We start from the raw sequence: 127,620 nt of genomic DNA, 5'->3' as shown, positions 1-127,620 counted from the left end.
CTCCAAAATACACAAACATGGAGCCTTTATCAAAAGAACAAAACACCCCATAAAAAAAATGGGCAGGGGGAGTTCTCATCCTGGTTCAGTGGTTAACGAACCCAACTAGCATCCATGAGGTGGCGGGTTCGATCCCTGGCCTCGCTCACTGGGTTAAGGATCCAGCCTTGCCGTGAGCTGTGGTGTAGGTTGCAGACGCGGCTCGGATCCCACGTGGCTGTGGCTGTGGCTGTGGCTGTGGCTGTGGTGTAGGCCGGCAGCTGGAGCTCTGATTGGACCCTCGCCTGGGAACGTCCACGTGCTGCAGGTGTGGCCCTAAAAAGAAGGAAAAACGAAGGTGACCGTTCCACCCCATCCCCACGTGCCCCAGCCCAGGTTGTCAGCTGACGGTGGGCCCGGCCTCCCTCCTCCCTCCTGCGTGGAAGCAGGAGAGGCAGCGGGGCCTGACTCTGACCCTGACCCTGACCCCTAACCCTGACCCTGACCCTGACCCTAACCCCTAACCCTGACCCTGAGGCCCAGCACCGAGGGGAGGAGCTCCCGCTGGGTGGCAGGGGTCGGCGGCATCTCTGCAGTCCCAGGACGCAGGGTCGACCCCGGCCAGGGGCCGGCGAGTGGGTGAAGGATCTGGCAAGGCTGCCACAGCTGTGGCACAGGTGGCAACTGTGGCTGGCATCTGATCCCTGGCCCCGGAACTCCATGTGCCACAGGGCCGCCAAAAAAGAAAAAAACCCTTGGGGCAAGGATGGGACTCGCTCTCCCTGCCTGCCACCAGGCATCGTCTCAGTCCTTGACCCAACTCGGGCCCCAGGGCCCCATTTTAAAACGGGGCCGCTTCCTCCTTCGAGACCATTTGTCTTCTGCATCTTGGCCAAGATGTGCAACCCGCCCTCCACCACAGAGGGGAGGGCTGACCTCATCACGCAGCCTCAGCTCCCACCTCCCCCAGAGCCCGCTAACCGGGACCCACCCGCCCTGAGACCCTCCTGAGAAAACCCCTCCCACCGCTCCTCGTGACACGTCAACTGTGTCAACGCCATACCAAAGCCAGAAGCACTGTGAAGGCAGATACCAAAATCAGCAAACACCTTGGGAAAATTGCTCGTTTCTGTTTTCTAATGGAGCACAATTCGATTTATTTTGTTAGGCTGGGAGCAGAGTTCTTTAACTTACTCCTGCTGCACCAGAGGCTGACAGAAGCCGTCTAATGCCCCGGTGGCTCAGGAGGGTAAGGGTCTGGCGTCGTCGCTGCCGTGGCCTGGGTTCCATCGCTGACCCAGGAACTTCCGCATGCCGCCAGCACAGCAAAAAAAAAAAAAAAAAATCTGAAACGAAAAGAAATACTTTCTAACACCCACTGTGGTGTCGAAATTAAACCCCAGTGCAACCTCAGTCAGGCCAGACTCTGTGCCGGGGCGGGGGGAGGCACCCACGGATGCCAGCCATTTCATCACTGACTGGGGAGCGGAGGTGGACCAAACACGCTGATGGAAAAAGAGTGCTCGGCAAGGCCACAGGCGGACAGGACCCCTTCCTGAAGCGGGCTCGGAACTACCTTTCGGAGGTGTCTAAGCACCTGCGCGTGCCCCCGTTAGCCCCTCTGCCCTCCCTCTAGGCCCTCCCCTCCTCCACACAGGGGACTCCCTCAGGGCGAGGACCCGCCCACCCTGTGGGGACCCCGAAGGCAGCAGGTGCTGGGTAGGATGCAGGCACCAGCAAGAGCTCACCTCCACTCACCTGCAGGCACCTGGCGGGGGGGGGGGGGACCACACGCTCACTCCCTCCCTCCGAACCCCAGAGAGGGACAGGCCCAGAAGCCACCCCTGACCCAAACCTGAGGCCCATCTGCCCCGGAACTCACAGCTGCTCCTGCTCAGCCTTTAGGAGGAGGCGCAGCCGGGACCTCGGGCCATAGGCGGGCACCCCCCCGACCCCCGCATCCTGGAGGCACAGCTCGCGGGCAGGGGGACCACACAAAGCTTCCTGGCAGCACAGCACCAAACGAGCTGACCACAGATTTCCAGAAGGACTTTCAATTCTTGGAGCCTTAGAAGTTTTGAAACCTGAGCTAAGGAGGACAGCCTCAGGCCCGAGAGCCTGCGAGTGACCCTCAAGGAAGACAGAGCCCCTCCTGCTCCGGGGCGCCGGCCTGAGCCCCTCAACTCACATGCCTTTTCCGACCACACCCCTGAGTCTCCCCCTCCGGGCCGACTGATTTTTTGGAGCCAGGAAACACCATCTAATCCTACAATGACACAGCCTTTCCAATAATTCCGCAACTACAAAATCAAATCGTGACACACGTTGTTGCCAAAAAAAAAACAAACAAACAAATCCCACCGCAGAGTGAGAATCATCCTAAGAGGAAAGAGAAATAACCCGCTTAATTAGATGTCTGGCATGAGCATGGACTCCTCGCCAGGACGCTCCAACTGCCCATAAAAGACAGCGACCCTCAGAGCAGCCGGAGGGACACTCGGGGAAGGAGACACAGGTAATTCCTAGAAGCCGCAACCACCAACCTTGGCAGCAAAATTCAACCAGACCAAACACTTCCTTCCCCTGCAGCCGCCTCGTCACATACTTCCTAAGTCAGTTTCTAAGGAATATAAATTATGCATAAGCGTGCAAAAGAAAATGCAAGAAGAGCATTTTTTACAAAAAGTCAGCACTTTTTAAAAGCACATTTTTTTAAATGTAGACAAGACTAAAATAAAGCCTAACATTTTTAAAAGCCTCTAAAAGTTAAAATGCAGACTGACAAACCGATTCCGACTTTTACTACTACGCACAGGAACCAAGTGCCAACCCTACGTCTCATTTCTACACTGAAGTTTAAGCTGAATTTAAATTTGTACGTTGGTTCCTCCATGTCCAATTTATGACTCACAACAAACGGAGTTTTACAGACAAGTGAAATTTTCAAAGCTTCATCATACTAAACACCCAAAGGAGCGCCCGCCCGGCTCCAACACAGATAACAGAATCGGAGGCCTCAGGCCGAGCGACAGCCACACGGGGCAGGGCACCGCCCGTCGCCCTACTGCCCCACTCGTTCAGCACTGTGCCCCGGAGCCGCGGCCCGCCTGCTCCCAGAACAGGGCAAACGCGCTCTCTGCCAACGCCCTTCCTCCGACTGCGGGCCCGGAGGGAGGGGTCAGGCGAGAGGCCTCCAGGCGCGACGGAAGGTCCGGTCGAGTCACCTGCGCCGCCCCAGCCCCGGCGCCAGCTGCCGGGAGGAAGCCCCGGTCCGGGGCGCCCCGGTTCTTGGGGTTCTTGGGCCGTCGCCGCTGAGTCCGACGACGCTCTCAGCAGCGTCGTCCCTGCTCGGCCTCGACCTCGTGTTGACGCGGCGGCGGCGGCGGCGGCAGGGGCATGAAGCGCCGCGGCGCCCATGTGCGCGAAGGTGACCAAATTCCAAAGCAATCGAACAACTGGCAAGTCAACTTCACCTTCCCGACTTCCTTCTTCCTCCTGCCAGAGCCTGGGGGGCCTCCGGAGCTGCGCCGCACGGCTTCACCCGCGCAGCACCCCCGAGAGCGCCCGTGCAGACCAGGTCAGAGGCTGGAGCCGGGCTGCCCGTGCAAGTGCAGCGCAGCCATGAGGATGCACGTGGCTGGGGCGCAGGCCGGCAGCTGCAGCTCCACTTCGAGCCCCCGCCTGAGACCCTCCACCTGTGCAGGCGCGGCCCGGAAAAGAAAAAGGAGACGGACCGCCGACGAGAGACGCCCACCTCAGAGGCCGCTGAAGAGTGCTCCCGGCCCACTTCTGCACACCTTCCCAGGGATCTGCATGTGCTTCAGAATAAAAAACATTTAAAGGGAGTTCCCGTCACGGCTCAGCAGCAATGAATCCGACAGTACCCGTGCGGACACAGGTTCTATCCCTGGCCTCGCTTAGTAAGTTAAGGATCCGGCTGGCGTTGCCGTGAGCTGTGGTGTAGGTCACAGACGTGGCTCGGATCTGGCATGGCTGTGGCTGCGGTGTAGGCCAGCAGCTACAACTCTGATTCAACCCCTGGCCTGGGAACCTCCATATGCTGCGAGCATGGCCCCCAAAAAGGCAAAAAATACTTAAAAACTGGGGCTAAACAAAAGGATTAGAATCTTTTTAACGTCGATTTTAAAAAAGGAATGAGAAAAACAGATTACTAACCCCCACACGTTGGGCTCGCATCAGCCAGATTCCGTGGCCCCCGGGTTGAGAACAGTAAGAGCGGGTCGAGCTAAATTTACGGGGCACTGAGCTGGTTCACCACCTGCACCACGGAAGCACCACGGGCCCCTGTGGCACAGGGACACCGAGCACGGCACCTGTCAAACCCTGGAGCACAGGCAACGCTGCCAAGGCCAAGAGGAGCCACAGCCGCAGCCCCTCCGGCCTCCCAAGAGTAAACCGGGGGGCTCGCTCCCTTCAAGGGGGAGGTTTAAGAGACTGCGGGGCGCGGAAAGGTAAAAGGAAGCCGCGAATCACAGCCTGAAGCGAGGCCGCAGCTCAGCTGAGGCCACGCGGGCTCGGCGGCCGTGGCTTCGGGTCACGCACGGAGCGGGTGCCCTCTCCAGACGGCCTGGCAACCTCGGCCACCCTCACGACACGAAAAGAGCAGGCACACAAAACCAGAGCCAGGCAGGGGAGCGGGAGCGGGACGGCTCTCCGCCACGGAGGGCTCAAGCTGAGCCCGGCTCTGACCTGGGTTCACTTTCCAGCCCCAGTGCGCACACGCGTCCGGGGTCGGCGGGGCCCCGTGCGCACGGGGCCCTTTAGACACACCAGGCCCAGGGTCACCGCCTCATGCCACCTGCCCCGGCGCCTTCACCGCCCTGCCCCTGCGAGCAGGCCGGGGCGGGGGGGGGGGGCGATGAGGCAGCAGCAGCCGCAGCCCCCCTCATGCATCTTCCCGCAAAGGAAGAGCTCGGCGCGGTGACCAGTGACAGCTAACAGGACAGTGAGGTCGGAAAGCCGGTGGGGGGGGGCTGTTGCCCAGCGCCCGCCCGCTGAAGGTCCTCCAGGGCACAAGCGGTCCAACTCACTGGTCCATGCCAGTGGCTCTCAAAGCGAGGTTGCGGGGGAAGGCGGCTTGGGGAGGCACCTTTGCCCCGAAGGGCGCCAGCTGAAACGTCTCTTTGGCTGACACCACGTCACAACTGAAGCAAGAAGAGCCCAGGGACGCTCCACCCAACGGAGGACGAGCCCCGAACGTCCTGGCGTGGGGGTGGGGGACGTCTGTCCCCCCGTCAGTCCACAAGCCACGTCCCTGCCGTGTGGCAGCCCAGCCCGGCCCAGGCCTAGAGGCAGGTGAGGAGGTGGCCAGGAAATCGGGTTTCAATCTCAATGAGCCACCAACGCGGTCTTCCCCCAAAGTGGAAGGACAGACGTCCGAGCGAACGGCGGGCTGCAGAGCCTCGGCCAAGGCGTCTCTGAAGCCGGGGCACACGCGCCCCCCGCCTTGCGGACGCGTCAGGGTTGTGAAGGCCACCGCCTTGGGAGTGAGCGACGCGGCCGCGGAAGAGAGGGGTCCAAGAGGGGCCAGTCTCCACACCGAGCTCGTGCGGAGAAAGGGCAGGGACGGAAGACCTGACCTCGCTCGTGTGGGTCCTCCATCCCGGGGAGGGGGGGGCCAGCAGCATCCACCAGTAGGTGAAGCGAAGCGTTTTCCAACACACGCAGCAAACCTGAGGCCTTAAACCCACCGGCAAACATCTGGCCGCTGACAACTAAGAAATAAGCCGGGCAGGAAACTGGCTTGGTGTTTATTTGTTTCGTTAAACAAAGGGGACATTACCTGAAAACGAACAGGCGTTTCCGCCGCCCAAGCCAAATTTTCTGGCGGACCCAGCCAGGGTGCACCCACAGGCCTCCCGCCCGCTGCGCCTTTTGATACGGACTTTTCCCCTCCGAGGGGACTCAGCTGTCTGGTCGAAAACCGCAGGCCGAGCCGTTCCCCCAGCCGTCGCACCCCCCACCGCCCGGGGCCCAGAATCCCCGGGGAACAGGTCATTTTAACCAGAGCCTAATACGCCGCAGAAGCCGGGTCCACGGGGCAAGACACGGGTTTCGCTGTGCCCGCTCGCAGTGAAAATCCGCGCTGTTTTGGAAAATGCTGGGTTAAATGCTCCATTACTAGAAAGACCGGCGGACTGCTCCAGATGACATCATGCTGGGGAGGGGCGTCCCCGCCAGACGCCCCTCGGCGGTGCCACAGGCCCCGGCGCGGGCGGGGGACGCCGCCCCACACCCCCGCACCCCGGACCCCCGCTCCTCGCCCGCCAGGTCCACGTCCTGGGCTCCAGCTCCGCACCCCCGGACCCCTGCCCGCCAGGTCCGCGTCCCAGCCCCCAGGAGGGCCCCGCCCGTCAGGTCCGCGCCCCAGCCCCCAGCCCCCGAAGTTCCCTGCCCCCCAGGTCCGCACCTGGGACCCCAACCCCCAGCCCCCACCCAGAGGACCACGTCCTGGACCCCAGCCCCGCACCCCCCGGACCCCCGCCCGCCAGGTCCGCGCCCCCGATCCCAGCCCCCGAAGGACCCCTTCGGCCAGCTCCCCCAGCCCGGCCCGCGCCCCCACCCCCGCTGCCCCCCGCAGGCCCAGCCGCTCACAGTTGCGGATATCCGAGATGAAGACGGCCAGGCCCCGCATCCCGTCCCCCTTGGACACGGCCGGCATCTTCGGGCCCGGGGAGCGGCCTGGGCCGGCGGGCCGGGAGGAGGAGCGGGCAACGGGCTGCGGGAGCGGGAGCGGGAGCGGGGAGGAGCCGCCTCAGCCGAGCCGCCTCAGGCTCCAGCGCCGCTTTCGGGGCCGCCGCGCGCGCGCACGCACGCACGCTCGCAGCCGCGCGCGCGGCCGCGGCGGCAGGGCCGCGGGAGCGAGCACGGCGGCGGCGGGCGCGTAGAGGCCGGGCCGGGCAGGGCCGGGCCGGGCCGGGGTGGGGCGGGGCGGCAGGGGCGGCAGGGGCGGGGCGGGGCGCCGCAGGTTCCGCAGATTCCCGTCCCTGGCCCTGACCGCAGCCCCGGACCGCTCACGGCCCGGCCCGGCCCACAGCCTGGGCAGCCTGCCGCCGGCCTTGAGGGCCGCGCTGCACATCACCCAGACTGTCCAGGTCCGCCCCTTCCTTCCCAAAGGAGGAAACTGCCACCCCCAACCCCTGACAGCACCAGGTGACCTGGACTCAGTCTTTCTTGCTTGTTTTATGGAGGTTCCCGGGCCAGGGTTCGAATCAGAACTGCAGCCGCAAGCCTACACCACAGCCACGGCAACACCAGATCCAAGCCACATTTGCACCCTGTACCATGGCCCGCCCTCATGACGAACCTGAACCCACTGAGCTAAGCCTGGGATCCAACCCGTGCAGAGACAACGTTGGGTCCTTCACCGGCTGAGCCGCAGCAGGAACTCCCAGGGCCCAGCCTTGAATCCGATTCCTCAGTCATCACCTTCGCCGTTCGCCACTGTTGCCACCACCCACCTCCGCAGCCCGCAGGGGTGTGGCCCCCCTGCAGTGCCCGGCAGGGGCCTCGAGGGGCACAGACCCCCCGGGGGTCTGGAGAGCAGATGGCCCTGTCCAGCTCTCCTTCGTGAAGCAGGATAGCTCTGAAAAGGGTCCTCAGTCCAGGGTTATCCAGGCTCTGTACCTGGGACTGGCCCAGAGCCAACCTAGCTCACTTCCTGGGCCTCCCTGGGTGAACCCTGGCAAAGAGGCCAGGTTCCCGCACGCCAAACACCAGAGCTCTGGGCCTCTGGAACCCCTGAGGGAAGCCCGAAGCCATGGAGACCTGCATCCTCATAAGGCAGCAATTTCACCACCTTCCAAGACCTTCCAAAAGGCTGGGCCAGAAGAGGGCTTCCTAGAGGAGAGACACCCCCCCCCCAGGGCCCGCTTCTCCAGGCCTGGAGATGATCTTACCGTAGCCAGGTCAGAGGACCGAGACAGGCGGACCCTTATCCACCCCCAGCAGCCGCTCACAGGGCAGGACAATACCGAGAAGCTGCTGGGGCTCCCGTGGGGCATGGACAGAGGGCAAGCTCCTTCCACGGTGGAGGGGCCTTCTCGGAGCAGGGGCTGGGGGCGGGCAGGCGTGCCCCCTCTCGGTGCTGACTCTGGGCTCTCCAAGCCTCCTGGGAGTCCTACAAGTGTGTGCTGGGGGCGGGGGAGGTCCCAAAGCTGATAACACACTGAGGGCTGTGCCAAAGACCCCAGCCCCCTGCGGTGGTGCCTTCAGCTGCCCTTCCCATCAGTGAGCAGGCTGCGGGCCTGAGTGATACCACCCTCCCTGACCACAGTCACTCCTCAGCGAGGGACAGGCCATTTTCAGCAGCGGGCAGTGCTTTGTTTCTTGGGTTTTGTGAACCGGACGTGTGCCCTGTTCTAGGCATTGGCGGTTCCCAGGCCCTCTTCTTTCTGTGGCCAAGAAGGGGGTGGCCCCTGCACTCGCATTCTGAACGAGAAGCAATGAAGGCCGGGGACCCCAGAGCCCACAGCACGGCCGTGGTGACCAGGGGGTCCTACTAGCTGCTGTGTCTCAGCTCCTCCCCGGGCCTGTCGGCTTCACGAGTGACCAAGCTTCCTTCCCACGATCTTGACAGTGGGTTGCAGACCGTGGTCCTTCCAGAAAACTGGTCTAGGCTAGAGGGCCCGGGCAGCCGCGCGTCTCCAGGGACTGGGTGTGGCAGTCCCGGGCCCCCAGTGGCTACCTGAGCGCGTCAGGAATAACGACGCGCTTGGCCAGGCTCCAGGAACTGAGGGTGTCCGCGCCTCGGACGGTGCATGGAGTGGGAGGACTCAAAAGAGTCTGTGGCAGGTGGGTGCTCTGGGGGGTCCCGAGCACCTGGAAAACGGTGATGCTCGCAGCCCCCTGATGTCATTACGCAGAGGCAGGCCCTGCCCATGACTGCAGGTCTCACCTCCCGTCCCCACACTCAGCAGACCCAGACCCCGCCAGGGGAACTGATGGTGTTCCCAGCTGCATTCAGGGGGCGCTGGGGCCCTGGGCAGGGGGCCAGGGAGGGGAGAGGAGGGAACGGGGCAGCCAGGGCATCATCCCATCACCCTCCACTACTCCTGTCCCCGCATTGGACAGAGTTGTCCCCATACCTGAAGACTGTCATGACATCCTTGGAAGGGGCCACTTTGTCAGTGAAAAGTCAGTTCCCCTGAAAGGGCCCTGGCCCCGCCCCATCCCCTGGGACCTGGGAGAGTCAGGCCCCCACACGAAATCACACCCAGATGGGGAGGCTTAGCTGCCAGAAGGACTTCGAGAGGCTGAGTTTCGATCGGCAGAACTCTGCAGGTGTGAGTAGAATGTACACTGAGAGCAGGCCTGGGGTGGCAGACCCTGCCCCCTGCAGCTCCCAGCCATCTGGGCCAGCCGAGTCGGCCAGGCAGCCAACTTCCTGGAAGCTAGACTCGGTGGCCCATGTTAGAACAGGCTTGAGATGCCAGTAATTCCTGCATCTCATGCAGAGAAAGAAATTCAGAGATTCATTCGCTCTCAGTTCTGGCGGTTGGAGGCTGTTGACCACAGTGTCACAGGACTGGTTCCTTCCGAGGCTGTGACGAGCATCTGGCCCAGACCGGTGTCCTCAGCTTACAGGGGCCGTCTTCCCTCTGCGCATCTCTCTTTGTCCAAATCCCTGCCCCCCCTTCTTTTCTTTTTAGGGCCACCCGTGCGGCACGTGGACATTCCCAGGCTAGGGAGCAAATCGGAGCTACAGCTGCCGGCCACAGCCACAGCCACCGGCTCCAAGCTGCATCTGAGAGCTACACCACAGCTCATGGCAGCACTGGATCCCTGCCCCACGGAGCGAGGCGGAGGTCGAACCCACATCCTCATGGATGCTAGTGGAGTTCATTTGCAGTGTGCCACAAGGGGGACGCCTCCCCCTTTTAACAGAGACACTTGTCATGTCAGACAAGTGCGAACTTGTCTCAATGAATTCCGTCTGCAAGGACCCAAATCCGTCCCATCTGGAGGTTAGGGGCTGACGATTTCAACATGTGAATTTCAGGGGAACACAATTCAACCCAGGACAGAAGGTGATACGAGGACATGTGGGGACCTGACTTTGAGTGCCCGGCCCCCCCTTCCATCCCTCCTACCTACTCGGAGCACAGTTCTGCTGGCTGCAGCTGCATTTTGGACCCTGAGGGTAAATGCCACACCCTGCGCTGCGCTAGCCCTCCGGTCACCGGCCACCGGCCACGGTGTTTGTGCTGAGGCTGGGGGCTCTGTTACACCCCCTCCACACGACAGGAATTCATACCTACTGCCCTGCCCGAGGGCACGGTGTCATCGGAGTCTGTGGTGCTCCAGGGCCTGAGACTTGTCAGGATGTCCCCACCCTGTCCTGTGGCTGGTCATCCAGACCACATCCCGTCTGTGCCCCTTGGGCTCAGAGGGGTCTTATAAGCACTGCCAGTCACCCGTCCCAGGCACAGGAGCAAAGCAGCTGGTGACAGCCACCCAGGGAGGGTAGAGGAGGTGGCTAGAAAATCCGGCTGCTTCCCAGGATGCTGCCAGATCAGGCATCCTGCTCACCCCTAAAGCAGGGACCCATGACCTGCTGAAAATGACACCCCGACCTTAAAGGCCAGAACAGCCACACCGGTAGCCAGCAGGCCGTCCATCACTGAACGGGTCTCCTGCTTTGGGGTGTTTATCTCAGGCCCACATTCACCACTGAGTCTCCTTCCTCTAAGGGCCTGGCCAGGGTGAGCTGATAGAATACATGCCAATTTTTTTTTTTTTCTTTTTAGGGCTGCACCCACGACATATGGAAGTTCCCAGGCTAGGGGATGAATCGGAGCTGCAGCTGCCGGCCTGCACCACAGCCACAGCAACACTGGACCAGAGTTGTGTCTGTGACCTACACCACAGCTCACGGCAACGCCAGACCCCTAGCCCACTGAGCGAGGCCAGGGATGAACCCACATCTTTATGGACTCATTTCCGCTGAGCCACAGTGGGAACTCCCAGGCCAATTTTCAGATGAGCCTGAGAAAAACATCTTAAGGAAAGAAAATCTACCCAAACTACCGGTTTGGGCTTTTCGGCACCGCTGGGCTGGTGTCCCGGGGCTGCTCTGACCTGTATCTGGAAGCTGGTGGATTAGCAACACCAGAAATGGCCACAGGCCCAAGACCGAGGGGCGCAGGGCTGGTTCCCCGGAGGCTGCGGGGGGGCTCCATCCCCTGCCTTGCATAGTTCTGGTGGCTCTGGGGCTGCAGGACCCCGATCTCTGTCTCCATCACCCCGTGTCTGGGTCGCGAATCTCCTCTCTCTCCTCCTCTAGGGACCCCAGTCACTGGGCTGAGGGCTGACCCTGCGTCCAAGACGATGTTTTTTAAAGTACACTGTGTTCTGTTTGTTTTTGGTTTTGTTAACTTATTTTTGGCCACGCCCACAGCATATAGAAGTTCCAGGGCCAGGGACTGAACTGGCGCCACAGCAGTGACCCGAGCCGCAGCAGTGACAATGCCAGATCCTTAACCTGGTGAGCCACCAGGGAACTCCCAACAGGATCCTTAATCCTATCTGTGCAGACCCTATTTCCCAACAGGGTCACTGTCAAGGTGCTGGGAGTTGGGATGTGGACAACCTTCCAAGGTCCCTCCACTCCGCTTGCCCACAACGGCCACCAAGAAAGGCTCCCGACACGGGTGCCGCCTCTCCCCTTTCGTTAGGGGCTTTTGTAAAGTTGACGGGGACGGTGAGAAGCACAAACCCCGTGACTGCCACTACACAGCCCATGACCCCGGGCGGGGCCCCCCATGCACCGCCGAAGCCACCCTCTGGGCTCAGGGCTGCCCTGCTCAGACCGGACCCCGCACCAGACAGCGTGCAATGCCCGAGGCACAGCCGCCACCCTGGCCCAGGCCAGATGGCCTGTGCATGGGACAGAGCAGAGCTGCTGTGCTGGCTCTGGAGCTGGGTCTGGAAGCTTCTGCCACACGTGACGGGCCCCGCTCCCTGTCCTTTCGTGCTCGGGACTTTGCTTGCGCCAGCACCCAGGGAGGAGGTCTCCCGCCAGGGGCAGGGGTGGGCTCAGCAGCAGGAAATCCTGACATGCGTCCCTCTTCCTGGCCTTCCGGCCTCGCGCTGAATGTTGGGAGGCCCAGGAGCGATAGGACACAGTCTGTAATAGTGACTTGGGCCCTGCCCTCGGGCTGACACCCCCCCCCCACCGCTGTGGCCTCCCCTTTCAAATGAGGCGAGTCACGGGTTGCCCCTGCCGGAAAGTCCTTCCCTTGTGCTGACTCGGCAAAGGAAGGGGGGCTCAGGCTGCCCGCGGGCACAGGGACAGGCCACACCCCAGCCCTCCCCCAGGAGCCCAGGCCAGCCCAGGGAAGACACCAGCCTGGCCCCCAGAAGCCCCACAGCCTCCAAGCACCTGCAACAACCAGGCGTGAGTGCTCTTGGGGTGTCAACCTGGTAATGGGCTCCCCAGAGCGAGCCGGGGATGCTGTCAAGGCCATCCTGGGGAGGCAGCCTCAGACTGGGGATGCTCGGCTGGTGCCCGGGGGTGTCCCCAGAACATAGAGGGGTTCAGTGGCAGCAGGAGAACTCGTCTTTAAAGGCCCTCTTGCCCCACGGAGCCTGTCTGCCCTCGTGTGTCCTCTGGTGCCAACTGCGGATGGGGTGGGGTGGGCAGACTGAGGGTGGGCCAGACCTGGGTTCGCAGCTCAGAGCCTGGACCTGGCAGAGCAGGCCACGCCTCAAGCAGGAGGGCCAGGAATGGAGGCTGAAGGTCAGGTTTAGGGCCTGAGCAAGGGGTTTATACTCAGATTTACATTACGTCGACATAATTAGGATTCAATTTACCGAAGTAATAAATTCAGAACCTAATATTTTAAGCGGTTAAGCTCAATTTTACAAACCCTCGTACCCCTCTATGAGCCTGGGGATTTGCTGTCATTTGTGGGTCTATGCGTGGTATTTGATCCCATCATACAAACGCAGTTAAGCATTTTCAACATTGCAGACCAAATTTGTATCGATCTTCTATTTACTTTTTTATTTTGTCTTTTGAGGGCCACACACATGGTATACGGAGGTTCCCAGGCTAGGGATTGAATTGGAGCTGCTGCTGCCGGCCGACGCCACAGCCACAGCCACGCCAGATCCGAGCCATGTCTGCGACCTACACCACAGCTCATGGCAAGGCTGGATCCTTAACCCACAGAGCGAGGCCAGGAATCGAACCCATGTCCTCATGGGTACTAGTCCGTGAGGACTAGTAACAAAACTAGCACGTTACCGCTGAGGCACAACAGGAACTCCAAACTGAATTTATAAATTAAATACTTTTGTAGTTCCCGTCGTAGTGCCATGGAAACGAATCCAACTAGGAACCATAACGTTGCGTGCGGGTTCAATCCCCAGCCTCGCTCAGTGGGTTAGGATCCGGTGTTGCCGTGAGCTGTGGTGTAGGTCGCAGACTTGGCTCGGATCCTGTGTGGCTGTGGCTGTGGTGGAGGCTGGCAGCTGTAGCTTCGATTGGACCCCTAGCCTGGGAACCTCCATGTGCTGTGGGCGCGGCCCTGAAAAGCAAAATGAATGAATGAATGAATGAAATACTTTTTACTTCTATGTACCCGGCTTATTGGAACTAACAACATAATCTCAGGTGCTTTTCGAGCTCATGTACTCAACAGATCAAGTACTTAAAATGGTGAACCCCGAGTCATCTTAAATGTTCCGGAAACATGAAATGCCAACTACCGTCACGTTTGGCCTAACACGTAAACATGAACACTTTGGTTCTCAATCGCTTCAACCTGCCCAGGCCTCATTCTAAATCCTCCTGTGACGGGGTGAAGTCTACCCATTTAAAGAAGTCAGCTTTTGGAGTTCCCGTCACGGTGCAGTGGTTAACAAAATCCGACTAGGAACCATGAGGTTGTGGGTTCGATCCCTGGCCTTTCCCAGTGGGTTAAGGATCTGGCATTGCCGTCAGCTGTGGTGTAGGCCAGCAGTGACAGCTCTGATCGGACCCCTCCCTAGTCTGGGAACCTCCATGTACCACGGGTGCGGCCCTAGAAAAGACAAAAAAGTAAAATAAAGAAATTGGGTTTCTTTCTTTCTTTCTTTTTTCTTTTTTTGTCTTGTCTTTTTAGGACCACACCTGCGGCATGTGGAGGTTCCCAGGCTAGGGGTCCAATCGGAGCTGTCACTGCTGGCCTACACCATAGCCACAGCCAGGCGGGATCCAAGCTAGAAGTCAGCTGTCAATCCACAAGCTACGCCAGCTGGGGGACAACTCCACAGGACCCCCAAACCCTGCTCTGAAGGGGGCTCTGAAGAGGGGACTGGCAGTGGGCTCCCGCCCCTCCTTCCTGCCTGCTCTTGAGGCCTGCAGTGCTGGCCCAGACTGAACCCTGAGTGACTCTTTAGCTCCAAAGAGCTCGGCACTCAATGGCATCTTAAGGTGACTAAGTGCCTTGCTGAGAACTGTGGCCTTGCCGGGGTCTCCTTGGTGTGCCTAGAATTGCAACCAGCACAGCCTCCTGGGGTCGTCTCCGGAGCTCTGCCTGACCTGGGATCTCCACGCCAAAGATCAGACCTCAGGCCTGAGCTGGGTGCCAAAAACACAGGACACCCGGTGACACTTGAAAGTGGGTACAAGACAGTCCTCAGCGCACACACCAGGCCCCAGCCCCAAGGAAGATGGGGCGGGGGGGTGGGGGTTGTCAACTGGCAGGAAACATGAGGAGCAGAAAGAAGGAAACCCGAGGACAGAAAAAGAGAGCAAAGTTCCGTTCAGGGAGACGCCTTCTGACCAGCAGAAATGGGGAAACAGCCACGCAGCGGGTCCAGGCTCTCGCTGAGCGGGGCCAGGGTGGGGACGGCTATGTGGTTTTCTGCAGGAAACTATGCTGGGAACAGCTAGGGATGGGTGGGGAGTCTACCTGCCTGTATCAGGTGTCGAATGCCTTGTGGTTAGAACGGCTGGCCATTGCAGAGGGTCGCTGACTCCCCTGGCTAGGGGCGGAGATGAGGGTGTACTTTTAGCCTTGGAGGGTTCCAGCTTGTGAGATCTGCAGGTGAGAAAAACCGCCGTTCCTGGTGGCAAGGTCAGAGAGAGCACTAAGTCTAGAAATAAGGGATTTTCGATGTCCAGGGGCCATCCAGAAGGCCTGGAGCACGTGTCCCTGCTCCAGAAAGCGGAGTGCGCACCACTGGCCCCTGGGTGGTGACCAAAGCCAAGGACCCAGAGGAGCTCATCCAGGGAGTGGTGAAGGATGACCGAGGAGGGCTAGGCTGGGGGCGCGGCCACGGGCAGTAGGAGGAAGCCTGGAGAGGCGATTTTCGCATCCAGGAGAGAGCACGGACCTATGGGAGGTCGGTCCGGCACAGTTCCCTTGGCCACCGGCCAATTCCCGCAGAGGCTCTGGAGGCCGCGGCGCTCCATGCTGGTCATCCGCGTGGAGTGGTCATAACGCACGTCGCACCGGGAGCCCAAGATTCGACGGAGCGCGTGCCGGGGAGGCAAGGGGGCCGCGAGCTCAACGGAACCGAGACTCCTGTGCGAGCTTTCGAGCGAGGGCGTTGGGTTCCTGGGAGAGCCTGGGGCGCGCAGCAGGCCAGGGTCAGCGCACGCGCCGGACTCTCGGTCTCCCTGAGCCCACCTGCCCGCTCGGCTGACGCGGGGCCCAGCTCCCGGCTCCACCTCTCAGCCAGCTCCTCCCACAGGACCCGCCCCTCGGCCCCGCCCCGCCCTCGGCCCCGCCCCGCCCCTCACCCTTCCTTCCCCGTATAGGCTCCACCCCTCGACTCGCCCCACCCACCACCAGGCCCCGCCCCCAGCATGCCTAGCGCGGCGGCGGCGCGCAGGCGTCCCGGGCGGGACTTCCGGTGGTGGCCGTGAGCGTCTTCCGGCCACGCGCGAGTTTGTTCCGGTCGGCCTCCGGGACATGAAGGTGAATCCCGCAGCGGCTGGTGGGGGTGGCGTCCGCGCCCTGCGTGCCGGCTCCTGCTTCCTCGCCTCCTACGGTCTCAGTTACCCTCCGCGGAGTGGGCGCGCGGAGTGCACGGGAGAGCAGGAGGCGTGGTGCAAGGGAGAACGGATGTGTGAGCGGGTGTGGACGAGAGTCGGTGTGGGAACTGGCGTATGGGGGGTGTGGACGAGAGGGGTTGTGCGCGGGTGTGCACTGGAGGGGGGCGGTAAGACCTGGTGTGCATGAGAGGGGGTAGAGGAACCAGTGTGGTGGTGTGGACGAGAGGAGTGTGGGAATGGGTGTTTCCGCGGGTCTGGACCGGAGGTGTGGGTGAGACGGGGTGTGGGCGTGGGCAGGAGGGGCGCAGAGCCAGGGTCGGGGAGGCAGTACGCTGAGCAGCACCTCCTTGGTGTGGCAGAGGTGGCGTGATGCATGTTGGGGTGCACTAGGCTGGCTCCCTCTTTGCCTCTGCCCCAAACCTTGGAGGCTGCACCTTTTCCACGCTGGAGGGTCCACCTAGGCCTGAGCCCCCAGCGGCCAGGCCCAGCGGGTGGGTGCCTGGTGGAGTCCCTGCTTCCTTCCCACGGTCGAGCTGGTGCCTCAGCCTCATCTGTGGAGGGAACAAGGACAGCACCTGCAGCCCGAGTGCGGACAGAACTAGTGGTTAATCAAAACCTCGGCTGGAGAGAATTCCCCTTGTGGCTCAGTGGTAATGAACCCCAGCTAGTATCATGAGGGTGTGTGTTCGATTCCTGGCCTTGCTCAATGGCTTAAGGATCCGGTGTTGCTGGGCTGTGGTGCAGGAACTTCATCCCCTAGCCTGGGACCTTCCACATGCTGCACTTGCAGCCCTAGAACAAAAAAAAAAAAAAAAAAACATCTGCCAGAGCTGTGGTCCTGCTCTTACACCACCTTCCCATGCGAGAGCACATGTGACCCTCCCCGGTGCACAAACACAGCTGGCTCCAAACCTTGTGCTCAAAGGCAACAGTTTGTATGCCTTCTGCTCACGAGGCCGTCGGCTCAGGGGTCCTACCAGCTGTTGGTGTCAGACACCCAGGGCCCATGGGCCAGCATTTCTCAGATTGCACCTTGCCAAGTGGTGAGATTTGATAGATAAAAACCAGTTTCTTAAAAAATGGCATAGGAAACGTGAGAGTGCTTCACCAAGAAGATTTTACCAACGTGGGCTCCGAGGAACGGCTGTGAGAGAGACTGCTGCCCTGGCCATCAGCGTAGTGTCACCCCTAGTCCTTGCCAGTGCTGGGCCGAAATGCTTGCTTGCTTGCTTTTTTTCCTTTTTTGTCCTTTTTGTTTGTTTGTTTTCTGTCTTTTTAGGGCCGCACCCACAGCTTAGGTAGGATCCCAGGCTAGGGGTCCAATCAGAGCTGTAGCTGCAGGCCTGCACCACAGCCACAGCCACACCAGGTCCTTTTTGTTTGTTTGTTTTCTGTCTTTTTAGGGCCGCACCCACAGCTTAGGTAGGATCCCAGGCTAGGGATCCAATCAGAGCTGTAGCTGCAGGCCTGCACCACAGCCACAGCCACACCAGATCACATCTGCACCGCAGCTGCCCCACAGCTCATGGCAACACTGTATCCTTAAGCCACTGAGCGAGGCCAGGGATGGAACCTGCATCCTCGCAGATGTCAGTCAGGTTCCTTACCCCTGAGCCACGTCCGGAACTCCTGTCCTGTCGTGGGGTATTTTTGTTGGCTTGTCTTCTGTTTTTGATCTGTAACACAGCTCTTTGCATGTTAGAGGTAGGTTATTAGGAATTCATTGTGAAGTACATTCCAAGTATTTTTTTGTTTCATGTATTTACTTATGAAGTAAATAAATAAACTAGCATCTCCGTGGATACTGGTCGGATTCATTTCCGCTGCACCGCAACTCCAGCTTTTGCGTTTTTATATAGTCAGCTCCGTTGATGTTTTCTTAGGCCACAGCTCCTGTTGCTGGTTTAAGTGCAAAAGCCTCCCCAGGACCCCCTGCCCCTGAGCTTCGTACACAGAACCCACGTCTTCCAGTCCTTTCCGCAGCTCTGTTCGTTCGCACTAGGATTTCTTTGGGTCTAAGCGGGTGGCGAGCCAGCCTTTTCCCAGGGGGCTGCCTCTGGTTAGGGCGGCCTTGAGGCGGGAGGGCTCTCTGCCTGCGGCAGGGAGGGCCCCGTCTGGGTGTCTACGAGGAGCCCTGCTCCCTGAGGGCACGTGCCCCAGTAGGGGAGGGGCCCCCCCGCCGCTGGTGCCCACAGGCTCTGCTTGCTCTGCAGCCCCCCGGACCCCGAGCTTGGACCCTGCCGTGACAGGCCCACACCATGCGAAGCCTCCTTGGCGCGCTCTGGCTCGCTCTGGCTTGCGGCTCTGCTCACGGCACCCTATCGAAGTCCGACGCCAAAAAGGCCGCCTCCAAGACGCTGCCGGAGAAGGTAGGGCGGCGGGGCGGTGAGCCCAGAGCTGGGGCTCTGGCCGGGGGGCCCCGAGGGAGCCAGCCTGTGGTGCTGGGGTGGGGGGGGGCCCGCCGAGCTCATCTCCTGGGACCACATCCCCTGTCTGCGCCTCCCCTGCCCTCTGTGTCTGCCCCCCTCGCCCGTCCCCTGCTTGGTGCAGTTCTGTAACGTCCACGCAGTCGAGCGAGTCAAACACGGGGCAGCCGGGCTTGGCTACTGTTTTGCTGGATGGGCCCCAGGGGGCAGAGGGGTCCCTGCTGCGGAGAGGGCCACCGCGTGGCTGTCTCCTGAGGCTTTTGTCCCTGGCTTTATAGTTTCACTCTTTGTGGGTGGCTCACGCGCCCTTTGGCATGGTGCACTGAGACCAAGTGTGATTTGAGGTATTTTCCCCTCTTGTTTTACTTATCTCTTCATTTACTCTCGGCTGCCCCCGGGCATGTAAAGCGCCCGGGCCAGGAACCACGTGGGCCACAGCAGTGGCGCCAGGCCCTTAACGCGCCGCGCTGCAAGGCCTCTCCCGTCGGCTCTTCTGTTGCAGACTCAGGTTGCGGGCGCGCCCGTCCAGGAGCGGGGTCTGGTGGTGACAGACCTCAGAGCCGAGGACGTGGTCCTTGAGCATCGCAGCTACTGCTCCGCGAAGGCCCTCAGGAAGCACTTTGCCGGGGACGTCCTGGGCTACGTCACTCCAGTACGCGGGGCCCTGGGGCGACGGGTCCAAGGGCGGGGTGGCGCCCCGGCCCACAGCAGCGGATCTGGGGCCCCGGCGGCAGGCCGACTCACCCCCTCTCTGTTCTCTGCCAGTGGAACAGCCACGGCTACGACATCGCCAAGATCTTTGCGGGCAAGTTCACCCACGTGGCGCCCGTGTGGCTGCAGCTGAGGCGGCACGGCCGCGAGATGTTCGAGGTCACAGGCCTCGACGACGTGGACCAAGGTCTGTCCCCGCGGCTCGTCCGCCCTCGTCCCTGGCGTCTCCGGGGGGGGGGGCGGGGAGGCGTCTGTGCGTGCGCTGTCCGGGGGGAGGCCTCCAGGACAGAGTGTCCAGGAGGGCGTGAGGGCCTGGCTGTCCTGACACCTGGTTTGGGGGGCTTGCGCTTGAGTGTACACGGATGTCCCCCCTTCTTGGGTTCAGGAGGCGAGGCGTGAGCTGGTTGCAGCCCTGCAGCCGCTCCCTGATGCCAGGAGGGCAGTGGGTCGGGTCACAGCCAAGGCAGCATCGGGGCCTGGCCTCTGGATGCCCCTTAGCACCGAGAAACGGTCCCGGGGAGGAGGGGGCGGCCGGGGGTGGCCGGGGCAGGTGCTGTCCTGCTGCTGCCCTCCTCTGCCCCCATTCTCTCACGGGCACAGCGCTCTGTCCCCACGTCGACCGCTCTCACCACGTCCCACAGGGTGGATGCGAGCTGTCAGGAAGCAGACCAAGGGCCTCCGCATAGGTGAGTCCAGTGGGCCTGGGTGGTCAGGGTGGCAGCCCTTAGGCTCTACGCCCCGGGGCGGAGGTCCTGGTGAGCCAGGCCGTGCTGCCGTGGGTCCCTGCCCCGGCCGCGGTGCAGCCGAGCCCGCGGCCTCCCTCCCTCCTTCCCCAGGGCTCAGCCCCGCGAGGCCACCTCTTGCCTTCCTCCATCTGCGCTTGCCCGCCAGCAGGTGGAGGCCCTGGGGGCTGTGCCCAAGAGTGGCACCTACCCTGCCCCGGCCTGGCCCGGGGCTCACAGCCCACGAGGGAGGGAGTGCAGAGAGCGCTGGGGAGCGGGCGGCTTGGGAGGACGGAGCGGCCGAGCCGCGGGGCAGGGGCAGGAGGGGCCGTGCAGTCGGCCGCATGGGGAGCCGCTGGAGGACGGTCCAGCGAGAGCGACCTGGCGAGGGGAGAAGAGGCTCGGCACCCCTGTCCTTCCCGCCGCCCAGGTGCCCCTCCCTCGCCAGGCCACACGGCTGGCAGGACGATGCTCGGGTCCCTCCGCCTTGGAGGCGGAGGGCCGAGCCTCAGAGGGTCGCCGTCCCTGTGGGTCTGTCCCCAGTGCCTCGGCTCCGGTTTGAGGACTGGACGTACGAGGACTTCCGGAACGTCCTGGACAGCGAGGACGAGATAGAGGAGCTCAGCAGGACTGTGGTCCAGGTGGCCAAGGTGACGCCTCTCTGGGGCCGCACGCCTGCCCGGGGCTCCCCCTCGACCCCAAGGGCCGTGGGCGCAGGGGCTGCCTTTGGGGACACCCTGCCCGCTGCCCTCCTGGGCGGCCGCCCACCCTGGCTTGCCGGTGCTAGGCCCTGAGGACCCCAGGGCTTGGGCCACGAGGGGGGCGGCGAGGGAGCCCAGCCCCGCTGCGCCTGGCTCTTTGTGGGGCCGTGCTGCCTCCCTCGGAGCTGCAGGAAGTGGGACTGGCCCTGTGCCCCCCCCCCACACCTTCCTCCCAGGGGTCCCCTCACCTGCCCCGTTCCCTGCAGAGCCAGCGCTTCGATGGCTTCGTGGTGGAGGTCTGGAACCAGCTGCTGATCCAGAAGCACGTGTGAGCGGCCTGGCGGCGCGCGCATGGCGGGAGGAGGCTGAGGGGAGGGTGTGGGGGCCCCGGCTGGGAGAAGGGCCTTCTTCCCGTGGTCTGCACCCGGGGTGGGAGGGCACCTGAGAAAGAGCGGCTCCGAGAGCCCGGGGCGGCTGTGGGCGGCTGTCCGGCTGCGAGGCCTCCGTGGTCAGCGTGGCGGAGCTTTCCCGGGAACCTCGAGAAGGGGCGGGCGCCCCGGAGCAGAGGGCCACAGGGTCCTCTGGGAACAGAAGTGGCCACCCAGACCCACAGGCGTTGCCTCGGCCCGCCCAGGAGGGTGCTGTGCGGCCAGGCTCGTGGGCCAGACTCCCCTCAGCCAGAGGGACCCAGCGGGACGGTGGGAGGGTCACCTGCAGTGGCTGCTGCCCTGGTTCTTCGGGGCTGGGGGTCTGCCCCGCAGGTGACAGGGGAAGGACAGATCTCCACTCAGGGCGCAGAGCGGTGGTGCAGCCCAGGCGGCCAGTGCCAGCCCTGGGATTGGCCTTCCCTGCCTTTTCTGCCGGCAGGAGCCCCAGCTCGGTGCGGCCTGAGGCCCACTTCTTCCGAGCTGCCCAGCCGAAGAGGGGCCGCTGGGCAGGCCTCCCCTGGGGCTGTGCTCTGCCTGCTGGAAGGTGCATCTGCAGGGTCTCTGTCTCTCGTGCAGGCAAAAGGCACGCTGTTGGGGGCCGTGCAGCGAGGGACTGGACTCCTGCCCCAGGCCCTGGGGCAGGTGTGCCTGAAGCTGGGCGTGTCTGGGGTGTCCACCCTCACGGGGGTAGGGGACTCCGCCGTCCGCTGTGGCCATGGGCCCCCAGCCACAGGTTCCTGCTTCTGTGCTCAGACCCCCACCCCAGCGGGTCTTTGGAAAAGCTCTCGCTCTGTCCAGTTCTGCCCTGGGAGGCCTCGAAGCCAGAGTCGAGGGGAAGATGAGTGAGAGGGGGCCAGGCGGAGAGCACAAGGGGTCCCCTGGCCGTCCAGAGCCAACACAGCACCTGCGGGTTGGCGGCCCTGGGTTTTGGCTGAGAGACGCCCCGACCCCTGCCCCCAGCTCTGCCTCGGTCCTTGCTGGGTGGTGACCTTGTTACCTTCCGAGGAGGGCGGGCAGGAGGCAGCTTCGTCCTGTCAGCACTCCGGCTGGGGGGTGGCACGGCAAGCACGCAGCAGGGTGAGGCAGGGCAGAGCAGCTGGCGCGTGTGCTGGGCCTGGAGGAGGGCAGAGACCAGCCAGCCTGGCAGATGGCTTTGGACGCCACTGCCCAGGAGCCCGCTGCTCCCCAGAACGGGCCTGGCCATGGCGAGGTGTGTCGGGACGCTCATGCTCCTGTCCCCACCTGTCACCCGCTTCAGGCTCCTGACTGGGTGCCCGAGGACCTTATTTCCTTCCGGAAACATGTTCAGCTTGGAAGGGCCGTTGTCGGCAAATGCTGTGGGGCAGGCGCCCCCGGCCTCTTTGGCATGATGGGGGGCGATGGCACTGTGTCCCCCGGGCCCCTCCCCTGAAAGCCTCCTGGAGGGACCGACCGCGTGGGGCCTGTCTCCTCTGTTCACACCCAGCAGCTCACAGGCGCAGGCGGGCGGCCTCCATCCCAGCAGACTCCGCTTCTGCCAGGCAGGGGCCGCCCCCAGGCCACAAGGTCCCCTCTCCCCTCACAGGGATGCCAAGCCCAGGATGGGCTCAGCAGCCAGCCAGGCAAGTGACAGTGACGGATGCTAGGGGGCTGACCTCCAGCACGCATGCTCCTCCGAGGCCGCTCTTGAGCCTCCCGTGCTAGGGCCAGAGGGGGTCACCTTGGCACCAGGCTCCCGTGGGAGCTTAGGCCACCCAGGAGGCTCTGGGAGCCTCCACGGCCCAGCCTGAGCTGGATAACATGCCTGCCCTGCCCTCACGGGCGCCTGCAGCCCTGCCCTGGGGCTGGAGGCACCTCCTGCCCAGCTCTGCCCCGCTCTTGTGAGCCCAGGCACCCCAGCCCCCCTGACATGGCTGCACGCAGCGGACAGGACTGGCGGCCTCTTCTCCAGAGGTGGCTCCTCAGGGAAGGACCCAGGGTCCATCCCTGGGGCCAGGCCAGAGTGGACACCCAATCAGAGTGGCCCGAGACCTGAGCGCCTAGCGGTGTGGCCGGCAGGCTGGGGCTCATCTGCAGTCCACGTGCCGTGGGGACGGAGGTGTCCTGGCGGGTGCTCCCAGGCTGTCCCACCGCGCGTGCTGCCCCCACCTGGCGGCTCACTGCCCGAGGCGGCCCTCACCCCCGCTTTGGTGGCTGCCAGGTGGGGGCTGGGTAGACGAGGCCCCCGCCCTGAGAGCGGAGTCGGCCTTCCAGCCCTTGGGAGGTTCTTGGCAGCCTGGGCGAACCCACCACCGGCAGGCTCGCACGCTGGGTCCTCCCTGCTCCTTGCTCACCCCCTGCCTGGCTTTGTGTCTGGGAGGGTTGGGGGGAGATGGGGCGCTGCTTGGACCCGTCTCTGCTCTCTGCCCTCCTCTTGGGGTGACCTTGAGCGTGAGGAAACACGGGGTGGGGCCGGCCGGTTGGGGTGGAGGGTGAGTCCCGGGGCATCCATGGGTTTGCCCTGGTGCCAAGGCGTCCGCTGCGAGGGGCCTCCGGAGCCTGGGCCTCCCGGGCAGACGGTGGTGACGCATCCCAGCCGAGTCGCTCCTGACCTGTCCCCGCTCCTTCGCAGGGGCCTCATTCACATGCTCACCCACGTGGTCGAGGCGCTGCACCAGGCCCGGCTGCTGGCCCTCCTGGTCATCCCCCCCGCCATCGCCCCCGGGTAAGTGCCGGGCCCCGCCCGGCCTCCCCCGTCCCCGTCCTGGCACAGGTCGTGGCAGTGCACGTGGCCACAGGAAGGGGGACGGGCTCCTCGGCGCGTCCTGCCGGCCAGCTCGTCCACCCTGTGTCCTCCACCCAGACCCTTGAAGCCACGTCGCCTGCAGGGCTCCGTCATTAGACTCACGCCCGCCAGCTCCCAGGCAAAGCCCAGGAGCTCCGTGGCGCCGGGCCTGTGACGCTTTAGGCCTCGGGAGGTCAGAGCGGTGGTCGTGGCTCCCGCCACCTGGCCGGCTGCTCCCTCTCCCAGAGCCCCTGCTGGGTCCAGAGGAGGCTGGATCATGATGTGGGGGTGCGGGCGGAGACGTGGGGGTCCTGGGCCCCTGCTCCGGGAGGAGGCACCACCTCGTCACCCTGTGGCCGGTGGCTCGCTCTGCAGCACAGGCTGATTAACAGGACCAAGTCGGACAGCCTCGGGGCCCTGATGCCCGCAGGCCGATAGCCTTGCACGGAGGGTCTTGCCAGGCATCGTGCGGTTGAGGCCGACACCACGCCGCCTGGCTGCAGGGGCCCGGACTCTGCGTCTCTGGGGCCCGTTGGGCCTTGATCGTCAGCCTCCCGTCCGGCTCTCCTCCCCACCCTTGCAGGACCTGAGGCTGTGCGCGCTGTGGGGGCCAGCAGCAGGGCCAAGGGCACACCCAGGCTGGGCTGTCGGGACTTCCCATGGTAGAAGAGGGGCGCTGGCCTGGGAGGGCTGGGGCGCCAGGCAGTCACAGCCTGAGGGCTCAGGTGCAGACCCAACGCCCGTTTCCAGGGCCTCCTGGTGCCTGTAATGCCTTGGGGTGGGGTGCTGGGGTTGGGGCCGTCGGTGAAGACAAGCTTCTGGGAAGTTGAGGCAGCCTCTCAGGCTCAGGAGCTGCCAGGTCTTGCGGCCCAATCTGCTGCCTGCCCCCCGCCAAGCTGTGTACCATCCTTCTGCCCCCATGGGGCCTTGCAGCTCCTGACAGGTGCACGGGGCAGACTGGGACTGGTTGTGCCCAAGAGAGAGGGCAGGAGGGTGCGTGGGCCAGACGCCCCTAGAGGGCCTGTCTCTGGGCCTGGCTTGGAAGGGCAGGCGGGTTAGGGTCAGGGCGGGGGGCAGCTTCACAGTCGGTGCCTTTTCTGCCCGGGCCTCTGAGACCCTGGCCCCTGGGCTGGAATTGGATGGTGCGACCTGGGGCCACCCCTCAGCCCGCAAAGCTCGGGCGGAAGCACCCTCTGCGTGGCAGTCTAGAGAGTGACGAGGGGCCAGGGCAGCCAGGGCTGGAGTAGGGTCCTGGGCACTGCTGGTGCGCTGTGTGCCCGTCTAGCCTGCTCCTCCTGCAGTCAAGGGTGTGTTTGGGGGACGCAGGCCTGAGCAGTGGGCCCTGCTGGCTCCAGCAGCTCTAGCGGCCTGGAGTTTGCCTGGTCCTTGACTTTTCTGCGCCTCCTCCCCCCTCCCCATCCCCCTCCCCCTCCCCCACCCACCCCCATCCTCCTCTTCCTTCCCCTCCCCCTCGCACGCTTGCCAGCAGCAGCCCTGGCAGAGGAGCCAGTGAACTGTAAAGCGTCATTCTGGTGCTTTCTGCAGTGTCACTGGTCTCAGGTGGTGCATGGGAGGAGCAGGTCCAGGAGCGGTCTGCCCGCGGGCGCGTGGGCCGGGCGCCAGCTGCTGCTCCGTGCTTCTGTTGGGGCCTCCCACCGGGCACTGCTGGGACAGGTGGCCATCCCGACCTTGCGCTCTGCTCCCAAGGTCCCGGCTCAGCCCCCAGCCGTCCAGCACCCATCAGCTGGTTTGATTAGAGCTTGGCGTCCTCACTGAGGAAGGGCATTGAGTTGGTCCTCACTGGGCTCCTCAGGCGGTGGTGGGCGTGTAGCTCCTGGGCCCCCCGGGAAGGTGCTGGGGTTCTGAGCTCAGCTGGCTTCCTCCCAGGACCTGCCCGGCAGCGAGCTCGCATCCTCACAGGCAGGTGCCACCTTGGCGTGGGCTGTGCCTCCTCTGGCCACCCCACTGGCTTAGGGCGGGTGTCTCCCCATAGTGAGCAGGGTGGGGGGCCTCTCTGCTTAGAGGCTGACCGCACCCCCCCGCCCCCGCACATCGTCTGGGGCCCCGCGTAGCCTGCATCCTCAGTGTGGAAGTCTCTGCAGGGCAGTGGGCAGGGGTCACCCATGGAGCAGGTCCAGGCTGGAGAGCTCAGGGGCCGCTGGCTGGCCTGGGAGGGGTGGACCTGGGCCTACAGGCTGACGGTTCTGCTCCCATCCTGGGAGGGCAGCTGTGGGCAGGGGGGCTTGTGCTTTGGAGTCCCCCCTGCAGTCCAGGCTGCCAAGTGGAGCAGCTGTGGAGAGGCTGGAGAAGCCCTGGTTTGGTGTCCCTGCAAGCAGTGTCCACGAGACAGGACCAGTGACTGTGCCCGGAGCCTGCACTGGCCCGAGGCGGTTGGCCTGGGGTGGGGGTGGGGGGCGCCAGAGCGTTGGGTGCCGGCTGAGGGGTCCTGGCTTGTTCTGTGGGGGTAGGGGATGCAGAGAGCCCCCACCAGGGGCAGGGCAGAGTCCACGGGGCCCCTGCAGGTGGAGCAGGTAGGCTCACAGCCCAGGCCACGGGGGCTCCCACCCAGCTCAGGCCTGAGGCCCTGGAGGGAGGGCGCCCTGCTTGAGGCAAAGAGGAGGTCTCGGGGCTGGCCCCGGGCACCCATGCCCGCCGTAGGGCTGGGCCGATGGCACCCTGGCTCACTGCGGGAGGAGAGCCGAGTCTGCGGGGCCTCCAGCCCTCGCGGCGCCACCCCTGCCCTCCAAGCAGCCTTGCCCCAGCTATGGGCCAGTCCCTGTCACTGAGGGCCCATGCTTTCCAGGAAAAGTGACCTCGGCTGTCTTCTTGGGGCAGGGGGCGTGAGCTGGGAGCCCCCTCGACCAAGCCAGCTAGCTCTCTGCCAGCCCAGGGGTCAGCCGGGGCAGGGGTGCTGGCAGGCCGTGCGGGCTGGGCCGTGGTGATCACGTGGTCTTGTCGCAGGACCAACAAGCTGGGCGTGTTCACGCACAAGGAGTTTGAGCAGCTGGCGCCCCTGCTGGACGGCTTCAGTCTCATGACCTACGACTACTCCACGGCGCAGCAGTGAGTGCGGACGCCGCGGCTGCTGGGCTCTGGCCAGGCTCTCGCCTGGCCGCCGGGTGCTCAGGCGCGGTCCCGCCCCCCGCCCCCAGCCCACCTGCTCAGGGCCACGTCACAGCCCTCAGCTGCAGGGGAGCGGAGGGCCCAGCCTCTGCGCCCCCAGAGGCCACCCCTGGCCTCCCGTTGGGCAGCCCCCATGGAGTCACCATCTCGGGGTGTCCGTCCATGCCTCCTCGACCCGGCCCCTGCGTGGTGGGTGCCGGTGCTGGGCCTGCCCTGTTGCCCAGGAGATGTTGGGCAGGAGTGGCTGCCTGGGGCACGGTGTCGCGCTGCCACCTCCCACTGCCTCTGTCCGGCTCGGTTCGTCACCTGAGCCGCTCAGCTCCCTGCACGGGTCCTGGGTCAAGCGGATGCAGCCCAGGCGTCCAGCAGGAGACTCGCTGTGTGCCTGGGGCACCTGGGGCCCCTGCCTGCCCCTGAGAGCTGCTTCCCTCGGCCCGCAGGCCTGGCCCCAACGCACCGCTGTCCTGGGTGCGGGCCTGTGTCCAGGTCCTGGACCCCAAGTCCCGGTGGCGGAGCAAGATCCTGCTGGGGCTCAACTTCTACGGCATGGACTACGCAGCCTCCAAGGACGCCCGTGAGCCCATCATTGGGGCCAGGTGAGGGGGGCCGCCGGCGGAGGGGTGACCCACACGCTGGGGCCTGCGGGGTGCTGCCCAGTGCCACCCTCCCCCGGGCTGGCAGGGCTGCGTCCCCGAGCAGCACGTGGCCTGGCTGCACTCGGGCCCCATCTGGCGTCCTGCCTCCGCCTTCGTGCTCCTCGTTGCTGCGGCTCTGCTGGTGTTGGGTCCTCTCAGCTGTGCCTCGCTCCGTGCTGGGCGTCAGCCACAGGGCTGTCCACTGCTTCCAGGACTTTGAAGCTGTTGCTTCCTGTGTCTTCTCCCCGCGAGATGCTGGTGGTCGCCCGGTTCTCTGGGCGCGTCCCCACCAGCACCCGGCACGGGCTTTTCCTTGTTTGCTTCGTCCGTGCCTGCGGCGTGTGGACGTTCCCAGGCCAGGGGTTGAACCTGTGCTGTAGCGGCACCCGCGCCGCGGCTGTGCCCCCAGATCTTTACTGGCTGCTCCACGAGGGAGCGCCAGCACCTGGTGCTTCCCCAGGGGTGACTCAGTGTTTCTTGTACTTGGCTTAATTTCATTCTGCAATGTTGTATCTTTCTCTGCTGGCACCCACAACACGTGCAAGTTCCTAGGCCAGGGATTGAATCTGAGCCACAGCTGTGACCTGCACGGCAGCTGCAGCAGTGCTGGGTCCTTTAACCCACTTGGCCCGGCCGGGGACGGAATCCTCACCTCCACCGTGGCCTCTCCCCTGCAGTCAGGTTTTTAAACCCCTGCGCCACAGCGGGGACTCCTCGTTCTTCGTTCTGGGTCTTCGTTGAGCTATGTATTTATGTATGTATTTTGCTTCTTAGGGCGGCACCCACGGCATACGGAGGTTCCCAGGCTAGGGGTCGAGGCAGAGCTGTAGCTGCCGACCTACACCCCAGCCACAGCAACACCAGGTCCGAGCTGCCTCTGTGGCTTCCACCGCAGCTCAAGGCGAGGCCAGGGATCGAACCCGTATCTTCATGGATCCCAGTCGGAGTCGTGTCTGCTGAGCCACGACGGGCGCTCCCTCTTTGTTGTCTGTCGTTTGCCTTCTGTCACTGTCTTCGTGCTCCCAGACTACGTCTTTGTCGCGTCTGGTCTGCCGGCAATGCCACCTGCGGCTGTCCCCTTCCTGTGCTGGCGCGCTCTCCTCTGCGGTGTATTTGGGGCTTCGCTCCTGCTGTCCCCCGAGCCCCGAGCGCCGTATGTGGGCAGCCAGCTGCGGGCCTTCCGACCCGTTGTGCCCGGTCAGACCCGACTTGGCTGCAGGCAGTGCCACCCTCCCTGCGGCCCCGAGGGCAGCTCCATGGGCCTCTGCTCTGGGCTGTTGCCACGCTGCGCATTCCACCTGGTTGGACGCCAGGCGTTTGGGTGTCCCTGGCCCTCTCCACGCATGTTCTAAGTGCTGTCACATCCCCTGGGAACCGCAAGCCGTCCGGCCTCTGTCCAGGGCCTGGCCCTGCCTGGGTGCGGTGCAGAGGCCAGGATCTGAGTCAGCCTGCCTGCTGCCACGCCACTGTCTGCAGGGCAGTCTCTGCATGGTTCACCGCCGGACACCCGTTCTGGCTCGGTGCCGGCCCCCAGGGACTTCTCAGGTCTGCCGTTGGGAAAGGACAAAGGCTGGTGGGTTGGCCCTTGGCTGGGTTTGAGGGCTGTTCCCAGTGGGGTGGGGGCTCCCCTGTTTTCTGGGTCCCTCCTGCTCTGGGGCAGAGCCTCCAGACCACCCCTGGATTGGGCCTCTGGGGTCCAGCACAGGCCAGGGAGCCCCTCTCTCCCTGCCCCCTGCGCCAGGCACTCTGCGTCCCTGAACCCAGGCCTGCCCGCCGCTGGGGCAGTGCTGTGGCCATCCAGCCTGGTGAGAGGTGGCCCGGGGCATGACCCCCGTCTCCCCACCACAGAGGGGGCCCCTCAGAGCCCCCTCTCGTCCTGGCAGGCTGCCCTCTGCCCCTTATGTGCTGCCCCTCCCACCACCACAGCCCTTCTTGGACACAGGGACCCCAGGAGGTTCCAGAAGTCTTGCTGGCGCCTCCTGCTCCCTTCCCGAGTCCCGACAGGGTGCCCGGCCATGGTAGCTGCTGACCGGCTGGCCGGGAGCGGGAGGTCACTTTCTGCTGCAGAGGGAGGCGTCACCAGCCAGGACTGCCTGAGTAAGACCGGGGGACCAGTGCCCCCCAGTCCGCTCTGGTGCCGGGCTCTGCTGGCCCAGGCCGGCGGGGAGGGCGGGAGGTGTCGGGTGCCACCGCCGCAGCTCAGACACAAGTACAGCCAGGCTCGAGCCACAGAAGCGTCCTGTCCCCAGTCCTGAAGGCTGGAGTCCAAGCCCCAGGTGTGGGCAGGGCTGGTCCCTCGCAAGGCCTCTCTCCCGGGCATGGGGACGGCTGCCTCCTCCCTGTGCCCTCCCTCTGTGTGTCTGTGACCTGACCTCCTCTTCCCATAAGGCCCCCGGTCCTGTGGGACCAGGACCCGAAGCCAGCACCTGGCCATTTTGTATTTATCGTCTCCTCAGAGCCCCCGTTTCCAAATCCAGCCCCGCTCTGAGCTGCTGCGGTCAGGGCTCCCTCCTGACCTTGGGGGGCCCAGGCGGCTCATCTCATACCAGCATCTGAGGGTGAGGAGCTGTCATTTACTCAGTGTGGTCCAGTGGTAGTTTCGGGAGTGGGGCTGTTACAGCCGTCAACACAGCCCACGTGGCCCAGTGACAGGCAGCACGTGGCCCCTGCAGTGCCGAGGGGCCTGGTTCCAAAGGTGTGTGTGCTTGGTGCACACGTGTGCTGTACTGCCCCCCAGCAGGTCCCCAGCCCCGCCCCCACCCCCACCCCAGATGTGCCACTCGCTGATGAGCTGGCGCTGGAGAAGGTTCTCGCAGGCCCCATCCAGCCAGAGGACACACGTGAGCAGAAAAGCTGGTGCAGCGGGGCTGTGGTTCAGACCCCAGGGTGATCCTGCCAGGGACAGGCCTGTGACCAGCTGACCACTGTGCCCAGGGGCAACAGCAGCCTCTGTGGATGCCTCTGATGTGGGGCTGCCCGAGGCCCCCACCTCCCCAGGCCACGACTGCCCTGTGGGCTGGGGCTGGGGGCAGGCCTCCCGGATGCTCCCCAGCCCTTGGTGGGGTGAAGGGCAGAAGCAGGAGCCCCCGCACCGAGGCTCCATCCCCCTGCCCTGCTCATCCGGAGCGCGCCCCACCCCTGCCACCTCATCCTTCCTCCCAGGGCGCTGCCATCTGCCACCCACTACCCGTAACCCCGTGTGAGCTTTGGGGGGGGGGGCTGGGGAAACCAGCCCCCAGTGGCCCCTACGGGTTGCATTGACCTTCATTCCTGCCAGATCTCCCGCCCACCCACCCCACCCCCCCGGCCTGCAGGGTGGGGTTGACTCGCTTGCCCAGGGCGTTGGGGCTCTGGGAGTGGCGGGCGGAGGCCCCTCCTGTGGCTGGACACCAGCCCGCCTCCTCTCAGGGCCAAATTCTTTTTATCTGGTTCACCAGATGGAAGAGCTTAGCAGGGCTGTGCCGGGTGGGTGTCTGTTTGGCGGGGGAGGGGAAGCCGCCCCTACAGAAGGTTTTCGCAGCCCCGCACCCCCGGAGGGCAGCTGATGGGCACACCCTCAGCCAGTTGTTCCCGGGAACCTGCTGCAACGGCCCTGGCTCCCTGTGCAGGTGACGGTCCACGTGCGAGGGCAGGCGAGCCCCAGGGCCATGTGGGCTCTCCAGCCCTCCTGCTGACGGGCGCCCAGGCATGCTGGCCCAGGACTGTGCCCTCCTGTGTCAGCGTCTCCAGCACTGAGACCCCAGCTTTCTGTGGCTGTTTTCCCCCACGGACGGCGGGAGCTCAGCCCCCTCACCATCTGCTCCCTGCGCATGGCCAGGACCCTGAGGGGGGAGGAGGCGGGGGGCGTCTGCCAGCCAGGCCAGCATTCTGTGCCCGCTGGGGTGGGGCCAGTACTTAGAGGCTGGTCATGCACCTCTTAGGCTCCGACCCGCTCCATCTGCCATCCCTGCCTGACACAGACCCTGTTGTGGCCACGGCGTGTGTGTGGCATGTTCACCCCAGGTTGTGAGACACCCAGGGAGGAGCTGGGGCGTCCTGCCTGCCGGTTCCCATGCTCCCCAATGCAGACCTGGGAGCTGTTCCGTGGGTCCCCTTAGCTGCAGAGCCCCTGTTCCGGGAGGCTGTCTCACTGGCCTGTGGCCTGGGCACCAGGCTGGCAGGGAGGGACGCATGGACACACATCCTGTGCCCGGTTGTTGGCTGCACCCCCCCCCAGCTTTCCATCAGCCCTTCCCTCACCACACCCCTGGGGTCCGTGTCTCTGCCCACCAGCAACGGTCCCCCCGCCAGGCCCAGGTTGGAGGGGCCGCCCCCTCCCTTGCCCTCAGGGCTTCGTCACAGGCCAGGGTCTGGCAGGTCTGGATTTTGGTGGGCTTTTCAGGTTTTCTCTTGAATGCTTGTGGCATCTGCCCAGCCCTGTCCCATTGGGAACTGCGGGTGTTTTCCTGGGTCTGCTTGGCTCTCAGCTTCGGGTTGGGGACAGTAGGAGTGTTCGGGGGAAGCTGTAGCCCAAAACCAAGGGCAGCGAATGGGACAGGCACGCCTGAGTCTCCCCTCAGTGGGGCTCGAGGGGCCTGGCCACTCTCCCCCTGGCCCTGGCCCTGCGCAGGGGGTGTGTGGCCGCTCCCTGCAGAGAGGGAGGCCTGTGCTGGTCCCCGTGCTCAGCTGAGCAGCCCTGTGGCGCCTGGGCCTCATTCTGCACCTCGGGGGCCCTGAGGAGCCTGGGTGAGATCGCACCTCCAGGGCTGTGTGCCCCCCATCCTCCCAGAGGCAGGCATCTCCAGCGGCCAGGCAGGTGGGCGTGGGGTTCTGGGTGAGGTGGTTGGCACTCGGTGAGCTGAGGTCAGGGCCTGGGAACTGAGGTTTCATGTCAAGCCACTGCACACCATGGACTCCCCCCGCCCCCCGACGAAAAAAGAACCTGGGGGGTGCCTCCTAGTACCCCTGAAGCTTCGCCAGCCCGTCTGGTGTCCTTTGTGGTCTGTCCGCGGTTCCTTGAAGCCATCAGTCTGAGGCCTTGTCGGCTTTGTGCGGGGCTGGAATTCACAGCGTGAAGTCAGTGTTTCCGAGCGCGGGGCCCAGCGGCGTCCGTCTCGTGGGGCTCGTGCCGCAACCCCTTCCGTCCCGGCGTGTGTCAGCCGGGAGCCCCCGCCCCGCCTGCTGTCAGCCTCCCTGCACCCGCATCGCCTGGACAGTTGGTAGGAACAGTCAGTTCGGGGAGCTCTCAGCCCGTCACCTCGTTCAGCCCCCACCTCCGTCCCGGTCCTTGGCCTCCGAGCTCCTAACCGCCTTTGCCTTCTCATTTCTCCCAGGCAGGCCCGGCCGCCCTGGGCGTCGCCCTCCTCCCACCCCCGGCCTCGCTCTTCCTGGGGGGGCCCTCTGTCCAGTCGTCCCTCCCAGGCTCCGGCCCCACCTCCCAGGGCCCGCCAGCAAGTGTGGGGTCCTGGGCGCCCCCGATCACTGCACCACCAAGCCTGAGCCTCTGGAGGCCCCCTGAGGAGTGGGTGACCCAAGAGCCCAGAGCTGCCCGCCTGATGGCATCACCTGCAAACCCGGGTGGGGCGTGAGGTGCAGGGGTGGGCGGGCTGCAGGGTGGGGTGGGGTCACAAGCTGTGACGTCGGTGGTTCCAGGTGTGTTGTTTTACTCTGGGGCAGTGTCGTTTGGGTGATTAGAGCTGGCAGACGGGTCGTGACCCCATGGGGAACCAGTGCAGACCGCCTTTGGAGGGCCCGACTGCCGCTGCCCCTCGCATTTCCCAAACGGCTGCTCCGTTCAGCCGCGATCCCCAGGGTGCCACCGAGGCTGGTGGCGCGGGTCAGCACCCTGCTCCTCCCTCGGGCAACCGGCCCCCCGCCTGCCCTCGCTGTGTTTGGGGTGGGAGGTGTGCTCGAACCACTGGCTTCTGGCAGCACAGCCAGGCCTGCTGCGGGCCTGGGGCAGCTGTGTCCTCTGCAAGGAAGAAAGGCTGGGGGCACCCTGGTGTCTGGAAGGGCTGCAAGACCACTGGCCCGGACTGTGTCCCCACAGGGTTGGGGGAGGCTGCCCCCAGGCCTTGTTCATTCCCAGGCTGCAGCTTGCTCGAGCTCCCCCCCCTACACACACACACACACACACACACACAATTGCAGGAATGGCTGCCTCTCCCATGGTCCCCCAGGAGTGCCAGCCTGTGCCACCCACCCAGTAGGGCCATGCCCACAACATGGGTGCTCTTCATCTGCGTGCCTGACACTACACCTGGAAACGCAGCTATGGCCTCTGCTCACATCTCAGAAGCCCTCCGTCCTGACCCCCCCCCCCCCCCAGTGAGGACCTGGCCCCGCAGGCCTGCCTCCTGGCCTCTGTTCAGTCCAGGCTGAGTGCGCGCCCTGCATGCTGCTAGCGCCGCATAGACCAGGGAGGAGAGCTCACCCCTCCATGATGGCCGCGGCCACCTGCAGGTGCCAGGTGCGCAGGGAAGGGCTCCCGCATGCACGGCCGCTCTCACCTCCCCAGGTACATCCAGACGCTGAAAGACCACAGGCCCCGGATCACGTGGGACGGCCAGGCCGCAGAGCACGTCTTCGAGTACAAGAAGTGAGCGAGGCGGGGCCCGGGGGGGGCTTGCGGGTTGGGGCGGGGGGCCTGGGCCCAGGAGGAGCCCGGGGGGCCTTCCCCACCCAGCCCTCCCTCGGCTGGACGGGGCGGCGGCAGCAGTGGGAGGCCAGCCGGCCGGCCTGAGGGGGTCCCGCTCTTGCAGGAACCGCGGCGGGAGGCACATCGTCTTCTACCCGACGCTGAAGGTGCGTGTGGGCTGCCCAGTGCCAGGGTGGGGGCAGCAGGGACAGCCCTCCGCCAACAACCCTGGTCCCCGGCGAGGCGGTGGGGGCTGTGCGGGCTCAGGCCTGGGCCCAGTTCCAGAGCAGCCGCACCGACGCCGCCCCGGCCTCAGTCCTTGCAGGTGCGGCTGGAGCTGGCCAGGGAGTTGGGCGTCGGGCTGTCCATCTGGGAGCTGGGCCAGGGCCTGGACTACTTCTACGACCTGCTGTAGGCTGGGCCTGGACCGGCCTGCACAATAAAGACTCTTCTTTGCCTTCCGTGCCGTACGTGCCGCAGGCGGGGGCGGGGGGGGGCGTCCCGGGACCCCAGCCTCCTGGTCAGCTCGTGGTGCGGGCAGTCCCCCGGGCAGCAGCAGGAGCCCGCTGGGGGCCACAGTCGTTGTGGGATGACAGCTCGCCGCAGGCCCATGGCCCACCGGGACAGCCGTGCTCCCAGGAGGCAACGGGAAGCCGGAATTTCTGGGCATCGAGGGACAGCTGGCGCCGCCCCAATCTGGGGGTAAACCTTGGGGGCTCAGCACGCCAAGCCCTGTGATCACGCTGAGCAGGCCTGGCGCTGCCTGGGGACTCCGTGAGGCCAAAGCTTGTGGGGGGCCGAGCAGGCACCTGGCGCCCCCCTCTTGCTTTGATCAGGAGAGGGCTCTGGGGACCCGAGTGCCTGTCCTCGGGGTCATGGCCTGGCGGGGCCCTCGGGTCTGTCCTGAGGAAGGACCAGGGTCACAGTGTGGGTGGGGGCTCTGGCTGGGGCTGCAGCCCACCTGGGGAGCCCCCATCTGCCAGGGCGGGCTTCAGGCGGGCTCCCCCACCTGTGCAGAGGCCCCCTGGGCCACCCCTGCCAGCCTGCTGTTGGGGGGGGGCGGGGGCAGGGCAGTGGCCCTCAGATCTGGGCTGGGAGGTGGGACTGGGCCTGACGGGAGGCTGGATGGGGCTGCAGAGGGGTCTTCACACAAAGTCAGTGCCCTCGGCTGTGTGTGTCCCCGGGGCCCAAGAGCAGAGCTCTGGGCCCTGGCTCGTCGCCCGGCTCGGAAGGGCTGACGGGAGGGGCACTGGGTTCTGGAGTGTCTGTGTAGGGGTTAGGCACCCATGACACGAGTCTGTCTGGACGTGAGTCGAGGTGACAGGGTGCTGGCCATGGTTGCCTGGACGCTGGGCTCTGGCGTGGGGGGTGGGAGCTGGGAGAGGGGGCCTGGGCACCCCGGAGAGACACCCCGGGCGCCCACAGGGGAGAAGAGTGAGCCTGGGAAACACATCAGGGCGGCTGTGGAGTCGGCCCCGAGGAGACAGGCCCTGCGCGTCCCTGTGGGACCTCGGTGGAGCCGGGGTGTGAGGTCCCGTCTGCAGTTCTGCACTGAGGTGCGTGGGGACCCACACTGCCCAACAGGGGCTCCAACCCGAGCCGGCTGGAGAGAGGTGCCAGCCCGAGGGCGGCAGGCGCTGGCAGCTCGTTCTCACTTCCCTTTGCCATTGGCTCTGGATGCCTGGGCACCAGTGTGGTTTTGCTGCCTTGACCTGCCAGCTGCACATTGCTTCTGCTGGCACAGCCCCTGGGTTCTGGTGACATCTGTGCTGTGAGGACAGGTGGGGCCTGATGGGCCAGGGGCGGGGTGTCGGGAATGGGGACCGGGTACCACCAGGCAGGCCTGTCACGTGAGAGGGTGGGGCACAGGGTCTGGAAACTGATATGATGGGGTGCAGCTTGGGGGGTCAGATGCCTCACAGCTGACCCCTGGGAGAGGCCCATCCCCCAGCCTGAACCCCAGACCCACGCCCTCCTCCCATTGGCCCTGACCTCAGGTAGCGCCACCCGCTCTTTGAGGTGGTTTGATGCAGTTTAACCATTGCCCTTGATTCGCGGCCCTGTGACAGCTGCCTCACCCCTGCCAGCCGGCTTTATTTGCAAAATCAAGAGTGACAAGGGGGCAGAGATCCCAGGACTAGAAAGAGAACAGAAAAAGGGGAGCTCAACTCCATTCTCCATTCTGTGGGGCCTCCCCACGTCAGGACCGGGGGGCGTCCGTAGCACCGGCAGGGGTGGGTGGGTCAGCGAGGCTCAGGGCTCATCTGCCGTCTGCTGGGGCGCAGGAGCCCCCAACGGTGGGCAGGGGGGCTCGGCGGCGGCGGGGTCTGTGCAGGTCAGTGGGTGGAGAATCTTGGACCACACAGGGCCGCCCGAGTGTGGCGCGCCGGGGGCAGGGCAGTGAGAGACACGGTGGCGGGGGGGGGGGGGGGGGGGGTCTGCTGCCCACGCGCTTTATCAAGGCGCCCCGGAGGCCTGGCCCACCGCGGGGTGCGGCTGTGGAATGTGGGTGACGGGGCTGCAGCCCCACCTTGAGCACCAGGACCAGGACCAGCGGTCGCCCTGCGCCTCCCACCCTGCCCGCTGCCCTGGGGGAAGCACCGCTGGGAGGATGCTGGGGCGTCAAGCTCCCAGGCCCCTCCGGCCCCCAGCCCAGGCACGGGCGCGGCACTCACAGGCCCCGCTGCTCCCTGCCCCACGCCCGGGCTGGCGAGAGGTCCTGCAGTGGGAGGGGCAGGTGTCATCTCCCCAGTGGGCGACGTCCTTTGGCAGCGAAGCGGCGGTGGCGGGCGGTAAGCAGCCTACGTGCAGTAGGTGTCGGCCTTCACCACCTGGCAGTACATGGTCATGGCGAAGGTCAGGCCCAGGATCTGCGGAGACGGGCGGGGGCTGGGCAGGGCCGCGCCAGGGACCACGGCCCGGCCCCACCCCACCCTCGTGGAAGCCCCCGGCAGGGCCTGGCCCTGCCTCAAGCTGGGTTCGGCCACCCTGGGCTCCACTGGGTGGGTCTCAGCGCCCAGGGGTGCCCGGCCAGACCCCCAGCAGCTGTCCTCTGCCCATGATTGCACCTGAGATCACCACGGCCACTGGGTAGGGGCTGCGGGAACAGGGCTGGCCCAGTGCCCACCGGCCCTCGGCAGAGGCGATGGGTCGTGCCCCTGCCACGGGGGGATGGGACGGGTTGCAGTGGCCCCTCGGCAGGCCCTGTCGCGTACCTGCACCAGGGCTGTGCACAGCCCAAAGATGCCCACGGCCAGCAGGTTTTCCTGGAGCCACATCTTCACCGTCTCATAGCACGGCTGGAGGAAGAGCAGGCGTCACAGGGACTGCGGGGCCCGCCCTCCACCCCAGCTCCCGGGGTCGGGGGCTGGTGAGAGGGCACAGGCTCACCGCTTTCCACCAGGTGCCAGGCGCGTGCAGCCCGCAGCTGTCGCTGAACTCCAGGCAGCAGGAGTCGGGCACGCGTGTGGCGTTGTAGACCTCGAACCAGTCGGTGTAGTTGGAGACCCCGCAGCAGCGGAACTGCGAAGCAGCACAGTCAGGGGCCTGGTCCGCCTGCAGCTGGCCACGCCCCCTCCGAGCCCGGGCCCCGCCCAGACTCACGTCGGTCTGGATGATGCTCCAGGCGTTGGTGAGGCCCACGTTGCCCGGGGTGCCGTACAGGTGCAGGCCCTTCTTCAGGTCCCGCTGGGCATACCTGTCGATCTGCGGAACAGCAGGGCCACCCGGCGGCAGCTCCACCGACCTCGTCCTGACCCCAGGCCTCCTGTTCCCCTCCCTGGAGTCACTGCCTCCCGGAAGCCCCCACCCGGCTCGGGCCTCTGCCTCAGGGTCTCCGCGGGCGCCCCGATCACACGGGAGCACGACTCCCGGTCAGTAAGGTACAGGTGGAGTGCTCGGGGGCATGCCCGTTAACATGGGTGGGGACCCCCACGTCCCGCGCTGTCTGCCGAGAGGCCAGAAGCCAGGAGAGCCGAGCGCCCGGATCTGGGCTCCCAGACCACGGTCTGGTAAAGGAGCCAGGCCTCCCCAGAGGAACGGCCGGGGCTGGGGCGGGGAGTCCCCAGGATGGGTCTGGAGCGTCTCCTGGCAGCAGAAAGGAGGGAGGTGCCAGGGAGCGGGTGGGCAGAGGGACGCGGGCGCCAACAGGGAGCTCCCCGCCCCCAAAGCTAAGACCGGTGAACAAAACATAGCCGTCCTGGAGTCTAACCCAGAGAATAAAACAGGCACACGGGCCCTCGGTGGTGTAAATAACCCACGAGGTGGGGGATGTTTCTCATCCAACCGACAGCAGCGAGGGAGGCCCTGCCTGCCGGCCCCGGACCTCGCGCCGCTGTGCCCGGAGGGCCGGAAATGCGCCAGAGCCTCCAGTGTAGTCGTGGTTACACCAAAGCCGCGGCCATGGTCCGGGGGTCTGTCCTCCCAGCTGCGGGGCCCTGACTGCTCTTCTCCGCCCGCTGCCCCTCACGGGGGGCGGGGGGGAGGCTGGAGCCCACACTCGAGGTGGGGGCGCACCTTGTCCGTGTAGGTGAAGAAGAGGACGGCGACGGTGGCCTCCAGCAGGAACACCAGCAGCAGCACCACGAAGAACTGCAGGCAAGGACCGCCGGCCTCAGCGGCCAGGCCCGACCTGGCCCCAGGGCGCGGGCCCAGAGAGCGCCAGGCCCCTCGTGGAGCCCCGCCTCGCTCGGAGGCCCGTCTCCACCCCAGGGGCCGCCGCATCTCACCCCACCTCAGAGCCCAGGCTTCAGGCCGTGGCGCACCCACGTGTGCTCCGTACGTGTATCCTCCTCCTGACGGGCAGCCAGGTGGGACGATACCCCCGGGGGCCCGGCAGGGAGGGACCCCAGGCCACATCCCACAGGGCAGCCAGGGGTGGCCAGCGCCCACACAGGCGGGACCAAGCTGGAGAGGCCCCCACCCCTGACTACACGAGCTGCCCACCAGGGGCTCCCCCCACACCAGCTCCCTCAGAGGCACAGCCCTGGGGCCCTGGTGGGGCTGAGCAGGGGGGGCAGCCTGCGGCCCCTGCCGTTCTTGCCACGTCACTCCCCCAGAAAAGAGGGCATACAGGGGTGGGGCCAGGAGCCAGGGCCAGGGGGCACACAGCCCTCTGCGAAGCCCCGCCTTGCCCCCTGGGGCTTCTGGACAGGGTGGGGAAAGGGGATCGGGCCTGGTTCTCTCCTGGGGTCCTCAAAGCGGTCCCCCCTCAATCCGAGCGCAGGAATCGGGGTCACCGGCCCCGGACCCAAGTGACCCATGGGAAGGGCCCGGGTCAGGGTCCCAGACATGCTGCAGTGTCCCCCTTCACCCCGGGGCCCAGCTGCACCCCTACCCGCTGCTCCGAGGGCTCCAAGCCCTGCAGGGACATCTGGAGCATGCTGGACACTTGGGGGAGCTGCACAGCCAGGCCCACCTGCTCAGACCCGGAGTGGGGGGGGTGCCCACCCCAGCAAGGGCTCCTCAGACAAAGGCCCCGCTTGAAGCAGGTGCCTCGCGGCCTGCCGCGGCCTCTGCCGACCACGCTGGTAGCAGGGCCCCTCCCTTCATGGTCAGCAGCAGTCCCCAGGACGGAAACGAGTCCTGCCCCAGATCCATCTCCGAAGCCAGCAGGGTCCGGGGAAGCCAGAGGGCGGGGCCGCGGCGAGGGGAGGAGGCAGGGCCGCGCCCCGGCAGCGAGGCCCCCGCCCCGGCCCGCCCCACTCACGGTGAGCAGCAGGCATCTGTTCTCCTTGATGGCGCCGATGCAGCCCACGAAGCCGATGGCCATCACGAGGGTGCCGGTGGCGATGAGCAGGTTGGCGGCCGACAGCGACGGGAAGGAGGAGGACAGGGTGGCAAAGTTGCCCTGCGTGGCAGCCAGCCAGATGCCGACACCCAGGATGCCGCAGCCTCCTAGCTGGGGTCCCGGGACAGGCAGAGCGGGGCCGGTGAGAAGCCCGCCCTGCCGGCCTCCCAGCCCCGTCCCGCGCCCCACACACGCCCCACGAAGAGCTGCCCCCAGAGCCCCCGCCCCGGCTGTGCCTCCCCCACCCCTGCGGGGCTCAGTGCACCTCTCGATGGCTCGTCACCGCAGGCATCGGTCAGCGCACGGGGACGATCGGGGACGTCCAGGGAGGCCTCCGGGCCTTCCGTGAGGACGGGACGCCCGGCGGGGCGCAGGGGAGGGCCAGGGGGGCAGAGAGCACTGTGGCTCCTGTGTGGGCACCCCCGCCCCTGGACTCTGAGGCCCCTGCGCCACAGACCGAGTCCGGGGCCCGGCCGGGGGCCCGCAGCCTCCACAAATGCTGACCAGCCTAGGGCCCCCGGCAGCCTGGGCACGGGGAGGCCACCTGAACTGAGGGCTCGGGGAAGGCCAGGTAGCCCGGGGGTCCCCGCCCCCCCTCCAGGACTGGTTGGGTCATGGGGGCCTGCACCCCTGGGCCCAGGAGCCTTCTCAATGCCTGGTCTCGACCCCGGCAGGGACCCCACGACTTAGGCCAGATGGGCCCCGAGACTCCGCCCAAGGAGGCCGTCCCCACTGCCCCCACCAGCCCCCCAGCCCTGGCTGCAGGGGTGGGGCAGGCGCTGCTCCACTCTCACTAAGCCCCTGGCGAGCACACACGTGCCCTAAGCCAGGCTGGCAGGAGACCGCAGTCGCGGGGGCACACAGCCCCCAGCCTGAGGGCCAAACGGCCAGGGGCTCCTGCTGCTGCTTGAGGTCCCGCTGGGCCTTGCCCAAGGCTGGCTGAGCCAGGCAGGAGAGCCCCCAGGCTGGCACGCCCACCCCCCGGTGGGCGTCTGGTCAGCTTAGGGCAAGTGCAGGGCTCCTCTCTGTCCCTTGTTGCACCTTCCCAGAACCCAAGAGCTTCTATCTGAGAGTTAGAAGCAACACGTGTTCTGGATGCTGGCTCAGGGCGGGGACGGGGCAGCCCTGGGCACCTGATAGGGCTCCTCCTGCCCTGGCCTGTCCATCCCGCCCTAAGGCAGGGTGGGGGCCGCAGCCTGGGCTGTGTGGCCGGGGCTGAGGAAGCAGCACCGACAGCAGGTGAGGCCCGGAGGGTCACCCTCGCCAGAGCCGGGCTTGGCGCAGCCCCGGACGGGCCGGAGCACAGTGCACCTGCATCCGTGGGGTCGGGGGTGAGCCCCCCACAGCAGCCCCAGGAGCGGAGCTGTCCATGGTGCTGACTGCAGGCAAGCCCGGCAGGGAGCAAAACTGGGCACCCCACGCCGGCCCAGGGCCCGCCACGGGGCACAGGCGAGGCTGGGCAGGTGCCTACGCCTTCAATCTCCCACCTGACCTGCAGGCAAGAACTGGGGACCGAGCGAGGGGCGTCCCTGGTCTCGTGGGACCTCCAAGGACACCGGAGCTGGGGAGCACCCAGTGGGTCCGTGCAGAGAGGGCTCCCCTGGCCTCTGCCTGGCCCTGGGCAGAGGAGGGACCGGCCCGGGGGATGGGCAGGGGCTGGGGAAGCCTCTCCACGGAGGAAGCTGGTGAAGGGAAAGAGTGAGTGCCCCGGCCAGCCAGGCCCCCCACCCAGCTCCACAGCACCCACTCTGGGAGTGAGCCCCCAGGCCAGCGACACGGCGGGGCGGGTGGGGCTGCCTCTGCAGCGGGAGGTGCTGGTGCCACGGGGAGAATCGTTACTTAAAACCCAGCAGCCCGCCCGTCTGGCTCTGCCTTCAAGGACGCCAGCTCCAGCGACGGCTCCTGTCAGCAGGAAAACGAGCCCCTCTGAGCTCCCTCAGCCCGCGGGACGCCTGGAAGGGCACCGGGAGGACGCTGCGGGCAGAGCAGCCGTGCGGGTCCAGCCAGGTTGGGGGGGCCCTGGCGGAAACGCATTGCTTTAATTAAGACCCCAGGAAGCACGGGCGCCTGGGCCCGGAGAGGTGGAGGCAAGAGACCCCCACCGGCTGTGACACGGACACACTCCCACGCCGTCAGACGCCTCACCCCCCGCACGGTGCCACCGACCGCACGCGCACGTCACGGGCGCGTTGCCCCGAAGCTCATCCGCCCAGACCAATCAGCGGGAGCTCCCAGACGCACGCGCTAGCAGGACGAATGCACGTGGCAGCCAAAATTACCTGTAATTTCGAAAATGTTTCTGCATATGCAGCTTTTAAAACATTTTGGCAGGAAAATTACAGCCTCCAGGACAGGAGAAAATGGGCCCTGTTAGACTCAGAACAACAGACGCAGGACGAGCGGTCCCAGGTCTCTCCCAGGACCGGTGGCCCGGGAATCAGCAGTGGGGGCCGCCCTGCACCTCCCCGCCCCACCTCCCAGCCCTTCCGGGGCCAGAGAGAAGCCCAGGTGGGGCCCGGGAGCAGACCCCAACCCAACCCCGCGAAGGCCTGGGAGGGAAGCCCAGGAAGCCCACCCACTGCCTCTGTCTCCCTCCCACACACCTGGAGCGCTCACCCTGTCCACTGTCCCCACCTGTCCCCAGCCCCAGCACCCGGCACATGCTCCCCACTTCCTGCTGTCTCTGTTTCTCGGGTTGGCCTGGGGCTGGGCAGGTGCTGCGCCTCCAGGCCACGGGCCGAAGGTGCCACCCAGCCCTCTGCTGCTGCCCCTCCAGTCACATGGCTCAGCGTGGCAGATGGCCGGGCAGCTGGCCAAGTCCCTGAACAGGAGGGCTGGGTGCCCACAGCCCTGGGGTGGGGGTTGGCACGGTGGGGTGACACGCACCTCCCAGCCAAGACCAGCCACGGGGGAGAGGGGGAGAGCCCGGCTACGTGAAGCTCAGGAATGGCAGACGTGTCCCGCGCGCCGGGAGTCAGGGCTGCAGCTGCCCAAGGCAGAGAGGACTGGGCGGAGGCCCTCGGGCCTTCTGGGCCCAAGGGGACACTCCCCATTCTGGCCAGATGTTGTTCCCTGGAGGACAATTTCTGTGCCATCCACTTAAAATCTACGTCATGGTGCCCTCAAGGCTCGAAGATGAGAGGACCAGGCTCTGGCCCATCAGGGAGGTGGCCCCACCGCCCAGGGACTCCCTGAGGCCAGGGTCCAAGGAGGAGGGGCGTGGCCGGGCCAGGCCCTGGCACCTCACTGGCTTGACCCTCAGGGCACACAGGGGGCAGGGCCTCGGGTGGGGAACCTCCTGGCCTCTCCACAGCCCCCTGCACCCCCAGCAGCTCAGGCTATATCTCTCTGCCCCAGACAAAACTCCTACCTGGCCTGCAGCCCACTCCACCTCTGCTTTACATCTAGAAGCTTCTGTCCACGCCCTCCTCCCAGCAGGAAGGCCTCTGGGGGCCCTCTTGGAGGCCCCATGCGGCCCATCTGGGTCACTGGGTGGACCAGAGCCGGCTGGAGCCCACAGCTGGGCAGGCAGAGCCCCTGACCAACCACTGCCACCCCAACCCATTGGACAAGCCACCAACTGACTCGCTGCTAAGAGCTGCACTGCTGAGAAGGGAACTGTGTGTCCGCCTTCCCCACAGCAGCAGAGAGGGGGCGGGGGGCGGGGACCAGAAGCAGGAGACCCTGTGCCACTGCCCCAGAGTCCCCATCTGTCCAGCCGGCCAACCGCTGGCCACAAGGACAGAAGCTGGTGCGGGACAGCTGTCTGGTGATATGTCCTGGCGTGACTGGGCCAGGACAGCCCAGGAGCCACACCCACTGCCCGCCCGCCCACCCTGCCTGTGGTCCCCAGGCGGCAGAACCCCCACTGCCCTCCCCCGGCCATCGCAGCCAGGCCGCACAGACAAAGGCCGGGGCCAAGAGGAACCAGGGTTCTGAGGTCTCTCCCCATCCCCTGACCTCCAGCACAGCGCTCTGGGCATGCCTCAGTTTCCCCAACTGCAGGGGGACTCGGGGAGGCGGTCCTCCAGCTCTTCTGAGCCCCATTGCCACCCAGGGCACCTTGCCCAGAGGCCAGTGACAGCAGGCCTGGCCTCGGTCTCTTAACGCCAAAGGGGACACGCGGGGCCCCATGTGCTGCAGGCGGACTGAGGACAGCAGGACTTGCCCGGGGCCCGGGAGGCCTGGGCAGCAGAAATCGAGCGGCAGGCAGGGCTCTGTCCCAACCCCAGCCCGGCGACACCGCAGGGGAGCAGCCCAGAGGCAAGAATGGGGCGGGGGAGCAGAGCCCAGCAGATCCAAATCCGGGAGGCGCTGGGCCGCGGGGCCCTGCGCAGCCAGACCCGGAGCTCGGAGAGCGCCTCCTTCCCCTCCCCCGCCCCCTCTCCAGGGGACCCCCGCCTCCGGCTCCAGGCCCCTGGCCCTACGCTGCCCACATTTGTGAGGCCTCCTCCCCAGTGGAGCTGTCCCTGCCCAGCGAGGGCCAGGCTGCTGCGGTGTAGCTCTGAAGGTCAGCAGCTCTGAGGAGCCCGACGGCACCCCCCAGGTGCCCCTCTGCCAGCCTGCGCCTTCCTGGCTCCCTGTCTCAGGACACCCCGGCTGCAAGCACGGGACAACAGGCAGGCCTGTTTCCTGCTGTCACCAAGGAGCTGATGACCTGCAAGACCAGGCAGGCCAACCCCCGGACAGATGGGTGACATCTTCCGGCCTCACTGGGACCCAAGGCTGGAGGCCTAAACTTGCTCTCCCAGACCCCATGTGGGGCCCCAGAGAAAACCCACCCAACAGGGCACATAGAGTCAGTGCCTCCAGGGCCGGGCCGCCCTGAGCAGGGAGGGGCGCAGGTGGGGAGGCGGCACTGCCTTTAGTGTCAGGCTCAAGTCCAGGAATAGAGACCTGCCAGGTGTGCAGGTGCCCGAGGGGCCGGGGTCAGGGAGAGGACCTGGAGGGGGCTCTGCCCGTGGAGAATGGGCGCTTTGAGGTGAATTCAGAGGGAAGGGGGTGCCGACAGGGGCCGGGGAGGCCTCTGCACCTTGACCTCCAAGCAGGTGCACAACTGGGACCCTCATTCCCACCTCCCCTCAACTTCTCCCAGGAGGCCCCGGGACCCCCTCACCTCCCTGCTCCCCCACAGCCTCTGCCCCTGCACCCTGCACGCTCCTCATTCCCAGGGCCCCCAGCACCCACTCCCTCAGGGGCCATACCCAGGACGGGGCACAGCGCCCACTCCCACCCCGCCCACGAGCTAGGGCTCGCCTGGTCCGGCAACTGGAGTCAGGACCCACACAGCAAGGGTCTCCAGCCCACGGGCCCCTCCAGCACGCCCATGGTCAGCTCTGGTGGGAAGACTGACACCCTGGGGGAGGGTTCTGTCTCCCAGTGCGAGTGGAAAACGGAGTGGGGGCAAAACTAGATCCATCCTGGGGGGCTCAGCACCCCCGACAGCAAAGGAGCCAGGGTCCCAGGGAAGGGGAGTCACAGCCACACACTCCCTGCCCACTGCAGCCTCTGGCACCGGCAGGAAGGGCTTAGCTGGCAGCTGCACAGGGATGAGGTGGGATGGATGTCACCACCAGCCTCCTGGCCACTGTCACCACCCCTGGCCCCAGCACATGTCCCAGTGGCCCCCTCGCTGATGCCCAGGTCTCAGAGCCCCACGAGGGCACCAAGCCGGGGTGGAAGGAGGGCCAAGGCCAGCAGTGGGCCCAGGGGTGTGACCGGGTAAGAGAGGGAAACGGGACGTTCCAGCCCAGGAGGGTCCGAGGGGCTCCTGCTCGGTTCTTTCCTGGGTCGAGAACGTCATCCGTGCAGGGATCTGGGGAGCGCGTCCACCCTGCGGCTGGCTGGGGGGGGGGGGTCACAGGGCAAGGACAGCTCTTCAGGGGACCCGTGAGGGTGGGCTGCTCTGAGGACCCCTTCTCCGCACCAGCAGGTGGCAGGTAAGGGGAGAAGCAGGTGCTGCCCACCTCCCGGGACCACTGCCCGTGCCGCATCAACCCGCCCCCTTATCACACCTATGGCTGCCAGCTCTGGTCACATGGTCACCTGCAGCCTTCTCCTGTCACACTGCCTAGGTCATGCTGACCCTGCCAGCTGCTCACTGCAACGCACCCTGCATCTGGTCAACGTCCCCACCAAGAGAAGAGAGTCCCCTCTTCACACGCCCGGCAGAGCTCCAGCTGCACCCACCTTGGCTCTGGGGACTCCTCTGCTCTGGGCCCAGCCCACTCTCCCAGGAGCCCTGGCAGGGGACAAACCCTGCAGGTGACACTTCTGGAGGCGCGCAACCGGGGCAGGAGCCTCACAGGCTGGCCACCCCTCCCAGCAGCCCCCCGCTTCCCAAGCCAGGCCCAGGGTAGAAGGAGGGGCAGAAAGCTGGCCCTGGGTTCCGGAGCGTTCAGCACGAGCTGACAAATGACGGCCTCCTTCTGGGGTCCAGGGCCCAGGCCGGAGCCAACGCCACATCCCCTCCCAACCTGGAGTGGAAGGCGGGTGGGATCAGGAGTTAACGAACGAGGCAGCAGGGAGTGACCTTGGCACGTCTCCCCACCAACCCTCCCCCAGACCAGCCAGTGGAGTCCAGGCCTGGCCAAGCTTGCTCCAATTGGTCAGGTGTGACACCTGCCACGGCCAGAGCCCAGCACCCTCCCTGCCATTTGGGGCTGGGGGGCAACTCTATCTTCCAGTCTTGCGGGGGGCAGGGGGCACCCTGCAGCAGCAACACCTCTTACCCTGGACATGGCACCTCGGAGGAGCAAACCCAACCCACCTCAGCAGAAGTTACCAAAGCCCCCCCCCCCCCACCGTGGTGGAGGAGGCGCAGCGGCCAGACACCTCTGCTGCTGGCGCAGGGTCCTGCTCGGGGTCTGGCCCCGCCGGGGCACTCACCCACACACCTGCCCTCTCCCTTCCCACAGCTTCGGGAGACCGGACCATCCGCCTCCGGCCCCGCCCCAAGCGTGGTCCCTGGGGCCTGGTGGGCCGGTCTGCTGCGGAAGGAAGCGAGCAAGGGGCGCGGGCTGCCCCCACGAAGAGGGCGGGAAGGGGACGGAGGAAGGCACCCGCGACTCTGCACACTGACAGGGGCTCAAACCCGGCAGAGGCCAGGTGCAGGGCCCGCGGCCGTCCTGCGGCAGGCGCGGGCAGGACCGGTCGTGGGAAGGGAGAGAGGGGAGAGGACGCAGGGCGGCCGCCCAGAGTGCAGAGGCTCGGCGGACCCCCGCGGTCCCGGAAACCCTCCCTACGGGCCAGCCGAGCCCCAGCCCCCAGCGGGAGCGGAGACCGGAGGCGCACCCCCCCGGCTGCGTCCCGGGAGTCCCGCCCCCACCCCCGCCGAGCAGCCGCCCCCGGCACACCCCCTAGTCTACGACCCGGGTGTCCGGCCCGCACCCCCGCCCGAGCGGCGACCCCGGGCCCGCTGCCACTCACCCAGAAGAGCAGGTTGAAGGCGAACATGAGGTATTTGACGCCCTGGAGGCAGCCGCGCGCCATGCTGCAGCGCTTCAGCTCTAGGAGGAAGATGAAGGAGAGGTCCAGGTAGAAGACCACGTACTTGTTGCCCTTGGGCGACGTGTAGCGCGCCTGGGCCGCCTTGGGGCCGGGGTTGGCGTGCAGGCCGAAGAAGGGGCCGCCGCGCGCGAAGCCCGGCTCCTTGCCCGGCGGCGACGGGCTGCGCCGGTACGTGGACTCGTCCGTGCTCGAGCGGCGCATCGCGCGGGGCCGCCGGGGCCGCCCCAGGCTCTGCGCCCCGGCCCGCGGAGGCACCCGGCGCGCCGCTCCGCTCGGACCCGCGGCGGGCCCCGGACACCTGCCCGCCCGCCGCAGCTCTTGCCCCGGCCCGGCCCACCCCGCACCGGCCCGCCCGCCAATCCGGGAAGGCCCCGCCCCCGATCGGGCCCCGCCCCTCCTCGAGGCCCCTCCCCGCAAGCCCACCCGCTCCGCCCCGCGCCGGCCAATCGCAGCCCCGCGCCGGCGCCCCCGCCCCGCCCCCAGCCCTCCGCCCGCGCCGGCGCCCCTGTGGCTCCGGCAAGCGCCCCCCTCCCTCCCCGGGGAACGCCGGCGGGGCGGGGGCCGAGGGTCCCGGCAGCGCTGCGCGCGGGGTCTCACGCCCCGCCCTCGTCTCGAAGCCCGCCTCGCAGACCTCCGACCGCACGCCAAACGTGAGGCGCTATGCAAATGAGGGGTGACCCACTTGCTGTCTGGTGGCGACCTGGGTCCGCGCCAGCCCAGGCCTTTGGCCCCAGATCGAGGTAGCTCGGGGAACGCAGCCGATCACACCGGGGTGCGCTGTCCAAGGAGCCCACCGTGGGCGGGAAGAGGGCTGCGCCCAAAGCTCCCACAGCTCACATGGGACAGGGCCCAGCCTGGGGTATCCTGGGGCGGGGGTGGGGGCAACCTTGGGAGGGGAGTTTGCAGGAGAAACCCTGAGAGGGGCCCAGGTGAAGGAGAACTAGCCGAGAGGGTGCCCTGGGTGTTGGAAGGGTGGGTCTCTCTGCAGGGTAAGGGGGGAGGTTTTTCAGACTTAACAGGAAGGCAGGGCACCAGGAGTGCAGGAGTTGTCACCTGGTACCTGGAGCTGGACGCCAGGCAAGGCTGGCTGCCCATTCCTGGCCCCTGCCCAGCCAGGGCGGGCTCAGCCTGCCCCCTGCCCTGGTCCTTTCTCCCTGGGCAGGGAGAGAGAAGGGCCAGATTCATGGGCATGTGACATGTGCAGTCACACAGGGCCCCTCATTGGTTTGACCCTCTACTGCCACTGTCTTGCAATGCTCCATAATTTTTTGTACCAGCCCCTCCCAGACACATCCACACACACAGCAGACGTGGACTCAAGCTGGGACGCAAGCCAGGTGATACACCAGGAGCAGCCTAGAGGTGCACACGTCCCCAGCAGTCCCCAGCGTTGCAGGTGGGCTCCTGGGGTGTGAGGAGAAGCCATCAGCATGGGCCCCGGGGGCCCCTCCCTGTCTGCCCTGGGCCTGCAGCCCAGAGGCCCGGCCTCATCCTCTCAGCTCACACGGCGAGCCAGGCTGGGGCAGGGCGGCTACCGCAGGCACCGAGGCCGCCTGTGTCCTGGGCTGGGTCTACCCTGTCACTTCACCAAGACCGCCTGCTGGGAGTATCCACCCCGTCGGATGGCCCAGAAACTGAGGTCCAAGAGGAAGGACTTGGGCAAGGTCAGCAGAACTCAGAGGGCAGAGGAGGAGGGGGACAGAGGGAGGAGAAGCCGGGGGGGGGCGGGGGGGGATGAGAAGGAAGAGGAGGAGGGGAGGGGGAGGGGGCCCATAGGCCACAAAGTGATAGACTGAGAGACGGAGGGTGCCTGGGTCCGCAGGATGTCTGTTCAGCCTGGCTGGGGGCCCAGGGAGGTCTGGCAGCCCTGTGAGGCCCCGAGGACCCCTGCAATCCCCTTGTGGGTACCCCCCCCCGCCGCCGCACCCCCAGGGCTCTGAGAAGAACGGCAGCTCAAGGCCCCAGGGCAGTGCCCCTGGCAGGGAGTGGCAACAGAGGTCCCGGCCAGGCCCACACTGCTGGCCGGCCAGGGCCCCACTGCAGCCCCTCTGCCCTGTCCTCTGTCAAGGATTCTTTGGCTGTCTGGGCCCCTGGCGGGGGACGCGGCAGTGACCATGCACCAGGGCCCCAGTGGAGAAGCAAGCCTTGGGGGGCCCCTGTCCAGGCCCTTGCAAAGAGACACCACTGTCCACAGCTCTGCCCAGGAAGCAGGTGGTGGCTGGTGACCCTCGGCAGCCTCTGGCCACCTTTCCCTTGGCCAGGGATGGGCACTGGGGGTGCTGAGAGTCCCAGTGCACAGAGGAGTGTGCTTGGCACACACGCGCGGGCACACGTGGGCAAAGGAGGACCCAAGGCACGTGTGTCTCCCCGGCCCAGCTCCCAGGGTGGGAGGGGCGGGAGGGGCAGATGGGAGGTGGCCTGGATTCCACACCGGGCTCAGCACCCAGGATGCCCTCCCCCGCCTCGCTCAGCCAATACCATGCCAAAGCCCCCAGAGCGCCCGCCAGCCCTTCTCCCATCTCTGAAACCTGGTGAGCCGGTGGGGCTGAGCTGAGACAAAACCAGAAAATTCAACCATGGCTGCCTGGGGAGGCGCTTCCAGCCCCCGGGCCCCCGGGGCCCCATCCCCAGAGTCCAACCCTTCCTCCAGCAGTGGGACCTGTGAGACACGCTGAGACGGTGACATCTGGTTGGCTCAGCCTCGGGCTGGCCTGGGCCCAGGAGAGCATCCAGCCCGCAGGACCCTCAGGCCAGGCGTGGGCGAGAGCAGGAGGCAGCCCAGGGCCGCCCCCACCACCCCACCGGGCCGGGACATACCTGGGCTTCCCTAGGAAGGAAGGCAGGCTGTGCCTGGGGCCTGGAAGGCTGGCCGGCCGGCAGGTGAGCAGTCAGCGAGGCCGAAGCGGGAGCTCTGTGGAGGAAGGACGGGCAGAATGGAGGCCTGGGGCACCTGGTCTGCAGCCTCGGAGGAAGCTCTGCAGGGCTGAGGACAGGCCCTCTGCTCAGGACCCAGTCCTCACTGGGGCTGGGGGCAGCTGGGGGACAGGAGGTGGTGGCCTAGACTCAGGATCAGAGCACCAGCCAGTGACCCAGTCAGGGTAGGAGGCTGCACCCCACCCTCTGGTCACTCGGCCTCCTGAGACACCCAGGCTGACACAAGGGTGCCCAAGCGGGGACATGCACGCAGAGAACACACGTGTTCAGAGACGGGGACACGCAGACTGAGGGCTGTCCAGCCCCCAGAGGTCCCAGACCCCTGAAACTTCCCTGAGGCGCCCCATACCCCGCCCCTGGCAGACAGATGCCCTGAGCCACCAGCCTCAGGGTCTCCCCACGGAGCCCATCAATCCCCCATCGGCGCGCACAGGGGAATCCAGGGTCGTGGGGAGGGGACCCCAGGCTCACGCGGGTTCTGAGGGCATCCTAGCCACGCTCCCCACACCTCACCCTCAGCCCCGGGGCTCCTGGGGGCTGGGGCAGGTGGTCCTCCAGCAGCCCGAGGGCAGGAGCGGTCGGCAGAGGCTCCAGCCCCACACTGGCACCTGTGCACGTCCACCCCCTTGTGGGTGGCCCTCTGCCAGCCGGGCCACTGAAACCCACACCTGGGGCAGACGTGAAGCCCCAGAGCCGGGGAGGCCCCGGCAGCCTGAGACCTGTCCCCTCTGAACCCCGCTTCCGGGGCTGAGCAGCACCCACCGTGGTGGGGAGAGGCGGCACCTGGGCCCAGGGCCCCTGGGACCCCAGCCCTCAGCGCCCGCCATGCTGGGGATGGAGCATCCTGAGGGGGAACCAAGGGTGGGGAGCGGGAGGGACACGGCCACCCACGAATCCCCAGGAGCTGAGGGACCAGAGCCCCCGGCTTCCCGCAAAGGCGAAAACGCACCCATCACAGCCCCACTCCCCTCCCGTGTGGGCCTAGGGCTGTCTGTGTGCCCTGGGCGTCAGGCCGGCCTCTGGCTCAGGCCCTGGGGCAGCTCCACCACACCCCCCCAGGGCCGCCAACCCTCCTGGGCCCCCTCGTGTGAAGCAGACCCATGGCCTACACCGCCGGCTGGCCCCACTCCCAGCCCCCACCACCAAGGCAGCCCCCCACCCTCCCTGAGTGACCTCCCCACCTTTGGGCCCCTTCCCCATCTTGGGCCACCCAGATATGAGCCTGCAGTCAGGGCATGGGTGCAGGCCCGGATGGCACCAGTTCTCTCGCTCCCCCAGGCCCAGCCTCCTCCTCCAGGAAGCCTTCCTACCCCACTCCCTGCTCTGTGCTGCCTTTGAGGACAGGGTGTGTGCTCTGGAGGACGCCTGCGTCCCGGGGATGGCACGCACACAGGCCACAGGGACAGGGCTGAAAGAGCACCCTCCAGGGGCCGGGGTGGAGGCAGGTGGGGGTCCTGGGGTAGCGTGAGCACCCACCTGGCCAGACCAAGGTCCCACGCAAAGAGAGCTCCTCCGACGCCGGCACAGAGCTTGCCCACGTGGACCTGGGGGCCCGGGGCAGACGGCGGTTCCCAGTGGCACGGCCGCCCTGAGCCGCAGCGGCAGAGCAGCAACCCCAGCAGGGCAGCTCAGAGTGGAGAGCAGAGCAGGCCCGCCCACCCGGCCCCCGGCTCCAGGACGGCTTTGAGGAGCCAGGAGGCCCCGCCAACACAAACAGGCCTGTGGTGTCGGCCTTCCTGCTGCTGCTTCAGCCCCGCAGGCCCCAGGCCCACCCAGGCCCCTACCTGGGGGAGGGGCAGGCACTCCGCCGGCTCGGCCTCCACACCCCGAGCCTGGGAGGAGCCACTGCCCGACACAACCCCAGGGGAGGGGTCCCCACAGAAGAGGCCCCCAAGGGGCCCCCAGTTTTTTCCTGGCCCACCAAGGCCAACCCCAGGCTCAGGGCCTCCCCCCAACCCTCCCCTCCTCCCACCCCCCACAGGCCCTAGGAGCATCCTTCTCAGATGCCCACCGCATATGCACAACCCCCAGCACCAACAGCCCACTGCACCCAGGGCCCTCATGGAGCCCCACATGAGGCCAGGTGGTGAATCGAATTGCACCCCCAAAGACCAGGGGCTCAGGCACGCCCACAGGGTCGGGAGGTTAGGCCAAGCCTCAGGCTCACCTGCGATCGCCACCACTCCAGACGCCCCAGCCCCTGTGGCAGAGAGGGCTGTTCTGGGCGCAGCAGGTGGGCGACCCCTCTGAGCCTGGGTCAGGGTCCGAGCACACTCGTGTGGCCCCCTGTGAGCACAAGTGTACCCAAAGCTTTGGGGACTTGGAGCTGAGCCCAGGACCCCAGGCCTACACAGCCAGGATCGGGGCCCTCCAGCCGGGCAGCTTCTGCTCCACCCACACTGCACAGACAGGGGAAGCAGAGGCTGCGAAGCAGGACCAGGGGGCCCGTCAGCTGACTCCCGGGGACAGCGCTGTCCCCAAGGCCAGCCTGTTTCCAGGACAACACTCGGGGCCGAGGGTCTCAGCATAAACCTCAGTGCCCAGTTCCCCTGTGCCCCGCCTGCCCCGAAGTGACCCTTCTCCAGCAGGAAACAGGCTCACGGGTTCCAAACCGCATGTGAGCGCAGCTCTCCCTCCCTGCCCCTCCTGTTCCTGCCCACTCCGGCCTGCTCCCTGCAGCACACACAGAAGGACAGAGCCACCCAGGGCCGCTGAGCAGGGGGCAGGGCTGACCTCGGAGGCGCACGGGGCCTCTGGTATAGTGTGGCCAGGCCTGGGCCAGGGGAGTGGAGCCGGAGGGGCAAGTGCCCCAGGGCGCCTCTGCACGTGAGTGTGGGGCCCGCACTCAGCCAGGCCGCCCGCCACGGCCTCTCCTGGGAAATCGGGACGCTGGAGAGAGGCTGCCACCGCCCCCCCCCCAGTCCACACGCAGCTCTCAGAATTCCAGGAATGTCCACTTGGCTCCCTGTCCTCCCTCCCTGGGAGTAAACAACCGCTGGGCGAGAGGCGGCCCCTCCTCCAGGAAGCCTTCTGCCCACACCCGCTCCCACTCCCGGCTCTCGCCAGCTGGCATCCCAGGTCCCCCGTCTCCCTCACCTCCGCAGACGCGGCCGCCTCTGCAGCTGAGCCTGGGTCTGACCCCAGGCCCCTGTGACTCAAGGCAGGATGTGCGTCCAGCCCGCCTGGGAAGGGGCGGGCAGGGAAGTGGCCTCTGCACGTGGCTCTGCACGTGGCAGGGTGGGCGAAGGTGGGGACACAAAGTCTAGGCGGGCAGCAGCTCTGGCCAGCCTCTCCAGCACCCTGGGGACCTCAGCGAAAGCTGGACCGTTAGCTGATGCCTGGGGCCAGCTTGGCCCCACCCACCCCAACAGGCGCCGGTGCTGAGAGCCCGCAGGGCTCTCTAAATCACAAGCGCCACTTTGCACACATCCACCCTCCTCCTTGGCCCAAAGCTCACCTCCTCCAGGGAGGCTTCCCTACTTCTCACTGTACACACCCCTTCCCCCCAGGCCCCAGCCTCAGAATTATGAGGCTAACCCCACCCCATTCCCAGAGATACAGCTTCCCTCCCTTTCAGTCCATCGAGGCTCCTGAGCCGTCACTTCCAGCTCCCACTTGGCATCTACTCTGGCCCAAGGGCAAAAGCGTTCCCATGGGTTCCGCCTCCAGACCTCTGCCTAAGGATTCCCAGTGCTGGACGGTCCTGCTCCCTCACACACACTCGGGATGGCTCTTCAAGGTTCAGCTCAAAAGACACTGCACCCACGACGACCCCCTGACCACCCTCCCCGCCCGCACAGGTCCGACGTTCCCAGATCACAGGCAACCGACCCAACACAGCCTGGCCTGCGACGCGTGCAGCTAGCTCCTTCCCGCACCCTCTCTCAGCCCTTTGCCGAGGAAGAAGGGAGGAGGGACAGGGGCGAGACGGATCGAAGCAGCGCCAGGGGTTGGAGCCGCCAGTCTGGTCGCTTCCACCGCACCCTCCCGCCGTCAAGGATACGGGCAACTACCGGGCCGGGATCATTAGTGGGCGATCGGGCCGGGCGGCGACCCCGGGGGGCCCACAGACTCAGCGCAGAGACCCCTGGGGGTCCGCGGGCAGGGGCGACTTCCTTTCCTGTCGTCCCGCCCGCACTGGCCACAGGTCAGCCGCTCTCCGCGCCTGCGGGGGTCGCCGCGCCCCCCCGCCCGAAGCGCAACTTGTTGCTGCGAATCCGCTCGGGCTCCACACTCGGGGCCCGAAACTCGCGCCAGCTCGTGGGCCCGGGTTCGGGGCTGGTCCCGGCTCTGACGCGCGGGCAGCGGGACCCCAGCTGCGCCCCCGCCGAGGGCGCTGTACCTGTGCGCGCCTTCAGCCCGCCGCGCAGCTGTCAGTCATGCGGGCACGAGAAAAGCGAACGCCGCCGCCGGGCCCTTCAGGCCCTGCCCGGGCGCCGTAGATCGGGACGTACCAAAGCGGCAGACGGAGGTCTCCATGTGCTACTGCCGCGGCAGTGTGGACCCCGGGAACCCCGATCCGCGCGGAGGAAACTCGCCGCCGCGGTTAGCGGATACTGACGGCACCGAGACGGGCAAGGCCGGTCGGCGGAGGGCGAGCCGGGCGGGGGAGTTTGGGAGGGGACGGTCACCCCCCCCATGCTATGGGCGCGCCCGGGGCGGGGCCAGCGCCGCAGGCGGAAGCGCCGTGGGATTTAGGCGCTTGGCCGCTGGCTGCCTCGCTGCCGCCATGATCATCCCTGTTCGCTGTTTCACGTGCGGCAAGATCGTCGGCAACAAGTGGGAGGCCTACCTGGGGCTGCTGCAGGCCGAGTACACCGAGGGGTAAGGCGCCGGGCCGGCGAGGGGGGTCTTCCGGCGCGGTCGGGAAGCGCTTCCCGGGCCGCCAGCCCGCGGGGGGTTGGGGTCGGCGGGTCCCGGCCTGCGGAGCGGGGGCCAGCAGTGCTCCCATCAGAGTCCAGGTGACCCTGGAGGCGTTCAGTACGCGAGTCCCTTCCGGCCCTGTTCTCCGAGTGTGTGCTCAGAAAAGCAGTCCCCGCCACCCCGCAGACCGGGGAGAGGAGGGGAGGAGAGCTGGGCACGAAGCCGCTCGTGTCGGGGGGCTTCTAGGCATCCTCGCGAGTCTCGGCGCCTACTCCGCAAATAAGGCCTCGGCCCCTTCTCTCCACTTGCTGTCCGTTGTTAGGCCCACCCCACGTTCTGTAGACTCGTTTGGTTTTTACTAATTACACGGGGCAAGTTTACTAACCACGTAGCCCTCATCCGCAGGCGGTCGTCGGGGAGCGGGGGGTCCTTTTCCTGTGCTGGCTCCTTGGCACTGCAGTTAGCACCATGTCTGAATTTCTGCCCTGACTAGAGTCTGACCTTTGGCCCCTGTGGGGACAGCGCCGTGCCCTGATCGTATTTGAACCTCTGGGCCCTGGGGTGTGCCCGCAGGCGAGCCGTAGGCTCTCGGTGCTGGCATGTCGGGAAACAGGGAAGCAATGGATGCGCTGGGTGTTGGCGCCCGGCTCTGAGGAGGCTGCTAGAGCGAGCAGAGTGAGAGTTAACGCCGGCACCTGCACAGGACCCATCCCTGGGAGGTCACGGGCAGGGGCCGCCCAGCCTGGCCTCCCCTTTGCCAAGCTGCCACCTGTGCACACCAGAGGCCTTGAGAGTGATGGGCCGTGTCTCCTCGACTCTGGGAGCAGAGCCGAGGAACGACCCTGCAGCCGCTGAGCTGAGTCTGCTCCAGCCCGGGCCAGGCCCTATCAGCTTTCTCCTGGCCCGCAGGGATGCCCTGGACGCGCTGGGCCTGAAGCGCTACTGCTGCCGCCGCATGCTGCTGGCCCACGTGGACCTGATCGAGAAGCTGCTCAACTACGCGCCCCTGGAGAAGTGACATGCAGCCGACACGCAGCGGTTGGCCCAGAGACCCTCCGGAGGTGTGGGGAGCTGGAGGCCTGCCTGCCCACAGCCCTGTGCACACGTCTCCCTCTCTGGACAGAACCATCCAATAAAAGCTTTTGAAGACCCAAGGAGGTCTTAAGAGTTGGCCTGGCTCTGTGGGACGCCCTGCCTGGCGGGCGAGGCCACTTTGGGGTGAACGCGGCCCTCGCTGCTCCAGAGGAGGCAGAGCCGGCCACATGGTAGTGCTCTGCCAGGGGCTCGCTCCTGCCCCCAGAAGGCACAGAGGTGCCAGTGCTCCCCCGATGGCAGTCCTCACGTCCTCTCCCCCAGGACCGGAAGAGCCAGACTTTCTGATCCTGAACAGAGCCCCTAGGATTACAGCTGCCACCCTGAGAGCACTGCTTCCGGGCACCCACCCAAGCCCAGCGGCCCCTCTCTTCACAGCTACCCTGGGACACCCCCAGAGGGTCGGAGGGGGCCCTGCGGAGGTGTCAGGGCTGGATAGGCACCCAGCGCCCCAGGTATTAACACGCAGTCCCCTGAGTGCCTCCGTCCCATCCCGGCTCGGGCTGAGCCTTAGAGCCGGAAGCCGTGGCCTTGGCCTGGGGTCGGGGAAGCCCCAGTGGCCTCCAGAGCGAAGGCAGGAGAGTACAGCTGGGGAGGAAGCAGCCTTCTCGGGGCCGGCCTGTGTCTGAGGTCGGGTCCTCTGCCTGCAGGTGAGGAGACCCGTTGGGGGAAAGATGGGGTCTGCCCCAGCGGTGGAGAGGAGCTGGGCAGACCCCAGGGCGAAGGGGCGCGGTGGCCACATCCTGGCTGCCCCTCCAGGCCTAGCGCCCTTTTCTGGCCCTGGCTCCCACTGCCAGCACCTTCCCCTCCCCCTGTACCTGGTCCCTGCCCAGTGGCCCCAAGGCCACACCCAGAGTGTGTCCCCACTCCCTCTTCAGGGCTCTGGCCACACCACCGACTTCCTGTCTGAGAACGGCCAGGGCTTTGCACCAAGGCCTGTACTCAGCTGTCCCTGCCACTGGCTGCCTCTCCCTTGGGTCCTAGGCTCACACCTGGCCCCGTCCCTTGTTGTGGCGCTGGGTGAGTGGACGGGAAGGCCCTGAGGGCCGTGTCTGTCACTCAGTTCAGCCATCTGGTCCACAGGCGTTTATTGAGCACCTATCACAAAGCAGGAGCAGTCCTAGGCATGGGGATACAGCAGTGAAGGAGGCCCAGAGGGCTGCCCTGCCCCGGAGGGGGCGTCAGCGTGTGGCCGTCCATCTGGGCCTTTAGATGGTGGTGGGAGCAGCAGGGAAGTGGGCGCAGAGGCCAGACCGGGAGGGCTCTTGCTCTTCCTGGAGCGGGCAGGCACCCGGCTTCCTCACCTGCTGCCTGCCGCCTGGCACTGGCCCCAGGCTGGCCAGCTTCCGCCTAACTCGGCGCAGACCAGCCCCGTGACGGAGCCAGGTTATCAGGGAACAATACCCCAGAGGAGAAGGTAGCACGCACGGGGCCTTTACGGTTTGAGCTCAAGCCCCAGCCACCCCAGAGGCAGGAGGGACCGGGCTGGGCCGTGGGACTTTGGTGGCAGCTAAAGGCACTTGAAGCTCCCTCTGGGGTTGGCGGTCCCCAGGAGTCGTGGTGATGGCACGGTCGTGGGCCCCGGCACGAGGACACTACCTCCCTGGCAGTGTGGGAGGGGAGGAGCCGCGTCCTGGGACCGCAGCCCCAAGCCGTCAGTAGTCAGCGCATCCTGAGAAGCTGCGGTGCAGGCGTGGGGCCCGGGCCCGTGGCAGGTCAGTAGTGCTCCAGCTTCAGGCTCTTGTACAGGCAGCACGTGAAGATCATGCCGAACACCTGAGCCAAGAGCCGGCGTGAGCACGCGCCCGCGCCTGCGCCTGCGCCGCCCCGCGCCTGCCCTGCCCCCGCCCTGCCCCGCGCCCGCACCTGCACGCAGGCGATGCCGATGCCCACGGCCCCGATGATCCTCAGGTGCTCCCGGATGAAGGTCTCCAGCCTGGTGATGCAGCCGCCCTGGGGGTGGGCGTGGGGGTGAGCGGCGTGTCGAGGGCAGGGGGGCCTCTTCCCCAGCCCCGGGCCCCTCGGGTGCGGGGACACCCGCCTCCAGCATCCCGGGTGCCAGGGCCCCCACCGGCCTACCTCCACCTTGTAGATGTTGGAGGCGTGGTCCCGCCGCCCGCAGCCTGCCACCACCGTCTTGCAGCAGCTGTCAGGGACCACACGGCCGCCTGCCTCACCTGAGCGGATCCACTCACTGTCCTGCCAGTCCTGGGAGTTGTTGCTGCCGCAGCAGTGGAACTGCACGGGAACATGGCCCGGGCTGAGCCCCGTCCCCACCTCACAACCCCCGCGGCAGCCAGGGCTCCCACAGACGTCAGGGGAGACCCTGCCCGGCGCCACCCACCGACCTCCTGCTGCAGCTTATCCGTGGCGCTGGTCACACCCTCGTGGCCCGGCTGGCGGTAGCGCTTGCTCAGAGTGTCCTTCAGGTTCGCCTTGAGCTCTGCACTCAGCTGTGGCGAGGTGGCGACAGCTTCAGCCACAAAGACCAAGAAGCGGGGAGGGGGGCAGCGCGGGGATGGGCACAGACGGGAGAGGCGCAGAAGGTGCCAAACAGGTCTGGAGACAGACGCTGCCTGGGGTGGGTCAGGTACCCGGGAACGTCACCCAGATGGCACGGGGTGGGGGGTCGGGAGCAGGGAGGGCACGCTGGGGCCCCCAGGTGGGTGGCTTGGGTGCTGCAGGCAGACTGGCCACCCCTGTGGGGGTCCTCCCTGGTGACACGGTCCCACCTCCAGGGCCTGATGACACGACGGTCAGCATGGAACCTGTGGGGTCGCGTGCACGTGTCCCTGCCTGTGTGCGTCTCTTCCTTCCCAGGGCACGTGCGTGTCCGTGCTCGTGCGTGTGCACACCCTGTGCGTGTACGCGCCCCTGCGGCCTGCCCCAGCCGCGCACCTGCTGGTAGTAGACGTAGGCCAGGACCCCGGCGATGATCTCCAGCAGAAAGATGAGCAGCAGCAGGATGAAGTACTGGGGGAGGTGCAGGGACCCCGTGAGGTGGGGTGGGGGGGGTACAGAGACCCCCATCCGGGCACAACAGAGCAGCGCCATCACCCTCAGCTTTCAAGCGGCCAGAGGGAGGGCTCCAGAGGGCAGGTTAGGCTAGGGACCAGCAGGCCCCCGTGCTCTCTCGAGTGCCCTCCCTCGGCTGGCCCAGCGGGGACGTGGGGACACGCAAGGCTGGGCAGGTGGGAAGGGACAGCCCCAGGAGTGCCCAGCATTCCCTTCCAGCCCTGTCGGGGACCCAGAGCCAGCCCCAGGCAGCCTGGCAGGCTCCCCCCCCACGCCCCGCCCCCACCGGCACCCTGTCCCCGAGGGGCCCCCAGCCCCCCCCCCCATGCCAGCCACGCCCTGCTGACCAGCCGCAGCAGGTTCCTCCGCTCCTTGAAAGTGGCACAGCAGCCCAGAACACCGGTCGCCATGACAACAATGCCGGCCACCACTAGGATGTAGGCTGTGGCCAGGTAGGTGCCCGAGGCCAGCAGGCTGATGTAGTCGCTCTTGAGGGCCAGCGTCCAGATGCCCACGGCCATGGCGGCCAGGCCAGCCAGCTGCGGGCAGTGCACACCAATCACCACGTCTGGCCCGGGTGTGAGAGACGGGCTGAGCCCCGGGCTCGGGAAGCGGGGGCCCACTCCTCACCCAGAAGCAGCAGTTGAAGGTGAAAAGCAGGTACTTGAGGCAGATGGTGCCGCATGGCGCGCCCTTCTCGCCGAATTCGCCCATCCTGGGGCAGGGAACAGGGGAGGGCCGGCCTGGAAGATGCCAGTGGGGACAGAAGGAGGGGACACAGACATCCAGACCAGTCCCAGTTGGCTGGTGAAGGCTCTGGGAGTGTCCGTGGGAAGGGGGACACTTCCTGGGAGCGCAGCTCAGGAGCCCCCATCCCCAGTACCAGTAAGGGAGGGAGGGCCCGCTGCCCCCAGGCCAGCTTCTCTGCCCAGAGCCCAGGGCCGTGAGGGGGGCGTGGAGGACCCCCAGCCGTCACCCGCTGACTCACCCTGCCGGCAGCCAGGGTAGGAAGCCCCAGCAGGCACCTTCGGGGTGAGCTCATGCAGGCTCCCCACCCCACCCCAAGCATTCCCCGAGCCCCACGTCACAGGCTGGCAGGAACCTAGCGGCTGCTGGAGGGGAGGGGAGAAGGCCGCTCACAGACAGGCTGCGCTGCCCTCTCGAGCCTGGTCCTGGGCCTCCGGGAAGCCCCTCAGGCTTCCGTTCAAGGGCAGGCCTGCCTCTCCCCCCCCACCCCAGGGCGGGCGGGCGGCAGACCTGGGGGCCCTTTCCGTGCTGGTCCTCATTACCGGTGAGGACAGCCACACCAACCCCAGGGAGAAGCACCGCCGCGGGCTCTGCTCCTCCCCAGGGACACCCCAGAGGTGCCCCGCTCGCTCTGTCCTGGGGTGTCCGCCCTGAGGGACAGGGGGCAGTGGGGCCCAGGCCCCGCTCAGCGCCTGGGGCCACGCTTTCAGACAGTACCGCCCCAAGGTGGACTTTCACCCGGCCCCGCCCAGCACTCACCTGGCTGCTGGGGACCGCTCCTCTCTGAGACAGGTGGACAGAATTCCTGAGGAGGCTCTGCTAGAAGGGCAGGACACCAGGCTGACTCAGCTTGGATGGGCAGGACCCTGTCACCCCTCTCTGTGGCCAAGCCAGGCAGTGGACCCTGCCGGGCTCCAGAGCAGGCAGCGTCCACTCGCTGTGGCTGCGAGGGGAGCGGCAGGCCTGGTATTTTGGTCTGGGCGAGGGCGGGCCAGGACAGAGGACAGTCTGATCCTGGGAGGGGCCTCACGCCTTCTCCAGGCACCCTGCTCAGCCCTGGCTCCAGACCTGTCACTGCCTCTTCCCCACCAGGCAGCTGTGGCTGCAGCCTGGGCAGAAAAAAAAGGCGCAGACCCCTGGCACAGGAGCCCCGCCGCCGGCGGCAGCCCGGCTCCCGGGCCTGCTCTGAGGTTCCAGGCTTCCTGGCCAGCTGGTTCCCGACCCAGATCCGGCCCCCACCGCGCGGGCGGCCGGCTGAGGAGGGGCCCCCTCTTTCCGGGAGCGAGTGCCTAGCGGAGGTGATCCCCCAGGGAAAGGCCGGCCAGAAATAGTTCCCGCGGCCTGGGAGGCAGCTGCCCCAGTCCCAGCCCCCCGCACCCCAGCAGGACCCGCCGCGGCGCGCGCCCCAAGGCGGGGGACCCCGACTCCGCTCCCGCCAGGCCGGGTGAGGAATTCGCGCGTCACGGCGATGAAGTCACCGCCGCCCCCCACGCCCAGGCGCCGCAGACGGCCCGCCCACCTGCGCCAGGCGGAGGGATGGGAGCCGGTGTCCGTGCCCCGTGAGTGGGGTGCTCGTGGGGAGCTCCAGGCCCGAGGGGGCCGCCAGGCCTGTCCGAAGACCTGAGAGGCGCCTCGCCCTCCCACGGCGGACCCCCCGCCCGCTCGGCCTCCCGGCGCCCGTCTCCCTGGGGACAGAAGGGCCTGCAGGGCCGGGAGGCGCGCTCGCTGTTCCCCGGCCGCCTGGCCCGGGCGGCGCACTCACCGTCCACGCGTCCGAGGCCGGCAGTGGCGGCGGCAGTGGCGGCGGCGGCGGCGGCGGCGGCGGCGGCGGCGGGGGCGGGGGCTCCGAGCGCGGAGAAGGCGCGGCCGGCGGGGGCCTGTGAGCGCGACGCGCCGGGAAGCCCAGGGCCCCGCCCACGGCCCGCAGGCCCCGCCCACGGCCGCCGACGCGGGGCAGGTCGGAGCAGCTCCTCGCGCGCGGGTGGGCGGGGCCCCAGTCCCTGCAGGCGCTGCGAGTCCACCCGAGACGGCGGAGGTCGGCGAGCCGCGGCCCCAGGGCGCCCGCAGCCCCGCCAGGGCCTGTGCCCCTCGGGGTGGGGGGAGGCTGCGCCGGGGGGCGGGGAGGGAGGCTGCGGGGGTCGACCGCACCGTTGCGGGCCTGCGCGGGCTCCTGGAGGCGCGCTCCGATGCTGACGGGGCACGCTGGGCGCAGTTTGGAGGAGGGCCCGGAGGGGAGGCCTAGGCCGGTGTGAGAGAGAGTCCAGGCGGTGGGCCACGGCCTGGGAGTGGTGGGAAGGGGTGAGGAAGAAAGCGCTGAGCCTGCCGACCCGCTGGACTGGGAAGCCAGAGCCGGCCGAAGGAGGGGAGCGGGGTCTCAGACGCGGTCTGAGTCTGCGCGACCGGTTGGAGCCAGTCCGGCAGGATACATGAGACCTTAGTGGGCAGCACTCGTCCCCAGCGCCCTGCCTGGGGCTCAGGCTAGCAGCTCCCAGCTGCGCAGGCAGGACAGAGGCACGGGGAACGGCTCCAGGTCTACGTAGGCGGTTCCACTCAGGACTCCGAGCCTGGGGGGATGCTGAGCTCTCCCACCCAGGGCATGGGGAGGGGCTGGCTGACCGAGGCTGGGGTCCGGCAGGAAGCCGTGCTTGCTGCTTCGTAGGAAACAGTGGCTTCCCTCAGCCCCTCCATCTCTGTGAGGGCTTTTGAGGGCTTGGGATCACGACCAGGGTGCTGCACAGACCTCGCAAATGCTGTGGGTCACCCCCCACACACACACACACACACAGGAGGTTAAGGTCAGTAGACTTTATTTGGAAGAGGGGGTTCTGCTGGTTTCGATGGGATGGGACTGGGCTACATGAGACTCTGACCGCCCCAGATTAGTTCCTTCATGCCTGCCAGTCAGGTGGGCCAGACAGTCCACTGGCAACCCGTCTCCCGGATGGGCAGCCCCTGGCCATGACGAGTCACCTTCAAGGGGCCGTTTCTCTGAGTAACCAAGTAACACCCAGTGAGTCACTTGGCCTGGTCATCGGGCACTGGGAAGGTGGCCAGAGCCCCGTCTGGGGGGGCGAGCCCAGCTACTGCAACAGCAGCAGCAGCAGCAGCAGGGAGGGCCTGGCAGAGGGGCCGTGGTCAGAGCCTTCCTGTGGCTACTGCCCAGCCGCTTGGCCTCACGGACGTCCCTCTCATCTCGTAGCCTTGTGTTCAGCTGCCTAGGAAATAGAAGGATTATTTCTCCAGGGGCACCATTCCTGGGCAGGGAATGCGAGCTCTGGCGCTCCCCCAGACCACAAGACGTGTCTGATGAGGGCTGCAGCATGAGCGATGGCGGGCAGACACCAGGAAGGACTCCCTCGCAGTAGGATGGGGCCGTGGTCAGGATCGTTTGGGAGCTCGGAACTTGGGGGGGGGGGCGCTGACGCACCTGAGGAGTTCCAGTTGCCGCAGGAGGCTGAGCTTCTCTTTCTGCATGTTCCTGGAGACAGCAACCATGTCTCTGCAGGAGAGAGGTGGTGACTGTGATGCAGGGAGGCTCCCTGGGTGCCCCACAGACACCTGGAAGCGGGGCTGGGGTGGGGAGTAGGAAGACCTAAGCACCACCCGCCCCAGCCTCCCCCTACCCTCCGACCCTCCGCACCGTTGGGTTTGCTCCCGGCGACCCTGCCTGTCGCCCTCCAGCCTGCGGAGCTGCTCCTGTGCCCCCTGCAGCTGCGTCCGCAGCGCCTCGTTGGTCAGCCACAGCTGGGCGTTCTGCGCCTGCGCCTCCAGCTGCTCAGCGGCCCCGGCCTGCAGCTGCTGTTCCAACTGGGGGATGCGGGAATCGAGGCTGGAGAGGACCCCCCACGTCCCCAGGGTGCTGCATTTGCCCCCGACTCCCAGCAATTCCCGGGCTGGGAACCCGGTCACGAGGACGTCAAGGATGCCCGGGAGTGCGCGGGTGACGGTGGGGATGGGGGCGTGGGCCCGGCCGCTGTGTAGCCCTCGGGGCCGGGGCGCGCCGGCCGGCAGCCGCTCACCTCCCGCTGCCTCAACCCCGCGCGTTCCAGCTCCTGCTCACGGCTCTGCAGCTCCAGCTCTAGGCGGCCTCTCTGCTCCTCCCTGGGGAGGTCCTAGGAGGCGCGGGGACCCCTGAGCCTCCGCCGGCGGCAGAGAGGCAGGGGTACGGGTGGGACCCCATCGGAGAAGGCAGGGCCGGGCGTGGGGCGGCGCTGCGGGCCCACCTGAGGGCGCAGGCGCTGGCGCTGCTCGCGAAGCTGCTGCTCCATCTCCTCGTACAGACACCGCAGCTCCCTCTCGTGCTCACTCTCCCGCCTTCGGGGAACCGGGGTGAGACAGCTGCTTGGAACCTGCCAGCGCTAACGGTCCCCGGCTCCGCCTCTACCGCCTCCGGAGCCCCTCCGCCTGGCCCTTCTGCCGCCGGGTCCCCCAGCCCTCACCGCCGCAGCGCCTGCTCCAGGCCCTCCCGCTCTCGGGCTGCCTCCTCCAGGCAGGCCGAGGCATGCAACAGAACGTCCTCGAAGGAGCCCAGCAGTTCGGGTCGCTCACGCTGCAGTCGGGTCCAAAGTGTCCGAATGGCCGGCTGTCTGCAGGGGGGGGGCAGGGGTGGAAGCTGAAGTGGGGGGCTCGCTCCCCCCCCCACCCTGAAGGGTAAGCCCCCCAGAGGCCACTGCAGCCTTGGACAAGCAGGGCATCCCTCTCCTGGATGCTTTTGCCCCTGCCAGGGGTCTGTGTGTGCGAGGCGTTTGTATGGCCAGGTGTCCTGTGTACCGGGCCGTGCGCTGGGCGCAGCCGTGACTGCTGCCTCCTGAAATGCAAATTCTGTGGGAAAATCACGCTCAGCTCGCGGTACCTGCAGCTGAGAGGGAAGGACTGGGCCAGACCTGGCCCAGGGACCCTGCCGGGGGACAGACACACAAGTGACCCAGGCGGCGTGCAGATGAGGGTGCTGGGAACTGGGCCGGGGTCACTCACTTGCCCAGGACCTGGGCCACCCCCAGCTGCTCCAGTGCAGAACCGACTCGCTCTTCCTCCTCCTCCTCCAGGGAGCCCCCGGTGCCTTCCGCATCTGACCAGCCCGCCTCGAAGATTTCTTCCGGAGCCTGGGAGGGCGGAGCGCCCTGGGCCAACTCCACCCCCACAAATTTCCCTGCAGGCATGGGAGGGGGCGTTGTCTGGGCCTTGCACGACCACCCTCAGCCCGCCCCTCCCCGTATCCTGCCCTAGCTTGGAGCCCAGTTTCCTGTTTCTCTTCCTTATTCTGTCGACGCTGGGCACAGGACACAATGGGCACTGCCTGGCTCCCAGCCCCACCTGGATTTGGCTTGGGGGGCAGGCCACTGCACTCGCCACAGCGTCGGGGTGCGGGGAGGCCTTCCTGTGTGTACAGACCAGCATGGACCCCAGAGGCAGGCAGGGAGAGGCACAGGCTGCCGTCCACCTGGGCCAGGGACCCCAGAGAGTCACACATGTGCCACGGAGCGCCTCTGGGCAGTGGGGTGCGGGGCGGGCTCCGGGGCGGCTCACCCAGGCCAAGGCAGAACTCCCGAGCTGTTAGGAAGCCGGTGTGCGCCTGGTCCAGACTTTCAAACACAGCCTCGAGCTGCTCCGGTGTGAGGGGCAGGTCGCTCTGCAGGCCCTGGCCAGGCAAGGTGGCAGCGCTGAGTAGCCAAGGTCAGCGCCGGGGTGGGGCAGCCTCTGGGGGCAGGGGACTCACCTGCAGGTCGTGCCTGGTGACAAAGCCCTTGGCCTCCTTGTCACACAGCAGAAACAGCTCCCGAGCCTGCTCCAGCATCGCTGCCAGTGGCCCTAGGGCCTGGCCCTCGTCCTCCCCCTCCTCCTCCTGGGCCTCCCCAGCTCCAGGCTTCCCAGGGCTGGCCATGGCAGGGCCTCGGCCTTGGGTGCTGTGAAGTCGAGGAGGAGTCAGGGCCTGAGCTGAGCTGAGAAGAAATGCGGGGGAGGGGGAGGTGCAGGGCAGCTGAGGGCTAAGCTGGAGCAGTGGGGAGCCCGGAGGGAGCAGAGGGCCTCCCTGCCCCATGAGGAGGTGGGGAGGAGGGCTGCTGGGCGAGGTATGGCTGCGGGCACAAGGTGTCACGGGCGCAGGGGTGCAGGCTCAGGGCCACCCAGGGAGCTAGAGGCTGTGGCCCTCCCTGGTGGGGGCAGGTGCAGGAGAGGATGTGCCGTGGGGAGGGGCAGCCTCGGGGGCGGTGGGGGCAGCTAGAGAAGGTCTCCTGATGGCAAATGAAGAGCTGGGGCCTGGGGGGGGGGCAGGGGCATGGGCGAGGGAAAGGCCAGCCGCAGAGGAGCTGAACGGGTCCCAGAGTTGGGGACCAAGAGACAGGGCTCAGCCGGCTAGGCCAGTGGGAGGACTCAGTCAATCCTGAGCCAATCCCAGCCGATCCCAGAACCCCTGAGTCTGGGCCTCAGGGCCCTGCCAGCTGGCAGGCGGGTAAGCTCCACCCTCCCTGCCTGCAGCCCCGCCCACCGGCGCCAGGCCCCCAGGGCTGCAGGTGCAGGGTCCAGCCTGGAGCTGCGTGCCTCCCCCTGCCCTAGTCTGGAACAACCTCAGCGTCTCAGCTGAGCAGCCCCTGCTGCCAGCACTCTGCCCTCCCCCAGACCGCCCTCCTCCAAGTCCCAGAATCTCTGCACGGCGTCCTTCCCTGGGGGCGCCCTGCCCCCTAACCAGACCACCTGTGCTTCCCGTAATGCCCCGACCCCAGATTTCCCCAAGCTACACCCCAGCGGTGACACCCCGACCTGGGATTCTGGGGTCCTCTCCCAGGACCGTGATTCTCCCAGCTCATGTTCGCGGAGACGGGGGCGGGGGGGGGGGGATGTCAAAGAGGGCAGGTCTGAGAAAGGATGGGGGCAGGGACGTGAGGACCAGCGACATCTCCCCCTCACGCCATCACCATCCCCGGCCCGTGCGCCGGCCTGTGCGCCACCCCGCCGGCGACTTGCCGGCTCCGGCTCCGCAGGACCAGAGGGCTGTCCCAGCCGGAAGCTGCGCCGGGCCGGGCCCCGGGGCCGGGGAGCAGGGAAGGAAGGCCTCCGCCCTCCCCCCACCCCCGCACCCTGGGGGCCAGGCTCCGCTCCCACCTCCACCCCTGCACCCAAGGGGCACTGGAATCCCTTTCAGGCACACGCCAGGATCCCCGCGCCCTGCAGTGGCGGAGAGGGGCGGGTGGGGCCGAGGGGGCCTTCTCGGGTGGCAGGACTGAGAGGTGCCTACCTGCCAGCTGTGCCTCCCACACCTGCCGCGCGCCAGGCTGTCCTCCTGAGGCACTGAGACCCCGGCGGGGCTGGCCGGGCGGAGCCGTCGCCGTGGCCCTGTCGTGTCCCCGCCTCTCGGCGCTGCCCTGGTGGCCCGGTGCTCGCCTCGCAGCCTACCCGCCCCAGCTTATGGCCCCGAGACCCCCGAGTGTCCGTCCTGGCGGAGCCCCAGCGCACGGTAGGGTGGAGATGACTCTGGGGACCCTTCCCGAGCAGGGCCAAAGTCCGGGGGCCGGCCTGAGGATCCCGGTTTAAGGCGCCAAAACGTGTGTGCAGGAAAAAGCCAGGCAGGAAGTAGGCTGAAATATTTTCAGTGGCTATCTCTAGAAGTGGGGTAGCTTTCCTTTCTCCCCTAGGCGTCTCCAAGGTGTTTTGTCCCCCCACTTTTAAACAATAAACATGCAACGTACTAGAAGATCGCATGGAACTCCGTGGCGGGAATGCCCGCGGGGGGGCGGGGGGAGTGACGGGGAGCGGGGGTGGGGGCACGGGGAGGCCTTCCTCTCAACAGGCAACCCCAAACACGCCTTTGGGGGCACAGGCCTGACTCCGGGTTTCCGGTTGGGGGAGGGCTGCAGAGGGTTCGGGGGGAGGGCCTGCGCGTGACCTCCTGGCTGGGGGAGAGTGCCATCCTCTTCCCAGGGGGCCGGCTCCCAGCCCCCGCCCGCTGGGCGCCCACCCGGAGGGGCTGGCCTCACCTGCTATCCTGGCGGCCCTGGGCCTGGGTCGCTGCTGAGCTGGAACGGGTTGGGCCTACCAGGCAGGACCTTGAGACCAAGGAGGGGTGGCCCCTGGCACAGGTGCTCGGGGACCTGCTGAGCCGGCTCTCCCAGTCCTGCAGGCCCACTAGCGACCGTTATTGTTGGCTGGGGGCTGTGCCATCACCACAGCCGTCCCAGGCCTGGAGGGGAAGGGGCAGGAGTGGGCTGAACCTGGCAGGACTTAGAACTCTGGCCGGCCGGCCGGCCAAGCGCCCGGCTCTCCGCCAGCACAGTCCCCCATGGTGCCTTGTGGTCACCGAGGAGGGCTGGTCGCGTGCCCTTAGGCCGCTCAGGGCAGAAGAGGCTTTCAGGAGACCAGGCTTCCCCAGAAAGAAAGTCCCGCCCCTTCGGAGCAGACCCGACCGCACCTAAGATGCCAGATCCCTGCCGGGTTCCGGCAGAAGACTGGGTGCACGTGGGGACGGGACGGGGAACAAGGTGTGTGCACCTGGCCAGGGAGGCGGGTGATGACGTGCCGAGGGGAAAAGCCACACGAGGCCCGGAGCCGTGGGCCAAACACCCAAAGTGCAGCAGCCCCCTGGCACCCTGCTTGGGGACCTCCCCGTCCCCCGCCGTCCAAGCCTAGAATCTGCCCCTGCTCCCATGTCACCAAGGAGTGCAGGTAAACAAGCCTTGGTGTCACCCTTAGTAAACAAACACATCTTAGTTCTAAAGTTCTTTTCTTAAGGATTTGGGTCCCAAATAACTTCCACTGGCCCTGGGAAGGCTCTGCCCCAGGCTCCCACCAGAGGAGTGGGCTGGAGCCGCCGAAGCCCACAGCGGGCCCCGAGAGCAGGAGAGCCAGACCCCCGCAAGTCCTGACCCGAAGCTGAGGACAGCCGGGGTCGGGGGGAGGTGGGGGTGTCACATACGAGAAAGGAGACAGGGGCTGGGCTGTGGCGTTTATTACATCTGCTTTGGCAAAAATAAATAACTCTTCACACACATTTTTCAGCAACACATGGACGACGTGGAGGGAAGAGCAGGTGCGAGTTCTCGGAGCAATCGTGCTCTGAGGGCCGCAGGTGCCGCAGCCCCCAGCCCTGCCCCGTGCAGCCCCGGGGGGGGGGGGGCAGCCCGGGAAGGGGAGATGAAGGCACAGGGGAGGAGGCCCCTGTGGCGGGGAGGGGAGGGGTACTCCATGCCCCTGCCCCCTCAGTGCAGCAAGTGAGTGGTTGTTTGACAGCAAAGCCCCCTCTGGCAGTGGGAGGGACCCCCACGTCCTCATTGGCAGGGGGCATGGAGAGAGGCCAGGGAGGGGGGTGGGTCTCAGCTGGCCCCGGGGCCCCACCTCACCGAGCAGGGAGGCTGGGGGGGCCCGGCCCTCAGCACCGGGACCCCAGGGCCCTGGAGAAGGCCGGAGCAGGGGCGCTCAGCAGGGGGGCGAGCCGGGCGGGTGCTGCGAGGGTGCGGGGGCAGGACCCGCTGGGGTGAGCATGCGCAGGGCGTCGGGCGGGAAGGCAGTGTTGGTGCAGAAGAGACCCAGCAGCAGCTGGCGCTGGCGCTCCTCCCACTTGGCCAGCACGTCCCCCAGCGAGAGGCTGTTGCGCATCCAGCTGGGCAGCGCCCCGCCGTAGGCGGCACAGGACAGGGGCACGGAGGGCAGCGACTGTGAGCGCCGCAGCTCCACCTGCTCCGTCAGCCTGTGGGGGGAGGGACGGAGAGAGGGAGGGCTTTCGTGGGCGCCACCGGGGCTGCGGGCCGGGGTGTGCTTGGCAGTGAGGGCTCACCTGGAGGGCAGGTGCCTGCCCAGCTTCCTCTTGGCGCGCATCACCAGGTACTGGCAGATACTGCCTGTCTGCTCCTTTATCCACCGGATGTCCTCCGGGACGTCGGGCAGCCACTCCAGCAAGCTGGGGCGGGGCCCAGGGCACGGCCTCAGGGGCTGTGGCCTGGAGCTCACACCCACGCCCACCCAGCCCGCCCCGACGGGCCTGCCTGCGGCCCCTTCAACCACCTGCTGCTGTCTTCCCTGGGGCGCCCACGACTCGGGGGGTCCCAAGGGCCCTCCCCCGGCCCGCACCGGACGGTGAAGGACACGGCGCTCTCCAGCGGCAGCGTGTAGGGCACCATCATGGCTGTGGCCAGACGCACGGGCAGCAGGTTGGACAGGGTGCTCAGCAGGTCCGTGGGCTCCATGCAGGCCTCCAGCAGGGCTGTGGGTGGGGTGGCAGGTCAGTCAGGGAGCTGCAGCCAGGGCCCCCCTCCTTGACGCCACCCGCCCGCCCCACCCACCGTCGTTGAGCCTCGAGGGCAGGTGCTCCAGGATGCTATCACTCGCGGGCAGCTGCAAGGGCTCCTTGGCTCCGGCCCTCTCCTCGGCCACCTCGGCCTTCGGGGCATCTTCCTCCTCGGGGGCACGGGGGCAGGCGGGAGGCAGCGCCAGCAAGGGGTTGGGCCGGTTCAGGAGGCCTGGGCCGGGAGGACCAGACAGGCCATCAGTGCACCGAGGCCGGCTGGCCCCCAGGGCACAGCCGTGCAGCGCCCACCCCCCGGGGCGGAAGGGGCAGCCGCTACGCACCGTTCCGCCGCAGGAAGCGCAGGCCATCCCTGTAACCCTGCTTGCACATCTCTCGAAGCACCTGAGGCAGGGGGTGCAGACACTGGGGTGGGCAGGAGAGCCCTGTTCTGCCCCACAGGGTCCCTGGTGTCCCTGCAAACTCCGCCCCCCCACCACCAGCTAACTGGACCTGGGACCAGACCCAGGTCGGACAGAGGCTGGAGAGGTTGTGCAGGCTGTAGCCAGCAGAGGCCCCCCAGGCATGGTGCCAGGTGCCCGGCAAGGAGGACAGGGCTCACCAGGGGCTCGGGCGGGAACAGGGCCTTGGAGAGGCGGTAGAGGTTGCGCAGGCTGAACTGGATGCTGGTGTTGGTGACGCGGAGCTCGTGGATGTTGGTGGAGCTGTCCTGCGGGCAGATGTCGCTCTCGCCCGAGAAGGGGGACACGGTGATGGTGTTCTTGAGTTCGTAGAGAGGCAGGTTGTCTGAGATGCCACCGTCCACGTAGCGCTGTGGTGGGACGCAGGGTCCCGCGGTGAGGGGCCTGCAAGGGAGCCGCAGGCGCGCCCCGAGCCACCTCGGGTTCCCCCGGGGGCCTTTTCATTTGGCCCTTCCATCTGCTGGGCACTGGCCGCAGAGCGGATGGCCAGAGGCAGGGTGGGGACAGCCACAGGAAATACGCCTCTGAGCAGGGCTGGCCCGGCTCTTGAGCAACTCCGGCGCAGTGAGGCAACGGGCACGGCAGGAGGGCGGGGGCTCAGATGGCGTTCCCGCCCCCTCGTCCCACCGCCCACACACCGCGCCGCCCCGGTCCTCCTCCAAGACCGGGGCGCTTACCTCACCCTGGAGGGCAGGTGGAATGAGGCCACAGTACACGGGAATGAAGGTGCTGCAGACGTTGGCCTACGGGACAGGGAGGGGGCGGTGAGCGGGGCCGCGGCTCCCCCGCCCCGCGCCCGCAGCGTGGCACCCTGGCACCCACCTGGATGAGCTCCTCCCTGGCGGTGAAGCGGCTTATGATGACGTTCTCGCCGTCGGAGACACGGGTCAGGGAGATGCCCAGGCGGCCGCTGGCCCGCTCGTGGCTGTCGGCGGGCAGGATTTTCACCAGGCAGCCACGGATGGTCTTCACCAGGTTGAAGGAGGGGTGCAGAGGGCCCAAGAACCGCTTCCGGGCCTCCTTCGACACCTCGATGATGCTGGCGCCGGTATCACCTGGAGCAGCAGAGCCACGATTCAGGGGTCGGCCCTTGGGGCGCAGCACACTCCCCGGGGGCCGTGTCCTGGCTCTACGGCACAGAGCCTCGCGGCAACCCTATCTACCCCGCACGGTTCTCAGTGTCTGCCAGGGGCCTGGCCCACAACTGAGACTTTTGCCCCCGGCTCCTGGGGAGAGAGGGGCTCCCAGGAGGGCAGACAGCTGGGGCCACGGCCTGCCCTCTGCCCAGTATTTCCCAACTGCCTGCCCTGATCCACAAGGCACTGGGCCTGGCCAGACGTGGCACCCAGCCCACCCTGGAAGGGTAGAAGAGAGAGCCTCAGCCCTGACCAGCCTCAGCCTTCACCCCCTTGGTCGGATGGAGATTCAGAGACCCCAGTGCAGCTCAGTGGTCCCAAAGGCCCAGGGACACAAGGTGGGCATAGCAGGCCTGTGATGCCACGGAAAGCACGACTGGATCCCACTGCAGCTGAGAGCAGGCTGCTCCCCGAAACTCCTTCTGGGGGCCCGTGGGCACTAGCCCAGGACGAAGCCCAAGGGGGAGCCGGTGGGCCTTGAGGAGGAGCTGAGGACAGCGCCCTCCTCCAGGACTCTCAGTTGGCTCAGGAGTGGGGCAGCGTGGGACCAACACCTGCCCGGCTGTGGGAGCTCCAGCTGCCCCAAGACCCCTCCCACTGGAGAGAAAGAGGTTCCTTGGGAGTGGGAAGGGGCAGAGCCATGGGAGCAATGTCCTCAACTGGGTGCCAAGGACCTAGGGTGTGCTGAGGCCAGCATGGGGTTAGACAAACACTTGCCTGAGGGCCTCCATGAGAGGAAGGGGCAGGCCCACAGTGGCGAATTCCCAGGTACCACGGATGGTGAGCTATGCTCCTTCCCCCCCACCCAGGGCAGCGGTCACGGCAGGGGGCAGGGGAGAACCCTGGACGGGCTCCGGCTGGGCGAGGCATTCCAGAAGCTAATGACCCCTCTGTCACTTTGGCTGCCCTAGCAGGCTGGGGGCCGGGCAGCATTCCCAGGGCTCCTGAAATACTCCGTGTGCTGTAAACACCACCGTCAGCAGCTTGCCGGAAGTGTGTGGGTGGAGGAAGCCGACCCCAGGGTTGCAACGTCCTAAAGCACCTCTCACCCCACGGAGCAGGCAAAAATGCCGGGCCACGGCTGCAGACCCAGGCCCAGAGTGGCCGTGGGCAAGGAGGGAGAGAGTGTGAGCGCTTGCACCTGCCGTGCCCAGGCCTGACCTGCTGGTTCTTCCTCTAGGGGCCCTCGCGAGGCACCAGGCCACAGTGCCCAGACGCCTCTTCAGAGGCCAACCCCACACCCGACTGTGGGGCCTCGGCATCCTGGAATGGCGTGGCCTTTGGACACAGTGACCGCTGGCACCCGGTCTGATGCCCGGCGCGATGCCCGGCGCAGGAGGACGACCTGGGCCCCTCCCGGACTCTCATGGTCCCGCCCAGGAGCTACTTTCTTTTCCAATGAAATCGTTTGTGCTGAACCTGCCCGCCCCTCAACCTTTGCACTAGAGAGGTGGACCCTAGGCGGCAGTCTCGGCCGAGAGAGGGCCGGCCCTACCCCAATCCCGGGGCACCCTCGGAGCAAAACAAGTCAGGCCCCGCCCCTGGCCGGCTCCGGGGATTGGATCCTCGGCCCGGGCAGAGACACTTCCCGCAGCCCCCGCGGCCCGGCCCGTTGTCCTGTACGGACGGATGGGGGGCGGTCCACGCTCCCAAGAAGCATCCGCGCGGCCTCTGCCCGCCCCACGCCCCCGTCGTCCCGGCTCACCCAGGCAGACCCCGGTAACCAGGGCCGTGGCCACGAGCGCCCCAGCCGAGGCGCCGTAGATGTGCTTGGCGTTGGCCACTAGGAAGGGCGCGTGCTCGCGGAGGCAGGAGGCCACGCCGACGTGGTAGACGCCGAGGAAGCCGCAACCCGCGAACGAGATGTTCCACGTCGTCTCTTTGGGGAACATCGCGGCAGCCCGCGGGCCTCCGGGGCTCCGCAGGCGGCCGGCCCCGCTGTGCACTGTGCGCTCGCTGCTCGCTCTGGAGACGGAGCCAGACCCGGCCCACCGGCCCCGCGGTCTCTCTGGCTCCCGGTCTCCGCCGGCGCAGTCGGAGACGCTGCGCCGGGAGGCGGGGATTTTAGGGGGGCGGGGCGGAGCCGGCACGCGCGGCCCAATCGGGGCGCGCAGGGAACGGCCGCGCCTCGGGGAGGGCCGTGGAGCCCCGCCCCTGGCCCCAAGGCCCCGCCCCTGGCCGGACCTCGGCCCGGAGACCACGCCCCACCCCGGAAGCCTAGCTCCGCTCAGAGACGCTGCCCCCGGCCCCTCCCGCCCCTGCCCGGGCCACTGGGTCCGGAGACGGGGCACCTGCGGCCCCACCAAAGGCATTGGCCAGGCTCAGACGAGCGTTTACGTTACGCCTCAGGCCTCCCAGTGCCGTCCCTTCCCGCCTCGGCTCCCGCCGTCGTGGACGACGGGAGGGAACACACGATGGCAGAGCTGTGAGGATGGGCGGGCCCAGGCCCTGGACACCCAGTCTGAGGGCCTGAGAGCTAGTGCCAAGCTGGCTAACCGCGAGAGGAGGGCCCCGGTACCTGGACAGCACCGCCCCCTCCCTCTAAGGGTCTGCCTACAACACCCACCCAGGGAGTGAGGAGCCTTGCGGGGTTGGGGGGTCCGGGGAGATTGAGGACCCTCAGACTCATCCACAGACTGACCCAGAAACATACAGGGCGGCACTCGAATCACACATGCAACTTGTAGAGATGACGATGGTGCCACACACCTACACTCGACGTCCCCGCCTTGCCTCTGCCTGTGGCAGCCAGGTTAGTGCCTCAGCCCTTCTACCTGGGCACCAACCTGGGTTGCTCTTGCCTCCCACCCCAGCTCCTCCTCCGGCTGTGGGGTCTAGGAGGGGCTGACTCAGACCTTGCCCTTCCAGCACTAATGGCCCCGGCAGCTGGAGGCCTCCCAGTGATGTCACCCTCCCCACCGCATTTTCCTCTTGGACTGTGGGGCAGTCCTAGCCTCACTTGGATCCTTGGGCCAGCTCTGCGCCCTACCCCGCCCCCCAAGGGGCTTGTCTCCGCTGGGTTAGTGGGGAGCTGGTCTGTCTACCCAGCAGCACACACGCCACAGGAGGCTCAGGACCCAGCTGTGCCAGGGCTGCAGCTTGGGGCTGCCCCCCATCCAGGCCCAGAAGCCAGAGCAGGACCTCCCCAGAACAGGGTCGTCTGAGGTCATGCCAGGTGGCACTCAGCCTCTGTGCTCTAAGCCACCCACACTTAGCACCCAGCGTGCCTGGTACAGGGACCAAGAGCGAACAAGATCAAGACAAACGGGCCCTCCCTCGGGGTGGGGTGGGGCAGTGGGAGAGAAATCAGAGAAAGACCGAGTAGTGTTCCTGGTTGTCCTGGAAAGGGCACGGGGCCACAACTGTACCCAGGTGGGAGAACTGAGGCGAGGGGGGCTTGGGCCTGGGTGCTGGGAAAGGGGAAGGCAGACCCGGCGAGGAATTTGACTTAGAATCCCCAGATGCTTTGGATGGAGGTGCTGTACAGTGGGAGCGGCCCGCCAAGGTGACTGAGCGCTTGGGAAGGCTGCTGGAGGCAGCAGGGAACAGGGGTGTTGACACAGTGGGGGTGGGGCAGATGCCCGAGGCCCCCCTCCAAGTCCAGGGAGTCACCAGGGAGCCTCGAGGAAGAGCCGGGTGGAGTTCCCACCGTGGCTCAGTGGTTAACAATCCGACTAGGGACCATGAGGTTGTGGGTTCGATCCCTGCCCTTGCTCAGTGGGTTAACTGATCCGGCGTTGCCGTGAGCTGTGGTGTAGGTCGCAGATGCGGCTCCGATCCTGCGTTGCTGTGGCTCTGGCGTAGGCTGGCAGCTACATCTCTGATTAGACCCCTAGCCTGGGGACCTCCATATGCCACGAGAGCGGCCCACGAAACAGCAAAAAGACAAAAAAAACCCAAAAAAAACCCAATCCGACGAGGAACCATGAGGTTGCGGTTCCATCCCTGGCTTTGCTCAGCGGGTTAAGGATCCGGCATTGCCGTGATCTGTGGTGTAGGTTGCAGATGCAGCTCGGATCCCGAGTGGCTGTGGCTGTGGCATAGGCCGGTGGCTACAGCTCCGATTAAACCCCTAGCCTGGGAACCTCCGTATGAGGTGGGAGCAGCCCTAGAAGAGGCAAAAAGACCAAAAAAAAAAAAAAAAAGGAGCCAGGAACCTAAGAAGGCCCACCTCTTACCCACTCAAGGAGAGGCCAGGATCCCCTCCTTGCTTCCAGGGACTGCGAGGCCTGGGAGGGCAACGCTGTTCCAGTGGAGGACCTCTGCTCCAGTTTCTGTACCCTGGCTGAACTGTTTTGGGGACGTCCCTCCCTCCTGGGGCTGTGTGCTCTGGAGCCAGGAACAGGGCAGCCCTTCCTGGAATCCTGGCTGGGGTGGGAGGACCTGCCCCCTCCTTTCACCCCAGATGAGAAACCCTGGTGTCTGATGACTGCCAGGCAGGGGTCATGCCTGTTATGGACACGCACAGTGTCCTCTGGCCACACAAGACCCACGGCAGAGATGCTGCCCTCTGCTGTTGGACCCTGGATCCACTCCTCTGCCCGAGCCTCGGACCACAGCCCCTTGCCAGCTGTGCCCTTGGCAGCCATGACCCCCACTCAGACGGTTCCTCTTGCAGCCCACACTGCTAGGACCCCCACAGTGGTCCCCACCACCCCATCCTGCTCCCCACTCCTCTGGGAAACACAAGGGGCTTAGGCCTTCTTTCCCTCCATCCCATGACTCCTGCCCTGGAGCCTCTCCCCGAGAGAGCCCCCCTCCACCCCACTGTCCCGTAGACAAGTCCTTCAGTGCCGTGGCCTGACCCTCAGTACATGTAACACCCTCCCCCGCAGCCCTCAGAGAGAGAGCAAAGCTGAGCATCTACCGGGCAGCCTGGCACCACTGGTCGGCAAGGGGCACAAGGCCCAGAAACCTGCCAACAGCTGCAGGGCCAGAAAGATGCCCAGGCAGGGAACGGGAACAGGAGGGCCTCTGCCCCACATTCCAGGTCAAAGCCTTGCAGAAGGGGGATGGGCAGGCCTGCCCCAAGAGGACAGAGAGAGCTCGTGGTCAGACGTCACTGCCCACAAACCATTTCCACATCTGCCCAGCAAAGGTGCTGGCCCACCAGACAGCTGGGGACACTGAGGCTCAGAGGAGCTAAGCGACTGCCCCCAAGATTAAAGTGGAACCAGGGCACAGACCTGAACAATCAGACCCCTAAGGCCAGGGACCCACACGCACATCTCTCGTGCTGCTGAAGACACTACCAGTCTCATGGGATCTGCTGGGCTTAGCTGGCTAGACCCGCTTCCCCCAGCCCCGCTCTTGGGGTTTTCCTGGGTATCCCCGCCAAAGGCCCCTAAGGAGCCAGGACCAGGACCGGAGGCAAGAGGGGGGCTCAAGGCTTGGCCCCCTCAGGACCCACAGGACACGCCTCATACCAGACACTCCACTCCTGGTCCTTGGGGTCACCCATTCCACCCGTGACCAGCACACAGAGGCCACACCGAACCAAGTGCTCACGAGCAGCTCGACAAGTACGTACAAAGGGTTTTTATTTGCAGGGAGCAGGACTCTAGTCAAACAAGCCGAAGCCCATGTCGTCGTCGGACTCCTCCGACTCCTCCTTCTTCTCTTCTTTCTTCTCCTCTGCTGTGGGGACGAAGAGCCCAGGGAGTGAGGCCCTCCCCGTGGTGCAGGCCACACCCCCACCAGAGACCCTGGCTCACGTGCAGCCTCGGCTGCCTGAGCCTCCACTTACCTGCAGCTGGGGCAGAACCTGCAGCAGGAGCTGCAGACCCTGGGGCAGCGGCGACAGCCACAGCCCCGCCAGAAGGTACGCTGGCCAGCTTGCCAATGCCTACGGAAACCAGAAAGGGCAAGTGAGAGCGGGGCAGCAGGTCCACAGTGCCCACCCTGGAGCTAAGGTGGACGACACATTTATGAGCAGGCAGATGGTCCACTGCTCCAGGGTCCAGATGCTCACCCCCAGCACTGAGCTCAGGGACAAGGCCATCTGCTGGGCTGGCTTCGCCCTGTCAGGCATCCAGAACAGGAACAGCTCCCCACCAGCTCCAGCCTGATGTCCCTATAAACCACATGCCCGGAAGAGGGCAGGGGCCTGTGATCACCCCTGGCACGCCCCATCTCCCAATGCCTCCCACCCAGGGAGAACGGGGAAGCTTGTTTACAGGGGCCCAGTGAGAACGAGCCCCCCTCCGCAGGGTGTCTAGAAGCGCCCAGGCATGAGCCACCAAACCCTGCTCACTCCTCTGGGTTAAGGCTTCTAGGGTGCTCTGGTCCACAAGCGAAACCTGGCAGGCACCAGGCTGGCCAGCAGGGATTAGGATGGACCGTGAAAACCGAAGCCTGGATGCAGCCTCACCCTGGGCAATGACGTCCTCGATGTTCTTCCCGTTCAACTCACTGATGACCTAGAGAAGGTGACACCAGGGTTACCAGGAGCCCACAGTCGCACCCCCGCCAGCACCACCTACCCGCTCGACAGGCGACAGACGTGCTGCACACGGGAGCCTGCGCTGGCGGCCTCAACCTTACTGCCGTGCAGGACCCATGACCACAGAGACCTAGCCACCGCTCTGTGGGATTCAGAGGTTCTCCTACGCAGCCACACAGACCGAGTCTGTCCCTTCCTTTGCCAACACAGATGCCCTCTCGACATGCAGCAAGAAAGGTAACTACAACTGCCAAAAGAAACGACCCAGCGAAACCAGTGCTCCCTACGGGTCAAGAACTGGGGGAAACCAAGGAAAACTTAAGAAAGACTTAGCCACTTTCACTCAGAAAACAAAGCAAAACAAGAAAGCCGTATAGGAGCTCCAGTCATCTGGCCTCGGACCCCCACGGAACCGTGCTCACCGAGACGCTACTTCACCGAACCCTTGCTTCTCTCGGGCTGTAAAAATTCGCCCAAAAGACCCCAAAACCACACGGGCTGGCAGAGGCCTCCTCCTAAAACCGCGGGCACGTCAAACTACACTTTCCCAAGAAAAGCGAGTCGGGTAGCAGGGAAGCCCGGTTGTTTGAACACACAGTCGGCTGGGAGCTTCGGGCCCCGGCGTGGCCGCTACCTTGTTGAGCCGATCGTCGTCCGCCTCGATGCCCACACTGTCCAGGATCTTCTTGATGTCCTTGGCGCTAGGAGAGGTATTGCCCCCGAGGGCGGCCAGCAGGTAGGAAGCGACGTAACGCATCCTGAAGCGCGAGGAGGGTGGCGGCGTTAGCCGGAGGCCTCCCGCCCCTGGCCCGCGCGCGGCCACGCTGACTCGGTCCGGAGACCTCGCCGAGGGCCGGTCCAAGCATTGCGCCGCGCCCCACCTGACCTCCTCGGCGCTCTCAGCCCCAACCCGGCCCGCGACCCCCACCCGGTCCGCTCGCCCCAACTCACTCGGCGGCGGCAGAAGGGCCTCGCGCGTGCGACCTCGGCGGCGTCAGGGACAGAAAGGAAGACGCCGGCGCGGGGGGCGGGGGTAATCCACTACCCAGAAGCCCCCGGGAACTGCACGCCTCACCCTTTGAGGGCGCCTTCGAATGACGTCACTCGGGCTCAACCAATGAGGACGCAGGAGGCGCCATTATCCTATCCTGTCCCGCGGTCGCCGCCACAGAGGCCAAGGGCAGTTCCCGGGCCGCCCTCATGTGTATCATGGGGAGGGAGTCTCCCAAATCCCTGGAGGTAGCGGGGAGAATCAGGACGCAAGCTCGAAGTGCAGTATTTCTCCCTTCAGGGTTCCCAGAATGCCACGCGCCGCCTACATCTCCCAACATGCAGCGCGGCTCCACGCCGGGACTCTCGGGAGGTGGGGGGGGAGGGGGGTAGCCGACGTGGCCAGAGAACTACTAGTCCCGTGGTGCACGGCTACCGGAAGGGCTAGTGGGACGCTGCCTGCGCGGGTCGCACGTGGCGCGGGCGTTGCGCTGCTCGTCTGGCCTGCCCCGCTTCCGGCTTTCCGGTGGCTCCCGGCCCCAGAGACTGAAACTCGCTGTCCAGCAGGGCCCCGTGATGGGACCAAACCGCTGCTCCCTCCAGTGTTATGGCGGGGGCCGCAGGCGAAGCTAGGAGGCCCTGTCACCGCCTCCCGGAGGAGCGGAGCCAGGAGTGCCCCCGCCCTCGTGCCCCTCCCCTGACCTAATCTTGCTGTCTTGGAACTGAGCTCAGTTCCTCGACGCGGACTTAGCACATTTCACTCAATCATTGCTCCGTGTCAGGGACCTTGCTGCAGGCTGGCGTCAGTCCTGAGAGCGAGCAGGCGCGGCCTTGTTTCCGCGGAATTTAGATTCTAATTTCGCGGACACACTAAGTAACTAAAGGAGGCAGTCCTAGGCTGAGATAGAACTTGAGAAAGGCGGTAACGGGGCTGAAGGACGAGAAGAGTCGACGCTGCGAAGATCTGGGGCGAGCATCAGGCCACAACGCGGGGGGGGGGGGTGTCCGATGCAAACGCCCTAAAGGGGTCGGAGATGGGTTCAGAGGCAGCAGCCAGTCCGAGTAGGCTCTCACAAGGAGAACTCTCGAGTGTAACGCATCACGCCCGGGTTGTTACTGCGAGTCACGCAGTACCCGCATTATATAGACAGGAGATCACTCCCAGAAAGGTTTTCTTGCGCAAGGTCATCCAGCTACGATCTAGCGGGGAAACCATATTGCGATCCCACAGGGAAGTGGCGTGACGTGATTGTTTTTACTTAGTTTTTCATGGAAAAATAATAACAATTAGTGTGTGGGGTTTTTTTGGCTTTTTTAGGGCCGTAGCTCGGGGGCATATGGAGGTTCCCAGGCTAGGGGTCGAACCGGAGCTACATCTGCTGGCCCATGTCACAGCCGCAGCAATGCCAGATCGAGGCACGTCTGCAACCTACACCGCAGTTCACAGCAACGCCGGATCCTTAACCCAATGAGCGAGGCCAGGGATCGAACCCACAACCTCATGGTTCCTAGTTGGATTCGATTCCACTGAGCCACGACGGGAACTCCAAAACTTAGTATTTTAATCATACAATTTGGTAGCACTAGGTACATTCACATTATTTTGCAGTTATCATCACCATCCATTTCCAGAACTTTTTTCTCCTGTCAAACTGAACTTCATAGCCATTAAACAATAATTCCTCATTCCCCTTCCCCAGCCCCTGGCACCCACCCTTTTACTTTTGGTCTCTACATATTTGACTGCCCTAGGGACTTCTTGTAAGTGAAATCATACAGTATTTGTCCTTTTGTGTATCGTTTACTCTATTTAGCATAAGGCCCTCAAGGTTTGTCCACATTGTAACAGGTGTCAGGATTTCGTTCCTTTTTAAGGCTGTGATTTTTTTTTTTTTTTTTTGGTCTTTTTGCTACTTCTTGGGCCGATCCCGCGGCATATGGAGATTCCCAGGCTAGGGGTCCAATCGGAGCTGTAGCCACCGGCCTACGCCAGAGCCACAGCAACGTGGGATCCGAGCCACGTCTGCAACCTACACCACAGCTCACAGCAACGCCGGATCGTTAACCCACTGAGCAAGGGCAGGGATCAAACCCGCAACCGCATGGTCCCTAGTCGGATCCGTTAACCACTGCGCCACGACGGGAACTCCTGATTTTTTTTTTTAAGAGCAGAATCTGCGACATATGGAAGTTCCGAGGCCAGGGGTTGAATCGGAGCTACAGCTGCAGACCTACACCAGAGCTCACAGCAACACAAGTTCTTTAACCCACTGAGCGAGGCCAGGGATTGCACCTGAGTCCTCATGGCTACTAGTCGCGTTCATTACCACTGAGCCACGAGGGGAACTCCTGTGATTGGATTTTAAAAAAAAGTTCTGGCAGCTATGGCAAAATAATGGGGGATGGGAGCTGGGGAGAGTGGAGGCCTGGTGGGGGAACTGCCATCCCAATGGCAGTGATGGTGGTGGCTGGGCAGTGGGGGAGGAAAGCAGAGGCACAGTGTCATTTGGAGCAGCACAGGCAGAAGCAGGTTTGTCCACGTATTCGTCCACAGGCACCTGCTTTGCCAGTTGAGGAAGCACTGGTGGGGAAGGTTCCCGCAAGAGTCAGACCAGGTTTGAGGTCCTTGGCTTGGGTGCTCACCAGCTAGTGGCCTCGGGCAGCATCTGAACGTTCAGCGCCTCCTTCACCTCCCTTGTGGGATGCAGAGAAGGACAGAAGGACGCAGCCCGTGAGGAAGCCCTCGGCGGGGGCCCCCACCCAAAGCAGTGTCTTCAGAGCTGAGACCTGGGCTCTGCAGGGCTTGAGAGGCGGCCGTTGGGGCTGGCCGGGTGCAGACTCAGAGCTCTGTCTTCTGGCAGGAGATGGGTGTGGGCCGCCAGCTGCGATCAGCCCCCAATATCCCCGGCCCGCCCTCCCCCGAGGTTGCACCAGCTCTTTTTAACACAGCGCGGAAAACGCACGGCCCATAGCAGAGCGGGCGAGAACTTCTGAAAGGGCGGGCTTGGTGGCGCAAGGCGGGCTTTCCCGCGGGAAGGCTGGACGGCACGGACGCACGCGGACCGGCAGGAAGCTGAGTGTAGCCGAGCGGCAACCGGTAGGGGGCAGGCCGGGCGGAGGGGCCCGGAGACCTCTGCCCGCCGACCCCCGCCGGGCGCAAGGCGCGCGCCTGACGCGGTGGAGCCCGGAAACGCGCCGCCTGGAGCGCAGGTATCGCGCGGCCCGCGGGCGCGGCGTGGGGAGGGCGGTGCGGGGAGGGCGCTCCCCCGCCCGGACCCGCCCCGAGCGGCGGGGGCCGCGCCTGCGCCGTGCGCCGCCGTCCCCTGCCGACCCAGCTGGCAGCCGAAGTGGCGGCAGAGCCCTCCTCCAGGGGCCAGGAAGTGGGGTCCCGTCCCCAGGACCCCCCTCCCGCTCCCGGCTCCGACGCAGGGCCCCGGTCAACCCGGCCCTTGCCTGGGCACCGCCCCCACGTGGTGGATGTGTGCCGGGCGCTCCGGTCAAAACCGAGGAACGGGAAGGTTGGAGGTGGGGCTGGACCCAGGGCTCTGCGCCCAGAGGCTGAGGAAGAGGGATGGGGGCTGGTTAGGATCTGACCCCTCTAGGAGGCCCTTGTCTAAGCTTCCAGGTTGGGACAGGAAGCCTCACTTCTCCCCCTCCCTCAAGCACATCCCCGGCCCCTGTGCACACCGAGGTCTGAGCCTGGCCCTGTGCCCCAGCGACTGCCACCGGCTGCTGCCTGCTGCCGTCCCAGCCCTGGACAGGCCCATTCCCGGCCCCATTTCAGCAATGATCTGTCCAGCCTAGGCTCCCGGCTCAAGGGCTACCTCCAGCCAGAATCCCCTCTTCTCTGGCTGGGAGAAGGCCCAGCTCCCTCCTACCCATCCCCCCCCACTCCACAGCCTCCCTGGGTCCTGCCTGCGCAGGCCTGCCTGGCGAGCTGGGACATGTCTGGCCCCCGAGGACAACCGGTTTGCGATGGCTGCAGTGGCGGAGGGGCAGGAGCCAGAGCCGTCTGCTGCAGAAGATGCTGCAAGAGATGCTACGGATGCTGTGGCCGTGGGGCCGGGGACGCTCCCTCTCCTGGCCGGGAACCGGCTGAGCCTGGACCTGTACCCCAGGGGCTGCCACCGGCTGCTGCACCTGTGTGCCCAGCAGGTCCCTCAGCTCCTGGAGGTGGAGTTCCTGCAGCTGAGTGGCCACGAAGACCCTCGGCTGCTGGAGGCCACCCTGGCCCAGCTGCCCTGGAGCCTGCCTCACCTCCGCTCCTTGGTTGTCAAAGGTGAGCCGCACCCGGTGTCAGCTCTGTCACAGCCCCATCTCTGGCTCCTGCCTCTGCGTCTCAGTCCCCAAAGGCAAACCGGGTCCCAGCCCCGTCACTGTTCTCTGCATGGCTCTACCCACCCTTTCTCTTCCAGCTGCTCCTAGACCTAGCAGCTGCCTAGTGGGGGGTCTCCGGCCGGTCCCAGGGTGGGTATTTTTCCTGGGGCAGGTCATGGGTGACGGCTGTCAGCTGAGATGAGCCCGCCTTGTCTGTCCCTGCCTCCTCCATCTGCTGGTGTCTCTCTAGCATCTAGGCTTGTCTGTCCCTGTCTTGGCGGACTCGGGGTGGAGGGCTGCGTGTCCGTGCACCTGTTGCCCTGGGTGTCCGTGCACCTGTTGCCCTGGGTGATGGGGCTGAGATGGGCCCCGGGGCCCCTGGCTCTGAGGGCCGTGTCTGCCTTTCCCTGTCCCAGGCGGGCAACATCGGGACGCTCAGGGCGCCTGCCTCCGCGGCTCCCTGGCCACGCTGCCTGCCGGCCTGAATGGCCTAGTCCGCTTGGCCCACCTGGATCTGAGCTTCAACAGCCTGGAGACGTTGCCGGCCTGTGTCCCGCAGATGTGTGGCCTGGGGGCCCTTCTGCTCTCTCATAACTGCCTCTCAGAGCTGCCTGAGGCTCTGGGGGCCCTCTGCGCCCTCACCTTCCTCGCTGTAACCCACAACCGCCTGCAAACGTTGCCCACGGCCCTGGGGTCCCTGTCCACCCTGCAGCGCCTCGACCTCTCTGAGAACCTTCTAGACACTCTGCCCCCTGAGATTGGAGGCCTGAGCAGCCTTGCTGAGCTCAATCTGGCCTCCAACCGGCTGCAGAGCCTCCCCGCCTCCCTTGGTGAGTTGTAGCCTCCGTTCCCTGGGCCTATGGGGAGTGCCCATCGGCTGTTGCAGGCCTGCTCTCTCCCGACGCTCCTTTCTGCTCCGCGGGGCCCTGCGCACGCGGGCTTGCCAACTCCCGGCCCTTGCTTGCCCCCCACTTCCTGGCCTTTGAGGCTCCCAGCGCCGGCCTGCCGAGCCCGCCAGTCCCGCCGCAGGGCAGGGACTGAAAGGGCTTCTGCAGGAGGCCCCGGCATGCGCGGCCTGGCCTGGCGCTCCGGCCCCGACCCTCCTCCGCGGCCCTAAGCCGGTGCCTGTCTGCAGCGGGGCTGCGCTCCTTGCAGCTCCTTGTCCTGCACAGCAACCTCCTGGCTTCAGTGCCTGCTGGCCTGGCCCGCCTCCCGCTGCTCGCCCGCCTGGACCTGAGGGACAACCAGCTCCGGGACGTGCCGCCTGAGCTGCTCGACGCCCCCTTTGTGCGCCTGCAAGGAAACCCTCTGAGTGGGAGCCCCCCCAGCCCCCGCAGTCCCCCAGGTAGGCCCATTGGTGGGGAGGGGGCCCACCACAGACAGAACGCGGGGGTCATCACTGTCCTGACGGGTGGTCTGTCTTTCCACAGGGACACCCGTGGTCCCCAAAATGCCCAGTCTGTTGCTGACCTCAGACCTGGACAGGTAATGGCGTGGGGGACGCGTGGGGCTGGAGAAGCATCCGTCCAGCCTGTCACCCTGTCCATGCTGTGTGCCTGGCTCACGCCTTGAAGGCCTCCTAGAGCTGCCACACTCAGACGTCCGAGCCCCTTCCCGTCTGACCCGATGCCCACCCCGTCTTCCCGCAGCTTTGCCGTGACCCCCCTGGGCTGCTCGGTGACCCTGACCTGCGGTGTCCGCCTGCGTTTCCCTGCTGGCGCCACCGCGACTCCTGTTACCGTCCGCTATCGACTGTGGCTGCCGGAGCCACGCCTCGTCCCCCTAGGTCCCCACGACTCTCTGCTCAGTGGCGTCCTGGAGCTGCAGCCCCACGGGGTGGCCTTCCAGCAGGCAGGAGCGGGGCGGGGGGGCGGGGGGCAGAGGAGGAGGACCCAGGCCCGGCCCTAGGCTCACACCGCCCTCGCTTGGCAGGAGGTGGGTCTGTGGCTGCTCTTTGTGCCTCCGCGGGCACGGCGTTGCCGGGAGGTGGTGGTCAGGACCCTGAGTGACAACAGCTGGAGTGACCTGGAAACCCACCTGGAGGAAGAGGCGCCCAAGGTGAAGGCGGTGCAGCGGGAGCTCTGCCCTGGCCCCACCGTCCCACTGCCCCCACCCTGTCCCTCTGACCCCGCCCCCATGCCTAGCGCGGCCCTGACCCTGTCCGCCTGACCCCTCCGTGCCCAGCGGCTCTGGGCTCACTGCCAGGTGCCTCACTTCTCCTGGTTCCTCGTGGTTTCGCGCCCTGTGTCTGACGCCTGCCTCGTGCCACCAGAGGGGACATTGCTGTGCTCCTCAGGACATCCTGGTGTCAAGGTCACATTCCCCCCTGGGGCCACGGAGGAGCCCCGTCACGTCCGCATGCAGGTACAGGCAGGGCAGCTGCCGAGGGCGGCAGGTGGTGCTCTGGCACAGAGGTGACCGTCCGGGTGGCCCGTCTGCACAGGTGGTGCGCGTGGGCAGCAGAGAACTGCCGGCCCTGCTGCGGGAGCCTGAGGCGGCCGCCAGCCCCCTGCTGTGCCTCTCACAGAGCGGCCCCCTGAGCTTCCTCCGGCCAGTCACCGTGCAGCTGCCTCTGCCCCCTGGCGTCACAGGTGAGAGGCAGTGCACGGCCTACCCGGACTCGTGGCCACCCGGTGCGGGGGGGGGCTGCGTTCAGAAGGGGAGGCCTCAGCCTGCGGCCCCCTCCCGCCCCCAGGCCTGAGCCTGGACCGCTCCTGCCTGCACCTGCTGCACCGGGCCCCGCCCGCAGCCACCTGGGATGACATCACGGCGCAGGTGGCGCTGGAGCTCACCCACCTGTACGCTCGCTTCCAGGTCACGCGCTTCTCCTGGTCAGTGCGCGCTCTGCTTCCTCGGTCCCCCCACCCCTTCCGCGCGGCCCCGCTCACCACCCCCGCTTCCCAGGTACTGGCTCTGGTACACCACCAAGGCCTGCGTGGGGGGCCTGGCGCGGAAGGCCTGGGAGCGGCTGCGGCTGCACCGCGTCAACCTCATTGCGCTGCAGAGGCGCCGGGACCCCGAGCAGGTCCTGTTGCAGTGCCTGCCTCGCCACAAGGTGGGCGTGGGGGTCCGGAGGTTTGGGCTGGCCAGGCGGGGTAGCCAGGCCTTGGGCTCCCAGCCAGTGGGTACCCCCAGGTGGATGCCACCCTGCGGCGGCTGCTGGAGCGGTACCGCGGCCCCGAGCCCTCGGACACCGTGGAGGTGTTCGAGGGTGAGAAGTTCTTCGCCGCCTTCGAGAGGGGCATCGCTGTGGATGCCGGTATGCCCCCTGCGCCTGGAGGAGGGGCCTGGGGTCTGCCCGGGGGTCCCCGCTGAGCCCATCCCCTCCCCCAGACCGCCCGGACTGCGTGGAGGGCAGGGTGTGTTTCGTCTTCTACTCGCACCTGAAAAACCTGAAGGAGGTGTACGTGACCACCGCCCTGGACCGGCGCGCTCAGGCCGTGCGGGGCCAGGTGGGCCGGTGGGCCAGGGCGCCCCCCCCCCCCGCCCCAGGGCTGCCCAGGCAGAGGCCGGGGCCCTAAACCCCCGCTTCCGACCACAGGTGTCCTTCTACCGGGGAGAGGTGCCAGCGGAGGTGCCCGAGGAGGCGGAGGCTGCCCGGCAGAGGAGGGGGGCAGACGCCCTGTGGATGGCCACGCTGCCCATCAAGCTGCCGGTGGGGCGGGCTGGGGGGGGTGGGTGGTGTGTCGGGCACGGGGCAGCCAGGGGTGCAGGGGGGGAGCCGGGGGCCCAGGGGCTGGGGCTCACTGCCACCGGCTCCTCCCCACAGAGACTGCGGGGCTCTGAGGAGCCAGCGCAGGGGGCTGGCCTCTCCCTGGCCCCTCTGAACCTGGGCGATGCTGAGACCGGCTTCCTGACCCAGAGTAACCTGCTGAATGTGGCCGGACGCCTGGGCCCAGACTGGCCGGCTGTGGCCCTGCACCTGGGCGTGCCCTACCGCCAGCTGCAGCGCATCCGCCACGAGTTCCGGTGAGTCCTTTCGAGCCTTCCGCTTGCTGCAGGCCTGGCCTGGCTGCCGGGAGGGCCCTCCTGGAGGAGGCTGAAGTTCCTTCTGGGGGGCGGGACAGGGCAAACAGGTAGGAAAGGAGGTCTGGCCACCCCTGGCCCAGGGAACGCACCCCGGGAGGGTGAGCCCGACCCTGGGCCTGGTGAGCCGCCCTGCTCCGGTCCCTCCCTCACCCTCCCCCCCGTCCCTCTAGGGACGACCTGGATGGGCAGATCCGTCATATGCTCTTCTCCTGGGCCGAGCGCCAGGCGGGGCAGCCAGGAGCGGTGGGGCTCCTAGTGCAGGCCCTGGAGCAGAGTGACCGGCGAGACGTGGCAGAAGAGGTGCGGGCTGTTTTGGAGCTTGGCCGCCGCAAGTACCAGGAGGGCATCCGTCGCACAAGCCTAGCTCCTGGGGACCTCGCTCTGCATGGCCCTTCATCATCGCCGTCCCCGGAGCCGGCTCAGGCCTAGAAGCCACGATTTGGGGCTGGTCCCTGATGTGTCCCCCCACCCCCGGCCAGTGGTTAGGCTCCACTTTCAAGCCTTCCCTGCGTTTGGGGACAGTGGCCCCTCTGGGTAACAAACATGCCCTGTCTGGCTGCTGTCTCAGAGCTCAGTGTGTTTGGTGGTGGGAGAGCAGGGGGAGGCCTGGAATCGGATCCCTGGCTCCTGCTGGGAGGGGCCCTGTGTGCAGACTTGCTTCTGCTCCTTGTCATGTGCCGCCTCTGGGTCCCCATCTTGTCTGGGAGGGAGAGGAGCCCAGCTACACTGTCACGGCTGCAGCGCCGATGGATGCAAAGTCCCCCGTGCGCGGGACGGTCCATCTGCCCCGTGGGCGGCCGCGGGGGAGTGGCGATGCTAGTGGTGAGGCGGCTTGGCCGGTGCGCTCTGCTCCCAGCACGTACTGCGTGGCCCAGGACCGCTCCTCCCCCTAGGACTCCTCGTCCCAGCACACCCCGCCTTCCGCTGGCCCGGGTCCCCGAGTCCCCGGTCTACGCAGGTGCGCGAGGCCCGACGACCAAGGAAGACCCTTAGGGACCGGGAGCGCGGGCTGGCGCCGTGCAGTGGCCCGCTGGGCGCAGTGGCCGCGGCGGCCAGGAGGGGGCGCCGCAGCCCGCGTGCCCGCCGAGGGCCGGGGGCGGAGCGCGCGGCGCCGAGCGGACGCGCCTCCGCTTTTAGGTGCAGCCGGGCGCGCGGCACGGCGGGGAGGCGAGCGCGGCGGCGGAGGCGGCAGAGCGCGCGGTGAGTGCCCGCGGGGCAGCGCCCTTCCCCGCGCCCACCGGAGCGTAGCCCGGCTGCGGGGGCGGAGGGCGCCACGGCGGCCGCGGGAGGTGACGTCTGCCCGCGCAAGGCGGCTCCTGCGGGGCCGGCGCCGCCGCCGGCGGATGCTCCGACCCGCTGCCGCCCCAGTGTGGGAGGCCGTGCTCGGCCCCGAGCGGTGCCGGGCGCGCTCCCCGCTCACACGTGTCCCCGCGGGGTGGGAGACTCAGGCGGGTGCCCAAGGAAGAGAAGCCAGGCCGTTGGGGGGGGGGGCACACACGTGGCCCCTGCGGGACGTATGTGGACACGTGCGTGGCTGGAGTCGCCATCGCCTGGCGGGGGAATGCGTGGCCGTCCGGGCCCGTCTGGATCCCCTCCAGCGGCACTGGGAGCTGAGCCGGCCTCCGAGCGGAGCCCTGATCCCCTCGTCCCGCGCCCCCTTTGTCTGCGAGTTGGGGCCCCTGCAGCCTGCGGGACCGAAAGCGCCTCCCCGAGGGGCCGGGGCCGGGGGAGACGGAACGGGGAGCAAATGGCCAGTCCCAGACTCGGAGCCTCACTCCCACCGCCCTTCGTGGGGGCTGGGGAGCTCAGGGGCTTCGCTCGCGGAGATTTCATCTCTGGGGGCCTGGAGGCAGCAGCGTCGTCCTGTGGGTGGTCTCTGAGCTGCGCTGCCCACAGCCTTGTCCTCCAGCGCAGTTGAGCAGGCTGGCACACAGGGAGGGCTGACAGCTCTGGGGCCTCAGGCCGGGCTGGGGCGGCTGCGTTTCTATGGCAACGTGGGGGTGCCAGGGGAGGTCCCTCCCAGCTGTCCCTTGCCCTGGAGGTGGGAACCACTGAGTGAGGGCAGAAAAAGGAGGGCTCAGGGTCCAGAGGACCCCCTGCTCCCCCCCCTCCGCTCCCCCCAGAGTCCCCTCTCCCCCCCACTATCCTCAGCTCTGCGGCTGGTCTCCCCCTCTCCAGCTTGCAGAGCTAGATGGAGGGTCTTCAGGACTGCCAGTCTTCCTGGAACAGCTGCTCCCCTTCCCACCTTGGAGAGTCTGTCTGACTTCCCGCACCCCCGACAGGAGCAGGCTCTCACTCAGTCCCCAGAGGGCGGGCTGTAGACCCTGCCCCCAAGGCCCTAGGACAGCAGAGTGAGTCAGCTGTGGCCAGTCTACACCTGGAGGGTGGGGGGTGGGGTAGGGAAAGAGATTCAGGTTGAAGTGCAAAGGTCAGACTCTTCTCTGTAGGCTGGGACCCAGAGGAGCAGGTCCCTGGCCCTGAGGCCCTGGATGGGGTGGGGGGCAGCTTGGCGGGGCAGCTTGGCAGGGCAGAGGGCTCTGGGAGTGCTGGTGCCCAGGCCATCTGGATCTGCCAGGTGAACAGGCCTTTGGGGAGCAGTCAGTGGCTTCTGAGACCCAGCCACCTCTTCCCCGACCTTTCCAGAAGACATGCTCCAGTGTGAGCTTTCCCCGAAACACACTGCCCCCCGCAGCACACAGTCCCCACAGAGCCATCTCCACCCCACGGCAGCAGCTTTCTCTTGCCTGCACACACAGAGAGCCCTATTCTTGGGGTCCCTGGGCCCCAGACAGATCAAGCCTGCAGACTGCAAACAGAAACCCATGGGGCAGCTAGGGACATGGTGGCCGGGGGCAGGGGTCCCTGTGAACAGGCTGAGTGGCTTGGCTAGGTCAGCCCGAGTCAGACCCATGGGCCCAAGGGGGCTCAGAGGCCAGTCCCTGCCTCCAAGAAGCTTGTCGCACCCCTTCTTATCCCTTCTCCCATGGTTGCCAGGAGGCTCATCCCGCCCAAAGTGAAAGAGAAAGTCACCCCCCTCCCCAGGCCCGCCCCTCCCCGCCCCGCAGCCAATCCCCACAGCCGGCACCTCCCTCGGCCGCTGGTTCGCCTCCTGGAGCCCGCAGGCTGTAGTCGCCGAGGAGGAGCCGGTCCTGTGCATCTTGGGGTGAGCGGGACCAGGTGGGGCTGGGGGCAGCGGCCGGCAGGGCTGGCGAAGAGGCGGGGGGGAGCCTGGCCCAGGAGAGCTGAGGTGAAGGTCACCAGTCCTAGGACAGATGGCAGGTGTGAGCCAGCCGTGTGACCCTGGGTGGCAGCGCCTCGGGTGCAAGCTGGTGACAGCTGGCCTCTGAAGGGGCCAGAGTGGGGGAAGGCCCCCCCAGCTCTCTCTCTCTGGCTGTGCCCCCATAGGAGGCCCCTGAGGCTGACTGGTTTCCCAACCCTGTGTGTGTGTGTGTGTGTGTGTGTGTGTGTGTGTGTGTGAGTGAGAAAGAGAGCGAGCGAGTGTGTCCGGGAGTGAGAGGGGAGGGGTAGCGAGGACGGTGAGCGCGGGGCTGGGTGCTGTTGAGCTGTGCTTCTTCCAGGGAAGGGGACAGGCTGGGCTCCAGCGTGGAGTTGCCAATGGGGGGGGCACTCGTTGGCGCCATCCACCTGGGCAGCTGTGAGATGAGCCCAGGTCAGGGTCCTGGGGCACCTTACCCCCATCCTGAAGAAGGCAGGCGCCCCCTGCCTCTGCTCTAGGAGTGGGGGGGGAGTCGTCCCAGCCCAGTTCGGGGGTCCAGGCGCCCCAACTGGCACGCCGGCCCCGCCCCCGCTCTGCCTCCCTGCAGGCGCCTGGCCCTTTAAGGGCTCCGTGTGCACGTGAGCCCAAGCGGGGGCCGGTGCGGGGCCAGCTGGGAGGACGCCGAGGTGGGGGGCTTTGTTGGGGAACCGGCGGCCCCGGGGATGGGGCCAGGCGGCAGGCGCCACACTGCACCCCCAGGGCACTCGGGTGGCCCCAGCCCGGGCGGTTGGGTGAGAGGCTTGGTGCTCCTGCGGCAGAGCTGGGGACCGAGGCTCTGGGGGAAGCTTAATCCCCTGCTCCGCCTCTGGCCGCCGCCCGCCCCCCGCTGATTCCGGGCCCCCCTCCCCCTCCTAGGACGCCCGAGTTGGTTTTGAAATTGCCCTGAAAGCCGAGGGCCGCCCTCCTCCTCCACCTCCGGCGTCTGGCGTCCACCTCGGCTCCTACCTGGGTGCTCCCGAGTTAAATGGCTGAGAAGCAGATCAGGTCGGAGCGCCGCGCTGCCTCTGGTCCCCGCCCCGCCCCTGCCCTCCCCGCGCCCCGAGGAGGCCGTCCTGACACCCCCTCTGCCCACGCAGCCTGCCAGCCAAGCTCATCAACGGCGGCATCGCCGGGCTGATCGGGGTCACCTGCGTGTTCCCCATCGACCTGGCCAAGACGAGGCTGCAGAACCAGCAGAATGGGCAGCGCATGTACACCAGCATGTGAGCCTGCTGGGGGGCCAGGGGCCTGGGGCCCTTCTGAGCTCTTTCCTGGGTCCTCCCCTCCCGCTAAACCAAAGGAGAAGCTGGGGGCGGGGGGGCGAGGGGCAGGTGCCTGCGGAGGGGGGAGGCGGCGGCGAGGAGCTCTTACCCGCCAGGCTGGTCCCCGACCCCCTTCTTTGGCGGTAGGTCCGACTGCCTCATCAAGACCATCCGCTCAGAGGGCTACTTCGGGATGTACCGAGGTGAGGCTTGTGTGGGTGAGGCCCGGGATGGGGTAGCAGCCTTCTGCAGCCCCAGCGGGGTCCTACGTTAGCAGCTGGGGACAGCAGGGTGGCAAGGCGGCGTGCCTGGGCCTGGTGTGGAAGCGTGGACGTGTTCCCCAGGAGGCTGCGCCTGTCCGGGGGGCATCTGCCTGGAGCTGGATCTCTGGAGAGTGGCGGTTCCCAGCCCGCTCCCAGCATCACCCCCACCCCGCACTGGCTCCTAGCCCTCAGCCCGGAAGGACACTGTGTTTCTACCAGCTGTAGCCCCTCCCCTGCCTCCGGGACAGGCGGGACTCTGTGTGCCAGGAGACTGCGAGGGGATGGGGGGCCTTCCTGTAAAGCAGCTTAAAATCCATTTCCAAGCCTGGATTTGCCCAGATGCTGTGCAGCCCTGAGGCCTCCGTGCTGAGAGGGACTCGCCCCCACCTCCCCCGAATCTGACCCACCTCACGTCAGGCTTGTCCTTAACCCAGAGCCCCCGGAGGAAGCCCCTTCTGTGCCTGAGGGGGCTCGCTTGGGGTTGGGGGGGCTCCCGCTGGAATCAGACTGTCGTTGGGAGGCTGAGCACAGAGTCTGCAGGAGGAGGCCCTGCCCGCACCCCCCCCCCACGTCCTCCTGGCGGGCACAAATGTGGGTGAGAGGGCAGGAGGAGGCAGCCAAGGAGCGCCTGGGGTAGGGCTTTGCCAGCTGGGAAGCAGGTGCTGGCAGAGGCCTCTCCATCCCTGGCCACTGACCTCACGCGTGACACAGGAGCTGCTGTGAACCTCACCCTTGTCACCCCCGAGAAGGCCATCAAGCTGGCAGCCAACGACTTCTTCCGGCATCAGTTCTCCAAGGACGGGTGAGGGGCCGGGCTGGCTGCTGGGGGCTGGGGTCAGCAGGGGAGGGGTCTGTGCCTCCAGACAAAGGATGGAAGCTGTGTCCTGCAGTGGCCCCTCACCTTGGCCTTGCTGGGGGCCGCTGCACCTCCTCCTCCAGCCCCGCCCTCCGGCCTCCCTGTGTCTCCTGCTGGGGCGAGAGTGGAACAGATGCTAAGTCAGTGGTGCTCAGACCCAGGGTCCCGGGCCCCACCTCTGCCTGCTGCCCCTTGTAGGTTGGGGTTTAAGGGGCCTTGACCAGTCTCTCCGGTCACTCGAGGGTGGGGCTGGAAGGCTAGTAGTCCCTCGGAGCCCTTGAACCCCCAGCTCCACTTCTCTTTGCTCGAGAATGGCCCTCGCCACACCGACTGTAGTGGACAAAATAAAAATCATTAAAAAACAGAAGGGCCCTCGGCCCTGCCCAGGCCCTGCCCGTGAGCCGTCTGTCTGCCCGGCTCGGTGTCTGCTGCTGGAGAAGCTGGAGGGGTGTCTGAGGCTGGGGGTCCTGCAGCCCCAGAGCCGCTCACCCCCGGCGGCCCCGCCTTCTCCCGTCCAGGCAGAAGCTGACGTTGTGGAAGGAGATGCTGGCGGGCTGCGGCGCCGGCACCTGCCAGGTGATTGTGACCACGCCCATGGAGATGCTGAAGATCCAGCTCCAGGATGCAGGCCGCATCGGTGAGGGCGGGGGGCCGGGGCCGGGGCGGCCAGACCCCACCCCCCGCCTGTGCTGAGGGGGAGCCAGCAGGCTGTCCCTTTCTCCCCAGCCGCCCAGAAAAAGATCCTGGCTGCCCATGCTCAGCTCTCGGCCCAGGGGGCTGCCCAGCCCTCGGTGGAAGCGCCAGCCACCCCTCGACCCACGGCCACCCAGCTGACCCGGGACCTGCTGCGGAGCCGAGGCATCGCGGGCCTCTACAAGGGCCTGGGGGCCACGCTGCTCAGGTGGGGGTGCAGGGAGGGCCGGGAGGCCCGCCCGCCCTGCGTCCCCGCCCTGCGTCACGTCCCCGCCGTCCCTCCGCAGGGACGTCCCCTTCTCCATCGTCTACTTCCCACTCTTCGCCAACCTGGACCAGCTGGGCCGGCCAGCGTCCGGGGAGAAGTCTCCTTTCTATGTGTCCTTCCTGGCCGGCTGTGTGGCCGGGAGCGCGGCCGCCGTGGCCGTCAACCCCTGTGACGGTCAGTGCCTGGGGTCGGGCCCGGGCTGGGGCTGAGGGCTGAGGGGCGGGGCCGGAGGCGAGGACCCCACGCTGACCACCCCCCCCACCCCCCACTCCCGCCCCCCGCCCCGCAGTGGTCAAGACCCGGCTCCAGTCGCTCCAGCGCGGCGCCAATGAGGACACCTACTCGGGGATCCTGGACTGTGCCAGGTGCGCGAGGCCCTGAGGGGGCCGGGCAGGGAGGGGGCGGCCCAGCCCTGCAGCTCTGACCCCCCGCCTCCCCGCAGGAAGATCTTACGGCACGAGGGCCCCTCGGCCTTCCTGAAGGGCGCTTACTGCCGCGCCCTGGTCATCGCCCCGCTGTTTGGCATCGCTCAGGTGGTCTACTTCCTGGGCATCGCCGAGACCCTGCTGGGGCTGCAGCGCAGCCAGCCCTGAGCCCAGCGGCCGCCCTCCACCCTCCAGCCGCGAGGGACCAGAGTGGGGCCAGAGCCAGGCGGCGCTCCCAGGATGCAGCAGGAGGCTCTCCCCACGCGGCTGGGGGTGGGGCGGGCGAGAGCAAGGGGAGCAGAGTCCACTCGGTGTTGCACACATAGGCCGGGCAGGGTCCTGCCTGCCGGCCGCTGGGATCAACGTCTTAGTTGTGTAGAAAACGCAAACATCCGTACATTCCGGGTGCCAGCCTCGCCCCACCTCCGCTCCAGCCTGGACTCCCTCAGCGACAGAGCTGGTCTCTGGGCTGGGGGTCTCCAGGCCGGACTGGGCGAGCTGGACCCTACCCTCCAGTCTACCAGCTCCCGTCCCCGAGGCTTGGCCCCTGTTCCACAGAGGGGACCGTGCACAAACCTATTTATTAACTTGACGAGCACAAGTGGCTCTGTCCATTCTTCTGTCTGTCCGTCCAGCCTCCCCCGCTGCTGTTCTTGCCTCGGCCAGCCTTACAGGAGCTTTGGGCTCTCCTGCGCCCTCCCCCCCCCCGCCCCGATACTGAGCCAGGAATCCTAGGCTGGGGGTCACCTCGAGTTCTGACTCCCAGGACAGGTCCACCACCCCCACTGTGGGACCCAGCATCCCTCCTGATGGGCCCCTCTGCCCCCCGCGGCTAGGGGCCCCGAGCATGTGAGGTCTGCGTGTGTGTATGAATGTTGCGGGGAGCAGCTGGAGGCAACGCTCAGCTGGCCTGGCCTACCAAGGAGGGGACTCTGGGGAGCTGCTGCCCTCCCACGAGGCCAGGCAGAGAGAGCATGCGTGTGGGTGTGTACACACAGCCTAGGCTCCCCACTGACCCCGTCCAGGAATTCATTGCTGCAGCCCGGCCTCTCCTGCTGCACCTTTGGCAGACACCCCCCCCCCCATCCAGGGCTGGGCATGGGGGAGGACAGTCACGAGGACCAGTACGGAGCCTGAGGGCATTTGCTCTGCTCGCAGGGGCACCAGGAGCTGTCCCTTCAGTCTCCCCAGGGCCCACTCTGCTCTCTGGGCCTCTGCACAAGGCCCCCTGACCACACTTAGTAAAGCTCTGCCCTCCCAGCCCCCACCCCCCCTTGATGTTGTGAGTCGAGGCAGGCTCCCTGCCCTGCCCCGCCCCCAGCCACGTGATCGTGTTGGTGATTGATGCTGACGTGCTGGTGCTGTGTCCCCCACCCGGGCCCCTCTTCGGTGGCCCCTTCCTGGAGACACTACCTGGGGCTCAGGCCTGGGCCCCCAGTTCACGGTTGTTCCTGGGAGCTGCTCTCCCGCTACATCTGTACCTTGGAAGCTGCCGCTGCTGCTTACAGAATTCTATTTTTTCTTTCGAAGAGTTTTAAGAAGTTGTAACTTTTTGTGTCTGGTCATGTAAGGAGATAAATAAATATTCTACGTAGATGCCTCTAATCTGAGACTCTGTTTGGGGTGAGGAAGGGACAGGCAGCCCCCTCTTCCAGTAACTGGCTCTTCCCCCCGCCCCACGTCGTCTGCCGCCCACGGATCCGCCCTTGGGCCTGGAGCGAGTCTTCCAGACTCCCTTGCGATCTGGGCTGGGGGTGCGGGAAAGCCAGCCTCAGCCGCTCACCTTCCTGACCCTGAGCCGCCCTTGGGATCAAAAGTGGTGCTGGGGGGAGTTGCGGTTGTGGTTCCGCGGTTAACGAACCCGGCTAGCATCCGTGAGGACGCGGGTTCGATCCCTGGCCCGGCTCAGTGGGTTGGGGATCCGGCATTGCCGTGAGCTGTGGTGTAGGCTCAGATCCAGCGTTGCTGTGGCTCTGGCGTAGGCCTGTGGCTACAGCTCTGATTGGACCCCTAGCCTGGGAACCTCCATATGCTGCGGGAGCGGCCCTAGGAAAGGCAAAAAGAAAAAAAAAAAAAAAAAGGGGTGGTGCTGGGTTTGGAGGCTGTAGAGGTCCCGGCCAGCCCGGGGCGCTGTGGCGGCCCAGAGCAGGAGGGCGGAGCCAGTGCTCAGGAGGTCTCCGCCCCGCAGTCTGCGTCGGGAGCAGTGCCTTGTGGGAAACTCCTAGTCCTTACATCCGCAGCCCCTGTCCGCCGCCCTCCGTGGTCCCGCAGAGAGGCAGAGAGGGCGCTGCGCCGAGGTGGGAGCGCCGGGAGCAGCAGCGTAAGGCGGTGGGGGATCCCGGCTCAGGGTCTGGGGCGGGATGGGGGCACTGGGCCCCTGCGGGACGAAGCGGTCCTTCTCTGCTATGAAGGTCACGGGGGTGGGGGGCGGCGCTTTAGGCCCTTGCCCTCTGGGGCACGAAGGTCTGGAGGGGGAGGGGCAGCCGCGTGACGTCAGTATGCGCCCCAAATAACAAAGGTGAGGGAGGTGGAGGGCACACCTGACCTTTGCAAACTTGCTGCCCAGCAGCTGGGTGCCCTTCCAGAACGGCAGGGTGAGGGCTGCTGGGGTCCTCTGGGAAGCGGGATAGCAGCCAAGCGTCTCACTGGGACCCCCCTCATCACGCTGTGACCTTCAGGTGACCTTCATTGCCGTAGTGTCCTTGTCTTAGTTGGGAAAGCCGGGCTGCCGCCTCCCACACAGGCTCCTTCTCCCTGCGGGTGGCGGTGGAAGCGTCTCTACCTCCCTGGGGAGCAGCGGACACAGCTGGGGGCCAGGCCTCTGGGGAAGGAGGACCAGGCCACGGGTCCTCCTGCCTCCCCCCGCCCCCCGCCCCGCCCGAGGATCTGGGCCCGGTTTCAGGGCTGCTGAGGCTGACAGGCATACCCAGCCTGGGTTCACACCAGGGGGTCCCTGCTGCCCCCAGAGGCAGGCACAGCCGCAGCTCCAGAAGGACTCCTGCTCTTACGTGGCAGGGCGAGGCCGGGCTGGGGGGCAGGAGGCACAGGCCTGCTGCTGCTGCACCTGGGCTTTCCCAGCCTCCTGGGCAGACGCCTTGGCTTTGTCACAGCCAGGGCCTGGCAGCCTTGGACCCATCCCTATACCACCAGGGCCTGCGAGCCCAGAACTCTGGGTGCCTACGCTGCCCTGCCCCCCTGGGACCCAGCTCCCTCCTGAGACGTCACCTCTGCCCTGGCTCCCCTGCCCGCAAGCGCGTCTCGGGGCTCATGGGCTCTCCCCCGCATCAGGACCTCCCCGCCTGGGGCCAGTGTGGTGGACGCAGCCACATGTGGGCAAGACCACTTCATAGATGAGGGAAATGAGGCTTCCTGTGGTCGCATCTGCCCCCTGGCCCAAGGCAGGCCCAGGGCCCCTGCCTGTGTGCTTGGAGGGGCTTCTCAGGCGGTGGTCCAGACGGAGGAAGAGGCAGGTCCAGAGAGACCTCTGCAGGGCCAGGGGCGGGGGGCTGGACAGGAGGGGCCAGGTCTCCACTTAAGCCTCACCGCATCTTCCTCCAGGCCATAGAATGCCCAGGGCCGCGCTGTCCTGAGCGGTCCTGATCCAGACGCCTGCCCGTCCCGCACACGCCTCGCCGCCGCCAGCGCGCCCGCCATGGAGTCCAGAGGGAGGTCGGCCAACAGCCCCAAGGCCGACGCCAAGGCTGCCACTGAGGCCAGGGCGCCCCCGGCTGTGGATGGGAAAGTGCCCTCAGCCAAGAAGCAGGAGGCCCAAAAAGCAGAGAAGCAGGAGCCCCCGGCGGCCCCCACCCTGCCACCTGCCAAGAAGACCTCGGCCCTTCTCGACAACCACAGCAACCTGAAGCCGGCGCCCGCAGCCCCCAGCAGCCCAGATGCGGCCCCTGAGCCCAAGGGCCCTGGGGATGGGGCTGAGGAGGCCGGGGCCCCCAGCGGGGGCCCAGGGGGCCGAGGCCCCTGCCCTTTTGAGAACTTGAACCCCTTGCTTGTGGCCGGGGGCATAGCCATGGCGGCTGCAGCCCTGGTTCTCGGTGTGGTTTTCCTGGCCCGAAAAAAATGATGGCTGGCGCCCAGGTAGGGCGCAGCAGCTGCTTCATGTACAGACCTCGGGAACCTCGTGCATGCCAAGTTCACACCCAGCTAGCTACACACGCGTAGTATCTATACTTGTACACACCCACACACACAGAGGGAAAGCGAGGGACAGGCCCCCAGAGCCCTGGAGATCAAGCCCCTGGGTCGGTCCCAGTACCTCCCCCTCCGAACCTCGGGGCAGAAGGAACCCCGGCTCGGAGGTTACTGAGCAGCACGGGCGGAGGCTCAGCCTGGCCGAGGAAGGAGTGGATACAAGTGCCAGGCTGTTCCAAGAGGCTCGAGCGTGGGCCTGTGGGCTCCCTCGCAGCAGCGTTCTGACGAGCCCCCAGGGTGGGAGCCCTCAGGGCTGGGCAAGGGTCTGGGGACGGGTTCTGACCTGGTTCCAGCCCGCACGGGGACATTAAAGGGATGGCTGTCTCACTCTCCCCATTTCTGCGCCTTGCTTGCAGCTGTGGTGGGGGCGGGGGGAGGGGTGTCCATCTGGTGGGCCTGCTGGCCTCGCTTCCACCCACCTGCCTGGTCGCCTGAGCCCTGGCTGGGTGGACAGACGGCCCAAAGCCCGGTGCCGGGAGGGGCTCCCAAAGTTTCCTTCTGGCGGCCCCTCATTTCCTCCTTGACCCCTTCCCCATCCTGTAGCAATTGCCCTGGGGGCAGCTGTGCCTGCCCAGCCCCCAGACGGCCCCTCCCGCCTCCGCCTCCGCAGCGCCCTGGAGTCTAACAGGCGCATAAATGCGATTAATGCAGGTGTAGAACCTTCGGCCTGTCTGCCCTGCGACGGTGCCTGGCGGACCCGCTCTCCTGCAGCGTCCGCTCCCGCCTGGCCCGTGGCGGGGGGTGGTGTGCACTGTCTGGAGGGTGACAGTGGGCCCTGTGGGAGCCCGACATGCCCTTGCCTGGAGCCCTGGGCCTGAGTGGAGGCTGCGTCTGAAATAAACTCCTCTGTTACCTGAAGGCTGGGCTGGCCTCCTCACCAGCGCGTGGCCAGCAGAGGCAGGGGCTGCCCTTGGCGGGGAGGGGTCATGTGTCCACCCTGAGGGCCTTCTGGGGAGGAGCAGGGATCGCCAGGGAGTCACTCACCAGCCCCTCCTGCCACCTCCATGCCCTTATCCTGGTGGGCTCTAACCACAACCCCCTCCCCCCCAGGCTCTGCCCTCCCCACGCGGCCAGGACCTCCTCCTGGCCCTGACCCTAGACGGACACCCAGGCCGGCAGGACCTATCCCAGGCTGAGGTCCAGCTGGCCTGGGGCCACATGGCGGGGCAGGGGACCTTGCTCCTCAGGCTGGCCTCTCCGGCTGGGGATTCTTCCCATGCTGCTCTGCACCCCGCATCCCTGGGAGGTGGAGGTTGCTGCGCGGACGGGGTCCCCCCCATCACCTTCCACTGCAGCGGCCTGGGCTCGCGCTGGCCGGAGTCCACCTGGGGGAGTCGTCGGGACGTGGGCTTGGGGGCAGCAAGGGCCGCTGGGCTCCAGAAGTGCTCCTATGGCTTTGTCACCCTGGGCCGTGCCCCCACAGGCTTCCTTGAGCTGGGGGGGCCGGACTTGCCCCTCTTTTCTGGGTACCCATCCTTCCTGAGTGGCACAGCCCACCTGTGCCCCCTTGCCTCAGGCCCGGACAAATCCGGAGCGCTTCCTTGGGGTGAACAGAGTCAAGTCAGACGGGCCGCTTTGCCCTCCCCCTCACCCCTCCTCTGAGGCGCCCGAGCTCCAGGCCCGCAGAGTGGGTGGCTGCTGCCCACACCTGCAGCCTCCAGTCCACCTGTCCCTCCCCTGCGTCCTGCCAGCCCGGGCCCTGTCCAGCCATTCTCTCTGTTGCGCCTTAAATGCATTTTCGGGGACTTGGGGGGGGGCGGAGCTGACGGGGGGCTCCATCCTCTTCAGCTCAACGCCCAGGGCTCGGTCCTCTCCACCCGCGAGGCTGCCTCGTGTTATTTCTCGATTCTCTGGTGGAGGGTGTCCAGGAGTCCCTGCGTGGCGCAGCGGGTAAGGGTGCGGCGGCGTCATTGCAGCAGCTTCGGTCGCTGCCGTGGCACAGGTTCCATCTGTGGCCCGGGAAGGGCCACAGGTCACGGGCTCAGGCAAAAAACAAGGATGATGGTTTGTTTCAGTTTTGCGACTTTAGCCAAAGCAGTCACGAGCTTCGTGTCCTGGCGGTGTGCCCTGCGTGTCTCTGGGCATCCCGCGTGCCCTCTGTCTTGCATTGGCTTTACTGTAAAGAGTACATTCCACGCAGTTGGCCACCTGATCATAGCTTCAGGGGACGCAGGTCTCTGGCGTGAGGCGCGTTCCCCTCGCTGTGCTGTCACTTACCATCCGCCTCCGGAAACTGCTCACCTTCCCAGACTGACTCGCTGGCCCCACAAACCCCCTCCCCTCCCCCAGCCCTGCCCCACCGTCTCTCTGAATGTGACACTTCTCGGGACTGGACGTGAGGCAATTACCTGGCATCTGTCCTCCTGTGACCAGCCCCTCTCACTGAGCACCGTGTCCCCGAGGGCCATCCTGTCACAGCCGAGTCAGCTGCCACTGCTGTGAACGTAGGTGTGGCCACACCCTGAGACACTTCTTTTGGGGACACGCCCGGAGGTGGGACGGCTGGGCCCCGGAAAGCATCTTCAAGGCTGCTGCTTCATCTCCGGCCGTGGGTTGGCCTGAGGGTGGCACTCCCCTCGCCCGGAGAACGCCCTGGAGGTTGCAGAGCCTGCCTGGCGGGGAAAGCTGGCACGTCAGATGGTTTCTGTTTGCGCTGAGCCAACGGCTGCTCCTCACTAGGTTCTTGGCCGCCTGGGCCTTTTTTGCTTTTTGTGATTGTTCCTGTTGGGGCCATTTGTCAGTTTTCCTGTTGAGGGACCCTCCTCCTCATTCACTGGGTGCATTTCCTTATGTGTTTTGTGTCCCAAGCCTTTGCCAAACGGCACTCATCTTCATTTGGTGGCGGGCTCGCCTCTCAGTCTGTTTCCGTTTCCCACTCGTGGCGCTGTCCCCCTTGCCCAGCAAGCTTCTGGAATCGCGGTGAGAGCCTGTGCTCCCTTGCTCTGCTCTAATCCTCTCGGCATTTACTTCCACTTAGGCCTCGAACCCATCCGGCCCTTAGGTTTTGTGTGGAGCAAGCTAGAGAGCGCGTACTCTTTCCTTCCCAGCAGGTCGGCTGGCCTAGAATCGGGAAGCGGACGGTCCCCTCAAGCCTGTGGTGACTTTGTCTCCTGTTGTCACTTTCCACACAGCCAGGGCCTGCCTGCGGCGTCCACACACCCTCTCCCTGGGAAAGTTGGTACTGCGTAGCGGAGGTTCCACTGGGCCCCGTGTGGGTTTTCTGATGCTCGGCTTCTGGTTCACAGTGTCCTGAAGTGCGAGTAGCGTGAGGATGCTGCCAAAGTGATGAGAACACAAACAAGAACCTCTTGGGGACGCCCAGGGCTACGTTAAGTTACTTTTATTACAGAACGACTTTAAGGGCCTAAACAGAACACCAGAGAGAAAAGGTATTCCGTGTACAGAAAGGACAGACCAAGAGTCCCTCTGGGCTCAGTGAGTTAAGGATCTGGCTTTGTCGCCGCAGTGGCTCAGGTCACTGCTGTGGTGCAGGTTCGACCCCCGGCCTGGGAGTGTCCACATGCCTTGGGTGTGGCAAAAAAAAAAAAAAAAAAAGATACACACTGCAAATCCCTCTGGAATTTACAAAGACATCTGAAAGCACTCAGATAGACAGCAGCATCTCGAATCTCGGAGACAGAGGGATCCATAGGCTGGGCACGGAGGGCGGCTGCCCCCACCACACTAGGGCTGCCAGGCTGTATCCTATCACACGTGGGGTCACCTTTTCACGAGGCAGAAGATGGGGTGTCGTTTGGTTTTCTCTCTCGTGCCCTTTCTTCCCTCAAAAGCATGTAACTGGCTCCCGCTGCGGTGCCACGGGCTCGATGGCGTCTTGGGAGGGACGGCGGGGACGCGGGTTCCTTCCCGGCCCGGCACAGGGGGTTAAGGATCCAGTGTTGCCACAGCTGCAGCTTTGGTGGCAACTGTGGCTCAGATCGGACCCCCAGCCCGGGAACTCCACGTGCTGCAGGGCGGCCCATAAAGGTAAAAACATGTGTGTGACTCCCCTTTGGGGACACGCGCTCTGGAACGCGCTCCTGGGTGACGAGGGTAGGGTACGCCTCAGGACCCTGCTTGCCCGACTCCTGGGCACAGCCAGGTAGGCGCTCCCAGAGCCTCTTCCTCCACTGGGCCAGTGACTCACTGCTCTGGCCCTGCCCTGGCCTCTGGCTAGGACTTTGGTGCCCCCTGTGGCCCGGAGAGGTCCCCGGGCCAGGCAGGCAGAGGCTCATTGCAGCCCAGTGGCTGGTGTGGTGTGCCTGGGCTTCCTGCCCAGTGTCTTGGGCCCTGCAGCTGGTGCTGGCTGCAGGAGGGCTTCTAAGCGGAGCGAGGTTCCCACTGCCAGCACCCGCCTCCCCGCCCCAGAAGGAGAGACGCTTGTCCCTGCGGTGTTGCGGAGAGCGCTGGTGTGACATCCCTGGGACCTTCCCCCAGCACGTGGAACGAAGCCTGGGTAAGCCGAGTCCCCTGCGGCACAGTGGTAGCTGGAGGCGTGCTTAAGGGGAACCCCGTTCAGACCGTCCCCTGGATCCTTCTAGGCGTCTGCTGCACCTGCCCTGACGTCTTAGGCATTGGGATGGGACGGCTTGGGACAGAGCCTGCCTCGCTGTCCCATCGCCCCAGCCCTGACCTCTTCTGGCCAGGCCCTGGCAGCCTGTGGCGCCACGGTGGAACTAGCCAGTCCCACCCCACAAGGTTCCACGGATGCTCCGCCCTGTGCTCCTGGCGGCTGCCCTGGCCTCAGCAGCCCCATGCTTAAGGCGTGGGGCCTACGTCTCCAGACCCCACCCAGTCCAGCCTCAGCCAGGAGAGAGCCTGAAGCCGAGGGGCCTGAGCCCTACTGGGAAGAGGGCTGCATCTGAGGCCAGGACATGGAGCCCTCTCTGCCGGCTGCCCAGGATGCCACCCCGAGACAGCCTCAACCCCAAGCCCTTGTAGGGGAGCCCCACTCAGCTGTGAGGCTGAGCTAACATAGGGACACTCAGGGCAATCCTGTCGGGGGGGGGGGTGTTCTCAAAAAGGAATACTGGGTAGAGAGTGACTTGGTGCCCATGGGCTTTGAGGAACAGTTAGGAGTTAACGAGCAGAGAGGAGCTCCAACATTTCAAAGGTAGGAAAGGCTCGGGCACGCTCGCAAAAGAGGAAGTTGGAGTTCCCGTTGTGGCTCAGTGGTAACGAATCTGACTCATATTCATGAGGATGCAGGTTCGACCTCTGGCCTCGATCAGTGGATTGGGGGTCTGACATTGCTGTGAGCTGTGGTGTAGGTCACAGACACGGCTCAGATCCTGCGTTGCTGTGGCTGTGCTGTGGGTTGGCAGCCATAGCTCCAATTCAAACCCTAGCCTGGGAACTTCCCTATGCCAAGGGTGCAGCCATAAAAAGACAAAAAAAAAAAAAAGAGGAAGTTGCCAGAGGAGGAAACGGGTGATCTGAGGCATTGGCCAACCCCACAAGGCAAAATAAAATCCCCTAGGAAGTTCCCATGTGGCCCAGCGGCTTAAGGATCTGGTGTTGTCACTACTGTGGCTTGGGTTGCTACTGTGGCATGGGTTCCATCCTGGGGCCCGGGAACTTCCACATGCAACAGGTGCGGCCAAAAAAAAAAGGAGTTCCTGTTGTGGTGCATCGGAAGTGAATCTGACTAGGAACCATGAGGTTGCAGGTTCGATCCCCGGCCTTGCCCAGCAGGTTAAGAATCCGGCATGGCCGTGAGCTGTGGTGTAAGTCGCAGACGCAGCTCAGATCTGGCGTGGCTGTGGCTGTGATGTGGGCCGGCAGCTGCAGCTCCGATTTGACTCCTCGCCCGGGAACCTCCATATGCAGCAGGAGCGGCCCTAAAAAGCAAAAAAAGAAGGAAAGAAAGTCCCCCAGGAATTGCCCCCCCCCGCTCGCCCAACTCTTAGTTTGCAGCAAGAGCAAGTTCCAGGCAGGCATGGAACACTGGTGCGGGACAACAGGACATGTGCCTCAGGGTCCCCAACAAGTGCAAGGGCCCAAGTTCAAGGGCACCACAACCCCGAACAGCAGAGGCCCTGTGCCCAGCCCGGGCCTCCCCAGCTGCACCAGCCCCTGCCTGGTAGAGTTGGATGGAAGGGTACCTGAACAGCACTTGGAAGATACCCAGGGAGGTGGGTGAGCCCACACCCCACCGGTGACCCAGGGCAAGGGCTCTGGGAGGAGGCTCGGCAGGATGGGGAAGGGGCTCCCCGAGGTCTATACCCTTCCCAGGAGACTGTTGCCCGGGCCTGGGCCGCTCGCTGCAGACCCGTCTGGTTCTGAGGCCTTCCCGTTTCTGCCCCCAGAGGCACCTGCTCTCACAGCCCTGGAGTAGCCGCCAGTGTGCCCGGGTGTGCACTGCTGCCTGGCCCAGGGCTTGGCCCTACAGCTGGGCCTGATAGGCCCCTCCTCGCTTGCTGGAGGTGGGGATGGGAAGAAGGGGCCACCAGCTGGAACCTTGGCCTAGACGTGCCCACTTCAGCAGTTCCTGCTTATGACAAAGGTGGGGTTTTTTTGTTTTTTGTGTGTTTTTTTTTTTTTCCAGGGCCGCACCCACTGCATATGTTCCCGGGCTAGGGGTCGAATCTGAGCCATATCTGCAACCTACACCACAGCTTGCAGCACGGCTAGATCCTTTATCCCATTGAATGAGGCCAGGGATCGGCCCTGGGACCCCTGTCACAGTGGGAACTCCATGACAAGGTTTTTAGAGTCAGTGTGGCGGATGGCCCTCCCACAGCTGGGGGGGGGTATGGACAGTGGCCTGTGGGGCTCAGGGGTGGGGCCAGCTCTCTAACCCAGCTCGTGGGCCTCTCCTCCCTCTAGCCAGGCCTTAAAGCCCCACTTGTACGCCCCACCCCCCGACTGTCTTCTCCACCCTCTAGGGAAAAGCTCCTTCAGACGTACCTCCTCTGCCCACGGCACCTTGATTTTCCTTCCAAGCTCAGGGGCCCTGAAGCATCCCCATCTCAGGAAGGGACACCCGCATGCTTCCACACACTCAGCTGAACCACAGTGACCCTGAAACTTCTCTGCCGCCCCAACCACCCACTCCACCCCCACCTCCATGGACACCTGCAAACCCCTCCCTGGTCTCTGGTCTCTGGGCCCAGAGCCCTGCCCTCACCTGGACCCACCAGTGCAGCCCCAGTCCTCTGCCTGGAGCCACAGGGCTCAGGGGGCTCCTCCCTCAAGCCTTTGCCTCCTTGGATGGACGAGCCCTCACATTTCCACAGAGCTCCCACCCTCTCTTGCCTCTCCTTTCCCCGTGGCCCTGGCCCACCACAGACGGCACTTCTCATCCACTGGGAAACTGCTCAGTCACCCTCCAGGATCTACCGTCCAGCCCCACCCAGGACACGAGCCTCGGTGGGCAGAGCACTTTGCCCCTGGCCTTTCATCTTGTGTCCCGAGTGCCAACACAGAGGGTGACACAGGGGGCTCTCGGTGACAGAAGATTAAATGTCAAAATCCACGGGGAGGGGCTTCATTTACAGGAGGACACCTTGATCCACGAGGAGGGACACTCGGCCACGAGGCAGGCTCTTCTCTCCCGGGTCAAGCCTCTGCCCCAGCTGTCCCCTCGCCAGAGAAAGGAACGAGGAAAGGGGGCAGGACCAGCGTTCCTACGGCAAGCACGAGTCGGGCCAGGAGCCCGCTCAGGGCTGCTGAGGGATCTGGTCCGGGAAGACCCTCGGGGGCCTCTCCTGCAGTGCTGCGGCCAAGCTCAGACCCCCCGCTGCAGGTCCGCCAGGGCCACGGAGCGGACAGTGTCGGGGGAAGGCCGCGGTGTCGCAGCGACGGCGGCGGCCCTCGGACGGGACCCGGACCGGGATGGGAGGGAAAGGTGAGGCAGGGCGGAGGGCGGGACGGCGCACGCGCCGGGCGCAGCTCAGGCCCCGCCCCCAGGCGGCGGCGGCGGCGGCACGTGACGGCGCCGCGCGCCGCGCACGCGCAGACCGCGCCGGCTGCCGCCGAGCCCATGGCGTCCGAGCGGCTCCCGAGCCGGCCCGCCTGCCTGCTCGTGGCCAGCGGCGCTGCCGAGGGTGAGTCTCGCGCGAGCGGGGCGGGGCCGGGGGCCGCCCGCCGCGAGCGCTTCCGCCCTGGCGCGGTTTCGGGGAGCTTCCGAAGGGGCCCTGGGCCCGGCTTCGGTGGAGAGGGGACCGGGGAGGGCGGCCCGCCGCGGGGTGAGTCTGCTCCGCCGCTGCCCCGGGGACGCGGGGAGGCCGGGGCGGGGTGTTCCGAGCAGCGTCGCGAGCTGGCGTCCTCCACCTCCGCGCTGCCGGCCGGCCTGGAACCCAGCCTGGAGGGTGAGGGTGGGAAAAGGGAGAGGAGGCTGTCGCGGCCCGGGGGGCGTGCGGGCAGAGGCCTGCCGCGTGGTAAAGGCGCGGGGAGAGCCCGGAGGGCTCAGGGCGGCGTCGCTGGGGGGTCCGCGGTGGCCAGCGCCGACCCGGTCAAGGGCCTCCAGGCGCCAGCAGGGAAAGCACGAGAGGATGAAGCGCCTGGCGCTGATCCGAGCCCTTGCCGGGTCCTCACCTTTCTTCTTCCGTCACGGAGGGGCGTGACCAGCGGGGGTCGAATCGGGTAGGTGGAGAGCAAGGCTTGGGACCGAGGGTCCGACTCTGCAGCCTGTCTCCAGTTTGACGTCTGTGGCTGCCCACGTGGGGAGGCAGAGAGGGCTTCGGGCCTTGGGGTCCCTGGGGAGTCCCAGGGTCTCTGAGCTGGGTGCTCAGGAGGAAGGATGGAGGAACTGAGGAGCGCCCACCCTCCGCATGGGGAGTTCACGGGTGAGCCATTGAGGGTGGCGTTCAGTCCTGAAGAGGTAGGTCGGGGGTTACCTTCAGAGGCGGCTGGCGCGAGCAGGCTCAGGGTGAGGAGGGGTCGTCCTGACTTGGCTGTGCCACCGGGAATGGATGTTGAGGACGAGAGGTGACATGGGGTGAGGGCGCAGCTCCAAAAAGGCTCTGTGGGCAGGATGAGCGGGCACCCCGAGGCAAAGCAGGCGGTGGTGGCAGGGTTGGAGGAACTGGGAGGCAGAATCGGGAGACTGTCTGCTTAGTTTTGGATTCTTTATGATGAATGAGCATGTATTAATTCATGAGTGGATAAAGACGAAGATGAGGTTTAGGGGTTGGGTCGCTGGATTAAATTAAAATAAAGCTGGGAGGGAGTTCCCGTCGTGGCGCAGTGGTTAACGAATCCGACTAGGACCATGAGGTTGCGGGTTCGGTCCCTGCCCTTGCTCCGTGGGTTAACGATCCGGCGTTGCCGTGAGCTGTGGTGTGGGTTGCAGACGCGGCTCGGATCCCGCGTTGCTGTGGCTCTGGCGGAGGCTGGTGGCTACAGCTCCGATTCGACCCCTAGCCTGGGAACCTCCATTTGTCGCGGGAGCGGCCCAAGAAATAGCAACAGCAGCAACAACAACAACAAAAAGACAAAAAAAAAAAAAAAAGCTGGGAGAATACAGATTAAGTCCCTTAGAAGCCCACAGCCCTGGCAGGGCCTCAGCTCCCAGCAGCCAGTGGCCTGCGCAGAAGGGCGCTGGGCACAGGCAGGTGGGCAGGATCCAGGAGCTGGAGGGAGGAGAGCAGTGTCCTCAGGCCAGGGCCAGGCCACATCCCTGGCCTATGCCCACCTTCCAGCTGCCACTCACTGTGGCCCCACCTGCACTGACGGGGGCCTCGCTCACTGCTGCTCCCCTCTTGCTGGATTGGGGCGGGGTGGGGGGGGTGTCGGTGCCTGGTGGTTCGGTGAGTGGATGAGCCGAGTGTACTGGGTTTGGCTTCTGGAAAGGGCTTTAGTGGTCGGGCTTCGGAGTGGGCCCACCTTGGGGGATGAGGGGGCCGGGGGTGCTGCCCCAAGAATGTGAGAGGTGAGCCCTGGCGTGATGTGGGGTAAGGGGCTGTTTCTCAGGGTGGTCTGGGGCCGGGAGAAGCCCTGCCCAGGGTGTCCGGGCTGCCTCCTGCCCCCAGGGCTGGGGGGGCTGCTGTGGCACCTGCACTCAGCAGACCTGTTCCCACAGGTGTGTCGGCCCAGTCCTTCCTCCACTGCTTCACACTGGCCAGTGCCGCCTTCAACCTGCAGGTGGCCACCCCTGGGGTGAGTCCTTGGGGGTCGGGGTGTGGGTCTAGCTGGGTCCATGGCTCCCTCTTCTCAGTCGGGTCCCGCAGGGTCCCTGCTTTTCTGGGGACTTGGCCAGGAGGGAGCTGCCACTCCCTGGGGAGTGAGGAGCCCAAGGTCGGTGCGCACCCCCAGGGGGCCAGCTTGGGCCAAGGGCCTGGGACCCTGGAGGCACCTGGACGTTCTGGTGCCCATTCTCTGGGCACTGAGACCTTTGGGCTGGCGTCTGCTCATGTGAGTGAGAGTGGCGCGGACCTTCCATCAGGAGGACCCGATGGCCTGGGGCTCAGGGTCACAGCAGTGACCTGTTAGGTGTTTGTCACTGCACGTTTCCAGTGTCACCCCCGAGGTAAGGGACACTTACTGCCATTTTATAGGTGGGGGACTGAGGGCCAGGCAGGCGTCGGAGGAGGCTGAGTGTGGCAGGGCCTGCTGAGGGGCTGGGCTGTCAGGTGCCTCTGTCCCGTGGGGCTGCTCTTGCCCCCAACCCTTGCCAGCATCCCGGAACGCCAGGCCCGGGGCGTCCGGTGCTGACCCTGGACTCTGGCTCCCACAGGGGAAGACCTTGGACTTCGTCGACGTGAACGAGAGCAACGCGCGCTGGGTGCAGGACTTCCGCCTCAAGGCCTACGCCAGCCCTGCCAAGCTCGAGTCCATCGACGGTCAGGCGCCTGGAGGGTCCGGGTGGGTGGGCTTCTAGCTTGGTTCGTGGCCCCAGAGCCTCTCTTGCTCAGTCCCTGGAGCACCCCAGGCCTGCCGTGGGCTCCGTGACCCCAGGGCAGCGTCCGGTCCTGCATCCCGGGCTGGGTCTGGGGCACATGCGGTTGGCTGCTGGGCCTCAGAGCCTTCACCGCGTGGGGAAAGACCGTGGATGGCCTCTGGCCACAGGAGCAGAGGGAGCCCGGCTGGTGGCCGAGTAGGGCCTGGTCCCGGCCAGTGACCTTGCTGTCTGACTGACGGGCCTGTGGTCCCCTCCAGGTGCCCGGTACCATGCCCTCCTGATTCCCAGCTGTCCTGGGGCCCTGGCCGACCTGGCCAGCAGCGGGTCCCTGGCTCGCATCCTGCAGCACTTCTGCGCCGAGAGCAGTAGGTGGCTCCTGGGACTAGGGGTGGGGTCGGTGTGCAGATTCGTGGAAAATGGGCCTCCAGTAACAGGGAGGAGAGGCAGGAGCGTGCCCGGCCGAGGGGCGTGGGTGGCGGTGGCCTGGAGCGCAGGGTTCATCCTGGTGGCTGGAGGTGGCAGGTTGTTTTGGTAGCTGGACAGGCTCTGATTCTGAGCAGTGAGTGGACAGGATAATTTGATACGCGTGTGCATGGGGACGGGCCGTGCCCTGACTTTGTGCCCATCGGGTTGCTGCCCCTGCGGTCCCTTGCCTGGTTCCCTTGGGGGCTGCGGATGCCCCCTCTTCCCCTGCCTTGGAGGTGGGCAGGCAGGATGCTGGCTTTGTCCCTGGTGGGCTTGGGGCTGTGAGGCCAGCGGGGGCTGGGAGGTCTGCTTTGAGGAGACGTGGCGCTGCCCTGGCCTGGCCTTGGGCTGTGATGGGCAGGTCGGTGGGACGGGGGTGGGATATGCTCAGTAGGGCCCGGCAGCCAGACCCAGGGGCTCCACACAGCGGCCTTTGTTGGTGGGAACAGGGCCTCCTGTCCCCAGCAGGGTCTGGACAGGCAGCCTTTGTCCTGGCCGCCTTAGCCGTGGGAACGCACTTGTGCCAGGCTGCCTTCCGGGGGGAGGGCTCGGAGCCAGGGGGACGGCTCCAGAGGCCCTGAGGGACCTGGGGGCCGGGGCCTCCCCTCTGCTGCATGTGGAGGAGGGGAGGCGCCCAGGTCAGCGGCTGCAGGGTGTCGGCCGTGCTGGTTGTGCTGTCAGCCTGGAGGGCAGAGGGTGGGTGCCCGGGTCGTCGCCGTCACCGTTGACCCCTCCACGCACTCCTTGTGTCTGCTTTTTTGGCGCCCAAAACGACTCAAGGTTTGGGCTCTAAGCGGATGCTGGTTCTGCGTCTGGGGTGGGGGAGAGGCGGGGGCAGGGGCCCTGGGTGGCTTCCATGGCCTCAGGCCGGCCCTGCCCCTCCTCCCAGAGCCCATCTGCGCCGTGGGCCATGGCGTGGCTGCCCTTTGCTGTGCCACCAATGAGGACAGATCCTGGGTGTTCCAAGGCTACAGCGTCACAGGGGTGAGTGCACTGCTGGGGGGCCCAGGGCCACTTCTGGGGGGGGGCAGCAGTCACCTGCCCAGGTGGGAGTGTCAGCGTTCCAGCCCCCCGGGGGGCGGGCAGGGCTCCGACAAGGCCTCGTGCCTGTGGAGTGTTGGACTCCTTTCAGGTCCAAGAAAGTGGCACCGCCACTTGGGCGGAGGGCCCGCTGGACAGGGAGCCGGGGTAAGGGTCCTGGGGCCGGTCTAACGGACAGAGGGGAGGCGGGGGGCTGCACGGGGCCAGCCTGGCCTGTGGCTCAGGAGAGCAGCAGGCCTCCCAGGGCTGCTTGTGTGGCGCCTGCAGCTCCCACCCCCAGCTCTCTGACCACCAAAGGGCTCAGCCCCAAGGCCACCTGCCCAGCCTGTTCTGGTCACCCATCTGCCCCGATGCTGGGGGCGGCCTCCCCCCAGCATCGCCAGCACACACCCTCGCCCACAGCCCTCTGTGTACGAGCTCGTCCGGGCGCCCGGCTTCGCCCACCTGCCCCTGATCGTGGAGGACTTTGCGAAGGACGCGGGCGCCTGCTTCAGCGGTGAGTGGGGCGCCTGCACGAGGCCATGGTGGTCAGCACCGGCCAGGCCAGGCCAGGCCAGGCCCATCTCTGGGAGCGGAGCCTCGGGTGGACCTCAGAGGCCAGCACCTCAGACTCACCCCTGAGCGCCAGAGGCCACCTGTGGGCCCAGCAGCCCCTGGGGGGCGGTGGGGGGGGGGGGACTGTGGGTCTTGGGAGCTGGCGCAGCAAGGGCCTGAGGCCTGCGCCCTCGGGGTCCCCTGCAGCCAGCCAGCCTGACGCCGTGCACGTCGTGCTGGACCGCCACCTCGTCACGGGCCAGAACGCCGGCTCCACCGTCCCGGCCGTGCAGAACCTGCTCTTCCTCTGCGGCAGCCGGTGAGGGCCCTTGGGCCGGGGTGGCGGGCGGGATCCTGCCACCGATGGCCCAGCCTTGATCTGGCTTCTGTCCTGCAGGAAGTGAGGCGGCCCTGAACTGAGCCTGCCACCTGCACACATCCTGGACGTCCCCCGGGCAGCTGGACTCTCAGGCCTCAGGGACCCTGCCTCCGTGACATCCCGGCCTGGCCTGGCCTGGTGGGGTTGCTGGAGGGCTCTCGGGGTGCCAGCCCTGGGGAGGCTGAGCCCCTGACGCCACACCTTCTGGGGGGGGGGGGGCCGGGTCAGCGCCCAGGTGCTGCTTTGGCTGCCACGAGGTCCCTGAGATCCTGCGTGTTCCACGGAGCGAGTGGGCTGTGGGGCCCGGAGTGGGGAGCAGAGCCTGAGCCTTTCCGAAGCCTGGGGGGGGGGCCTGCCGGTTGGGCAGTGGCGGCCAGGGCTTCCGGACGCCCCGCCGGGGGGGAGGGGCCTCTGGTTGGTGTCAGACCTGACGGTGACCCCATGTCAGGCCCGGATGGATCTCAGTGTCACCGTGTCCCTCCTGACGTTGAGAGAAATAGTGGGGACGCAGGGCCCTGCCCAAGTGGCCTCCAGGTGGTGCCCCGAGCCCAGCTCTGCAGCTGCTCTGCCCGTCTCACCGCAGCCACGATGGGCGCGAGCTTCACTGGGAAGGAGGCCATGAGCGTGGCCGACCTGGGGTGGCAGGCAGTCCTCACCTCTCAGGCCCCGGACAGGCCTCTGCCAGGGGTGCCAGGTGGCTGTCCAGCCAGCTGGCTCCCTCTGCAGCCAGGCCTCTCCAGCCTCTCTGGGGTGCCTGGCCTGGCCCTCGGCTGGGGCCTCTGGAGCTGCTGACCTCCATGCGTGTCCCTTACCTTTTCTTGTCACCCTCATCCAACCCCTCGTAACGAAAGGGGAGGAGGCAGGGCCCTGAGTCCGAGGCCACTTCCCTCCTGTGGCGTGGCTGTGGGCTCGGGCCGGGGACGGAGCCTGTGCCACAGCAGTGACAACGCCAGGTGCTTAACTGCTGGGCCACCAGGGAAGTCCATGCACTGTCCTTTCTGTCCAGCGTCTCCCACGTTCCCAGGATCAGAGCCCCTGACACCTGCTGGCCAGCTCTGTCCACGGTGGGCCTGGCCAGCCCTGCTGTGAGGCCTCTGGCATCCCGGGCCTGCAGTTGTCCCGCGGTTACGGCCTGCTCTGGATGAAAGGTTTTTTTTTAAGGAGACAGCTTGGGGGCCCAATCCTGTGTCGTCTGCAGAGAGCTGCTTTGTGACGGGCCAGATGCAGACCCAGGGGCTCTGCGGGGCCTCGCGTTTCAGGGCACCGGGATGGGTGGTGGTGGCGGGGGGTGGGGGCTGGAAGGAGGAGAGGAGCCTGGGAAGATGGTCGCTGAGTGTGGGCACCTGTGCCCTCTGGGGCTCCCACATGCCCAGTCTGCCCTAAAGAAATAAAAACCTAGACCTCCACAGAGACGGAGTGACTGTCCCTGGGGTCGTCTGCTGCGGCTTTTCCATAAGTGGCCGCTCTTCCGAGTGGACAGCAGGGATGTCCGGACGATGGACTAGCCTTTGGCCAGAAAACGTTTTTTTTCAGACACACCCATGGCACGTGGAGGTTCCCGGCCAGGGATGGGGTCTCCACGCGCCACACCGCAGCGGGTCCTTGGCCCACTGCGCTCCCAGGGTGAAGTCCTGATGGCACGTGTACAACAGTGACTCTTGGCAAAGGTCGTGCTGCGTGCAACAAGACCGGGGTGAAGGAGGGGGGAAATTCACTGGGACGGTTTGGGGGTGGGGACGGGGGGCGATGGTGTCCCAAGGCTGGTGCTCGGGTGAGCAGGGGGCCTCTGTGTACATCCTGAGGCCCCGGGCTGGGCGGGATGCAGACCTCCGAGTCCTGCTGGGGCACAGGCCTTTGACCCGCTCGGGGAGGGAGGGAGGACAGGGCCGGGCAGGGCCCCCCTTAGCGGGTTCCTGAGGTGGGTGCCCAGTCCCCACGGAACCCAAGCACCAGGATGGGTGGGATCAGGCCGAGTCGGCTATTTAGATGGCTTGAGGTGGTGCCTGCTCCTGCTTTGGGGGAGGATGGCTGGAGAAGGCTCTGGGGCCCCGGACCCCCGCCCCCAAGCCAAGGGGGCTCAGGGAGCCCTGCTCACCTGCAGTGAGCCCCGTGCCTGGGAACAAGCCCAGCCTGGCAAGGTGTCCCAGGCAGGGGAGGGACGGTGGCTGCCTGGGAGGGCAGGGGGCTCCCCACGGGCCCTTGGCCAGACCCAGGCCTGTTTGGACACTGAGGTCCCCAGGCGCTAACCTGGGGGTCCAGCCGGGCCCCCTCTGCACCTGGGGGCTGTGCTCCCGGCACCTCACCCAGATCCTTGTCCCTGCTCACGGTTCAAGAACAGAGGCTGGTCACAGGGGCGGGAGGGGCACCCAGTGGACCCCCATCACCCCCACTGGGCCCTTCCCAGTGCAGCACACCTGTCCCTTGCAAAGTCCAGAGGGTGTGGTGGGAGGTTTTGAAGCTGGTGGCCAGGGCACTGCAGTGCGCACAAGGGGGCACCATGGTCACACGTGGAACCCAGCGCCTGTGCCTCACCTCAGCCCCAGGGCAGGTGGAACAGAGACAGGAGGGAGGGCCTGGCTGGGGCACCTGCACACCCAGGAGGCCCTGGGCAGCTTCCGCAGGGGCCTGGCACCCTCCCGTCCAACTCCACGGGCACGCCCTGGGGGCCAGTGGGGGCTCCTGGCACAGAGCAAGCACTCAGGTGGGGCCAGGCCTGGGTCAAGGTCACCGCCCAGCAGCGGACCCTCGACCAGGCGACCTCCGCCAGCCCAGGCTGCAGTCGGCGTGGGAAATGAAGCACCAGGAGGGAAAAGGGACGGCTTTAATGTGCCGAGCAGAATTAGACAATCAGGAATCTGTGATTCGTCCCCGCTCCAATTAGTAAAAAATGCAAGACCCATCAGAAGGCGTGTGCAGTTAGAGCCCAGCTCCCCGTCAGTCGGCGCAGCTCTGCGCTCCCGCCTGGGCGCCGCGCTATTTGCCGTTCTCTGTGCTGAACATTCGTTCCTAGGGGCGGCGGGGCGGTGAGCCGGTGCGCACTCCGGGCTGCTGGCCGCCCCGCGCCCCCGCGGCCCCGCGAGGGCCCTCCCGACAGCCACCCGGAACCCGGCTCTCACCGTCAGCATCCGCTCCAGCTTCACGGCGTCTGCGGCAAACTTGCGGATCCCATCCGAGAGCTTCTCCACAGCCATGCGGTCCTCGTTGTGCAGCCAGCGGAAGGCCTTCTCGTCCAGGTGGACCTTCTCCAGGGGGCTGGCCTGGGCTGGGGACACGCGCCCGAGCCTTGCTCAGGGCCGCTCTGTGGCTCCACAGCCCAGTGCGGCCCCGCCCCGGCTGGAGACCCGGCCCCCCGCCCCGTGCCGGGGGTGCTGGTGGGGGGGGCCGGCTCTATGGCGCACACCCTCGGGTGGTGGGGGTGCAGGCGTGCCCACGGGGCCTGAGGCGGGGTGGGGCTTACCCGCCTTGGCCGAGAGCATGGGCACCAACTTGCTGGTGTCTTTGAGCAGCTCCCCCAGGAGCTGGGGCGAGATGGTGAGGAAGTCGCAGCCCGCCAGGGCCTTGATCTCGCCCGCGTTGCGGAAGGAGGCGCCCATGACGATGGTCTTGTAGCCGAACTTCTTGTAATAGTTGTAGATCTTGGTGACGCTCTTCACGCCTGCGAGGGCGAGGCGGGCGCTGCCACGTTGGCCCCAGCCCCGCGCCCCTCCCGGCCCCCCCAGCCCCCAGGGGGCTCACCGGGGTCCTCCAGGGGCTCGTAGGACTTCTGGTCCGTGTTAGCCACGTGCCAGTCGAGGATGCGGCCCACGAAGGGGGAGATGAGCGTCACCCCCGCCTCGGCGCAGGCCACGGCCTGGGCGAAGGAGAAGAGCAGCGTCATGTTGCAATGGATGCCGTGCTGCTCCTCCAGCTCCCTGGGGGGCAAGAGGGGTGAGTGGGGGGGGGGCGGCGGGGCAGGCTGTGCCAGGCCGTCCCTCCCGGGCGGCACCCGGGCAGGAACAGGATCGTTCCACCGTGGCTGCCAACAAATCTGGAATCTTCCCAGCGTTTCTCCGGCGAGTGGGTTGTGAGTGATCAGAATTCCTTTGCGAACCTCACATGGGACAACAGGGCCAAGGGTGAGAGGTCCCCTGAGAGCCCAGCTGTGTCCTGGGCTCAGACCAGGCCCCTTGCTCGCCACAGAGGGCAGCTCGGGCCGCCCACACCCTCCCCAGCGCCCCTGCAGGAAGTCCACATGCCCCCCGGGGTCGACCCTGACAACGGGGCCGCGGCCACTCTGCCACATGCCAGGGGCTGAGTCCAGCCACAAGCCCCCGTCCCAACGGACCGTTTTAGAGGCGCCTCTGGCACTTGACCGAAGGGTCAAGCAGGGCAGCTCTGGAGTTGCCGCTGTGGTGCAGCAATATCGAATCCAACGAGTATCCATGAGGGTGCGGGTTGGATCCCCGGCCTCACTCACTGGGTTGGGACCAGCGTCGCCATGAGCTGAGGCGTAGGTCACGGACGCAGCTTGGACCCCTCGTGGCTGTGGCTGTGGCCGGCCGCTGCAGCTCCCATTCGACCCTTTGCCTGAGAACTTCCATATGCTGCAGGTGCCCCCCCCCCGCCGCAAAAGAAGGGCAGCTTTGACCGCCGACATCGAGTGACCACAGCACCAGGACCTCTGCTCAGGTAGGCGCGCATGACAACTGCTCCAAGGGTAGGAGCCACCGCCTGTCCCCGAAGGGCAGACTCGTAAGATACACACACGAGCCTTCGAAGGACCGCAGCCCCGACACGCAGCACGTGTGAACCTCAAGCAGCGCCAAGCAAGGGAAGCCACGGGCCTCGTGCAGCCTATTGAAGCAGCCCCGAACAGGCGTGTCCCAGGGCATGAGGTTGGGGGTGGGGGGACACGCAGGTGACAGGGAGACGGCCATGCATTCCCAGCTGCGTGGGGCGCCAGGGGAGCTTCCCGTGCCAACCCCGTTCCGCAGTGCTGGCGGAAGACACGAGGACGACCCGGCGGGCAGGGCACAGGGCGGCTCCGCCCCGGGCACACTCACTTTCCCGCCTGAATGCCTTCCCAGGTGGACGCCAGCTTTATGAGGACGCGGTCCTTGCTGACCCCGGCCTCCTTGTAGAGCTCGACGAGGCGCCGGGCGCGGGCCACCATGGCATCCCTGTCGAAGGAGAGCCTGCGAGGGCAGGGCCGTGAGGGGCCGCCTGCGAGCCGCAGGGCACCCTCGGCGGGAAGGCCCGGGAGCAGCTGTGCTGCTCCGTGGGGACCCTTTACCTGGCATCCACTTCCGTGGATACTCGGCCTGGAATTTTCTTGAGGATTTCGGCTCCAAACAACACAAAAAGCTTATCGACAGCGTTTGTAACCTGTTCCTCTTGTGACCTGAAATTCCAGGGGAAAAATCAGGTTAGACGCTTGCTAGCTTTAAAAGCAGAGTTTAGAAAACGGCTCTGTCCAGGCACGACTGGTGGGCGCGTTCACGCTGTGCAGCCGCCGAGACACCCTCCACCTCCACAGCCTGCTCCTCTTCCCGAACCAAGGCCCTTCACCTCGGGGGAAAAAGGCCTTTCCCAGCTCTTGGAAGTCGCCCGCTGCTCACAGTGGACCAGAAAGGTCTCCAGCCTGCACGTCCTGGGTGAGAACCCGCAGGGGCTGGACAGGGCAGTCTGGTGACCATGAAGGGCTCCGCCTCGTCACCAGTTCCAGGAATGCCAGGAAGGGACAGAGGGAACAGGAAGCAGCAGACAGGTGCTCTTGGAGGAGGGCAGGGCAGGTCCAGTGGGCAGAACAACTGTCACACGACCATCTGACCTCAGCACATGGCAGTGCCAGAAAGGAACAGGCCAGCCTGGGCGGCTACTGCCAGGGGCCGCTTCCCTGCAGGGCCACTCAGCTGAGTGCGATCCCAAGGAGAATTTCAAATGACGCCAGCAAAGGCCAATCTACAGGGAGGAGAGCTGGTCTGGGGCTGAGGGAGGCCCTGGGAGCCTTCCAGGAGGCGCCCCAAGACGGGACGGGGCCGGGCCGTGGCTGCCCGCTGCCAACCTTTACCAGAACACATGGGGCCGTGTGCTCTGTGCTCTCAGCCAGGAACGCGGTGCAGGGATAACGCGATGCCAGAGGCAGGTCTGTGGTCGCCAGGAAGGGGAGACTGGCTACCAAAGGGGGGCTGCTGGGGCGCAACATCCTGCATCTGGACAGAGGTGTTCCTGCAAACAGAACTCAGCTGTTTACTCGCGATGCGTGTTGTCTGCCACGTGTCGATGTCGGCCAGCAAAGCCGACAAAGATAAACAGGAACACAGCGTTGCCTCCGGAGTCTCAGACACCTGAGGACTGAGTCAGGAGGGGAGCCCCGCACAGCGGGGGGCTGCTGGGCCCGGGGCGCTCACCCGCCCAGCCTCTTGCCGTAGGCCAGGGCCTCCTCCACCAGCTCCTGGTAGGCGGGCATCTGCGCGGCGGCCAGGATCAGGGATGGGTTGGTGGTGGCATCCTGGGGCTTGTACTCGTCGATGGCTGGGAAGTAATTTTGGAAAGCAGGACAGTCAGTGCAGCGCTCGCGTCCACCCAGACCCGAGACAACCCCCGGAAGCCCACAACACAGCCGCAGAGCCTGGAGTGTCTTCTGTGCCAGGCGCGGCCACACACGGGAAGGCGGCCCGGCGCAGCGGTCTGCACACCACCACGGAGAGAGGAGGGAGGCGGCTGGGAGAGGCGCTGGAGCCCAGGTCGGCCCAGGGGGACCGGACACAGATCTTGAACTATTTCTTTCTTAAGGGCCGCACCCACGGCATATGGGTGGAGGTTCCCAGGCTGGGGGTCTCATCAGAGCTACAGCTGCTGGCCTGCACCACAGCCACAGCAGCACAGGATCCAAGCCACACCTGCGACCTACACCATAGCTCACGGCAATGCCGGATCCTTAACCCACTGAGCGAGGCCAGGGATGGAACCCGCAGCCTCATGGTTCCCAGTTGGATCCGTTTCTGCTGCGCCACGACGGGAGCTCCACCAACTACCCTCTCTTAACATAAGAGTTCTTTCCCGCTAATCAGCCTGGGGTCCCAGGCTGCCCAGGGCTCTTGGTCGCCCTACCACTCAGCCTCCAGGATTAGCCGCGTCAAGTCAGACAAGTTGCTTTGGCCTTGACGGCAACACGTGGAAGTTCTCGAGTCAGGGACGGGACCCGAGTCACAGCAGTGACAATGATGGATCCTTAACCTGCTGCACCACCAGGGAGCTCTGGAAGCATCTTTGATGCCAAACTACAGAGACGGAGAGCAGGGAAGGAAGGCAGCTGTCAGGCGCCACGGAGCCGAACAGGGGAAACCAGTGAACTCGGAGCCTAGCCTGCAGCCTGCTCAGCGTCACGCGAGGGCCAATTCCTGGTTCTGACGTCGCATCAGTCACATAAAATGTCACCGCTGGGGAACAATGGGGGAAGGATTCATGGGACTCCGTGGGCTAATTTCACAACTTCCTGTAAGTCTGTAATTATTTCAAAATGACAAGATGGGAAAAAATGCCCAGTTGTGGCGCTCACACAGGTGCGTCAAAACCCAGAGTAACGCGGCAGATACGGTGCCGGTGCCTTTCATTGGAGAAAATTATCATGTCCTGATAAAGGGGACTTTTAACAAAATCGAAAGCAAAACCAAAGAGTTCCCGTCACGGTGAAGCGGAAATGAATCCGATAGGAACCATGAGGTTGCGGGTTCAATCCCTGGACTTGCTCAGTGGGTTAAGGACCTGGTATCAACGTGAGCTGTGGTGTAGGTCGCAAACACAGCTCGGATGCCGCATTTCTGTGGCTGTAGTATAGGCCAGCAGCTGTAGCTCTGATACCACCCCTAGCCTGGGAGCCTCCACATGCCACGGACGCAGCCCCAAAAAGCAAAAAAAACAAAACAAAACAACAACAACAAAAAAAAAACCCAAGAAAACAAACAACGAAACACTAAGGCATATCTGGGGTCAGCAGATGGGTTTCTGGCTTCAGGGACCCTTAAACTGATGCAAAGCTTGCGGTAGGGTGTTGTTCCGGGAAGAGCGGCCACAGCTTTTTTTTTAAGACTGCACCCACAACATATGGAAGTTTCCAGGCTAAGGGTCGAATCAGAGCTGTAGCTGCCAGCCTACACCACGGCCACCGCCATGCCAGATCCAAGCCACATCTGCAACCTACGCTGCAGCTTGTGGCAATGCCGGATTGTTAACCCAGAAAGTGAGGCCAGGGATCGCACCCGCATCCTCATGGACACTAGTCAGGTTCTTAACCCAGTGAGCCACAATGGGGAATCCCACAGCTTTCTTTTGGCCATGCCCTTGGCATGCAGAAATGCCCAGGCCAAAGATCGAACCCATGCCACAGAGTGACCATGCCAGGTCCTTAAGCCACTGAGCCACCACGGAATCCCTCCACAGCTTTGATTATATTTTCAAAGAAGCCCGTGACTCCCCAAAAGTAAGAACCTTCAGTTCATAAAAGGACCACAAAATCAAATGCGCTGTTTATAACTGCGTAGTATTTGTGGATATACCTCATCAAGGAAAGGATTCACCATCTGGGCCCAAGCCCAGCAGCAACCTGAGCTGCTGCAGTGACAACACCAGATGCCTAACCTGCTGAGCCGCAAGGCAACTTCGACAAATGCTTTTGGTTTTTGTTTTTTTTTTTTTTTTTTTTTTTTTTTTTTAGGGCCACACCCACAGCCTATGGAAGTTCCCAGGCTAGGGGTCAAATCAGAGCTACAGCTGCCGGCCTCCACCACAGCCATGTCAGATCCCAGCCGCATCTGCAACCTACACCACAGCTCATGGCAACACTGGATCCTTAACCCACTGAGCGAGGCCAGGGATCAAACCTGTGTCCTCATGGGTACTAGTCAAATTCATTTCCACTGAGCCACGATGGGGACTCCAACAGGTGTGTTTTTTTAATAAAATAGTTAACATTCACTTAAAACTTGTATCATTATTATTTTTTTTGGTCTTCTGTCTTTTCTAGGACTGCTCCCACGGCATATGGAGGTTCCCAGGCTAGGGGTCTAATTGAAGCTGTAGCCGCCGGCCTACGCCAGAGCCACAGCCAGAGCAACGTGGGATCCGAGCTGCCTCATCAACCTACACTACAGCTGACAGCAATGCCAGATCCTTAACCCCCTGAGCGAGGGCAGGGAGCGAACCTGCAACCTCATGGTTCCTAGTCGGATTCGTTAACCACTGAGCCACCACGGGAACTCCCCATTTAAAACTTTTAAAAGTTAGCACTTGGATTTAGGTGTTTGTAAAAAGAGAAAAAAGGGGGAAGGATAAAATAAGCTACCATTCCCCAGGACCCAGCCCGCCTTGGTGGCCCTACACTAACGCAGGGTGCAGCCAAGGAGCCATCCTGTGGCTGCTGCCAGTGAGACCCAATGGAAAACAGGCGAGGCCGTCTGGTTTAAAGCACAGGGTGAACGCAAGCCCATGCTATCTCCAACTTTTACACTTAAGCAGCCAAACACGCTTACTCACTCTCCCAGGCTCTGCCAGATAAAGCCTCCGAGTTACCAAAGAGGGATTAAAGCCTGTTTCTCAAGTCAGCATGAGAAAGCAGAAAAGGGAGGAAGTCCCTTCTGTATTGTGTGCCCCACAGAGAGTTTCGTGGCTTTCCTGAAAATCTTAATTGTTCACAGCCAGATAATGGACGTTTAGGTCGCCTGGGCTCTGCAGAGGGCAGGAGAGCTAGGTCCCCCCAGGTCTCTCAAAGGGACATGGTCCAAATCTAGGTTTTGAAGAAGCTCTCCTTTCCTCCGCGCACCGGGTTTTACCCCCGCAGTTTCTTGGCCCCACGTGGTTCACCTCTAACTGGCCCGCCCCGGCCAGGGCCACCAGCGTGCACAGCTGTCCCCTGAGCAGAGGTGGGAAGTGTGTGCAACAGGAGGTTTCAAAAGCAGGTGGTGTCATTCGCAGTTTCTGGTCTTTCTGGGCCCGGAACTCCTGCTCCCGCTCAGCGATCAACATTCGCTGGAACTGCCTTGTGTAACCACAAACGGATCCCGTGAGTCAGCTCCAGGTGGACCTGGAGTCTCTTCCAGATCAAAGCATTTGGGCACCGTCCCCTGACACACTGACCCACTGGCGGCTCAGAGCGGGCAGCTCGGAGGAAACCCAGGCGCCGGGCTCCGCGCGAGCTGGGTCCTGGGGCAGACCCCCGGCCCGGGCCGAGGGCAAAGCGGGGCCGGGAACGCCGAGGGCGGGGGCTGAGGGAGAAGAGGGGCGGGGAACCGCGGGAGGCAGGGCGGGGCAAGGGCGGCCGAGGACGGCGCGGGAGGGAGAAGGGGGTCAGGAACAGGGGCCGGAGAGGGAGCGGGGGCGACCTTCGCAGCGCGTCTCCCTCGCACGCCGCGCCCGCTCGCCCCGGTTCCCCTCCCGGACCGCACCGGCCGGCGCTCTGCGAGCAGGAAGCCCCGCACTGCCGCCCGGCCCTCCCCCGGAGCCCGGGACCCCGCGCGCCCTCACCGTTGAAGTCGCCCGTGTCGGCCACGACGGTAGTGAACTGCTTGAGCTGGTCCAGCGCGCTCTCCATCCTCTGCCGCTTCACCGGGGAGCCGGACATGGCGAGCGGGGGCGCGAGCGGGCGGCCCACAATGCCCCGCGGGCCCTGCCCTCGGGCGCGGCCAATCCGAGCGCGGCGCGGGAGGGCGGGCCGTGCGCAGCTACGCCAGGGCGAGGCCCCGCCCCCGAGACGCGGCGCCCCGCCCCCGGGCGTTGCCGCCCCAGCGGGGCGCGCCCCAGCCTGGCGGCCTCCCGGGCCCTGAGCCCGCCGGAGCTGTGTTCCCGCCCTGTGGTCCCCAGAGTCGTAATTCCGCAGTGATGCGCCCCTGAGGGCAGTGATCCCCGGAGGGCTGCACCCCCGGAGCGATGCGCCGCCCCCCGGAGCGCTGAGTCCCGCGCGCTCCGCCCGCGACGCGCCGTAGTGATGCGCCCTGCCCCAGCGACTTGAGGGCAGTGATGCCCGGAGCGGTGTGTCCCCAGGGCAGTGCCCCCGAAGCCATGCCCTGCCGAGGGACGCGCGGCCCCGAGCGGTGCGACCCCCGATGGGCGCTCTCCGTCACTTCCCTCCTCTGTCGGACGCTGGGAAAGTTGGAGTGAGGGTCCACGGGGATCCACAGAGTTAAGGCGGAGGCCTTAAACCCGACCTCGGGCAAGCGGAGTCCCCTCACACTCTGCATCTGGGCCGCCCCGCCTCCGGGGACAATGAAAAGGGCCTTTGTCCCCCTGACACGGTGTGGGACAGCGGCTCCTCGCAGTCAGGGCGCATTTCGCAAGGGGCAGGCGGCCGGGGTGTGCTGGGAGCGTGGTGCTCCTGTGCATGGGCGCCCAGGCCCTCTTCGCCTGGCCTCACTAGGTCAGACAGGCCTGGTGCCAGGGGAGGGGCTAGGAGACGTGAGGTGGCTTTAATTCAGGCCTTGTTCCATTTTCTCCAGAACCTGAGTCCCAGGATGGGTCCCTCTCTCCCCTGCCTTTCATTCTGGGAACCCACCTCTGGGAATCTGCCCCAGATAAATGGTACTAAGTTCAGAAGTGTGAAATAAAGTGGCACGATGAGAAAAATTTAAATATATAACAAATTTTCTTGTTCCCTTTGTGGCTTAGTGGTTAACAAACCCGACTAGGATCCATGAGGATTCGAGTTCGATCCCTGGCCTCACTCAGTGGGTTAAGGGTCTGGCGTTGCTGTGAGCTGTGGTGTTAGGCCACAGATGAGGCTTGAATCCCTTATTGCTGTGGCTGTGGTGTAGGCCGGCGACTGCACCTGGGATTTGACCCCTAACCTGGGAACCTCCATATATGTCACAGGTGCGGCCCTAAAATAGCAAAAAAAAAAATTCTCTGGAGTTCCTGCCATGGTGCAATGGGTTAAGAATCCACCGGCCGTGGCCCTGGTTGCTGTGGAGGTGAGGGTTCAATCCCCAGGCCGGCAGAGTGGGATCTGGTGTTGCTTCAGCTGCAGTGTAGGTCGCAGGCGTGGTTCCAATTCAGTGCCTGGCCCTGGAACTTCCATATGCCGTAGGTGCAGCTGTAAAAATTAAAAAAAATTTTTTTGCCCTTTCTCCTCCCCTCTCCCCGCTATGCACTGTGTATCTGAATCATGCACGGACCGACCTTCCCCACGGGCAGAAATGTCTGCACAGCCACAACGAGCAGCCGTCCAGTGTCAGCCGGACAACCCCTTCATAAGAGCACTCCTTCTTGTGAGAATAAAGGGCCCCGAGGACCCCGAGAGCTGGACTGTGTCAACTGTCCACACTACGTCATTTCACGTCCAGCCCTGCTCAAAAAACGCATTTACGCATACGCCTTGACGGCTCGTGGGCACAACAGTTCTTGGAGCTGAGCTTCTGAGGGGGTGTTTCCAGGTTATAATCCTCAATTTGGTTCAAATCGAATGTTCCGTTTCTTTCTTAGATCTGCTGATTCATTTTTTACATTGACAGAAGGTGGCCCCAGGGGATTAAGGACAAAATCAGTCCTAGGAAACAAGAGGGCGGGGGGTGGGCACCGTCCTTGAGGCTCTGACGAACTGGTTACCACCAACCAGGTCCAAGGTGGCAGAAGAACCGCCTTCCAGGGACCCGCTGCCTCAGGGGACGGTCGTCGTGCTTCATTAGCTGAGACGCCCGCAGGCACCCGCACGGTTCCGAGGCCAGTGGTAAAGGCCAAAACACGGGCGGCGGCCCAGTTCCTGGAAATCCCTGCCTCTTCTAGAGAAGAGTTGGCCTCCTCCTCCCACTTGTTAGCCTATGAAGTTACCCAGCTCGTAAAAACTCCCCACCCCTCTGACGTTCCGGCCAGCTGCGGTGTAGGTCACAGATGCAGCTTGGATCCGGCTTTGCTGTGGCTGGGGCTTGGCCTGCGGGTGCAGCTCCAATGCGACCCCCAGCCTGGGAACGTCCATATGCCACAGGTTTGGCCCTAAAAAGAAAAATAAACCTCACCACCTCATAGTCTGGGGGGCCGCTCACCCCCTGAGATGGCCCACGCGCTGTCTGGGCAGTATTTCTCACCGTAAATCTACTTCTTACCTGTCACGTTCCCTCTCGCTGAACTCCTTCTGTGACATAAATAAGCTGGACTTCAGCAAGTGCTGAGGCCTGGCGAGCAATTTCAACCGAAAGACAGTGGGTTCTTGGAGTTCCCTGGTGGCTCAGCTTGGGCCCCTGCTGTGCTCGGTTTGATCCCTGGCTCCGGAACTGCCGCATGCTGCAGGTGCAGGCAAAAAACAAGAGCAAAACCAAAACTGACACTGGGTTCACAGGAGTCCCTGGTGGTCTGGGGGGGACTAGCTGCTTGTACAGCTGCGGCCCAAGTTCCATCTGATTCTGGGAACTGAGATCCCACATCAGGCCGCTGCCGTGGCCAAGAAAAAATGGCAGTGCGTTCAAGTCCGGATCTGGGTCTTGGCTGGATTTGAGTCCCACCTGAGCTGTGCGGGTGCAACGGGAACTGCGCTGCTGCTGGTCATGAGAATGTTTGTCTTTCTTTTTTTGTTTCAATTGTGTCTTAAATTTTGTCCCCGTGGTTATCGGCTTTGCCGTTAACCCCTCGGACCCCCACCCGACACTGCCCGACACTAGGCTCCATCTCAGGGAACCGGCCCTGCTTCCCACCTGCTTGCCCCGAGCTCCCCCTGAGAGGGCCAGTGGTGCTGGCCGAGGGCCTCCTGGGCCTGTTGCTGGGGCAGGGGCGGGTAGCCGGAAGACGGTGGGGAGGGATGCCTGTTGTCTCCCCAGCTCTGGGATCTCAGGGTGCTGGTGCGCCTCAGGAAGGGGCCTCTGGAGCCTTGAGGAGGCGCTAATGCAAACCCAGACTCTGGCCGTGGGGGTCCAGCACAGATCCCGGTAAAGCCTCAGGGTCACAGAAGGAGTGAGCTGTGGGGGAGCAGGGTAGGGCTGGGACACAGGCTCTCGGGGCTGGGGGCCAGTTCTGACCCTTCCAGGCGGGCTCCTGTCTTCCCAGGGTGCCCGAGACCCTGACCTGGGCAGCCCAGGAAGTGGAAGACAAGGGAGACCCCCAAAGGGCCCCCCCAAGTTCCCGCTGATCTTGGGGACTGGCTGAGGGTCAGACTGGCTTGCCGGGCAGGTGGCTGCCCTGGGTAGGTCCGGCCTCACTGCGTCCACACAGCCCGGCATCTGATGGGCTCCAGGGCTGTCCTGTGTCCAGCTAGGCCCACGGGCCATCCACTGGGAACCAGGCCAGATGCGTGGAGGCAAAGACAGAGGCAGGAAACAAGAGAGACGCAACTAGGAGCACGTGGAACAGAGGCCGTGGGTCTGCGTGCACTGGGATGCCAGGAAGTCCTCCTGGAGAAGCTGGCCTTTGAGCAGACGCCAGGGTCTGAAGGAGACCAGGCAGGGCGCTGCAGTCAGGACACAGCCAGTGCAGGGGCCCCGAGGCAGGAGTCCCCATCTGCCGTAGGAACTGTAAGAAGCTGAGGTCTGCAGACGGCAGGGGCCTCCAGCCCTCCACAGAGACCTGTGCTGGAGCCAGAGAGTTTGGAAGAGAGGATGGGTTAGGACTTAGGTGTTTGGTTTGGGTTTTTTTTTTGTTTTTTTGGCAGCGGCTGTAGCAGATTAAGGTTTCCAGACAAGGGGTTGAATCCGAACCACATCTGCAACCTGTACCATGGGTCAAGGCAACACCAGCTCCTAACCCACTGAGCGAGGCCAGGGATCAAACCTGAGTTCTCATGGATAGTAGTCGGGTTCTTAACTGCTGAACCACAACGGGAACTCCTGTGGTTTTCTTTCTCTCTTCTTTTTTTTTTTCCTTTTTAGGGCTGCACCCGTGGCATGTGGAGGTTCCCAGGCTAGGAGTGGAATCGGAGCTACCGCTGCTGGGCTACACCACAGGCACAGCAGTGGGGGATCCGAGCCGTGTCTGCGACCCACACCACAGCTCATGGCAACACCAGATCCTTAACCCACCGAGCGAGGCCAGGGATCGAACCCACAACCTCATCGTTCCTAGTCCATTCGTTTTTGCTGCGCCACAACGGGAACTCCCATGTTTCCGTCTTTTAAATAAGTTCTTTTGTATCGTTTTTATTAGACACCACGGATGAGTGCCATGGGTCTCTTTTTTCTCTGGGGCCACCCTGTGGCCCATGGAGGTCCCCGGCCAGGGATCAGATCCAGGCCGCAGTTGTGACCCACATCCCAGCGGTGGTCAGGGCAGATCCTTCGCCCACTGCGCCAGGTCACGGGGCAAACCTGCGTCCCGGTGCTCCAGAGAGGCCACCCTTCCCGCTGCGCCACGGCGGGAATTCCAACATTGGTCTTTGTCTGGATCGCTTCGTGAATATGACATCCCTGGTCCACCCATGCTGCTGCAGATGGCATCACTGCATCCTTGCGTGGCCGAGTGCTCTTCCATGGCATGTGTGTGCCGCATCTTCTTTGCCCACGCCTCTGGTCGTGGACATTTAGGCTGCCTCCCTGTCA

The 127,620-nt window shown here is 65.7% G+C and overlaps 14 protein-coding genes and 1 non-coding gene across 45 annotated transcripts in view; 7 read left to right on the top strand and 8 right to left on the bottom strand.

Moving 5' to 3' along the window:
- The window catches only part of AP2A2 (adaptor related protein complex 2 subunit alpha 2), a 44,312-nt gene extending 37,513 nt beyond the window's left edge, over nt 1–6,799 (bottom strand). For both annotated transcript variants that reach the window (XM_047774902.1, XM_047774904.1), the window contains exon 1: nt 6,595–6,799. In XM_047774902.1, the coding sequence (XP_047630858.1) occupies nt 6,595–6,661 (67 nt within the window). In that variant the 5' untranslated portion in view covers nt 6,662–6,799. The remainder of the gene's footprint in view (nt 1–6,594) is intronic.
- A 9,023-nt stretch (nt 6,800–15,822) lies between these two features.
- CHID1 (chitinase domain containing 1) lies at nt 15,823–34,554 on the top strand. 3 transcript variants are annotated; one of them, XM_047774883.1, is made up of 13 exons: nt 15,823–15,911; nt 18,202–18,357; nt 18,917–19,066; nt 19,180–19,312; nt 19,767–19,811; nt 20,391–20,497; nt 20,815–20,876; nt 23,567–23,659; nt 26,681–26,782; nt 27,283–27,438; nt 33,974–34,054; nt 34,218–34,260; nt 34,410–34,554. In XM_047774883.1, the coding sequence occupies exons 2-13, from the start codon at nt 18,247–18,249 to the stop codon at nt 34,506–34,508; spliced, it is 1,182 nt and encodes a 393-aa protein (XP_047630839.1). In that variant the 5' UTR covers nt 15,823–15,911; nt 18,202–18,246; the 3' UTR covers nt 34,509–34,554. The 3 variants fall into 3 exon arrangements, with proteins under 3 accessions (XP_047630839.1, XP_047630841.1, XP_047630840.1); XM_047774884.1 differs by lacking the exon at nt 15,823–15,911 and adding an exon at nt 15,943–16,070; XM_047774885.1 differs by lacking the exon at nt 23,567–23,659.
- A 1,602-nt stretch (nt 34,555–36,156) lies between these two features.
- TSPAN4 (tetraspanin 4) lies at nt 36,157–54,885 on the bottom strand. Of its 8 annotated transcripts, none has more exons than XR_007134310.1 (10): nt 53,421–53,627; nt 50,208–50,301; nt 47,310–47,389; nt 39,801–39,992; nt 38,609–38,683; nt 37,697–37,798; nt 37,484–37,615; nt 37,309–37,392; nt 36,769–36,963; nt 36,157–36,420 (listed from the first exon to the last, which is right to left on the bottom strand). XR_007134310.1 is itself a non-coding variant. In XM_047774895.1 (10 exons), the coding sequence occupies exons 4-10, from the start codon at nt 47,370–47,372 to the stop codon at nt 36,895–36,897; spliced, it is 717 nt and encodes a 238-aa protein (XP_047630851.1). In that variant the 5' UTR covers nt 47,373–47,389; nt 50,208–50,301; nt 51,801–51,868; nt 52,492–52,867; the 3' UTR covers nt 36,157–36,894. The 8 variants fall into 8 exon arrangements, 7 of the variants coding, with proteins under 7 accessions (XP_047630851.1, XP_047630854.1, XP_047630852.1 ...); XM_047774895.1 differs by lacking the exon at nt 53,421–53,627 and adding exons at nt 51,801–51,868; nt 52,492–52,867 and having other exon boundaries at nt 36,157–36,963; XM_047774898.1 differs by lacking the exon at nt 53,421–53,627 and adding an exon at nt 54,779–54,885 and having other exon boundaries at nt 36,157–36,963.
- Nucleotides 47,894–54,802, top strand: LOC125124792 (uncharacterized). 2 transcript variants are annotated; one of them, XM_047774886.1, is made up of 3 exons: nt 47,894–48,130; nt 48,668–49,054; nt 54,125–54,802. In XM_047774886.1, exons 2-3 carry the CDS (start codon nt 48,821–48,823, stop codon nt 54,764–54,766), a joined length of 876 nt encoding a protein of 291 aa, XP_047630842.1. In that variant the 5' UTR covers nt 47,894–48,130; nt 48,668–48,820; the 3' UTR covers nt 54,767–54,802. The 2 variants fall into 2 exon arrangements, with proteins under 2 accessions (XP_047630842.1, XP_047630843.1); XM_047774887.1 differs by lacking the exon at nt 47,894–48,130 and having other exon boundaries at nt 48,305–49,054.
- A 102-nt stretch (nt 54,886–54,987) lies between the features above and the next one.
- Nucleotides 54,988–56,341, top strand: POLR2L (RNA polymerase II, I and III subunit L). The gene is made up of 2 exons (XM_047774901.1): nt 54,988–55,148; nt 56,097–56,341. Exons 1-2 carry the CDS (start codon nt 55,054–55,056, stop codon nt 56,203–56,205), a joined length of 204 nt encoding a protein of 67 aa, XP_047630857.1. The 5' UTR covers nt 54,988–55,053; the 3' UTR covers nt 56,206–56,341.
- Nucleotides 56,342–57,350: 1,009 nt separating this feature from the next.
- On the bottom strand, nt 57,351–61,896 carry CD151 (CD151 molecule (Raph blood group)). Of its 5 annotated transcripts, none has more exons than XM_047774888.1 (9): nt 61,804–61,896; nt 60,801–60,857; nt 59,925–60,037; nt 59,642–59,833; nt 59,178–59,252; nt 58,628–58,732; nt 58,359–58,517; nt 58,146–58,232; nt 57,351–58,055 (listed from the first exon to the last, which is right to left on the bottom strand). In XM_047774888.1, the coding sequence occupies exons 3-9, from the start codon at nt 60,006–60,008 to the stop codon at nt 57,996–57,998; spliced, it is 762 nt and encodes a 253-aa protein (XP_047630844.1). In that variant the 5' UTR covers nt 60,009–60,037; nt 60,801–60,857; nt 61,804–61,896; the 3' UTR covers nt 57,351–57,995. The 5 variants fall into 5 exon arrangements, with proteins under 5 accessions (XP_047630844.1, XP_047630846.1, XP_047630845.1 ...); XM_047774890.1 differs by having other exon boundaries at nt 59,925–60,048; nt 60,801–60,860; nt 61,804–61,878; XM_047774889.1 differs by having other exon boundaries at nt 60,801–60,860; nt 61,804–61,878.
- Nucleotides 61,897–62,831: 935 nt separating this feature from the next.
- CRACR2B (calcium release activated channel regulator 2B) lies at nt 62,832–68,410 on the bottom strand. 5 transcript variants are annotated; one of them, XM_047774878.1, is made up of 10 exons: nt 68,012–68,410; nt 65,758–65,944; nt 65,568–65,679; nt 65,016–65,190; nt 64,481–64,627; nt 64,265–64,355; nt 64,061–64,153; nt 63,682–63,848; nt 63,469–63,540; nt 62,832–63,256 (listed from the first exon to the last, which is right to left on the bottom strand). In XM_047774878.1, the coding sequence occupies exons 2-10, from the start codon at nt 65,920–65,922 to the stop codon at nt 63,070–63,072; spliced, it is 1,209 nt and encodes a 402-aa protein (XP_047630834.1). In that variant the 5' UTR covers nt 65,923–65,944; nt 68,012–68,410; the 3' UTR covers nt 62,832–63,069. The 5 variants fall into 5 exon arrangements, with proteins under 5 accessions (XP_047630834.1, XP_047630835.1, XP_047630831.1 ...); XM_047774879.1 differs by having other exon boundaries at nt 65,758–65,980; nt 68,012–68,148; XM_047774875.1 differs by lacking the exon at nt 68,012–68,410 and adding an exon at nt 67,273–68,002 and having other exon boundaries at nt 65,758–65,980.
- A 553-nt stretch (nt 68,411–68,963) lies between these two features.
- On the bottom strand, nt 68,964–73,919 carry PNPLA2 (patatin like phospholipase domain containing 2). 2 transcript variants are annotated; one of them, XM_047774881.1, is made up of 9 exons: nt 73,575–73,919; nt 71,556–71,788; nt 71,411–71,476; nt 70,874–71,083; nt 70,596–70,656; nt 70,310–70,486; nt 70,032–70,230; nt 69,805–69,927; nt 68,964–69,717 (listed from the first exon to the last, which is right to left on the bottom strand). In XM_047774881.1, the coding sequence occupies exons 1-9, from the start codon at nt 73,759–73,761 to the stop codon at nt 69,447–69,449; spliced, it is 1,527 nt and encodes a 508-aa protein (XP_047630837.1). In that variant the 5' UTR covers nt 73,762–73,919; the 3' UTR covers nt 68,964–69,446. The 2 variants fall into 2 exon arrangements, with proteins under 2 accessions (XP_047630837.1, XP_047630838.1); XM_047774882.1 differs by having other exon boundaries at nt 70,098–70,230; nt 73,575–73,917.
- Nucleotides 73,920–77,392: 3,473 nt separating this feature from the next.
- On the bottom strand, nt 77,393–79,370 carry RPLP2 (ribosomal protein lateral stalk subunit P2). Of its 2 annotated transcripts, none has more exons than XM_047774873.1 (5): nt 79,263–79,370; nt 78,946–79,069; nt 78,240–78,288; nt 77,616–77,714; nt 77,393–77,506 (listed from the first exon to the last, which is right to left on the bottom strand). In XM_047774873.1, the coding sequence occupies exons 2-5, from the start codon at nt 79,066–79,068 to the stop codon at nt 77,430–77,432; spliced, it is 348 nt and encodes a 115-aa protein (XP_047630829.1). In that variant the 5' UTR covers nt 79,069; nt 79,263–79,370; the 3' UTR covers nt 77,393–77,429. The 2 variants fall into 2 exon arrangements, with proteins under 2 accessions (XP_047630829.1, XP_047630830.1); XM_047774874.1 differs by having other exon boundaries at nt 77,393–77,503.
- On the bottom strand, nt 78,078–78,210 carry LOC125126598 (small nucleolar RNA SNORA52). The gene has a single exon (XR_007134703.1). It is a non-coding gene; the product is annotated as a small nucleolar RNA SNORA52 (small nucleolar RNA).
- Nucleotides 79,371–82,604: 3,234 nt separating the features above from the next.
- On the top strand, nt 82,605–88,216 carry PIDD1 (p53-induced death domain protein 1). The gene is made up of 16 exons (XM_047774869.1): nt 82,605–82,826; nt 83,201–83,580; nt 84,035–84,448; nt 84,754–84,963; nt 85,049–85,103; nt 85,268–85,469; nt 85,551–85,676; nt 85,803–85,982; nt 86,062–86,209; nt 86,314–86,449; nt 86,523–86,673; nt 86,754–86,877; nt 86,952–87,070; nt 87,160–87,273; nt 87,388–87,587; nt 87,818–88,216. The coding sequence occupies exons 2-16, from the start codon at nt 83,277–83,279 to the stop codon at nt 88,074–88,076; spliced, it is 2,742 nt and encodes a 913-aa protein (XP_047630825.1). The 5' UTR covers nt 82,605–82,826; nt 83,201–83,276; the 3' UTR covers nt 88,077–88,216.
- A 566-nt stretch (nt 88,217–88,782) lies between these two features.
- On the top strand, nt 88,783–96,275 carry SLC25A22 (solute carrier family 25 member 22). 3 transcript variants are annotated; one of them, XM_047774871.1, is made up of 10 exons: nt 88,783–88,847; nt 91,780–91,908; nt 92,001–92,126; nt 92,313–92,368; nt 93,140–93,230; nt 93,803–93,921; nt 94,011–94,185; nt 94,265–94,419; nt 94,535–94,610; nt 94,688–96,275. In XM_047774871.1, exons 2-10 carry the CDS (start codon nt 91,889–91,891, stop codon nt 94,836–94,838), a joined length of 969 nt encoding a protein of 322 aa, XP_047630827.1. In that variant the 5' UTR covers nt 88,783–88,847; nt 91,780–91,888; the 3' UTR covers nt 94,839–96,275. The 3 variants fall into 3 exon arrangements, with proteins under 3 accessions (XP_047630827.1, XP_047630826.1, XP_047630828.1); XM_047774870.1 differs by lacking the exon at nt 88,783–88,847 and adding an exon at nt 88,975–90,810; XM_047774872.1 differs by lacking the exon at nt 88,783–88,847 and adding an exon at nt 88,975–90,824.
- A 577-nt stretch (nt 96,276–96,852) lies between these two features.
- On the top strand, nt 96,853–99,205 carry CEND1 (cell cycle exit and neuronal differentiation 1). 4 transcript variants are annotated; one of them, XM_047774072.1, is made up of 2 exons: nt 96,853–96,967; nt 98,229–99,205. In XM_047774072.1, the coding sequence occupies exon 2, from the start codon at nt 98,323–98,325 to the stop codon at nt 98,743–98,745; it is 423 nt and encodes a 140-aa protein (XP_047630028.1). In that variant the 5' UTR covers nt 96,853–96,967; nt 98,229–98,322; the 3' UTR covers nt 98,746–99,205. The 4 variants fall into 4 exon arrangements, with proteins under 4 accessions (XP_047630028.1, XP_047630026.1, XP_047630027.1 ...); XM_047774070.1 differs by having other exon boundaries at nt 96,853–96,990; XM_047774071.1 differs by having other exon boundaries at nt 96,853–96,998.
- Nucleotides 99,206–106,809: 7,604 nt separating this feature from the next.
- Nucleotides 106,810–113,545, top strand: GATD1 (glutamine amidotransferase class 1 domain containing 1). Of its 4 annotated transcripts, XM_047774864.1 has the most exons (8): nt 106,810–106,921; nt 108,898–108,974; nt 109,552–109,657; nt 109,974–110,081; nt 111,071–111,165; nt 111,625–111,718; nt 111,964–112,075; nt 112,154–113,545. In XM_047774864.1, exons 1-8 carry the CDS (start codon nt 106,858–106,860, stop codon nt 112,158–112,160), a joined length of 663 nt encoding a protein of 220 aa, XP_047630820.1. In that variant the 5' UTR covers nt 106,810–106,857; the 3' UTR covers nt 112,161–113,545. The 4 variants fall into 4 exon arrangements, with proteins under 4 accessions (XP_047630820.1, XP_047630823.1, XP_047630821.1 ...); XM_047774867.1 differs by lacking the exon at nt 109,974–110,081 and having other exon boundaries at nt 106,835–106,921; XM_047774865.1 differs by lacking the exon at nt 112,154–113,545 and having other exon boundaries at nt 106,835–106,921; nt 111,964–112,079.
- Nucleotides 113,546–114,942: 1,397 nt separating this feature from the next.
- TALDO1 (transaldolase 1) lies at nt 114,943–122,789 on the bottom strand. 2 transcript variants are annotated; one of them, XM_047774862.1, is made up of 8 exons: nt 122,636–122,789; nt 118,525–118,648; nt 117,408–117,515; nt 117,178–117,309; nt 115,871–116,046; nt 115,593–115,790; nt 115,252–115,397; nt 114,943–115,141 (listed from the first exon to the last, which is right to left on the bottom strand). In XM_047774862.1, the coding sequence occupies exons 1-8, from the start codon at nt 122,730–122,732 to the stop codon at nt 115,109–115,111; spliced, it is 1,014 nt and encodes a 337-aa protein (XP_047630818.1). In that variant the 5' UTR covers nt 122,733–122,789; the 3' UTR covers nt 114,943–115,108. The 2 variants fall into 2 exon arrangements, with proteins under 2 accessions (XP_047630818.1, XP_047630819.1); XM_047774863.1 differs by lacking the exon at nt 122,636–122,789 and adding an exon at nt 121,976–122,269.
- Between the last annotated feature and the right edge of the window lie 4,831 nt (nt 122,790–127,620).

The sequence above is a fragment of the Phacochoerus africanus genome, chromosome 4, assembly GCF_016906955.1.
Source record: "Phacochoerus africanus isolate WHEZ1 chromosome 4, ROS_Pafr_v1, whole genome shotgun sequence".
Taxonomy (NCBI): Eukaryota; Metazoa; Chordata; class Mammalia; order Artiodactyla; family Suidae; genus Phacochoerus; species Phacochoerus africanus.
This window is presented reverse-complemented; position numbering and strand designations above follow the sequence as displayed.

Bases quoted from the DNA above. Each gene is read 5' to 3' on its own strand.
- CHID1 (XM_047774883.1), top strand. From the start codon at position 18,247: ATGCGAAGCCTCCTTGGCGCGCTCTGGCTCGCTCTGGCTTGCGGCTCT. The intron at 19,812-20,390 runs GTGAGTCCAGTG...GTCTGTCCCCAG, and splicing joins GACCAAGGGCCTCCGCATAG to TGCCTCGGCTCCGGTTTGAG. The intron at 20,498-20,814 runs GTGACGCCTCTC...CGTTCCCTGCAG, and splicing joins CTGTGGTCCAGGTGGCCAAG to AGCCAGCGCTTCGATGGCTT.
- TSPAN4 (XM_047774898.1), bottom strand. From the start codon at position 47,372: ATGGCGCGCGGCTGCCTCCAGGGCGTCAAATACCTCATGTTCGCCTTC. The intron at 39,993-47,309 runs GTGAGTGGCAGC...CCGGGACCCCAG, and splicing joins CCTTCAACCTGCTCTTCTGG to CTAGGAGGCTGCGGCATCCT. The intron at 38,684-39,800 runs GTGAGTGGGGCG...CCTTGCCTGCAG, and splicing joins ACAGATGCCTGCTGCTCACC to TTCTTCGTGGTGCTGCTGCT.
- LOC125124792 (XM_047774886.1), top strand. From the start codon at position 48,821: ATGGGCCCCGGGGGCCCCTCCCTGTCTGCCCTGGGCCTGCAGCCCAGA. The intron at 49,055-54,124 runs GTCAGCAGAACT...CCGCCCGCACAG, and splicing joins AGAGGAAGGACTTGGGCAAG to GTCCGACGTTCCCAGATCAC.
- POLR2L (XM_047774901.1), top strand. From the start codon at position 55,054: ATGATCATCCCTGTTCGCTGTTTCACGTGCGGCAAGATCGTCGGCAAC. The intron at 55,149-56,096 runs GTAAGGCGCCGG...CCTGGCCCGCAG, and splicing joins CAGGCCGAGTACACCGAGGG to GGATGCCCTGGACGCGCTGG.
- CD151 (XM_047774888.1), bottom strand. From the start codon at position 60,008: ATGGGCGAATTCGGCGAGAAGGGCGCGCCATGCGGCACCATCTGCCTC. The intron at 58,233-58,358 runs GTAGGCCGGTGG...GCCCACCCCCAG, and splicing joins CCAACATCTACAAGGTGGAG to GGCGGCTGCATCACCAGGCT. The intron at 58,056-58,145 runs GTGCGGGCGCGG...CTCTTGGCTCAG, and splicing joins TCGGCATCGCCTGCGTGCAG to GTGTTCGGCATGATCTTCAC.
- CRACR2B (XM_047774875.1), bottom strand. From the start codon at position 67,736: ATGCGATCTTCTAGTACGTTGCATGTTTATTGTTTAAAAGTGGGGGGA. The intron at 63,541-63,681 runs GTGCGGAGGGTC...TCTCTCCTGCAG, and splicing joins CGCCGGGAGCAAACCCAACG to AGACATGGTTGCTGTCTCCA. The intron at 63,257-63,468 runs GTGCGTCAGCGC...TCTATTTCCTAG, and splicing joins CGGCAACTGGAACTCCTCAG to GCAGCTGAACACAAGGCTAC.
- PNPLA2 (XM_047774881.1), bottom strand. From the start codon at position 73,761: ATGTTCCCCAAAGAGACGACGTGGAACATCTCGTTCGCGGGTTGCGGC. The intron at 71,477-71,555 runs GTGGGTGCCAGG...CCTGTCCCGTAG, and splicing joins CCAGGGAGGAGCTCATCCAG to GCCAACGTCTGCAGCACCTT. The intron at 70,657-70,873 runs GTGAGCCCTGTC...CCCCTGCCTCAG, and splicing joins TGTTCCCGCCCGAGCCCCTG to GTGCTTCGAGAGATGTGCAA.
- RPLP2 (XM_047774873.1), bottom strand. From the start codon at position 79,068: ATGCGTTACGTCGCTTCCTACCTGCTGGCCGCCCTCGGGGGCAATACC. The intron at 78,289-78,945 runs GTAGCGGCCACG...CACCTTCTCTAG, and splicing joins ACGACGATCGGCTCAACAAG to GTCATCAGTGAGTTGAACGG. The intron at 77,715-78,239 runs GTGAGGCTGCAT...TGGTTTCCGTAG, and splicing joins CGAGGACGTCATTGCCCAGG to GCATTGGCAAGCTGGCCAGC.
- PIDD1 (XM_047774869.1), top strand. From the start codon at position 83,277: ATGGCTGCAGTGGCGGAGGGGCAGGAGCCAGAGCCGTCTGCTGCAGAA. The intron at 83,581-84,034 runs GTGAGCCGCACC...TCCCTGTCCCAG, and splicing joins CCGCTCCTTGGTTGTCAAAG to GCGGGCAACATCGGGACGCT. The intron at 85,104-85,267 runs GTAATGGCGTGG...GTCTTCCCGCAG, and splicing joins CTGACCTCAGACCTGGACAG to CTTTGCCGTGACCCCCCTGG.
- SLC25A22 (XM_047774871.1), top strand. From the start codon at position 91,889: ATGGCTGAGAAGCAGATCAG. The intron at 92,127-92,312 runs GTGAGCCTGCTG...CTTTGGCGGTAG, and splicing joins CAGCGCATGTACACCAGCAT to GTCCGACTGCCTCATCAAGA. The intron at 93,922-94,010 runs GTGAGGGCGGGG...CTTTCTCCCCAG, and splicing joins CCAGGATGCAGGCCGCATCG to CCGCCCAGAAAAAGATCCTG.
- CEND1 (XM_047774072.1), top strand. From the start codon at position 98,323: ATGGAGTCCAGAGGGAGGTCGGCCAACAGCCCCAAGGCCGACGCCAAG.
- GATD1 (XM_047774864.1), top strand. From the start codon at position 106,858: ATGGCGTCCGAGCGGCTCCCGAGCCGGCCCGCCTGCCTGCTCGTGGCC. The intron at 109,658-109,973 runs GTCAGGCGCCTG...GGTCCCCTCCAG, and splicing joins CAAGCTCGAGTCCATCGACG to GTGCCCGGTACCATGCCCTC. The intron at 110,082-111,070 runs GTAGGTGGCTCC...CCCTCCTCCCAG, and splicing joins GCACTTCTGCGCCGAGAGCA to AGCCCATCTGCGCCGTGGGC.
- TALDO1 (XM_047774862.1), bottom strand. From the start codon at position 122,732: ATGTCCGGCTCCCCGGTGAAGCGGCAGAGGATGGAGAGCGCGCTGGAC. The intron at 116,047-117,177 runs GTGAGTGTGCCC...CTTGCCCCCCAG, and splicing joins GAAGGCATTCAGGCGGGAAA to GGAGCTGGAGGAGCAGCACG. The intron at 115,398-115,592 runs GTAAGCCCCACC...GCGTGTCCCCAG, and splicing joins CATGCTCTCGGCCAAGGCGG to CCCAGGCCAGCCCCCTGGAG.